General features: G+C 42.6%; 2 protein-coding genes and 1 pseudogene across 2 annotated transcripts; 2 read left to right on the plus strand and 1 right to left on the minus strand.

Annotated features, from left to right (window-relative positions):
• The first annotated feature begins 27481 nt into the window (after positions 1 to 27481).
• On the plus strand, positions 27482 to 29203 carry LOC125367145 (zinc finger protein 639-like). Its single transcript, XM_048367772.1, is given in 2 exon segments — positions 27482 to 28599; positions 28601 to 29203. Coding segments are annotated over 2 exon segments (1425 nt in total). The 3' UTR covers positions 28908 to 29203.
• A 9874-nt stretch (positions 29204 to 39077) lies between these two features.
• Positions 39078 to 39976, minus strand: LOC125366969 (annotated as a pseudogene).
• A 4433-nt stretch (positions 39977 to 44409) lies between these two features.
• On the plus strand, positions 44410 to 114955 carry LOC125366970 (olfactory receptor 1174-like). Its single transcript, XM_048367643.1, is given in 11 exon segments — positions 44410 to 44558; positions 46863 to 47395; positions 47398 to 47490; positions 47493 to 47604; positions 47606 to 47756; positions 104574 to 104615; positions 105249 to 105341; positions 106518 to 106687; positions 107384 to 107530; positions 108998 to 109082; positions 114743 to 114955. Coding segments are annotated over 11 exon segments (1788 nt in total).
• Positions 114956 to 144179: the final 29224 nt, after the last annotated feature.

The following is a 144179-nucleotide window of genomic DNA, read 5'->3' on the forward strand; positions in this document are numbered from 1 at the left end:
TTATCTATCTGCCCCGGGGCGTTTAATGTTTTTTTTCTAGGTCCTTAGTCACAAAGCTGTTTACAGAAGCAAAATTAGCAGTTAGTAACTACAAAATGGTGAAGACAATTTTTAGTTTCTCACCACGGAACCGCTGAAAGCCCCACTTCTTAGCCTGTGGAACTGGTGCAAACTCAGTTTTGGGGGCCACAGTTAGCACCACACTAAGTCAGTTGCACACATCAGCATGATTAAAGAGTCTCGCTGGACACTGGGGAGGGTGGGTGAAGTTTTCCCTTAAAAGTGGGGACTCTTAGGGTCATTGACTTCAATCACAGAATCAGAACTTCTGGACAAGTAGCCTTGGTAAGAACTTCGCAGAGCTTTATTGATTGCACAGGGAAGCAAATAGACAAGCAGACAAACAAGCATAAGGGAAGGGGCCCTCTAACAGAGTGTGGGGCTGGGCAGGAGCAAAGGGGAGACAGATCCTTGGCTGTTAGGGTTATTTGTGTGGCATTCATAATCTGCTAGTATGTGCTACTGCCCTTGTGTTTGTCTGCTACTTTGTTTGCTTACTCCATTAAGCTCGGCTACGTTTGCTTACCATCCTTCCTTGCCCAGAAATTCTTATTCCCCAGAGTCAAAAACCATAAGGAAGAGTACCCACATTTAAAGGAAACTTCACAAACCATCACCGGTGCCCCGGTGACAAGCCACTTCCCACGAGTCCATTAACAAAGGGAAGGAAGACATTCCCTGCTCTCCTTCTACACACCAGTGAACTGCAGGCCAGAGTACATGGATAGTTTAGTAGTGGGAGAATATTCCGAGTAGTGACCACTACTTCAGTCATTACTTGGAATTCCACTCGTGAACAAGTCTTATTTGTACTTAATATGCAGTGGAGCTCTGTTGGCTCTAGGATGTAAGCTGAGCCCATCTGAGCTGCTCAGGAAGCTGAGATCTGAGTACCCGGCCTCAATGCCAGCCCAGGCAGAAACATCTCAAGAGTCTCATCTCTAATGAACCACCGGGAAATGTGAAGTGGGGTTGTGGCTCCCTGTGGTAGAGCGCTAGCCTGCAGCAAAACAGGCCAGACACACCTTTGAGGCCGAGTTCAAGTCCTCTCACTGACAGAAAAAGAAAAAAAGATGCAAAAACCAGATGCCAAAAGTCTCATTTCTTTAAGGAAGGATTTTGCTACTCACCGGGGACTCCATCATCCCAAGACAGTGCTCCTCTAGGCTTTCACTCCTGGGCAGTCCCAGCTCTATGCTGAAAGAAGCATGGAGGGAGGAAGAAGCCAGTGGCCTCCTCCAGCCCAGGATTTCCAGCTCCAGGGAAAGTGAAGTCCTGGCTCCTCCCACCTGTGCACCTCCACCCAATCAACAACTCTGCTCAACAACTCTGAGGAGCACAGGGTGAACAATCATGCCCCACGGCTGTCAGTCAGCCGTTAGAGGCCAGGCCTCTGAAAAGCAGAGACCGGCTTTGTTCATTACCCAGAGACGGACTCCAGAATTGTGGTGTGGGGAATCCAGTCGGCGAAACACAGAGAAGACACATTTTGAGGTGTGATTCGGAGTGTTTAGTAAAAGTCCTGCATCTGCACGCAGTCTCTTGTCACAAAGACTGGCGACCCCGGAAATACACACTTAACACTTTTAGAAAAAGGAGCCAGGAGAGCAGAAAGAGCCCGAAAACAATACCAACAACCCAGACCAAACCTAAGGGAGCTCTGACGCGTGATGCCTTGCTAGCAGAAGCAGGGCTAGGAGATGGAGCCCTCATGGGAGGCCTGGCATCAGGGTGTCTGCCCTGCTCTTCCCCTAAAATCTGGCCCCATGGTGGGGTGTGGGGGTTGGTCCCAGGAAATTCAGGTCCCAGCCCCGTACTCTGGGGATTCAAGTGGGGCCCATTGGGGCTAAACCACACTGTGTCTTTACTTATCCCCTTTAGGTCTATGCAACCCCCTACATCTGCATTTCAAAGGATGGCTTGTCTCTCCTCTGGGCCTTGGTAGCTGGGTGGACAGCCCTGCTGTAGTTGAGTGAAGATCTGTATTTAAGTTTGATGTTCATCACCGTTGGTTTGACATTTTTATTACCTGGGCTCAGGTCTCTAGGACTGACTTGTTCTTGAAATAGTTGACCCTTATATGTGGACATCCTTTTTAGGAGAGGATGCATGCTGCCATATATTTAAAAACAGGTGTTTTTCGTTGAGAGAGAATGCACGTTCCCCAAGGATGAGCTGTTAGGGCTGGGAATATGGCCTATTGGCAAGAGTGCTTGCCTCCTACACATGAAGCTCTGGGTTCGATTCCCCAGCACCACATATATGGAAAATAGCAAGAAGGGGAGCTATGGATCAGGTGGCAGAGTGCTAGCCTTGAGCGGGAAGAAGCCAGGGACAGTGCTCAAGCCCTGAATCCAAGGCCCAGGACTGGCCAAAAACAATAACAAAAACAAACAAAAAAAAAAGGATGAGCTGTTTTCCCAAGAATGCGTTCTTCCAGGATACAGGTGAACATTTGGTATGTGAACCCGGCCAGGGTTCTGAACATAGGACCTAGGATCTGATCCTGAGATTCTTTTTCCCAAGGCTAGTCCTCTACCACTGGAGCCAAGGAGCCATTTCTGTTTCTGTTGTTGTTGTTTTCTAAGTAGTTTATTGGAGATAAGAGTCTGGAAGATGTTCCTGCCTGAGCTGGCTTAGGAAGTTGATCCTCTGATTTCTGGCTCCTGGGTAGCTAGGAATGTTGTCCTGAGCAGACAGTGCCTGGTGAGATGTCTTAATTACAACCACCAGGGCTGGCTCATTTCCAGGACATGTCGACTTCTATTCAGAAGATAATTGCCTGTGCCTGTATTATAACTTGTGCTGGGAAACTGAGTCACGAGGGTATTAGCATAAATAGCGCAAACTCAACAGACCACATAAACTTTAATGGACAGTTGAAGAGGGCCATCGGAGCCACAGTGACCTGAAGAGAGTCAGGAGACCCTGCAAACAATTCCGGGCAGGGCTCAAAGGTCTTAAGTAGGGTTGGAGTTGGCCGGAAACTAGAAGTTTCAGGACATGCTTTGCAAGTTTGTGGTTTTGCTCTAAGTAACTTACCCAGGCCTGGGTCTGGGAGCCTGCTCTGCAAACTCACCAAGCAAGCCCGGTTTTAACCCGGCATGGTCTGCGTTGTGAATGCAGGTGCCTTTTACCTGGGAGGAGCAAGGATACGCCTCCACGTTTTTGAAAGTGTAGATTCCCATCAAATGTATTACTATATTTAACGTAGTGTTATTGGGTTCGCAGATCGATGATTAAAGAGACCACTCAGTCAGATGACAATCGGGAAATCAACAAGTTATTTTTTTTTTATTTTTGGCCAGTGCTGGGGCTTGGACTCAGGGCCTGAACACTGTCCTTGGCCTCTTTTTTTGCTCAAGGCTAGCACTCTGCCACTTGAGCCACAGCACCACTTCTGGCCATTTTCTGTATATGTGGTGCTGGGGAATTGAACCCAGGGACAATCTGGGATATAAAGAATTTGAGCGAGAAAGTACAGGCAGGGTCAAGGCTGGAACCTCAAGATGGAGCTGAGAGCCATCTCAGAAGGCTGCTTATAAGCCCCAAACCACAGGAATTTCCTCTTTATTCTAACTATAGGAGTCAGTCACACACAGTTCAGGGTGTCTTGACCTTTACTGGAAATCACCTGACCATCAGGTGATAAAACAGGATGCAACTCTGCAGTGGGAGGGAGGAGGGGAGTAGGGGAGTAGGGGATTTGGGGAGGAGGGCTCACAGGTGTGGACAATACCCAGTCAATCAAAACAAGTTCAAAACAAGAATGATAAGTACAGCTCAGGACAGGTTACATTAAACATTGCCAATCATAGTTGTTCAAAGCTAGTGCCAGTCGATAATCATTGATCTGCATTTACATCATTTCAAAAGCACTTTTAAAATTTCAATGCTATATTTGCTGTATACCAGATACCCAGGTGGACCTCGATCCCACAACAACAGTCAGCAGCACTCAGTCTATCAGGCTAGGAGTCTTTCATTCAGATGTGCTCAGTATCTGCTCACTGCCACATGTACCACATGCAGGTGATAGCAACAGAGTTACAGAAGTGGAACTGGCATTTAGTGGTCACAAATAGCAATTCCAGTAAAACTCTGGTGAATAAAGCACTGAACCATTAAGGCATTCATTAAAGCAATGAAAATACTCCTTAATACTTGGTTCTGGGTGTGACTGGTATTTAATGAGGACCCATCTAACTTCTTTAAAACATGCAAATGGAGTAAGGATCAGGCTTGATCTCTCTCCTTCCTTTCTTTTGCAAGCTCCAGCAGATCCAGGCCCAGCTGCTTTGGGCTCCTGTTATTCCACTCAGATTTGCCCCTCCCTCGGTCAACTACCTTGTCTAAGCCTGCTGTTTCTAGGGACCCAAAAAAGGAGGCTCCCCTGTGCCTTTTACTAGGTTTCCACAAGTTGACTAAAGATTTGAAAGGACACCCATGGAGGTCTCAGCATCATCTCTGGGCTCTCACCGCAGGAGGGGCCCAATCCAATTCCTCTGGATTCTTCTATTGGCTGTCTTTTGCCTAACCTGGAGTCACTAAACTCTGGGACCTAAAGCCTCCTAAGCTCATATGTGTAAGGTCCACCCTGGGAGGCTCCATGCAGATGCCCCCACCGGTTTAATTCTGAACCCAGGATCAGAGTTACCTAGGTAACTGACACACATCCAATCCACCTGGCCAGATCTCCTGCCTTTCTCTATATAATCTAGCTAACACCAGACTCCCTCCATTCCGCCCCCCCCCCTTCCATTTCCTTTTGGCTCTATTTCCTTTTGTTTTCTCTGCTTCCTTCCCCTCTGTCTCCCCAGCTGCCATCATGTGTGGGCTGGCAGTTTCCTCCTCCCCCACCCCCACCAAACTCCGTTCTCCTGGATCATGTGGCGAGTTTCCTTCCAGGTGAACCTTCCAATATGATCATGTCATCATTTCTGGCCTCAGTATTTCTTGACCAATGAGTTTAGGTGTCTCCGTCATGGGACACTAGATCCTGACATCTTGGGGGACCGGCACATCTCCTGTAGGTGCTTGGTGTAATAGGGAGGTCAGATCTGGCCAATGCCATTATTAACTGTGGAGGGACTTCAGGCTGACTCCAGCTCAGATTAGAGCAGAAGCCAACTCCATCTCCACCCTATCACTGAAAGCTCTCCCTTATTATGATAAGTTATGCAAATTGACCACCTGAGGCTTGGGAGCTTCAAGGGAACCTGTGCCCTCCCATTGGTAGGCATATCCACCTGACATCAAATCCAGGTACCCTCCAGAGTGGGCATATCCACCTGATGTCAAATCAATGTGCCAATTCTAACTAGAATGATAGGTTGGTCCAAATAGATACTATGACTGACTGTGACTCTATTGGCCACCTGTGTGTGGCCTAGCACATTCTGTAAGTGATGTATCCTCATTGGCCACCTGCATGTGGCAAGTTTGACTGTGATGTTTGCCTTATAACCAGGCTGGAAGGCCACACGAGCGCGGTTCCAGCTCCAGAGTCAGGGCTGCGAACGTGCAGGCAGCTCCAGGTCTCAAATTTGGGCCCTGATCCTGCACACATGGTAGGCAGTTTTGGTTCCCGAGTCTGGGCTGTGACCAAGGCTGGTCGGTTCACTTTTTGTTCACTTTTTACTTCTCCAATAAGTCCGTCTTTTTGTCAACTTGTAGCTGGAGACTGTGTGGTGTACTCTTGGGGGAACCAGGAATCCCCTCACTTGCGGTGGGACCCAGGTTCATTGTAGCCAACCCCCACTCTACTTCATACTGGTGCATAGATTTGACATCAGGTGGATACACCCACTCTGGAGGGCACATGGATTTGACATCAGGTGCATATGCCTATGGTTGGGCGGTCACAGGTTCCCTAGAAGCTCCAGGCCTCAGGTGGTCAATTTACATAACTTATCATAATAAAGGAGAGCTTCCCTGGATAGGGTGGGGGAGAGCTTAGTAGAGATGGAGTTGGCTTCTGCTCTAATCTGAGCTGGAGTCAGCCTGAAGTCCCTCCACAGTTATTGATGGTACGGGCCAGATCTGACCTCCCTATTACACTCGGCAAGTAGACGAGCTCTCCAACTTAGGTCCTGTCTCCTTTCTTGCTCTAAACCGCTCTGCTCTCCGTGCTCTCCTGCATGCTTAGTCCCTGCTGAACCGCTAAACTCTTTCACTGGACCAGGCCAAGGAGGCCCCACCTTACCCCTTACGGGGGTGGGGGAAGCTGACCTCAGTCCCCCTCTGTCACCCCTGGCCTCCGCAGAGGCAGCACCCCCACCCCCACCAATCTCCTCCTCCCTGTCACCCTTCTCCTCCTTCTCCTCCTCCTCCAGCCCTCTCTCTCATACAGCCTCTTTCAGCCCCCTTGTCTGTTACTTGCTCTTGCCCTCTCCAAAGCCCTTCCGCATCAGCTCCTCTCCTCCCACTCTGGCCCCTCTCCTTCCTACTCAGGACCAGACTGTTGTGTCCTCTAATCCAGTAAACACCACCACCGACTCAGAAAAGCAGGACGAGGAGGCTTTACTATCTCAGGACTACACTGCACAGGGCGAGCAGCAGAGTGCAAGGCCAGCCTTCTTTCAGCAGGGTTTAGGCAGGGAAAACCACACGCGGTGTTTTACATGGAAGCCAGCGGATTTACAGAAGCAGAGCCAGTATTCAGTAATAACAGGAAACTGTGAAATTGATTAGGGCACCTCCTAACAAAAGTGGTTACACACAAGCAATACAAACATCTAGGGGAACAAGGACAATCAGGACCCCAATTATTTTTGGGAACTCATCTCCAATTAACCTCCAGAAAATAGAAGTAGAGCTGTGGCTGAAAGTGGTAGAACACTAGCCTTGATCTCAAAAGCTCAGGGACAGCGCTCAGGCCATGAGCTTTAGCTCCATGACCTACAAGGAGAAAAAAAAAACCTACATGTTTATCCTTAAGAAATATCTAAGTGGGGCTGGGAATATGGCCTAGTGGCAAGAGTGCTTGCCTCGTATACATGAGGCACTGGGTTCGATTCCCCAGCACCACATATACAGAAAATGGTCAGAAGTGGTGCTGTGGCTCAAGTGGCAGAGTGCTAGCCTTGAGCAAAAAGAAACCAGGGACAGTGCTCAGGCCCTGAGTTCACGGCCCAGGACTGGCCAAAAAAAAAAAAAAAAACAACAAAGAAATATCTAAGTATTCTAAGCATTACCTAAGTATTCTGCTCGAAACATCCATTTAAAGCATAAGAGCCCATTTGGTAAACTTCGGGGCTGGTACTCATTTACAAGGAGAATGAACATTGTCACGGTGAGGTTTAAGAAAGACACTGTGTTCTTCTACAGAATAACATGAGCCCCGCAGTGGGAACTCTGAGGCTCCATGGACTTCTCTAGTATTCCTGGACGGGTCTCTGTAACCATGCTCAATTTCACCTTCTGCTCCTGTGGGCATGCCCCTTTACACATAAACATTGCCTCTGTCTCCTGATCCTCATACTGTTGTGCCAAGTCGCAAAACGACCACCAAGAAAACCACCGAGACTCAGACATTCTGAAATGCAAAAGCAAGGCAAGGCTTTATTTAAGCGAGCTGCAACTCGGGCCTCATCCTACCCACCGACACAGCGGAGATTAGGAGGGAGCCCTGAGCTGTGATTACAAAGGGCTTATAAAGGCAAAGAAGCAAAGAACAAAGTTACAACAATCCGGTGTTCAAGCAAGCAAGATTAGGATACAGGTACAAATCTGATTGGCTCAGTGTTTGAGGCAGCCCAGGGGTGGGCAGAGTTAAGCATTCCCAGCGGTTAGAGTTCTAGACCAACTGGGCCCTAAAGGGCTTATACTGGGTTTGCTCACAGGGCCTGCTTATCTCAGGTTCACGTGGTAAGGTGGGGTTCGCGTGGTAAAATGGGGCCTGACTTCAAAGTCTGGCACTTCAATACTTCAGACTCAAATTCTCATTCAGAGAAGTGCCATCAAATTGCATGCTGCTCAGACAGAACAGAGCTCCCACTGCGACTCTGGGGACAGAAACACTATCTAAACCATTGCTTATTATAACTCAAGTGCTTGTTATTTACTACATAAGATTTCACCTGCTGCTGAAGTGTGTGTAGATTGTGTTCCTCTGCACAATGTTCTATGGTCAGAACTATGCGACCACATCTTCCCAAGGCCCTGAGGGTTCAGGCCAGCAAGCACTCTCAGTTCTTCCCCAAGGCTGTTCAGCACACTGAGCACCTCCGTCCCCAGTGTCCCTTAATGAGGTGCAGAGGGACGCTCTCTGCCCAGAGAAAGACATTCCGCTCATTCTAGACAGCCACACACAGAAGCTTTCTCTGTCCCCTTCAAATAAGCTTTTCAGTTCTCCAACCATGAAGCCTGCTGTCCTCCTTGTCTTCATTCTCTGCCAAGTTATATCAGGTAACAACATTGTGTGTGGAGGAGCTCAGGTAACAGTGCAGGCCTGGGGCTGTTAGGTCCCCTCCCTTAGGGCTCCACACAGATGCCCCCACCTCATTAAGTCTCCACCCAGTTACCTGGGTAACCTGAAGACCTGGAGGCAGTTACCTCCCCTTTCCCTGAGGTCACATCCTAATCCACCTGGCCACACCCCTTGCCCCTGCCCTAGATATAAGGCAGGGCTGGGTGGGGGTCGCACTCTCTCTCTCCCTTCAATCCTGCCATGGGTCATCTTGGTCACAGGCCAGCAGTTCGGTAATAAACTTTCTTTCCTGCCTGAATACCGCGTGGTGTTCTCCTTAACCGGCTACCTACTTTAAAAACCTAACATACATGGAGCCCTCAGGGAGAGGACCTAACAGGGCCTGGTAGGATGTCAGGAGTGAACAGCCCCTCTCACCTGTGCCATGAAAGAGGAAGGGGGGGGGGGTCTTCCCAGAAATTTGGAAGGTCTCTGACTATGAGGGCTACAGTGCTGTAAATCATACCTACATCCAAGTTCTGCTTTAGCTGACTGGATGTTTAAAAGGCAGAAGGAACCCATGGATTTGGGTGGAGCTTCTAAGCAGAGTGCAGCCCAAGGGACCTAGAGTGTTGGGGCAGTGGATTGGGAGCTTCCAGATGATAGAAGTCTGGCCCGGAAACTCCCTTTACCAGGCCTCTCTGCCTGTCTGTACTGGCGGGGCTCCTATGCTGGGGCCTCAGTATGAATTTGGTGCTGGACTAAAGAGATTTGCAAGCATTGGAAACAGCCCCCCAATTTGTCTAATAATTAGAAGGAGCTCCTGGCAATGATGCCTAGGAGAACAGACACACTGCTTTACATCAGTGGAAATATCTTCCCATCTTTTCCTAAGAATTCAGAACCTCGCATGTTAAAGAAAGAGTAGAAAGTCATGGGTATTTAAGAGCATAGGAGATCCTTCTTATATTTTTAGCAACTGCTATTGTACTAGCTTTGGGTAAAACAGGCAGGTCTGAAAATTTACAACAGAATATGTAATGTGAAACACTACTATCCCTTGTGAATCCAGAGATTCTCCCTCCATGTGTGCAGCTGTGATCCATCTCCTGTAGCCCAGTAAATAATACTTCAGGCTGGGTAGCAAGGGGCAGCTTTAAGGACAAGTCTGATGTTGCAAATGCAATAGAAAAAAGAGGCACTGGGGGGTGGGGAGGGAATGCATTTGGAAATCTAATGTATATTACAAAATTAGCAAGACTGAGCTGGGAATGTGGCCAGCCTAGTGGCAGAGTGCTTGTCTGGCAAGCATGAAGCTCTTGGTTTGATTCCTCAGTACAACATACACAGAAGAAACTGGAAGTGGCTCTGTGGCTCAAGTGGTAGAGTGCTAGACTTGAGCAAAAGAAGCTCAGGGAGAGTGCCCAGGCCCTGAGTCAAGCCCCAGGTCTGGCAAATAAAATAAAATAAAATAAAATAAAATAAAATAAAATAAAATAAAATAAAATGAACATGACCGTGGGGAGGACAGGGATCAGTGAGAATGTTGAAAGAGGTGATATTGATCAAGCTACATCATATTAATAAATTGCTTTATTAAGTGACAACCCCTTAACTACTTCAACATAATAATAAAGCTGTACTGAAATGTAGAGAGAATAGAGATGGAAAGGCAGTTTGGTTTATCAGATATTTGTTGAGTATCCACTATATGTTAGAAAGCAAGTGTATCAGGAACAAACCCATAAGATGACTTTGATTCTTGTGTCTAGTCACTTTGCTATGCAATCCAGGTACAAGTCAGTACACGTCCAACACAGAGCTCTCAAAAAGGAACAGAGAGCCTAGCACATGACAGCCAAGCACTGGTGCCTCACCCCTGTACATCTAGCTACTCAGGAGCCTGAGATCTGAGGATCCTGTTTGAAAGCCAGTCTGAGCAGGAAGTTCTGAGACTCTTATCTCCAATCAAGCACCAGAAAACCAGAAGAGGGGCTGTGACTCAGTGTTAGAGCTCTAGCCTTGAGCACCCCAGCTACACAAGTTCAAGCCCCACAACCAACAAAAAGAAAGAGAGAGGAGTGGGACAAAAAAGAGAGGGAGGGAGGGAGGGACAGAGGGAGGAAAGGAGATAGGGAGGGAGGACAGAGGGAAGAGCAACCCCATGATTAAAACAGAAAAACCAGAAGGAACACAAGATTTGAAAGACTAAAACCATAAGTTGAAAAGGTTTTGTAGGTATAGACTTCATACAAACAATTGTGTTGATTATTTGTGAACACTTAGAATTTTCAAGGATTTTATCTGTATGTTAATGAGTGTTTGTGCCTCTGTGTCTGTGTTTGCTTATATGAGAAGTACATTTCTATCTGTTATGTCACATGAGTTTTGCTGGTCTGGAAATACTTTCCCAGAGCACGTGTCAAGCCTCACGTTTAGAATCTCAGGGAACATGCTAAGAATCACCTCAACTGTGCTTTCTGTTCTTTGAAGGGAAGGGTATACATTTCTCAAGATGATTCAAAGGTATTTCAATAAAACAAGAAACCAGCTTTGTCATGATCAGCACAGAAATGGTTGCTGGAGAGCACCTCATGTGGGTAACCTCCTCCTGTAAGATCCTTTCTTTTTCAAAGTGCAGCCCAGTCGCCTCTGGGCACCATTGTGGCCTGCCTGCCTCCTGAGCACTTACTGAGCAGCCACTCCTAAACATGGAGGGAAGAAGAGAGGCAGAACATGACTGGCAAGCCCAGTGTGCGGGAACGGGAAGACACTGCAAAGGCCAGTGGAGAGGATCACAGGATCTTAATGAGATCACAGGAAAGCCTGGGTATATGCAAAGGAGAACAGGGAAGGCTGTAAGAGAAGGAACTAGAATAAAGCTGAACACGCAAGCTATAGCCCTGGTGTTGTCACTGGATGACAAGGTGACCTTAGGGGCCCTTGCTTCCTGACCTCACTCACAGTTCTTCTGTGGACAGAAGAGGTAGCCTATGATGGTGTTGGAACACTCAACTTTGCCTCAACAGCAGATGTCTATAAATGATAGTTTGTCTGTAATATATAAAGGACAAGGCTCACTCCAAAGGAACTCCCAACACAAAAAAATGTTCTCTGCATAACCTGAACTGTTGCAATGAGTAATGATATGATATTTTCACAAAGTCCTGTGATTGAAGACCTCAGTTCCTTCAGCCACAGTAAAATAGCACAAGACATGGAAACACAGAGTAACAGGAAATTTTCTTACGAACAGGTTGCAGGATGGAAAAGGCCAGTATTGTAGCAATTGTCTCACAGCCATTTAATGAATTCTTGCCATATTCCAAGGATGGAAACTGATTGTGAGATACACACACACACACACTCACACTCACACGCGCGCGCGCGCGCACACACACACACACACATTACCTGGGGGGATGAAACAGCAGATAATACAAACATATTTACACATTGAATATGGAGGAATATGGTTTCCTTCCCCCAGGAAAATACACTCTCTGCCCATTTCTTTGAAGTGTATTGTCCTTTAAAGTTGTATTTCAGGGGCTGGGGATATGGCCTAGTGGCAAGAGTGCTTGCCCCGTATACATGAGGCCCTGGGTTCAATTCCCCAGCACCACATATATAGAAAATGGCCAGAAGTGGCGCTGTGACTCAAGTGGCAGAGTGCTAGCCTTGAGCAAAAAGAAGCCAGGGACAGTGCTCAGGCCCTGAGTCCAAGTCCCAGGACTGGCCAAAAAAAAAAAAAATAAAAAATAAAAATAAAATAAAATAAAATAAAGTTGTATTTCAGTTCCACTTTTGAAACATATAACTCTTACAGATGTATAATAGAAATACACATATTAAAGTTATATGATGACCTATCATGTAAGAGAGGAGAGAGTGTGAAATTTATTTCTCTTCTTTAAAAACATTCTACTCCAAGAAAAAGCACTGATACTATGTAGAATTAGTCTCTCTTGCATCTGTCTGAGGAGAGAGTAGGGAGTAAGGAAAATGAATAGAATGTAATGTGAGTAAGGGAAACGAATAGAAGGTAATGCAAGGAAAATGAATACAAAGTAACAGGCTGGGAATACGGCCTAATGGCAAGAGTGCTTGCTTCATATACAGGAGGCCCTGGGTTGGATTCCCAAGCACCACATATACAGAAAATGGCCAGAAGTGGTGCTGTGGCTCAAGTGGCAGTATGCTATCCTTGAGCAAAAGGAAGCCAGGGACAGTGCTAAGTCCCTGAGACCCAAGCTCAGGACTGGCAACAAAAACAAAAAACAAAACAAAACAAAAATACAAAGTAACATGGGTCCTGAGAACTCAGGCAGGGCTGATGGACATTCTACTCCACCTGTTATTGCTTAGATGGACACTCTACTCCATCTTTTATTACTTAGAAGCATCCAGCATTGCTGGGTTCTTTTCAAGAAAAATTCCCAACTTTTAAAGCATAGGTGTAAGAAATCAAGTAACAACAAGCATACATCCAAAGCTGTTTCCAAACACTGTCCCCATCCCCACATAAAAAGGTAAAAATACAGTAAGACTGCTGAATGGTTACCATGCCCCTCTTTCTGTGCAAAGGCAAGCGCAAGGAAATCTGTGATTGACCAAATGGCTCCTGCCAAAGATACTGCATTGAAAGGAAGGTGTATGTGGGACGGTGTTTACACAACAGATTCTGCTGCCTGCCCCTGGGCAAGCATCCCAGGATTGAGAACACCACCCCCAGGAGTCACTGAAGCCTCTTGTTGGTTTAAATGTTTCTTTCCCCCCACCCCGCCCATCTTTCTTTTTTTCACCAATATTCTTTCTGATTCCACAATAAGCAATAAAGAAAGATAAACAGAAACCTATTGTAAAATTCAAGTTACACCTATGACCCTCCATCGCTGGTTGGCTCCTGGCCCATCCCATCCTTCTCTTGGATGGGGTTGGGAACCAGCTGGGCAGGGAAGGTCGCTTTCACCACACATGCAGGGTTGTGCCACATGGAAGCCCTCCACCACTCATGGGAGGGGACACGCCCCTAATTCCTGCACACCAGCAGGGTTTCCCTGTCTGTCCAAGGCCAGATGGAAAACCAGATGTCAGCCATTACCACAGATCTGGGTCCTGAACACAACAGTGCTCGGATCAAAATCCATGTGTGAGCTTGGCCAGAGTATTTGTAGCCAGTCCCCATTACTGAGCATTTCCTCCCGTTGCATAAACCACTGCATTGCTTGATCTTGGTCTGTGGTGGTCTTTTCGGGGGTCCTGAACACAAGCAAAACAAGAGTGCTTGCCTCATATACCTGAAGCCCTGGGTTTGAATCCTCAGCACCACAGATATAGAAAAGGCTAGAAGAGGCAGAGGCACTGTGGCTCCAGTGTCAGAGTACTAGCCTTGAGCAAAAAGAAGCCAGAAACAGTGCTCAGGCCCTGAGTCCAAGCCCCAGGACAGGCAAAATGAAAAAAAGAAAAGGAGAAGTAGAAATTGTGAGCAGGTGAAATTTGAGCAAAGTATAAACAGTAAAATGCGACTTCAATGGGGCAAATAATGTAGGAAGCATTTTAAGAATCTGACTTTTCCCATAGGTCCAAATTTAAAAGCTTGGATATCTGTTTTTATCCGGGTCCTTTTAAGAACTCATAAAAATTCTTATATGCCAATGGCAGAAATGACCATAGCTCTCAAAATAGCTTCTGTGATCATGGAACATAGATTTCCTCCTTTGTTCATCTCTAAAGTGGCTTTCTATGCAGTCATTTGTTGGATCTTGCTCTAATCTATGCACACTTTGGGCTCTACACTGACATGGTTGTCTTTTCCTAAATGAATGTAAGTCATGTCTCAACTTATTTCTCAGATTTAGCCAGAAGAGACGACTGTGGTATTGACATACTCTTGTAGCAGCATCTCGTGTACAATTATACTGGTAATTATTTAAACATAAGGCACTTTAATGGTCAAATGATTTTAGATCAAAACAGTCACAACCTCTTAAAGAATCTTGCTAAGGTCACATAAGAGGTTGCAATGCAGCAAACTGAATCAACTCTTTCATAGGCTCTGAGGGTGTGCTCACTAACACATGCGTGTGGATACAGCCATAAAAATGTTACCTGACTTCTATCACACCTTTGTCTTTTCAAAATACCCTATTAGGTATTGACAAATCTGAAAATGAAATTGTAAAATTCCACTCCTACGAGGTGCCTGAAAATTCCAGAAAGAGGCTGAAGTATTAAGGAAATGGAAATGGGAATGGTTACAAGAACCTGGGAGGGAACAATTTGAAAGACTGATATTAAATTTCAGTTATACAAGTTGAATAGGTCTAGGCATCAACTAGACAATAGCCATGTCTATAGCCTTTACAATTTTGTTAAGAGAATGGATATTATAGTAATTGTTCTTTTTTGCCAGTCCTGGGGCTTGAACTCAAGGCCAGGGCACTGTTCCTGAGCTTCTTTGGCTCAAGGCTGGCACTCTATCACTTGAATCACAGTGCCACTCCTGGAGTTTCCTGTTTTATATGGTGCTGAGGAATGGAACTCAGGGCTTCATGCATGCTAGGCAAGCACTCTACCACTAAGCCACATTCTCAGCCCCCGTGAACTCTTTTTGCTCAAAGCTAGTGATCTACCACTTTGAGCCACAGCTCCACTTCTGGTTTTCTGCTGGTTAATTGGAAAGTCTCACAGACTTTCCTATCTAGGCTGGCTTTGAACTGTGATCTCTGCATCTCAGCATCCCAAGTAGCTAGAATTACAGGCGTGAGCCACCTCTCTGAGGTTTGCCTCTCTCGAACTCAGGGCCTGGGCACTGTCCCTGAGCTTCTTTTGCTCAAGGCTAGTGTTCTACCATTTGAGCCACAGTGCCATTTTCCACCTTGTCTGAGTTGTTTGTGGCGATATGTCCCATAGACTTTCCTGCCAAGACTGGCTTTGAACCATTGCAGGGAGCCAAAACAGCTGTTGGGATGTAACTTAAAGAAACTACAAGGACATCTGGGTCTGGCTGTCATGTTGTAACATAAAGAAACTCTAAAACTTAACTGATAAGAACACTTGATGCTTTTACAACTTTGCCTGTTAAGCTTAACATCTTGTCTAGCTTTAATTAACAACCTTGTGAACTTACCCAGTCCCTGTCCTGAGAAAGAGCATCCCACGGTTCTGTAACCTAGCAACCTAATGACCCTGTCTACGTGAGTTACCCTTTGCTGATTACTATATACGCTGCCGTGCAAAAATAAAGTTTGAGACCTTGATCAGAATCCTGTCTTTGTCTCCCTCCTTCTGTCAGGTTTGTCTCTCATTCAGGTCAATTCCCCTTCGGACTCCTGTTGACAAAACCCCTCTGCCCGGGCAAACCATGACCCTCAGTTCTCAGCCCTGAGTAGCTAGGATAACAGACTGAGCCACCACTGCCTACCTCTACTTATCCATTTTTTCTTTTATTCCTCTCATTCCTTCTTTCCTCCTCTCTTCTTTCTTCTTTCCCTCTCTTCACCTTCTCCTTATGTCCTTCCTTTCCTTCTTTCTTCTTTACCTCTCTTCTTCCCTCCTTCCTCTATTCCTTCTGCTCCTCCTTATCTGCCTGTCTGTCATCTGTCTGTACCTCTTTTTCATCTCAGTAATTTGGTCAGAGTCAACTGCCTGAGATGAAGCTACTGGTCTGGGAATAATATTTGCTATTTTCTTTTTTAGAGAAATGTAAGATGGCTTTATAAAAGTTGCATTCCTACAAAATTATTTTTAAGAATAAACCAAGCCAGGCACCAGTGGCTCATGCTTATAGTACAAACAACTCAGGTGGCTGAGATCTAAGGATTGTGGTTCAAAGACAGCCTAGGCAGGAAAGTCCAGAGACACTTCTCTCCAATCAACCACCAGAAAACTGGAAGTGATGTTGTAGCTCAAGTGGTAGAGTGCTCGCCTTGAGCTAAGAGCTCAGCCACAGTGCCCAGGCCGAGTTCAAGCCCTATGATCAATCAAAAAGTAATAATAATAAATAAAATAAACCAAGAACCCCTCAACACTGGCCAAAACAAATTATTATTATTATTATTGAAGTATCTTTTCACCGGCAAGTGCCAGCGTGAAAATAAGCAAAGTGGTTGGACTTCTCAGGTCCTGGCCGCGTGTTTGTAGTCACTCATAGTTGCCTCGCCCACAGGGCTCGATAGTAAAATGCAGCACTTCAGGCCTCTCTGGCAGAGGCCTGTGAGCTCTTCGTTTTTATAGCAATAATCCCCGCATCCTCCGTTAAGCCTGAGGCACTTCTCATCAAAAAAGGCGTTCCTGGCTATGCAAGGGAAGGGGTTGTTCGGGGTTAGTCGAGGTCGGCTCATTCTGAAGCATGTGTAGTCACACGGCAGGTAATACGGCATCTGCAATGGTTTCTGGAAAGCTGTTCTAGGCCCTTCTCCCTGCCAGTAGGTACAGTGACAAGGGGTGTTTTCTATGTGGTATTAGGTAAAAGACGATGATGAATTGCTTCCTCTTTGAACATTTATTAAGCTCTCTGGAAATAGCTTCTAATACCCTTTCATCCAAATCTATTGGGCAATTTACCAGTGTGTTCCTGTATAGGCATCTAGAGTAAGGAACTGCCCTGGATTCACGTAGAGCAAGATCTGAAGCTAAGGAAAGTAGTCAGGCTAGAGTAAAGAGGGACTTTGTGTGTGTGTGTGTGTGTGTGTGTGTGTGTGTGTGTGTGTGTGTGTTCCCATGTGCACATGCGTCTGTTTGAAAAATTTTACTGGGGTAGATCCTGAAAAGGCTGCTTGGAAAGGCCAGGACCAATTTCTTCTCCGCATTTCATCAAAACGTGGATTAGAGAAGACACATACTTCAGACCCGAAGCGGGTGGTGGTGTTGCAACTGACTCCCTAATACTTCTCACTTATTTCAGATAGAATTCCAGTTCTGGATTTAGCACTTTATCAGTAGCAATTGTAAGAGCAGCCTGCTTTCAGCTAAGGAGAGCCTCTAAGGTCAATGTGTGAAACACCCGATTCACATCTGTGCAAAATTTACAGCCAGTAGTTAAATGCTGTCATATGATCTATGCATTAGCTGGCATTGGCATATCTAGCTTGGGAAGTGTCTGTGCCTTCCTGAGCCACAGACTTCTAGTGGAACATGAGAGACACCTGTGCAGAGACTCTGTGTGTGTGCGAGCACATGTGTGCTCATGTCAGGTTGACTTCATTTTTGTATATGTAACATTACATAATCTTGTGTTGAATAAGTTAAAAAAAAAGACCTCTGATTACTCTCATGAGAGCCAGCAGAGTCCATTTGTCATGAATTCTGAAGTTCTCGATCCCCTGATTCTAACACAGACTCTCTTCACATAGAAATATGAAGTGATCAGCTCGTGTGAACATTCTGTGCAATGCACATGGGTTGAAACAACACTAGCACGTGGGGCGGATCTGGCTACCCTGGTGTCTGAGAAGCCCTTCCTTCAGCTCCCTGGACCCCGCATGGATCTGGACTGCACCTTGCTGTCAAGAAAGACACAGATGAGTGTCCCGGGAGGTGAATCTTGATTCCCACTGTGCCTCTCCCTGCACCTAGGCAGCACGGGCCCCGGTCCGGGCTACTTATGCCTGGGCTCCTCTATGCTGACCTGTAGGACTTGGAGAAGATGCCAAGTGTTGGAGAATTAACCCGCGGAAAACTTAGCCTCAGCATGGTTACACCAATGCCTCATTAGCACACTAATAGGCGCTTGGGAACACATTCCCAGTAAGGAGTTCTTTTGTGTTTGTGGGCCAAAGGAAGCCACCTTTTGTTGTGAGACTCTCCCTTCCCCCTTGCTAAGAGTCTCACTGAGGAGACTTGCTTGACCAGCTAGCTGCCTTTAGTGTTAGATTCTCACTGTAGATAGGGAAGTCTCTTCACAAGTCTTTGGGGAAGTCCAGATCAAAGTTGTCTAGCCTTGAGGAGATAGTAGCTAGGAGATAATTATAGTCCTACCCCGACTGACTGGTTATAGTTCCTTGTTTTGATATCAACAATCTTTGTAGTCACTACATCCGGTAATAGGAAAAGCATTTGTATTAAGTTCCTCCCCTCACAGTAGTAACTTCCTCCAATTTTGTATTTGAGACAAATGTCATGCTGTATTGATTTTTACCCTTGTAGTTGTGAAACTGATTTCTAACCCTATATAAACCCTGGCCCTCTTGAAATAAAGTATGCATTGGTTCACACACCTTGCATCCCCCGTGTCCTGACTACAGCTGCAGTTACCCAGGCCCAACAGCCGAGCCCTCCTCAGGTCCTGTTTCTATAAAATATTCATAAGATGGGCCTGCTGTGCACATTTTTTCCCTCTGAGAATCATTAAATATGAAGTAGGGAAGAGATTTCCTTCAAGGTGCTGGCTCTGGACAACAAACGCATTTCATTATGTGGGGATCTTACTACACTATTCAGCTTTATGGGATAGGATTGAAAGGTGACAAGGTACATTGTGCCATTTCTCCAGAGTCCATGGGGGACATGAATCCTCCACACCTACCCCTCTCTCTCTCCCTTCCTCCCTCCCTCCTCTCCTCTCTCTCCCTATTCCCTTCATATATATGTTAGGTTTTTAAAGTAGGTAGCCGGTAAAGGAGAACACTATGCGGTATTCAGGCAGGAAAGAAAGTTTATTACCGAACTGTTGGCCTGTGGCCAAGATAATCCATGGCCGGAGAGAAGGGAGAGGGAGAGAGCGACCCCCACCCAGCCCTGCCTTATATATAGGGCAGGGGCAAGGGGTGTGGCCAGGAGGATTAGGATGTGACTTCAGGGAAAGGGGAAGTAACTGCCTCCAGGTCTTCAGGTTACCCTGTTGTGCCAAGTCGCAAAACGACTACCAAGAAGGCCACCGAGACTCAGACATTCTGAAATGCAAAAGCAAGGCAAGGCTTTCTTTAAGCGAGCTGCAACTCGGGCCTCGTCCTACCCACCAACACAGCGGAGGTTAGGAGGGAGCCTCGAGCTGTGATTACACAGGGCTTATAAAGGCAAAGAACAAGGTTACAACAATCAGGTGTTCAAGCAAGCAAGATTAGGACACAGGTACAAATCTGATTGGCTCAGGGTTCGATTCTAAAATGGGGTTCACGTGGTAAAATGGGGCTCACGTGGTAAAATGGGGCCTAACTTCAAAGTCTGGCACTTCATTTCCCCCTTTTTCTTTTTGGTACCTTGGGAGCCAATCATGGCTCCATTCTGTCCATTTCAATGGCTTGCATGTCTAGGGGATGATATAGAGGTAAGGCATGGGCCAGTAGGGCCCAAAGTAGTAATCAAAAATAACTCTGGTCCCTCGGTTTTAAAGGGGGGCTGATGGGTGAAGATCATCCATCTTCTGTAACTTCTTCAGGCTGACTCAGGGGCGTTGACCTTACCTAGCCAGGAACCTATAACCTTACCAAGGGACTGCAGGAGTACTGCAAACTGAAAATTAACTTTCAGCTATACAGACTTACCATAAGCTGTATAGTGTTTAGTACCCAAATGTAAGCAACAAAATAATACATAAACTTCTCAGCTGTGCTCTAAGGGTCGGGTGGCTATACCCGTATTCCTGAGCAAGCCCAAAACTACCTAAAATAAGGAGTCACCTCACTTTGGAGTGAGCTGCAAAAATAACATTAACCTTAGCCTGGGTAGCAAGGAAAGAAGGCAAAAAGAAAATTATAACAATATTCAGTCTAGCTTTCTTTTCTTGAGGCGAAGGCGAAGCGGCTGAGTCGGGTGCTTGGAGACTTTCCATGTTCCACCATGGTAGTCGTTGTGCAGAGCAAAGGGGTCAGCTGGCCTGGCGTGGAAGCAATGAACCCAAGTGGCAATGCTGTCTAGGGTTCCTTCCACCGTGGTTCTAAGGATTTCAGTCCCCTGCTTTGAATAAATGGGGGGTAGGGACAGAAGCAGAATCATATAATGCCTTAAGTTGGGGTCACATTCTTGTGCATGAGCTGCAAATAATCGAGTTTACACAAAAATTCAGCAGCATCCAAATCAGCAAGCAATTCAGTCTGAAGGGTAGGGATAATGGGCGGGGGGTACCCGTACATTATTTCAAAAGGAGTAAAGCCAAGCTGATAGGGAGAATTTCTTACTCTAAGCAGAGCAAAAGGAAGGAGTGACACCCAGTCTGCGCCAGTATCTAAGGCCAGTTTAGTTAAGGTCTCTTTTAGAGTCCGATTCATTTTCTCTACCTGTCCTGAACTCTGGGGTCTATAAGCACAATGCAATTTCCAATCCGTCCCCAGTGCTGCGGCTATTCCCTGACTTACTTTTGAGACGAAGCCTGTCCGTTGTCTGACCCAATGGTGGATGGGAAGCCATACCTGGGTAGGATTTCTTCCAGGATCTTCTTAGCCACTACATTCGCAGTCTCATGCTTTGTTGGATAGGCTTCAACCCATCCTGAAAAGGTGTCTACAAAAACTAGCAAATATTTGTAATTTCTGTGAAACCTACTTCTCAATACACGCCTGGCCTATTCCCACAGAGGCGAGCTCCTTTAGTAATCTGTTGATTGGGGGCATTGGCAAGCTGACAGGCATTGCAATTTTTAACAATATCTTCAATAAGTTGATCTGGTTGTCTAATTTTCACTTTGGAGTGTCGGAGCAAGTCCTGCATATTTCAGGTTCCCATGTGAGAAACTCAGTGGATTCTCTTATGGATCCCCTTACCCAGCCCTTGTGGCAGGATAAGTTTCCCTTCACAAGTTTTCCACCAGTCATTGTTTCCTTCTCTGAGCAAGGGTTTTGTGGGCCATGGGAATTTTCTTTATCCACTCCAAGCCTTCTTGGGAATACTGGGGCACAGGAGGCAAAGCTCATGGCCCTGGGTCTACTAAAGTCTGTTCCCAGGAACTCTGACTTGTCTGGCTGATTTAGGCACGGGGATTTTCAGCACAGTCTATGTGCATCTGACAGCCAGCGCTTGCTCTCCTGACTGGCTGGGAAACTAATCTCTGATGACCTAAAAAGTTACCTTTGCAGGCCTTTAACAGATCTCAATAAGGACACAATCTCAGGTCTACAAGCTTTCTTTCCTAAACAGATGTATCAGCTTAAAATTCTCACTGCCAGTCAGAGCTTTGAGTAAATGCGGAGGGTTGAGATTTTAATCTATCCTCTCATTTGACAAACTTACCCTGACTAACCACTATCACAGATGACTGGAAAGATCCTGCCCAGGAGACAGACATGGGCATTGGAAAGGCATGCTTATGAACTATTCTTCTAGGACTTCCCGGCTTTGGATAACTTTTGAAAGGCCAAACAGAAGTGACTCTAGGATCTGACAACATCTCTGCCATCCAAGCAGTGGCTTACTGCCTCTGGATGCTCCATCACTTTTGTCCCAGGGGGAATGACTTTCCACTGGACTTGGACTCAGGTCCTGAACCCTGTCCCACAGCTCTCCAGCTCAAGACTAGCGCCCTACCACTTTGAGCTCCACACAACTCCGTTCCCAGCACTCTGCTGGCTGTTTAGAGACAAGTCTCTCACTGGGACCTTTCTTTGCCTGGGCTGGCTTCGAACCACAGATTCAGATCAATGAGTCTTATAAGGGGCCACTTTACTCCAATTATAAGCAACAAGGTGGTCCACACAGAAGTAGTTTTTAAGCATGCTCTCTTACCTGGAACTTATTAAGGGTCAGTATTAGATCTTGACAAACTTGTAGGAACTACCTGTGCTTCTCTGTGGGACTGCTGGAAACTGTTACAAAAAACCTATAAAGAAGCTGGAATGGCAATTAAACATTTTGGTAGCCATAATTCTCCTTTTCTCACTTTGCAACAATTATTTAGGACAATTTTACTTCCAAATTTCTTATCTAGAAATGTATTCTTGATTTTTTCTTCAGTCCCAGTTACTGCATGGCATGAAGACCTTTGAACTCAAATGACAATTTTTCCTTAATGCAAGAATTACAATTAGAAATACTTATCCATTCAGCTTTCCAATATATTAGTGAGAAACATTGGCCCATTTTGCCATTTCTTCCTACATACATAGAGTTAATGAGAGTTTACTTCTATCCCCATTAGTTTAGTATATATATATATATATATATATATATATATATATATATCCTTTTAAATCCAAATTTCAGACACTTAGCTCTGATTTTTTTTTTAAATTTTAATTAAAGAACCTTGAGAATTCCTTTAAAGCATTTGGTAATGCCCAAACTTGATGATCCTTTGACTTTAAACTTAAACTTAGTTTTGCATCATACTGCAGTCTTGAACATGTTCACACTCACACATGCACACACACATACATTTTCAAAAGATCGTAAAGCACACAGAATAAGCATCGGCCATACATTTTAAGACAAAAACCTTTGACAAATGATTTTAGCATTCTCCAGCCTCATTTTCCAGGGCTTGATAGTTTTAGTAAAACATTTTTAGTCTTAGTAAAACATTTTAGTGCACCAAACAATTTTCTGCTTAAGAAAGCTGGGTGGGGGTCCCCCTAGAGTTCTTTTTTGCGGACACTCTCACTGATTGACTGATTGTGGGCTGTCACCTGTACATCTTTCCAGTGAGCTAAAGTCAAGTCCAGGGGAGAGGAAAGAACGTTCCCCATCATCCGTTTGTCAGTCAGGCACAGCGCAAGAAAAAAAACACACAAAAATAATCATAGGCACAAAGACCAGACAACACTTACAGACAGACTTAGGGAGTCATAGCTTACAGGTTCAACTGTGTCTCTCCTGCCCCTGTGAGGGGGCAGACCACACAATCTCACTGTCTCTCCTGCCCCTGTGAGGGGGCAGACCACACAGTCTAACTGAGTCTCTCCTGCCCTTGTGAGGGGGCAAACCACACAGTCTTGAGGCTCTCTCTCTCCCGTTCCTATGTAGGAGCAGACCAGAGAACCCCAAATATAGAGGGGACTAGACGGGCTCCCGTTAGAAGGGTCTCCCGGTCCAGTCCTTCAGGTTCAGGGTGGTAGTGGGAAGCCTGAGCCCCCTGTAGAGAGCTTGAGGTGTCCCCCAAGTCCCCCAGGACTGCCCATATGAGCGTGTCCACTCCGGCTGGTCCTTCACTACCTACAGGTTCAGATTCAAGCGGCTGGCCTAAACAGAAAACAAAACTACAAATCACACAGACACAGACACACAGAATGAACAGCCCTATTTTCTTATCTTCGAAGTCTGGGGTCTTGGGGGTCTATGGGGCATCCCGGACGAGCCCCCAAATGTTGTGCCAAGTCGCAAAACGACCACCAAGAAGGCCACCGAGACTCAGACATTCTGAAATGCAAAAGCAAGGCAAGGCTTTCTTTAAGCGAGCTGCAACTCGGGCCTCGTCCTACCCACCGACACAGCAGAGGTTAGGAGGGAGCCTCAAGCTATGATTACACAGGGCTTATGAAGGCAAAGAACAAGGTTACAACAATCAGGTGTTCAAGCAAGCAAGATTAGGACACAGGTACAAATCTGATTGGCTCAGGGTTTGATTCTAAAATGGGGTTCACGTGGCAAAATGGGGCTCATGTGGCAAAATGGGGCCTGACTTCAAAGTCTGGCACTTCAACCCAGGTAACTGGGTGGAGACTTAATGAGGTGGGTGGCATATATATGGAGCCTCAGGGAGAGGACCTAACAATATATACTGCAGATTTTCTCATGTTCCCCTTGATTTTACCGCTAGCTTTTCCCTTGACTTTACTTTGTTGACCTGGTTTGTTAGTAAGCATGAGAACCAGAGCCGATGGGCTTCTCAGCCGACATCCTTACATCCATGCACGCTGGTGACAAGCTTTCCTGGGTTTCAGTGGGCGACACCAGTGTGGATGGGAGATTCACCAGATGGCACTGCCTTCTGCAGCAAGCACTTCCCACGCCAAGACCAGAGCAGAGGGGCCTCTGCATCCCAGCCCCGATGGCACCCAGTACCTGCACAGCGAGCGCCCCCCCCTTGATCACCTTCGCTGTGATGATCCCCGTTTCCCTGGGGTCAGAAGCAGGAACACAGCTAAGAGGAGGAGGGAAGTCTTCATGGCAAGAGATGTGGGCACGGGGTGTCCACACCACAGTCCTGGGGAGAGGCCAGCGACACTTCCTCCAGACGAATGATCTTGTGTTTGTAACGTTAACGACATCTTGATCAGTGAGGCTTGTCAGATTTGGTGAGTGTGTTTCCAAGCTCTGCCACGCAAAGCCGAGAATCCTCAATGGGCGCCAACCGGCAATTTAATTTTCTGACTCTGGAAATCTGCCAAGAAGGAAGAGGGGCACAGGGTACAGCATGGGGTAGAGACCCATGTCTGGGTGTGTATGTACTCTGCGAGGAACACTAAACCAATAAGTAAACATCTTGCTGTGATAGTTTGGGGCCATCTGGACTATGCTTCTGGTGGGGCCGTGTGTAGTTCGTGTAATTACAAACTAGGCAGTCCTTCTGAGAAGGCTGAGTGCCTCGTAGCCCGATGGACTCAGAATTCCAGTCCAACATTTTTTTAAGTTTTATTGCTATTATAAAGAGGTTACCATTACGTAAGTCAGGTAGACAGTGCATTTCTTTTGGGACAATGTCACCCCATCCTTGCTCTCTCCCTGTGTTTCCTTCCCATCCCCACCCACAAGCTGTACACTTCATTTTCAACATAGTGTCCAGTGAGGACCACTGCTGCATTTGTCCACACTTTATTCCTCCATTTCTGTGGCCCCTCCTTCCCCTCCTAAAGACAAGTAAATGAACCAACAGAACAAAAAGCAAAGAAAACAAAAACAGCAAAAAGGAAAACAAAAACTCTTGTTTTCATTGCCTGGAGTTCATTTTGATCCATATATTATTTTGTATGATCAGAGGCATGTGCAGTTGTTTCTTTCTATTCCTCCCCTACAACCACATTGGATCCTTGTGAGCATATTGTTCATATGCCATTTTCTTGCATTGGTAATCTTTCCTAAAATCTGCTGTGCTCTGAATTTTAGGATGTGAGGCCAGACTTGAGTATTCCCAGGCATTTCCAGGAGGTGAGTTCCATTGGTTAAATGTATGTTCTTCTTGGGAACTCTGCCCACGCTATGTATGTCTGATGAGGCAAAGAAGGAAAGCAGTAGTGGAAACAAAATGGACTGAAACACAGCCCACTAATGCCTGTCTGTCCTCTCTTCCCCTCGCTGACAGAATCGTATTTGGATTTTTCCAATTACATAGAAATATCTTTATCATGGGAACATAATCCTGGCCATCGGGACTGGACTCCATTGGCTTTCCCCATTCGATTATTGCCGAGAGCTTCAGGCTCCCTCTGTGCCAGCTAATCAGAGTGGCCACAGGACACGTGAGCATAACTGATTCTCACAACCTCAATCTGATGTGGCCCATGGGGTCTGCTTGCCTCTGGTTCACACAGAATCCTCTGAAGGCGTGAAGATACTTCATGGAGAACTCATTATTACAGAAAAATGATTCATAATGAGTAGCTACAGCCTCCCCCATGCACCTTGCTTTTGTGCCAGTCTTGGGGTTTGAACTCTGCGCCTGAATGCTGTCCCGGGCTCCTTTATTTGTTCAAGGATAGCACTCTACCACTGGAGCCACAGCTCCACTTCTGGCTTTTTCTGTGATTAATTGGAGATAAGAGTCTCACATACTTCTTTCCCCTGGTTGGTTCTCAGATCTCAGCCTCCGGAGTAGCTAGGATTACAGGCATCAGCCACAAACTTTACTTTGTGGATATCTGTTTTACAGGAGGAGAGCACTTTGTAGACAGAATGGAAGCAAATATTCTCGGATAACTGCAAATCTTCTTGGAAATATTACAAGTACTCCTAATATATTTCCACCAATGTTCCAGGTACTCTTGTATCTGTATGTGCACCTTGTCATTTAACCTTCAAAACACCCTTATAGGTAGGTGCTATTATAACCTGAATGTCATATGTCACTTGTTTTGACCAGTAAACAAATTTAAAAATGTAGAAGAGTATTTATAGAATGTCCTTGGGACAAATAAGCAAGTTCAGACAAACAATTTACTGAGAATGTGCTTATTACTAGGTCTAAACAGGAATTGAGTCTAAAATTCTTAATGACATATCGAAGAATCTCCTCAATTTTACTTTATTTGTTTTGTTTTTGTTACCAGGTGTCGGGCTTGGACTCAGGGCCTGAGCACTGTCCCTGGCTTCTTTTTGCTCAAGGCTAGCACTCTACTTCTTGAGCCACAGCACCACTTCTGGCTTTTTTTTCCTATATATGTGGTACTGAGGAATCGAACCCAGGGCTTCATGTATATGAGCCGAGCTCTTTACCACTAGGCCATATTCCCAGGCCCTCTTCTCAATGTTACATGATATCCCTTTTATTTTGTTCTAGCAAGCATCCCATCATGTCTAGTAGGTATTTTTGTAGTCCTGTAGTTTTTCTACCTGACACATAGTCTTTTGGCCTATGCAAGAATGAAATAGAGAGCAGAAAATGGTACTATTCTTGCTTATAATTCTACCCAAATGCATACTGCAAAGACAAGGCAATAATAAAAACAAAAACAAAAACTCTGACTCAGGGGCTGCAGGCTGGCGGTGTCACCCGGGCAGGCACCTGGCCTGGTCGGGCCTCCAAAGCCCGCTCTCCCGCTCCACGCAGCGTCCCGCCTGATCTCGTCGTTAGAGGAGGTGCATGGTGCAGGCACGGATGTGAGGGCGTAGCGTCAGCGAAACCAGCTCAGCCTATGCAGCCTGCGCCTAGCGGCTCGGGGGACTGGTGTGGGGAGCGCCGGAGGCCGAGGTGCCAGCCCGCGGGAGGCCCAAGGCAGCGGAAAGGCAGGAGCCACATCGCCCACCTCTGCGAGGCCCCTGGGGCCCGCGCGCTGGGGCACTGGAAGGCGCCAGCAACACGGAGGAGCTGTGCCTGGGCGGGCGGAGCCCGTGGTGCGGTGAGGCATTTTATTACCATCTGTGGAACTTTTTTGTAATTCATTTTTCCTCACTGAAGTATTAAGGATTATACCAGGTTGAAAAGATATGAATGAGTATCCTAAAAAAAGAAAAAGGAAGACTTTACACCCTTCTCCTTATTCAGATTCCTCTGGAGTAAGCAGAGTTGCAGATGGATTCAATGGAATTTTTTCTGATCATTGTTACAGCATCTGCTCCATGAGACAGCCAGACTTAAAATATTTTCACAACAAAGATGACGATTCACATACTGAGACATCAAATGACTTGCCAATATTTGCAGATGGAATCAAGGCCAGAAACAGATTTCAGAACTACCTGGTTCCTGGTCCTATGCTTAGAATCCTAGACCACACAGCCTTTCCTGCAGAAAAATCTGATATAGAAATTTGTGATGAAGAATGTGACTCACCTGAATCATTCCACCAGCAAACCCAAGAGGAGAGTCCTGTTGTAGAAGTTCACTCTACAGAAGAGGTTCCTGTTGCTGTAGAAGTGCATGCAATATCTGAGGATTATGACATAGAGACAGAAAACAATTCCTCTGAAAGCCTCCCAGATCAAATTGATGAAGAACCACCGGCAAAACTCTGTAAAGTTATTGACAAAAGCCAGGCTTTGAATGTGACTGCCCAGCAGAAATGGCCTTTAATAAGAGCTAATAGCAGTGGTCTCTATAAATGTGAACTTTGTGATTTCAACAGTAAATATTTTTCTGATTTAAAACAGCATCTGATCCTGAAGCATAAACGTACTGATTCAAATGTATTTCGAATATGCAAGGAAAGTTTCTCTATGAACATACTTCTGATCAAGTATGCCAAACGACACGAGGATCCCTATATTTGTAAATACTGTGACTATAAGACGGTGATTTTTGAGAACCTCAGCCAGCACATTGCAGACATCTACTTTAGTGATCACCTGTACTGGTGTGAGCAGTGTGACGTGCAGTTCTCCTCAAGCAGTGAGCTCTACATGCACTTCCAGGAACACAGCTGTGATGAACAGTACTTGTGTCAGTTCTGTGAACATGAAACTAATGATCCAGAAGACTTGCATAGCCGTATGGTAAATGAACGTGCATGTAAATTAATAGAACTAAGTGATAAGTGTAACAGTGGAGAACATGGACAGTACAGCCTTTTAAGCAAAATTACCTTTGTCAAATGTAAAAACTTCTTTTCTTCACACAAATGTTAACAGGCATGTTGCTATTGAGCATATTAAAACATATCCTCATGTTTGTGATGACTGTGGCAAAGGATTTTCAAGTATGCTAGAATACTGCAAGCATTTAAATTCACATTTATCTGAAGGGATTTATTTATGTCAATACTGTGAATATTCAACAGGACAAATTGAAGATCTTAAAATTCATCTAGATTTCAAGCATTCAGCTGAGTTCCTGCATAAATGTAGTGACTGCTTGACAAGATTTGGAAATGAAAGGGAATTAATCAGTCACCTTCCAGTCCATGAGACAACTTGACTGTTCACTTTACATAATGTTTAAAATGATAAATTCAAGATTTTTTAATGTTATGATGAATTACTTTAAACACAATTTAAGATATTTACCTTCAAGTAAGTTTTTAAAATTTTTCTTGGAATTGCTAAATTTTCAGTATATAATGATTCCTTAATTGTGGTGTTTTCAGTTACACAGTAATTCATAGTTGTCCTTCCTTTTGGTGACATACCCAGTTTCTTCACATGTGCTCAAATTTCATGAATTGAAAAGAAACAAATGTACTGAAGAAATGACTGTTTGCTTTCCTTAACCATAGAAGGTGTTGTTACCCTTCCCTTTTTTAAAAACTCAAGCATAGCTTTTTGTGTATGATGTCATTAAATGATTGCATTACCAAAAATAAAAACCAAACTCTAGACTACTATGATATTATCATGCATGTATATAACATTGTTTGATCAAATTCAACCCTATTATTAATTTCTCTCCTCACCACCCTTTTAAGACAATGTAATAATTTAATAGGTTTTGTTATTCTAGTTTCATACATGTGTATGAAGTACTTTGTACAATCAACATACGCTAATCCACAACAGAGGAGAAATATCTGGATTGGTTCTTGAACCTACTTGCACATCCAAGCCCTCTACATTCTTTTGGATTTGCACACTTTCCCCCTCCCCAACTGACTGCCCGCAAAGGTATCTCAGCCACTTCTTCTTGGCCCAGGTGAGTTCGCTGTGTGTGAGACTTAGAGACTCGGTCGGGGTAAATGAAGGAAGCCGTTCATGGAGGATGAGACAGTGTCTGGAAATTGAAAGTAGAACATTTTCGGTTGCCAACAGAGGATCTGATTTATCGGGCTGTCCCTCTTCTGGCCCAAGAGCTGGGGGTGGACAGATCTTGAAGGAAGAACAAGAGAAGAAAAGAGATCTGCTTTCCAGATCACACGTGGAGTTTCTGAATCAACCTCATTTCATTCTCTGCTTCTGTTTGTTTCTTTGTCCACTTTTGGTTTTGTGATATCTCTTCAAAAATCAAGACATGAGTAAATACCTAATGATAATTGAGTCAGAGACTTCTGTATGTTTATAGAGCATTTTATAATTTATTCTTTTGTTATCCTTTTCTCGTATGTCTCAAGGTGTACTATGAGAGTAGGTATTATTATCTCCATTTCTATTGAAAGACATTGAGACCGAGGAGGTTGCTTTTCACTTAGAACTATAGTGGGCAGCCAAAGAATGATGTGCACACTACTGTCATTTTCTCTGTATCTATCTACATGTACCATTTCTTATAGAATGAAGATAGACACAGAAGTGGCATCACCTCTATGTCACTGCACTTAAAAATGTTACAGGGGTGCTGGGGATATGGCCTAGCAGCAAAGAGTGCTGGTCTCATATACATGAGGCCTTGGGTTCAATTCCCCAGCACCACATATACAGAAAACAGCCAGAAGTGGTGCTGTGGCTCAAGTGGCAGAGTGCTAGCCTTGAGCAAAAGGAAGCCAGGGACAGTGCTCAGGCCCTGAGTCCAAGATCCAGGACTGGCAAAAAAATAAATAAAATGTTACAGGACACAGAAAATTTCTTTAATACACGTGATTTCTCTTACAGTAATATATGGCCATTTATTGATTCCAGTATTTATAGTATGTCTAACGAACAACCCCATGCACTCTGTTAATATCTGTGACACTGATTTTACATTTCTCCTCTTCCTTTTAAAGAAAATGGCTAGGTAGCAATTTAAAATACTTGTCACTGAATGTAAAAAAAGGATGTGTTAACTTTGCTACTTGAAGGAATGTTTTGTCACATCTCAAAATAAAGGTCAACATGGTCAGTCAGAGAACTCAAACTTGATCTCTCGGTTTTAACATCATTTATCTTTTATGTGTCCCAATTTGTTTATTTTGTTTTTTGGGGGACAGGGTCATGAGACTTGAACTCTGGGCCTGCACACTGTCCCTGAGCTCTTTAGCTCAAGGCTAGTGCTCTACCACTTGAACCACAGTGCCACTTCTGGGTTTTTGTTTTTTTTGGTGGTTAATTGGAGAAAAGTCTCAGACTTTCCTTCCCAGGCTGGCTTTGAACTGTGATCCTCAGATCTCACCTTGGATGATAGGTGTCAGCCACCAGTGCCCAGCCCAATTCATCTCTTCTACTTCACTTTGGAAAACAATTTTTTCTCAGGTAGGATTGTATCTTAATCTGTTTGGGGAAGTAAAACAAAAAGCATAAACTACCATTTTATTTACCCTAGTTTTGTATGCAGGGAAGTTCACAGTCAAGGCACCGCAGATCTGGTGTCCAGTGGAGATTTCACCGTGCATCATGGAGACATGGTCCTGTTTCTTGTGTCCTGACATGGTAGCCTTGTTATTCCACTTTCTACAAGTAATTTTCCATGCTTCTCCAGTTCAGGATGTCAGTCAATAAAATGTCTGATGGTAAAGTGGTTAAAAGAGAGAAAGGACGGACTCAGGGTATGTCCCCCGGGGGCCCATCATTGCCCGCAGGAGTCAACTCTGGCCAAAACTGCCACTTACAAGCACATCTCCTCCCTTCTTGCGATTCCATCCATGACTGTTGACAGGAATTTCTCAGGGCTCTCGATTTTCATCTTCAGTTTTTCGTCGGCCGTTTAGATTATTCTTGTGGAACTAATGTGGGAACTCTTCACTCCTGGTCTCTGATTCAACTTTTAAGTTGAATCTATTATCTTATAGGCGGTCAACTGCTTTTCAAGACATATCTAAAATATAACTCTCATGCAACCTAGACTATTTCTTTCATTTATGTACCTCAATGAAGTGAGAACCTGGTCTTAGATGTTCATAGCTGTGATATTACCTGCTTCTGGATGTTTGTCCTGCCCAGGTCTCCACATAAAGTATAATGCTGCTGGCTGAGGAGCATCATGAAGCTGAGATATCTTCTACTCATTCTAACTATTACACTGCTTGTTGTTTTTTTTTTTTTTAAATTATACATGTTAAAGATTATTTAATAGGCATCTCCTGTATGTATCTTGGAGTCGTTAAGACGTGAAGGTCATGGTTGTGTTGTGGTACTGTCTGACCTCCTGCCACATCTTGAGTCAGAGGGTTACAGATGGAGCAGTTCCTCTGTGGATGCTTATCTCATCACACACTGGACCTCCCTAACTCTCTCTTTCCTCCCTCTTCTCCTTCTAAGTCTTTCCCATCTAATGCCCTCTTCTTTCCTATGAAGCTCCCAGAGATACTCAGTTTTATGTACACACACACACACACACACACACACACACACACACACACACACGAAAAAATATACTAATTTCTCATTACTTGAAAATCCATCTCCTTTGGTTTCAACATTGTGTAAAGGCATTTCGAGATTACATATAAAACCTAAGACATCTACCCTAAATTCACCATTTATCCCAAAGAATAAAATTCAGGATAGGGGAAAGCCACTTGCACAACCATGTTCATTGCTGCACTATTCACCATAGGGTGAAAGGTATCAAAACAGCCAACATGCCCTTCAGGGGAGGAATGGATCAAGAAAGCATGGTCTCCAGTGAGGTAGATCACACCTGTAATCACAGTTGTTCAGGAGGCAAAGATCTGAGGATCACGGTTCAGAGCCAGCCCAAGTAGAAATGTCTGTGAGACTCTTATGTGGAAGTTAGATCCAACTGATAAATACTTGTGTAAACATATGCAAGGTCATATGCACATGGACACCACCCTATGAACTGAAGTATGGTGTATAAAGGGGAGAAGTCAAATGGCATAACACTTGTGAACAACTAACTTATATTCTAACCAAATCAATACCAGGAAGCTGGTTCTTCAGGTACGTGCATGGGGAGGCCAAGGGGGGGGGTAAACAAATGAAGAGAAGAATCAGGGAGAATTCAGCCATGATATTCAATGCATACCCTACAAAACTAGGAAAACTGAATGGAGGGGTGTGGTTGGGCCAGATAGGGGACAATGAAGAGAAGAAGGGTGATATCAATCAAGATACAATGTACTCATGAACTAACATATTGACTTGTAAGCCCTTTGTACAAGTACTTGAAGATAATAAACTTCTAATTAAAAAGCAACAATAATGACAACAAAAGAAAATGAATGGGAACAAAATGTCTTTTGAAATGTGTGCTGTGATTGTGATTTGGCTTTTTCTTTCCAAGAGGGAAGTGCAGGAAATGCTTTTGTGCCGAATTTTAGGAAATGGCTTTCCAGAAGGCTTCTTGGAAAATTCAACATACAGTGTTTATGTCCAACTCACCCACAAAAATATCCACAGGAGAATGCTATTGCTGGAATCTCCCTGATCATAAGTAAAGGAACCTCCAATTAGATGCTTGAAATATAGGAAAATCTTGGCTTATAATGTGATCCATAAAATATCTTAGCTTTGCACCAACTTTGATAATGATTTTCCTTCAGTGACTGAACTGGTTGTGAGTTTCTAGAGACAGCTTTCAACAGTAAATCAAGTAGCAACTCCTGTTGAAAAGCACGGTATGAGAAATAAATGGGGGAAAAATTATAGGAAGCAAATTGCTTGTCTCTATGGAGTTCAGTATTTATTTGAGAAAATTCATCTTTACATATTGCAATATTTAAGTAATTTTGCTAGGCACTAGTTAACAATTACCGAATGAAACTCTAAGGGGTGTAAGCTATGTGTAAAATCTGGAGGTAGAAAGAAAAGGGCTATATGGGAGCAATGGCTCTTGAAATGGACTTTCAGCAAAAAAAACCAGGAGAAGTCTAGGCAGAGACAGAGAATAGCGTATTCCAGGATGGAAGGCAGTGTTCTTCTCAGCCTTGCACTCTCATAAACGCTACTTATTTAACCTCTTCCCTGCTAGCCCACAAACTATTCAACTCTTTGCCTCTAATTGCTTCAAGTTAATTATCCTATAATTTCTGCTGGTGAGAGAAAAATAGATTCTAAGAGAAAACCCATTCAGTAACTTTTAAAGGTATGAATATGTAAAACAATACACCAATTCTGTAATGCAGCATAAATTTCATAGAAGATACAAAGCATAATAAAGAAAAGCCACAGAAATGAGACTTTGGTTCTACCTAAGAGTTCCAGAAAGTTGTCCTGAGTAGTGGTATTCACAGTGACCTTTTGAAAGCAAGGAAAAAGCACTAAAGAACATCCAGAGATGGGTGTCTGCATACTTGAAGCCCTCACTTATAACATCAGGGACTAAATATCTGTCTATAGACTCTTTTCATAGATGGTAGACAGTGGATTAAGGTAAGAGGACGGCATTTGGGGCTGTCTTCTCCACCCGTTCCTTACAGGACTACAGATTATGTGGAGAAGTAGATGTTGAATCACATGCTTTCTTCAAAACTGAGCAACTGCATTTGATAGGAACCCAGTAAGAACCAACAGTGGACCACTCGTTATGGTTGCCAATGCCCTGATGATCCCAGAGGCTCAAACAGGGACTACATCTGATGATCGATAGCAGGGCAAACCACCTGGGTTGGAATCTTAATTCTTGTAGGGAACCTAGCTAGCAGCTAAGATCATCCTGACCTCTGGCTGTGCCAATGTCACCAGAATTTCAGGAGCCAAACTTGCAGCTAAATTCATTCTCACCTCTGGCTGTGCTGTTACCTCCAAGATATGCTAGATGCAAGGACATTTGTTCACAGCCACTATCCTTAATTGCTTTACTGTGTATGCACCTTGCTATGTCCACTGGAGTAGATTCCTATGTTAATCAACCTTATCCTGTGTTTACTGTAATCAAATGTTGCAAACTTCAAAGCCTCTTTGTGTTCTTGAATTTTAACAACCCTATGCTATTCCCTGGTTCCAAAACTGCATATTAGCTGGAAGTTAAGAATAAATTTGGCTGCAGTCTTGAGTTTCAATCTCGAGATGCAGACCTCCCATACCCCATCTTTGCCTCTTGTCTTTTTTCTCTTGTCTTTTTTCTTTTGTCTTGTATTTTTCCTTTTCTTTAATCCTCACCCCCCTCATTCAGGATTCCCTTTTTGCTGCTGGCTGCCTGGGCAGAAATTTTGATCCTCGCAAGCTGAACTTTGGCCTGCAATTTCCTCTCTAAATGGGAATGATAATATGACCATGGTGAAGACTAACAGAGCTGTTTGTTAGAATAAAGAAGAAAGAAACTAACGTGGCATGGTAGGGAAACTGAAGAGCGACTGAAATGGGGCTGAAATGTGAGAGTCAAAAGAAAACAGTGAGTTGCATGTGCTGTGTGAGGCACTCCTCACCGAGCCCTGCTGGGGCTCCATCTGGTGTCAGCCCTGCGGCCGCGAATGGCTGTTTGGTAGGGTGCTTGACAGGCTGGCTCAGAAGATGTAGGCCATGACTTTGCAGAACAGCATGGGGAAGACTAGCATGCATTTATCTTTGCTTTGTATATAAAACTCCACAAACATAGTGCAATGTGCATGATCTATCATTTATCTGCCTGTAATAGAAATTTCACAGAATTACATTTTTCTCTATATCAGACGCTAAATTTGGAATCCTTTTTGTCCATCGTGGGGCTTGAACTCTGGGCCTGGGTGCTGCCCCTGAGCTCTTCAGGTCAAGGCTAGTGCTCTCCCAACAGAGCCACAGACCCTCTTCATGCTTTTTCTGGTTTTTTTTTTTGGTGTTTTTTTTTTTTGCCAGTCCTGGGCCTTGAACTCAGGGTCTGAGCACTGTCCCTGGCTTCTTTTTGCTCAAGGCTAGCACTCTGACACTTGAGTCACAGCGCCACTTCTGGCCATTTTCTGTATATGTGGTGCTGGGGAATCGAACCCAGGGCTTTAAGTATACGAGGCAAGTGCTCTTGCCACTAGGCCATATCCCCAGCCCTCTTCATGCTTTTTCTGAACAGTTTATTGGAGATAAGAGTCTCACAGACTTTCCTGCCTCGGCTGTCTTTGAACGGTGATCCTTAGATCTCAGCCTCCTGAGTAGCTAGGATTACAGGTGTGAACCACGAGCACCCGGCTTAGAAATAGATTTTGGAATAGATTGTTTATTCAAGTTAAAAAGTATGCAGCCAGTGTAATAGCAAGAATTATTCTATTAGTATAACATAACCCTAATTATACGTGTTTGCGTAAAAAATGCATGTTTCATTTTTTGAGAATGAAAAGGTTTTAATTTTTCCTAATTAACTAGTAATGATATTGCATTTATTTTAGTGGAGGTTAGAGCTCAGACCAATGTATTCAGGTAATACATACATTCCTGATCTTTTTATTTTTGGCCAGTCCTGGGGCTTGGACTCCGGGCCTGAGCACTGTCCCTGGCTTCGTTTTGCTCTATGCTAGCACTCTGCCACTTGAGCCACAGCGCCACTTCTGGCCATTTTCTATATATTTGGTGCTAGGGAATTGAACCCAGGGCCTCATGTATACAAGGCAAGCACTCTTGCCACTAGGCCATATCCCCAGCCCACATTCCTGATCTTTTGATGCCTATGTGAGAGTAATTCTCATGGGAGTCTGGTGATACAACTTTGCTTCCCTTTCTAGTAACTCATAACCAACCGCTTCCTTCACACAGCCAGGGAAGGAGCTTATAGAAGACTGTGCTGTATGAAAATGGACGGGCGCTGTGAAGCGGAATGCCTTACCTTCGATGTCAAGATCGGGGGCTGCAGATCTGAGCTGACACCCTTCTGCTGTAAGAAAAGTGTGTACTTCAAGACCTAGGCACTTGCTGCAAGAGGCAAACAGAAGATGCTCACAATGCTGGTGACATCCCAGGAGCAAAGCTCTCTGGATCTTCTCTTGCACCTCAGAAATTTGAGCTGCTTAATGTTATGGTGATCCAGATTTTAATGTTAGATGAAAATACTCTTCCTCAGCCACCAGCTTCTCCCAGATGCAAACAGTAATCAGATTTGTCTTTGTATCCCATCTCTCAGAGACATAGCCTATTCATTACTTCATTGAGTGATAACGTGAGAAAAATAGAGAAAAAGGAACAGGACAGAAAAGTTAGATGGGTATTCGGGCACTGAGTTCTACACCTGGAACCCTGGCTTCAAACAGAGGTTTGCCTTCACACAAACTTTTCTGCCGAGATTCTGATGTCTGTGATAGGAAGAGGTTGACCTACATAACTAATGGATTCCCTGCTATTCACTAACTTGTACTGCTCCAAAATTAACCCTGCTATGTCAATTAATCTCTTTCTCCCTCACACTCACAGCTAGGAAATACTTACAATATCTTCCATCTCCAGTATTATCTCTAATGTCAAGTTTCAGCAAGAAAGAGCGCCTATCAAAACTCAAGTTGGTTACATAATGAGTAACATGATGTGTTCACTCTGGTCACTTACAGTAAATATGTATCAATTTATGGCGTACTCAAGTAGCAGTGTGCCCCAAAGTCATAAAATTCAACCTCATCACCACAGGTAATCTGAGGAAAAATGTCAGGCAGTTACTGTGTTAGTTATCCTCATAATCCGTCTTCAAGTTTTTAGTCTTACAATGTCAGAACATGTATAAACATGGTGTTTTTTTGTGTGTGTGTGTGTGTGTGTGTGTTTTTTTTTTTTTTTTTTTTTTTTTTTGCCAGTCCTGGGCCTTGGACTCAGGGCCTGAGCACTGTCCCTGGCTTCTGTTTGCTCAAGGCTAGCACTCTGCCACTTGAGTCACAGTGCCACTTATGGCCATTTTATGTATATGTGGTGCTGGGGAATTGAACCCAGGGCTTCAAGTATAGGAGGCAAGCGCTCTTGCCACTATGCCATATCCCCAGCCCAGAACATGTATAAACATGGTGTTCTGGAAGCAGATAGAACAGAGGGCAGTCCTGCAGATGGCCCTCTTAGGAGCAAAGGCAAATATCTGCATGAGGAAATTGCTTCAACTTGTTAAGAAATGGACAACTACAAAACCCCTCTCATACTGCTATGATTCTTGCCTTATCGCGGCCATACCAAATTGGAACTTGTTCTTTGCTGTGACTTGCATAACCTTGGAGTCCAAGTTTTCAAACACAGCACATTGTGTTCCCCAGACAATTGTCATCACAAGAGACCTGCTTCTCCTGCAAGGGCAAGAGTTCTCAGCTCTGCTGGGAGGAACTGCTTACCTGCCCTGGTCGGTTAAACTGGCTTCCCAAAGACTCCTAAGGAAATCTGAAGAAAACAACTATGTGATGTTTTGAAATGTTTTAAAATAGCTCTTCAAAGATGACGTTAGCAATGGTCTGACTTTATGGCAATAAACTTGTCTTTCTTTTCGTGTGCTGAAGTCAGAGCCTAGGCACAGTCCCTTAGCTTTGTCACTCAAGGCTGAAACAGGGGTCCAGTTCTGGCTTGTTGCCAGTGAATTGGAGACAGGGCAGGAGTGAGGTACCCTCACCCCATGGAAAATTCCCGAGGGCTCCATCTGCTCAGGGGCCCCAGGCAGCCATGTTTTCTGTGATGACTTGGCATGTGACTTTTACACATAAAGAAATGTGCACACACTTACAGTGTAATTGTGTTAGCCCTTGGCAATGGGTGCCCTGAGCCATCTGTGCCTCCCTGGGATGCAATCAGCCTGGCCGGGGAGTGCCAGTCAACCCTATCGTGCCATGCCATGGAATTCCACTGGGCAGAGGAGACAAGATGAGGAATTTTAAGGGATTAGACAGAGAAATTACAACACTATTAATGATGCTTTAAAGAAACCTTTAGCCATTTTCTTCATTACTTAGTCTGTTGCCCTGTGTCTTATAGAGCTACATTTATCTGATTTAGGGAAGGGAAATAACAAAATGGTGAAAAAAGGACAGAGGGTGAACTAATGCAACAGCGATATTCACAAAATCCTATGTTTGAAATGAACTTTAAAATTTGGGGAGCAGGGAGTCAGAGAGGAGAGAAAGTGGGAGAAAAATGAGGGAAGAGAAAACAGTGTTCAATGAGAAATGTACTCATGGTGGCTGGAAATGTGGCTTAGTGGTAGAGTGCTTGTCTAGCGTCTATGAAGTCCTGGGCTCAATTCCTCAGTACCACATAAACAGAAAAAGCCAGAATCCGCGCTGTGGCTCTAGTGGTAGATTGCTAGCCTTGAGCTAAAGAACAACTAGAAGGAGATAAGTTTACATTGAAAATATGCTAACTGAAGCAAAGAATAGCTCAATGCTATTCTTTTCAAAGCACAGAGCCATGGGATTTCTGGTCAACTGATTGTCTTGCAGAGGGATTTTCCTAGGGCAGCTTTAACATCTGTGTTCCTCAAGCTGTAGATTAAAGGGTTCTTCATAGGAACCACAATGGTGTAAATCACAGAGAACTTCCCCTCATCCAGAGACCCAGGAATGGAAGGTTTGAGATACATAAATTCACAGAATCTGAAAAACAGAGATACAGCAGTTATGTGGAAGCTGCAGGTAGTAAAGGCTTTGGATCTACCCTCAGTAGATTTTATCTTGAGGATACTGAAAACAATGAACACATAAGAGATAATGATGATAGTACTGAACAAAATGATGTATTTGGTCCCTCCAATGAGAACCTCTATTTTGGTGGCATAGATGCTGGTACAGGAGAGCTTGAGCATTGCCATAACATCACAGAAAAAGTGATTGATGGCATAGCATCACAGAAGTCAGACTTAAGACAAATCCTGTTTCAAGCAGGGAATCAGTGAACCCCACGAAGTATGAAGAAAATACAAGATAGGAACACACTTTAAGGGACATGGCAGTGTTGTAGAGAAGTGAATGGCAGATGGCCACAGAGTAGTCATAAGCCATTGCTGTCAGCGTGTAGCATTCAGTAAGGACAAAGAAACCAAAAAAGTAGAGCTGGGCCACACATCCTGCATAAGAGATGGCATTCTTTTTCAGAACAAAGTTCATCAACATTTTAGGGATAATCAAAGTAGAATAGCAAAGATCTACAAGATACAAATTAAAGAGTAAAAAGCACATGGGTGTGTGAATTCAACGTAATTAAAATGATCAAAAGCATATTTCCCAAGGCAGTGACTAAATATATTAGTAGGAACAGAATAAACAGGGGTATCTGCAAATCAGACTGGTCTATTAAACCCACCAGAATAAATTCAGACACAAGGGATTAATTTACAAGACCCATTCTCCTAGATCATTCTTCTGTAAGAGAATCTGTGGACACATAAACAAGTGAAATTAGAAGAGATTTAGATGTTCTTAGAAAATAGCACCCACAAATACTAGGTCCATTCTGTGAATATCTGGAACTCACTCACCCAGTGTATAAATCGTGTCTTTAATTCTGTTTTCTAGAGTAACATCAAGCAACATAGCGTTTTCCTTATTATACTCTTAAACATAATATAATTTATACTATTGCCCACAGTCTACACAGCGAATCTTGGTGTTTTCATATGGTAGACGAGAGCATGGAGTTGGGGGGAGCTGACATTTTCTCTTATCATCTCCTCATTGCTTCAACCCTCTATTCAGTAGTCAAAGTAGAGACAGAAATCACAGCAACCATTTACTAAACACTGAGGCTGGCCATAATCTAGTGGTGGTGTATGTATAAAAGTTGCTTCTATGTGATTCTTAGAAGACTAATTAGGTCCCCCATGTCACAGTAAAATATGAAACTGTAGAAGAATGCAACTTGTGTCTGCAGAGAAAGGTCTGTTGTTTAAAACCCTGCACTCCTTGCATTTTCTGACTGTGAATTATCTCAATTTTTTTTCTCAGAAGACTCTTCTGCCTGGTTTACTTGAACATTACCATTGCATCAATTGTATTTCTAGTTCTTAGAATTTTTGCAAAAACATTTAAAAAATAGGACATGAAACAGAAACCAAAAATCATGACAATGATAAAAGAAACAAGAAAACAAACACTTAATGATTTCTCCTAGATGTGTTAGCTTCAAAAATATCATTCACCAAAGCAAAGTATAGATTGTTACCATAAACAGTGAGAGAGAAAAATCTGGTGATATAATTTTTGCCAAGGCATAAGAGGGTTCAATTTTACACACAGTTATTTAATGCAACTAATAAACACCTCTTAACCATAATGACCAATATCACATTTTGTAATTGGAAATTGCGGAGGATCCATTTTAAGTTTATCTTCTTACTATATGTGCACTTACATATTAAAAACACAGGAGTAGGCCTACAAGTGATGGACATATTCATTAGATATTGTATTAGATCATTTTGAACTATTATTTTGGGAAAAATGACAAGTTGTATGACATGTATATTATCTTTAATGTTAATTATATCTCAGGTTGGTAAATAGACAGATTACTTCCTAACAAATAAAAATTTAAAACTTACCCTCTTTGGAAGAGAAAACATTTTTCCTGCTTATAATGGTGATTTATCACTGTGGTCCTGGCTTCTAGGGCAGAACATGAATCTCAGGTTTTCTTCTTCAGATTCTAAGATGAGGCTGCCTGTACATAAGTATTCATCTATCTGTGCTACTGGTCAGAATTTTTCATGAAAATGTGCAAATTTCTAAACAGATGTGGGAAACCAACAGATTTGCGGGAAAAAAATATTTTCAAACTATGGGCCACTAGAATGTTCACATGAGTTTAAAGATTTAGTGAAATTTAGAAGATAACTCACATCTCAGTGAAAAAACTAGATCTACTAAGACCATAACGCTATTGCATTTACTGGGTAAAATATAATGTGTTTCTTGTGCACTAGGGAATCATTATTAGGCTGAAGTATTACATTCTCTTTAGGGATTGTACATCCTTTGTACTGGATCAATTATTGCATCTCCTTATCATTTTGGTCTCTTAAGGGACTTTTTTTTTTTAGCTCTTTTACTCTTTGTTTCCCTACCATTAATAGCAATGGTAACAACCAGATTCCCTGACTTATATTTTAAACATTTTCAACTTCACATAAACTTACTTCACATATTTTTTAACCTGAGACATGTCTGAAATCAATTTTATTGGTTTGCATCACTTCTAAAGTTTTATATAACACTAAATGCATCCTGAATATTTTATCCAATCTGTAAATGTTATGAGTAAAGGTAGAAAATTTGCACGTCTTATTAAGAAAGAATGAGGGTTATGGACTTAGGGGATCTATTCTGTGTTTGAATATTTTCCTGCATTTCCTGACTCCAATGTTTTGGATATACAATGTAGAATCTCTGTGTCTCCTTATTTTTGTAAATAGGGGTGGTCAAAATAATATTTCATTCTTCAACTCAAATGTTGTTAAATAAAAAATTAAGAATGATGCTCAAATAGTGTCCAATATATGGGAAATAGGCTAATATAAGTGAGGTACTCAAAGTGGAATGGAATATGGAGGTGTTAGAACCATTAATACACATTTTAGTCTAAAACAAGAAGGTAAAATACAATAGGAATGTTTTAGTTTGTGTGCCAAGACACAAAATAAACAAATCTAGTAGGGTGTAAAATAAGTGTACTGAGGGGCTGGGAATATGGCCTACTGACAAAGTGCTTGCCTCATGTACATAAAGCCCTGGATTCAATTTCTCAGCATGACATATATAGAAAAAGCCAGAAGTGGTGCCGTGGTTCTAGAGGTAGAGTGATAGTCTTGAGCAAAAAGAAGCCAAGGACAGTGCTCAGGACCTGAGTTCAAGCCCCAGGACTGGCAAAAAAAAAAACAAAAAACTGTACTGAGAGAAAAATTATTTAATGCAACACCTAAAACTTCTCTATATGGGTTTCAGAGATTTTCCTACTAATATCCTTGAATATTTGGACTTCTAAAGGTGTAAAGAAGCTAGTATATCTCAAGGTCTTAGGGGTATATCTCAAAATTTGAGGAATTCATGCTAAGCATAATAAGCAAGACAATGGAAACTAAATAATGCTGCTCTATCTCTATGCTACTAATAAGCATTGAGTAATATACTGGGTGCCATGGTCAGTGCGAATGAAAACCCAGGTGCTGTATTCCAAAAGATAAAAAGATGTAATTGTGAAAAATTCTTAATCTTAGTATTTATAATAGAACATTTGTTAACAATAGTCAAAAATACTTCAATAGTTGACTGGAATTTGCCAGCAGGATACATTTTAAAAATAATCATATACATACAGACATATCAAAAAAAATAGAAGATATGTCTGTAGAGATGATTGAAATGTTAATTATCTTAATTGTTGGTTCATTTCAGAATGTATGATCCACATTATTTTTTTGTTTGTTTGTTTTTTTTTTTTTTTTTTTTTTGGCCAGTCCTGGGCCTTGGACTCAGGGCCTGAGCACTGTCCCTGGCTTCTTCCCGCTCAAGGCTAGCACTCTGCCACTTGAGCCACAGCGCCGCTTCTGGCCGTTTTCTGTATATGTGGTGCTGGGGAATCGAACCTAGGGCCTCGTGTATCCGAGGCAGGCACTCTTGCCACTAGGCTATATCCCCAGCCCCATGATCCACATTATTAACATAAACACTATGATTTATCCTCATATATATGATTTTTTTTGTCAAAGCTATATTAAATGTGCTGTTATCTTAAAAGTAAGACATTAAACTTGGCTTTGACATTGACTCCCCTTTAAAGAAAATAAAATCTAGGTTCTTGTTTGTCATGGAGATTTATTCCTGTGTCTGAAAGATAAATTAATGCTAGAATCAAGACTTCAATCCCTCTGGTTTCAAAAAGGAGCAGCCTAACCCTAATGTTGCACACTCCCTGGAAGTTATTTTCGAGCTATTGACTGTGGTTTACAGTTTTAACTCCTTATTCGGTAAAGTAGCAATGAAAGATAAACAAACTTTATTTTTGTCACAATTGCCACCTGATGAGACACTTCAACATCTTATGCCTTTAATTATACACAACTTCTTGCTGCAAGGAGGGTACAAGCAGGTTTGGTTTCATCCACCCTGCTCCCACAGTGTGTGTGTGTGTGTGTCTGTGTGTGTGTGTGTGTGTGTGTATGTGTGTCTGTGTCTGTGTCTGTGTCTGTGTGTCTGGGTGTGTTGGGGGGAACTTCCGAACACTCGGTTTCTCAACGATTGAAGCTATTGTGATCTTCTGCTAGGACTATCCTAACTATTACCAATGAGGGAAACCATAGACTCTGTGTTTCTTTGGAGCTTGCCTCACTTCACTTACTATCTTTTCCAAGTCTTTCTATTTCCTCAGGAAGAGGGAATTGGGGAGGAGGGAAGGTAGGAAATAAATCAGGGAGGAGGTAACCAGTTTGACGAGAAATGTATTCACTACCTTACATATGTAACTATAACCCCTCTGTACATTATCTTGACAATATTTTTTTTAAAAAACTGAAAAAAATAGAATACTAGGACAAATATACCAAAATTTCCTGCTCTTTAACTATTAACAGAGAATGACACTGTTCAGGATCAATATTTTCTCCTGCTCAGACTTTTCCTCAAGGTAGCTTTAATATCAAAGTTATCCTCAAGTTGTAGATTAAAGGGTTCATCCAAGGGAAATGATTGATATAAAAAGACATCATTCATTGATATAGCAGAAGTCGTTTTGAGACTTTGGGACCTGCCCTCAGAGAAGCTGATATGGAAGATGTGGAAGAGGATGAAACCTTAATAAATAAGGATTGTGATGCTGAGTACAAGGATGCTGATGCCAATAATAATGAAAATCTCCAGTTCATTGACACATATACCACAAAGGAGAGCTCCAATGAAGGGAGGATGTCACACAAGTAGTGGTTGATGGTGTTTGCCTCACAGAAGGTCACACTCAGTAGGGGCCATAGCACTAGAAAATTCCATGAAGAGGGAACCAAGTCTAAGAAAGCAACACAGTTTGGGGGACATGGCACTGTTATACAGAAATAGATTACAGATGTCCATATAGTAATCAGAGGCCATTGCTGTCCGCACATAATACTCACATATAATAATGTACACTCTGTAGGAGATAGTATTCTAGCCTAGAAGATATTCTGTTCCCTGCTAGGCCTTCAACATAAGCTCATGAAGATGTTTGGACTTCAAAGACTCAATCTCTGAGAAAGGAAAGAAATTTAGTGTTCATGTTAGAACTGCTGTGATCTCCTTCTAAGTAAAAAGTAGATCACTGATTTCACTTTCCATGTGGGGTTGGAAAATTAGATTGTAATGTGTATGGGAAGTAGTGTGCTACCTCTTACATATTCCACTGAGACCACTAACTACAACCAAAATGACAATGAAATTTATTTCTGATGACAAAGGAGAGAAGTATGGGAATACACTATAGGAAATACACTGTATTCACTTAGTCTTTCATAAATTATAAGTACACTAATCTGAATGCTTCAGACTTTTTTTCTAGTTAGAGTAGAAAGGAAAATAAATGCTTGGCTTGATGAAAACAGTAAGGAGACTAGTCACCATTGTGGTCCACTAAACTGTGCCCCTGAAGTTTTTTTCCATAAAAATAGATTCAGGTTTGTTTCCATGCAAGGACCCACTAACAAGGATGATTAAAGTTGCTCTGTCATAATTACAGACAAACTTTTACTAAAATGTTACCTGTATAATTAGCAGAAATTGTAATGACTTATTATATTTTAATTTGTATCAATCACAGCACAGGCATCTAACATTTATGCCCAGGAGACTATAAATCCCTATTGGGAAGTTCACAGCTATTATCATCGAGTAGGAGGTAAACACAGACACTAAGAGGAGCTCTTTGTGGGGCCTTTCTTTTTTTTTTTTTTTTTTTTTGAGATTTGTTTTTCTTTCATTGAACTCGGCCTCACAGTCACTCTGGGGGCCTTTCTAATTAGGACTAAAAGAATTAGAAGTCTTAAACAAATTCCAATAATGGATGATTTTGTAACTCTGGCAGCAAGGCTGGAAATTTTATTATTCTCCTGTTTGCCAATCTATTATTCAAAGTTTGATTTCTACTTCCTGGTTATTCTCAGGCACCTTAATTGTGAATGTTATATGATGACATTTTTGCCAATCAGTGGGGAACATTCTGTAACTGGATGTGGTCAGCGCTAACAATTCCAAAGCCAGTTCATCCTACAGAACAAAGGCAGGTGAGATTCATAAGAGAGATGAGTACTGATTTACTTAAGTTGTAGCCAGGTGAGTTAATATCATCTTCATTACTTTTGGTCACTGTGGACAATGAAATGAATGAAAACTGAGAATTAGTCTCGGGAATAAAAATAATCAATAGTATGGAACTCTGCTGCCTCACTGTGTCTCCTCTTAAACTCAGTGCATGCCCTCATCTTTTGTTGGGTAGCAAGACCAAGAAGAATAGCTCCAAGTGACAGGAAGGAAATGGGAGTGTCAGTGGAGGGAAAATTTGTTCTTTTCTTCATATGATCTATGTAGAGAGAATTTGCATGTCATAAAAATACAGAAACATCAGTACAAATATCACCTGTACTGACGTCATGTGTTCCTTTCACATCTCCATGTAAGATCTTTGAAAGAACATTCACCGACCTTGCTTCGTTTTCCATCTAGCAAGAAAAACAAATAGAAAAGTGAGTAAAACATTGATGTTTATGATTAATTATAAATATTAAGCTACCACATCTATCCCCCATACCTGTTATCATTTGGACAGACATCACTGATTTGAGGAAATCCTTTCTAGGAAGAATGTCTGTATGACTTGCTGTTCTACAGAAATTTCCTGTTTTATTCTGATCATCAGAAGGGAATAGAGTAGTGAAAACATGAATAAGGATCAGAATTGAAGATATTTTGAGAGACACATCTCCACAGACTCAGTACATCAGTAGGGAGAGTTTTACTTTAGCCACACCACTTCCTAAATCTCTAGGGAGGACAAGAATAAAGATTTTTCACAGTCAGCTCACGTAAAAATACAAAACGATAGAGTCATTGGAATGTTGATAAGTAGGATAAGACTCGTCATTCAGGCATCATAAACAAAAAGAGAAATACTTGAATTGTACCCCTTGTCCATAATTGAGAGATTGAAGGCGGGGATTTGGGGAACCTCTTAATGCATTACTCTGTCATTTCAGATTTACAATGATGAGAATACTGGGTGGAAATGACTCCTTGACTGAGTTTATTCTTGCTGGATTAATAGATCATTCAGAAATCCAACTAACCCTCTTTTACATATTTCTAATAATCTATATTGTCACCATAGTGGGTAATCTAGGCTTGATCACTCTTATTGTTCTAAATGCTCACCTCCACACTCCCATGTACTATTTCTTCTTCAACCTCTCCTTTACGGATCTCTGTTACTCTTCTGTTTTCACTCCAAAAATGTTGATGAATTTCATCTTAAAGAAGAATGTCATTTCCTACATTAGGTGCAAATTTCAGCTCTTTTTCTTTCTCTTTTTTGTAACATCTAAATGCTACATGTTGACCTCGATGTCCTATGATGGCTATGTGGTCATATGTAATCCATTATTATATAAGATAACCGTGTCCCAACAGGTCTGTTCCGGGCTGTCTTTTGCTGCCTACACAATGGGCTTTGCTGGAGCCATGGTCCACACGGGCTGCATGCTTAGACTGACGTTTTGCAATGTCGAGGTCACCAACCACTACTAGTGCTTTCTTGTACCAGCACCTATGTCAATGAGATTGTAGTCATCATTGTTGTAGGCATTAACATCACAATCCCCAGATGTACCATCTTATTTCTTATGTTTTTAACATCAGTACCATTCTCCAAATTAAATCCACTCAAGGAAGAGCAAAAGCCTTCAGTACCTGTACTTCCCACATAATGGCTATATTTTTAATGTGCATCATTCATGTATCTTAAATACTCTTCTGGATCTATGGAGCAGGGAATCTTTTCTTCTGTTTTCTACACTAATGTTGGGCCCATGCTCAATCCTTTGATTTATACTTTGAGGAACAAGGATGTCAAAGTGGGATTGAAAAACATTCTGGTAAAATTTCAAAGGGGAGACATGTTTAGAAGCAATAATGAGGCAACCAGTCACAAATTTTAATCATTTTGTAACATTTATCTATGAAAAAGTTTTTTTTTTTATTATTGAGAAACCTGTGACTGTACAAATGACGGCATGTGTTGTTTAGTTGGCTTTTCTTTTCCAGTGTAGCTAATATTATTTTTCTGTATTTTAGTATATCTAACTAATATGCTTCATAGTGAATAACAGATCCCTACAAGAGCATAAGGATTTGATGACTTCTTTATTACCAACCATGTAAAGGCAAATATGGAATCAGATCCTATTTATCTTACATTTAATTCTATTTTTCTTAACTTTTTTCTTTGCTATATGACAGTTTTGTTTGTTTTGAGAAAGGTGAAATGTGCCCCACATTCTAGTTACTTCTGAAAGTATTATTCAATTTATTATTGAAGGGCATATATGTACTCTTCACCTTTTATTGTCAAAGGCAGCTTTACTGGAAGGTCCAGAAGGAGTACATGTGCATTTTAGATTTCAAGAAGGACCCATATTAGTTCCTATTGTAAATCTTGAATTCCTTACTTGCTAGTGTGGCAACCAGTATTCGAAAAGGAATGGATAGTTTTTGTTAAGAATCTTAAAATATTAATTCCCAGCATGGAAACACCAAATATTGAATCATTAGAAATACTTTATCCAATTTAGATGTACCCAATAAAGTTTACCATGAAAAAAAGTGTATTGGTCATGATGAACTCTCTTTGTACTTTTCTCCACATCAATCTGTATAATGCTAAAGTCACAAACTGTACTTAAAACACAGGCTGTTTTACTTAATTTCTTGACTCTACTACTGCTTTTTTCATCTGTATATTTAGAATGTTAGATATATTTGAAATTTAAAAATATCTTATTGGATAATGTCAAGAATAATTTACCATTATAACTAATATAACGCATTACAAAATGTTGGGGCATTGGCTTGGCAGGTCCTGAGAGACCGCCCCTTTCTCCCGCCCTGGGGCTGCACGGCTGTTAGCCACTCCTACCTTTTCCCGGGGCCTGGAACCAGAAAGGCAGCTCTGACCAGCCCTGCCTTCTGCCTCAGCCACGTGTGTGTCAAAATGGCATGGGGCCAGGTCCAGGGGGCGGTCCTGTGGGCTGTGATCTCCGCCTCAGGGGGAAGTTCTGTGACATTACTGTGATGAAGACCCCAGATCTGCCTATCCCTAGTGACTCCAGATCTCTCCTCTTTCTGCCGCCATTACTGTCATATAAACCCCTCCCCTGAGTAAACCGGTGGATTTCCCAGAAGTTTTCCCTGTTACAGCCCATGTGTCCTGCCTCCTTATTCTTAGCGATTGGGGGCGGGGGGGGGGGCGTCTCCCAGCCACACATGCCAAGGCTTGCACGTAGCCCTCACTCCAGCTTTGCTGTCTGCGGGATGGGGCGGCTTACGCTCGAGGGTGAAAGGGGACTACACAGGAGGTAACAAGGCCCAACAACAAAAACATATTAAAACTAATAACACATTTATTGCTGATAAGGATCATATGAAATGTATTTTCAGTAAAACACTTACCTCTGTTTAAATTGAAGGAAGTTTTGACACCTGTGAATAAAATTTCAATGTGTATCTATATGCAAAACTTTTAGACTAATATTTCTTTCACATTAAAAATTATTAACAATATTTATTTGGGCTTGAAAATTGAAATAAATTGCATATCAAAACTTGAAGAATGGGGCTGGGGATATGGCCTAGTGGCAAGAGTGCTTGCCTTATATACATGAGGCCCTGGGTTCAATTCCCCAGCATCATATATACAGAAAATGGCCAGAAGTGGCGCTGTGGCTCAAGTGGCAGAGTGCTAGCCTTGAGCAAAAAGAAGCCAGGGGCAGTGCTCAGGCCCTGAGTCCAAGCCCAAGGACTGGCAAAAACAAAACAAAAAAAACTTGAAAAATGCATTAACTAGTCAGTGCTCTGGGAAGTGAAGTGACTATAGTCCTAGCAGAAGTTCACTTGAATCTGAGTTTGAGGCCATCCTAGGCAGTATTGAGATTGACAGATCCACTCTGTAGAACCATATTAAGATTACATATCTTTGGGTAAAATTTCATAGCTTTTCTTTAAAATGGTTCTCCTTTCCTTCACTTCTCCCGTCCCTTCTCTTCCCTTGTAACAAAGGCTTGAGTATCAGACATCAACTTCAATATATGGATTTAGATTCTCTTTCCATTTTATCTTACCTTGACACTAAATATTTTTCCTCTTATAACATCAGCCATGTGTTTACATTTTGAAATACATGGCACTTTTCTGAGCATTTTTAGCAATTCAGTATCACATCCTCCATTTCACTTATAATATCTCTTAGTTCAGTTCTGTATTTTATGTGTATTCTGTATTTTATTTGATAATATGGTATGATTTAACTCTTTTCAGTTAAATTACCACTAACTTCTTTAAGGGTACATATTTTCATTTTTCAAAAAGTAAAGAAAGATGAAAATACTCCATGATGTGTCTCAGTTAAAGGGATGACCATTTGATATACTTTGCTGTAATTGACTATGACAATTATACAGACAAAGAAAGGAAAGTATTAGAGAATTCTGCAATGTAAGGACTAGGCTGGAATCTTTCTGTATTCATTTATTCAACGTTTCTCCATAGGTGCATTGATATTATTAAAGGCCTAGCAATGACCTTCATCATAAGCTCCAGCCTGGAACATAAGCTCTAGCCCAGACACAAGGACCTTCTGAAATACATTGATTTTGCACACTTTTATTTCATAGTACAGAGAACTGTTTCTGCAACAGAGAAAGTGTTCAGAAAGATGGAATCGGTTTAAGAAGTGAGGCTGAGTGTTGTACATACCATGGCTTTGGAGAATCAAAGAGTGTTTTCTCTGTTCCATTACTTCACAGATGACTAGGACTGCAAGTATGTGCCACAGAGATTAACAGTGTTAGAAAAAGACATGTAGGAAAATTTATGCTGTGTCATTCACAATTTTCTATAGGGTTACAGAGTTGTGCACAGTGCTAACTGCTAAAAAGAGTGACAAACGTATTAAAACAAAGGGTGTTAGGATATTAGCCTGCCAGAATTGGCACACTGTTGATACATGTGTTAACTGAAGAGGAAATAAAAAGTTGAAAAAATAGTTTACATAAAGAAGAATATGGAAAGTAGAGAAGGTTCCGATGTAGAAAATGAAAGTACATTTATGATAGGAAATGCTAATGTGTTAGGATTACATCTACTTGAACAATTTCCTAATTTGTTTGAAAAAAATGAGTGGAACTAAACAAGAACTAATGATAGACCACACTTCTCACCAGATATGGAGCAGTGGGTGAAGTGTACAGGTCATCAGTATTCCAACACAGAGAGAAACCAGTGCCTCCTAAGAGCTGTAAGTTTCCTGGCCTATGAAGAGCCCTTGGGGATGGCCTTGGCAAGCATGGCTCTTGGTTTATCTACACTCACAGCAGTTGTTCTTGGGGTCTTTGTGAAACACCACAACACCCCCATTGTCAAGGCTAATAACCAGGCTCTCAGCTACATCCTGCTCATCTCCCTCATCTTCTACTTCCTCAGTTCCTTGCTCTTTATTGGCTGCCCCAGCTCAGTCACCTGCATTCTACAGCAAACTACATTTAGTGTTACATTCACTATAGCTGTTTCTGCTGTCTTGGCCAAAACTGTAACTGTGGTTATGGTCTTCAAGTTCACTTCTCCAGGGAGAACGATGAGGTGGCTGCTGGTATCAAGGGCCCCTAACATCATCATTCCCATCTGTACTCTGATCCAGGAGATTCTCTGTGCAATCTGGCTGGGAACCTCTCCTCCTTTCATTGACACAGATGCCCACTCTGAACATGGCCTCTTCATCATCCTGTGTAATAAGGGCTCCCTCACTGCTTTCTACTGTGTCTTGGGATTCCTGGCCTCCTTGGCCCTGGCCAGCTTCACTATGACTTTCCGAGCCAGGAACCTGCCTGACACCTTCAATGAAGCAAAGTTCCTCACCTTCAGCATGCTGGTATTCTGCAGTGTGTGGCTCACCTTCCTGCCTGTCTACCACAGTGCCAATGGGAAGATCATGGTGGCTATAGAGGTCTTCTCCATCTTGACCTCTAGTGCAAGACTCCTAGGCTGCATCCTTGCCCCGAAGTGCTATAGCGTCTTGTTAAGGCCAGATAGAAATGTTCTGCATGCCCTCCAGAATAAAATGCACACAGGGAAGAATAATCCATCTTAAGGCCACATGTATGAATTTTTGGATTAAATCTACATTTCTTTATTCAAGCAGATATTATTTTATATATTTGAAATAATCTCAAGAATTACTGACTGCTTCTAATTTCTCTAATGAGGGTACAATCACAAGTGCTGGCTAAAGATGCATTTTTAAAATTTTTTGATATTCTTATTTACTCTGCATTCATTCCATCATCCCAATTATTATATTTTTCACTCTTGATTTGTTTTGTAATTTTTTTTTCTTTATTAATCATTTACTTAAAGTTTCTGTTTGGGCATCTGTCTTGGGACTTGAACTTAAAGCCTATGTACTGTCAGTGACTTTATTGTTTTCTAAAACTATGGTTTTACCAGTTGAGTCACAGACCTCCTTTTGGCTCTGTGGTGGTTAACTGAAGACAAGAGTCTCAATGGACTTTTCTGCCCAGGTTGGTTTCAAAATCTGACCCCTGTATCACACCTTCCTAGGTAATTGAATTCAACTAAGTTGTACTGACATAATTTTAAAATACATTAAATTCCTCCTTCTATATCACTACACTGCTTAATCCCCAAATATATTATATTAATATTTTCATTTTATTTCTATTCACATATCTGCCTTTTGCAACATTCCTCAATCTGTTTTGTTTGATCATTCTCTCCCCATTCTCTGTATCCCTTACCTCTCTCTTTTCCTTTCATCCTTTGTCTTCTTGTCCCCCACTTTTCTCTCTCTATAGTTTTAAAATTTCAAGAATGGTTTTTATATGCAGCAAAAATACACTTCAATTTTATAACACGATGTATTGGATTAATGGAGTATTGGTGGGAGAAAGTATAGATTCATAATAGTTTGATTATATATGGCTGTATATACATTAAACTTATCCTAGCTTAATCACTTAAGAATATTATACATACAAAGTTATATATATTCAATATACATGTATGCTTTTTATGTTACCAATTGTTGTTACATCAGTTAACAGCAAGTAAATATTATATGTACAGTATCTTTATTTTATACGAGATGCTTTACTCATAATTAAATAGACCAAATTACTGAGTTTTATACTAGGTTTAACTACTGAAAACACATGGTCACATAATGGAAGCCCTTTTTGCCCTCTTGTATTGTTATTGTGCCTTTGTTCTGAAATCTTTATTTCTAATACATAATTCCATAATGACAGTGGATTTCTATTGCTTTTGTTTAGAGTTGGAAATACAACTATGTATTGGCAAAAATAAACCCATCGTGTTCATGTTCATTTTACATATTTTACGACTTATCAAATATTTCTATATCTTTAGTATTTTTATCAGGACACAGTCAATGTGTTTCAGTTTATATTGAAATTCCTATTTTCTCTTTCTTCTTGATTTTGACAATTTCATCACTAAGCTTGATTACTGTTGTTGAATAAAACACTGATTGCCCATTCAGTAGCAAGCACTTAACTCTTATTACAAAATATGAGCTCCCAGTACCCACTATGCAGAAGTCAGAGTGCATTTTGGCCATCAGGAAGGGGAGCAAGTTACCAAATGTGAGTAAGAAAAAGGACATAGCGATGATACTTACGACATCCGGTCCATGTTATACAAATATTATAATCAATTGTAAAGGAGAAATTCTTATGCTGACACTGGTGTTCATAAGGCAAAAGTATCACAGGGAAGTACATATTAAATGTATACATATAATAATCTATGTATGCACAAGAGTATTCATTGACAGGAGCAGTGTATTGAGATTGGATCCCATACGAGTTCCGTCACAGGTCTATAGGATGAAGTCCTCAAGCTTTGGCTCATCTTATTTTCATGTCAGGCACCATATGAGTGAAACTGTGCTACTATCAAGATAAAACGATGTCTATCTCATACTTTTACTTTACAGTTCCTACAGGAAAGGTATAGAAAGACATATTCTCATGTGTGTGCATGCACACACACACACACACGCAAAGGAAATAAAATCAACAGGTCTTTTAGATGCAAAGAATATCAAATCAAACCCATAGTATCCAGGCTGGTGATTAAACTAGAACCAGCCAGCCAGGTACACACCTGTCATCCTAGCTACTCAGGAGGCTGAGATCTGTGGGTCATGGTTCCAAGCTAGCCTTGGTAGGCAGTCCATGAGACACTTATCTGCAATTGGCCCACAGAGAACCAGAAGAATGTTAGTATCTCTAGCCCCCAGATGCATCAGCAGAGCACCCTCCCTGCGGAGCCAGCCGGCAGTGAATGGGAATCCTGACTGAGGGCGGCGAGGATTAAGGAAAAGGAAAAATACAAGACAAGAGAAAAAAGACAAGAGGCAAAGATGGGGTACGGGAGGTCTCCATCTCGAGATTGAGACTCAAGACTGCAGAGACAGTTTATTTTCAACTCCCAGCTTATATGCAGTTTTGGAACCAGGGAATAGCATAGGGTTGCTAAAATTCCAGAACACAAAGAAGCTTAGAAGTTTGCAACATTTGATTACAGTAAACACAAGGTAACAAACCTGCCGGGCCAGCCGGCAGGGGAACAGAAATCCTGACTGAGGGGCGGCAGGGATACGGAAAAGGAAAAATAAGGCAAGAGAAAAAAGACAAGAGACAAAGATGGGGTACGGGAGGTCTACAGCCGTAAGGTTGAACCTCAAGACTGCAGCAACAGTTTATTCTCACTCCCAGCTTATATGCAGTTTTGGAACCAGGGAATAGCATAGGATTGTTAAAATTCCAGAACATAAAGAGTCTTTGAAGTTTGCAACATTTGATTACAGTAAACACAGGACAAGGTTGATTAACATAGGAATCTACTCCAGCGGACATAGCAAGGTGGGGACATAGCAAAGCAATTCCGGACAGTGGTTGTGAACAAATGTCCTTGCCTTTAGCATATCCAGGCGGTAACAGCACAGCCAGAGGTGATAATGAACCTAGCTGCAGGTCTGGCTCCCTAGCTGCAGGTCTGGCTCCCGTCATCTTGGCGACATCGGCGCAGCCAGAGGTCAGGATGAGCTTAGCTGCTAGCTCGGCTCCCGAAAGTTCCCCCGTCTTTTTATTAAAAGAAGTGAACCCGCCTGTCTTAGGTGGGGTGGGTGCCCCAGCCCGCCTTACCCGTCTTGGGGAACAACTTCAGAGCAGTGCTGAAGGCCCTGTCTTAGGTCGGTCTAAGGCTGGCACCGCCTCATACCCGTCTCTGGCTGCGGTTCCTCTCGGGGGAAATTCATTTACTTGGAGCTTGACCTTATGCAGCTGGCTGGCTAAACTCATGAAAGAGTTTTGCAATATGCGTACAATGCAAGGAAGACATAGGCAAGCCATCAGCAAAAGTATCCCTGGGCCGAGCAATGTCATTAGCAGCCCCTTAACGTTAGTTAAGGAAGGGACATACTGTTGAAGTTGTTCAAACAGTTCTTTTGCTGTTTCTGCCACTTTAAAGTCCAAAGGCGGAGCCTGTTCTAGTCCAGCTATTTGTCTATGGAGTTGAAAGAGATCTAAGGACAAGATATTATGGTGCCAAATACCATTTAAATGTGCTACAACTTGTTCCCAAGGATAGCTTGACCCATTATACTTATGGAGGGTCACACAAATAAAGTCAAACCCAGCATGACAGCGCACCCGTTGCAAAGTTTGTAAGGCACGAATTTGTTCTCCCAGAGACAACACAGATTCATACAATGCTTCTAATTTTTGTTCTACCTTATCATCAATCCTGCCTTGAAAGTGCAGGGCTTGCGTGGTATTATGAGCAAGCTGATTAACATGGTGAGCTGTCTGCACATTCTGTGTTAAAGCCACAGTGGCCGCTGCAGCAGAGGCAGCTAAGGAAATAAAGGCTAAAATTCCTGCTATTAGTAGCCCTACAAATCGTCTAGGGCGCATAAGTTCTTTTAAATGTTTTAACACTTGAATACCTGTTTCTTCATACCAAGCTTCAGATAAGTTTACAGGAAGCATAACAAATAGTGGTTGCTTAATAATAATTACAGAATCAGTAAGACCACTATACAAGCAATTTGTAAAAGAACAGTTAGTGCAGGTAACATTGAAATACATGGCTCCTATAGAAATATTAAAAGGTCCATACATAATAGCATAAGGGGGTGTTACACAACTCATAATATTTTTTAAAGAAGTAGAAGTGGGCCAGGAGATATTATTCAGAGCAGCCACTAACATCCAGACATGGCGTTGAGGGCGTCCATTCATCCACCACAGACCTGGGTTGAACTTATTGGTGAGATTAGCTCCAGACCAGTCCATCAGCTGAGAATTAGTTCCTGAAATATTGGTTATAAAAGGGTGATCATGTCTACACTTTACAGGGTGCAGTTCTCCCGTGGATTCTACAATTTGAGAGGAGTTGATGCAGCGAGGTATCATGAAGGATGAGGTAGAATTGGCACGTACAGGGAACCCAGTAGGCAATGAAGTCATTTGTATACTATACACTTGACTTTTATCAGGAATCCAAATTCTATAGTTTATGGATTGCATCACAGTACAGCCTGGAATATAACTGTTGGATTCAGTTGTAAAACATAAAGGGGTTCCAATGCCAGAAGCTGCAAAATCTCCCATTTTAACGTGTTGGACAAAAGGGTCTGGAGCTGTACCGTACGCTGATCTGTTGACATGGACGAACACCTCAGCTTCCTCCCAGGTCCCAGGGTGCACAATCGGTGGATCTGGCACATAAGCCCAGTGGGTCAGCGCTTGTACCGTTCTGATGAGTTTCCACAATCCGAACACAACGCTCAGGTAGCCAGCGAGCATCATTTTCATCCTGTGAAAAAACACAGACATGTCCTCGACCCCATGTCAATACCGGATCGGGCCCGTGCCAAGCACTTGTTAGAGGATCTTTCCACTTAACTTGAGCAAAAGCTCTTTGCTCTCTCTTTTCCCAGAACCGCTGTGCCGCGGAGTGGCCATTGCAATCCAAATTTAAAAAATTTAGTAGGAATAAAGCATGAGAAAGGATATTAACAGGAGAGAAGGGGTATAGTTCCCCCCCTTTTAATTTAGAAATTTGGTGTTTTAACAAACCGTTGGCCCGTTCGACAATTCCTTGACCATGAGGATTATAGGGGATACCTGTAGAGTGAACAATTTGGTAAGATTTGCAAAAAGTTTGAAAAGCTCGTCCAACATATCCCGGACCATTATCAGTTTTAATTTGTTTAGGAAGTCCCATAGTAGCAAAGCAGCGTAAGGCATGGGAAATACAATGTTTGCCAGCTTCCGCGCTAAGAGGAGTAGCCATAATAAAATTAGAGTAAGTGTCTATTGTAACATGGACAAAGCGGAGCCGTCCAAAGGAGGGGATGTGGGTAACATCCATTTGCCAAACATGATTAGCCACTAAGCCTCTGGGATTAATCCCATTGGAGGGCACAGGCAGGAAGGTAGCACAGTTGGGACAAGTTTTTACAATTTGACGAGCTGCCTCACGAGTAATATGAAATTGTTGACGTAAGGCACGACTGTTTTGATGGTGGGCAGCATGTGATTGCTTTGCCAAGTCAATTTGAGAAAGAAAAATTTGGGTAGCCTCATCCGTAACAGCATTGCCCTCACTTAATGGTCCAGGAAGCTTAGTATGAGCACGTATAAATCCAAAAAAACACGGACAGGTGCGAGAGCGAAGAAGAAGTTGTATCTGGCGAAAAAGAGTTTGGATAGTGGAATTAGCTGTACCAAGAAAAGGGACAGTTTCAATGACCTGAAGGGCTCGAATAACATAATGACTATCTGAATATAAATTAAAGGCTTTAGTACGTAAAAGAGTAACGGCCTCTAAAACTGCTTGAAGTTCAACTTCCTGGGCAGAAGAAAGCCCAGTGTCCCAAGATCTAGTTTCACCATCAATAGTAAGAGCTGCTGTTCCATTAGAGGATCCGTCTGTAAACACCAAGGCAGCCATAGAAAGAGGAGATAAAGATACAATCTGAGGAAATATAAAAGTGTAAGAAGAGGCAAAGTGAAGTAACTTGTTAGAGGGATAATGATGTGAAATTGTGCCCACAAAATTGGCCCAAGCAATGGCCCAGGAATCACAATGAGTATAAAGCCATTCTTGCTGCTGCAAAGTATAGGGGATATAAATAACCTGTGGATCTCGTCCAAGATACTTACAAGATTCCACACGGCACATATGGACTAAGGTGGCTACCAATTCATAATAAGGAGTTAATACTTTTGAAGGAGTAGCAGGCAAGGAAAGCCACAAAAGGGGTCCCTTCTGCCAGAGGACCGCTGTTGGAGAATGAGGTGTAGTTAAAATATAAGCTTCCCAAGGGGCTGAGTAATCAATATAATTTATATGTTGGGAAGAAATGGCAGAATTTACTATGCTCAAGGCTTCTGCTGCTTCAGTTGTTATTTCTCTGGGAGATGTAGGGTCAGGGTCCCCCTTTAGCATATCAAACAAAGGTTTTAATTCAGCTGTGGACAATTTAAGATAAGGGTGAAGCCAATTAATATCTCCCAGGAATTTTTGAAAATCATGAAAAGTACGCAAATGAGAAGTCTTAATCTGCAATTTCTGGCTAGTAAAATAATAAGGACCCAAAATATGACCAAGATAAGTATATGGAGGGTGCTCTTGCACCTTTTCACTAGCTATTATTAACCCAAAAGAGGTGAGATCTTGTTTTAACTGTCCAAAGGCTTGGCGTACTACTTCAGGGTTTAAGTGAGCCAACAAAATATCATCTGTGTAGTGAATAATATAAACAGAAGGAAAATTTTGGCGAGTAGAAGAGAGAGCCCGTGCCACAAAGCTTTGACACAAAGTGGGGCTGTTTCTCATGCCTTGGGGTAACACTAGCCAATGGTATCTTTTTATGGGTTCTTTAAAATTTGTAGAGGGGACACTAAACGCAAAGCGTTTGCAATCTTGAGGAGCAAGAGGTATGGTATAAAAACAATCTTTTAAGTCAATTATTATTTTGTATGTATTTTGAGGAATTGCCATAGGAGAGGGCAAGCCTGGTTGTAATGCCCCCATAAGTTCCATGGTGGCATTCACTCGCCGGAGATCCTGTAGGAGTCTCCATTTGCCAGATTTCTTTTTAACAACAAAAATAGGCGAATTCCATGGGGAAGTAGTAGGAGCAATGTGGCCCAAGTCCAGCTGTTCCTGCACCAGCTTTTGGGCAACAACAATCTTTTCAATTGATAGGGGCCACTGATCCACCCACACCGGAGTGTCTGATAACCATGTGATAGGATCGGCATGAGGGACAGGACGAGCAGCAACCCCCGTTAAATATATCCCAGCCCTTGTCTAGGAGGTCGGGGCTGAGGTTGAATGGGTTCTCTAATTCCTTGCTGATGACTTCCCAATCCTCCTGAGGGCAGTAGCCCTTGACTTAGGAGTTGACGAGTGACTGCGTCACTAGGGCTAAACAAATAGACTCCCATTTTTTCCATAATATCTCTGCCCCACAAATTTATGGGCAAATGATCTAATACAAAAGGCTGGAAAGTCCCAGAATGCCCCTCACCATCTCTCCAGTTAAGGATGGCACTGCTTTGTTGGGTGTCTGTGGCATGGCCAATCCCCTGCAGGGATGTAAGAGACGCATTAAGAGGCCAGTTGGAAGGCCAATGTCTCTTGGCTATCACAGACACATCTGCTCCTGTATCTAACAGACCTCGGAAGGGCTTTTCTTGTATATAAATTGTAAGCTCGGGCCTCTCCCGTTTTATGTTTTGAACCCAAAATATGTCTGAGGACCCAAAACTCCTTTCTCCCCTCGGGTTCGGGGTGGCTGATGCACCGACTTAAATTAAAGGAATAAGGATGAGCTGAGCAATTCTTTGTCCTGCAGGGATAGAGATAACACTAACAGGCGCTGAAGCCATGATTTTTATTTCTCCAGTATAGTCCTGATCTATCACTCCTGGAATAATATGCAGGCCTCTCAGCGCAGAGCTACTGCGGCCTAACAGCAAGCCAACAGATCCCCTCGGTAGGGGGCCAATGGCTCCCGTAGGGAGGGCCTGGACTCCCATCTCCGGAGTCAGTACTGAGCTGGTGGAGGAGAAGAGGTCCAATCCTGCACTCCCTGGCGTTGCTCGGAGGAGGCAGGAAACTGATTGTAACTGCGAGTTGTTGGGGGATGGGCCTGAGGTTGGGGGAAGGAAGGGGCCGCCCCAAAATTTCTCTGCGGGGCCAGGGGCTGGCCCCTCTGCCAGTTTCCCGAAATCGGGCGGCCAGAGTTAACAAAAGTAGATCTACATTTCCTAGCCCAATGCTTCCCTTTATTACAACGGGGACAAGTTCCAGGCTTAGCTCTCCTTTCCTGGTTAGGGCAGTGAGCCATTAAGTGGCCCATTTGTCCGCAGGAAAAACAGCTGCCAGGAGGCCTAGCAGTGCGCAGATGTCCCTTTCCTTTTTCCCCTGTGCGGGGGGTGCGCAAGAACTCGGTTACAGTCTGCCCCTGGAGCGCTGCAGCCAGTGTGAGGCCCTGCATATAGGATAGACCAATGTCTGCACAAAGCCGTATATAGTCAGTTATTTCTCCCTTTCTCTTAATAGGTCTGATGGTTGCTTGGCAGGCTGCATTAGCATTCTCATAAGCCAATTGTTGTACAAGGATCTTGCCGGCACCCTCATCTCGGATCAGAAGACTTGTCGCCTCCAATAACCGAGAGACAAAGTCTTGATAAGGCTCATCTGACCCCTGTCTAATTTTGGAGAGGTCTTCAGTCTTACTAGAATTAGGAAGTCTACTCCAGGCACGTTTAGCGGCAGCACTTATCTGATCGTAAACGTCCGGGGCGTAATCTAACTGGGTCTCGGTGCTAGCATGATCACCTTCCCCAGCCAGCTCCGCAAATGAAGCAGGCACATTATTTGCTCTGTTAGTCTCTGCTGTAGCCTGACACTGATCTACAAATTCAGACTTCCATAGCAAGTAATCTCCTCCACTAAGACAAGCCTTAGCTAACTGTTTCCAATCATTTGGGCATAAAGTTTTAGCAGCCAAGGTATCAAGAATAACTTGAGTAAATGGCGCTGTAGGGCCGTATTGAGCACAAGCATTCTTCAGATCACTTATTTGTTTAAATGGCAAAGGCTGGTGGACTGCTTCGTTATCTTCAGTCGTCCTTACTGGGAATAATTGAAAACCAGAAATGTCCTCCCCTTCATGAGCAGCCTGCGCCAGGGAGAGTTGCAGGGCAATACGCTTAGGGGAGGGATTAGGACTTGACCCAAAAAGGAGTTCACCGCTCGGAGGGCCAGGCGCCTTTAACAGCGCTGGCTGAGATGGTACTGGCAGTGAGACAATAGCAGGCGGTGGGGGTGGTGGGAAAGGATCAAAGTCCGCCAAGATTGTGGGTGGGGGCCCACAAGTTTCTAACTTTGCAGGAGTTTGTTGTCCTGGCTGAAGCTGGGACAACAGGGTTATGGTTGATTCCAGCATTTTCTCAACATGAGTTAATCTGTCTACAGTAGGCTCATTGCATAATTTCTCCTCAGAGTCTGAGCCATCTGAGTCTTCCTTAGTATCTAGCCCAGTGGGTTCAGATCTTAATAATTTACTCAGCTCTTCCCGGGCAGCTGCATAAGTTCCGGGGGCTGGGTGATGTTCATCAGGCCCCTGTTCAGTTTCTCTGATGGACTGATCGAATCTAACCCGTTCATGTCTAGGATCCAAACAATCTCGGACCAGATTCCAGAGAATAAAGGTATCCACTGGGATTTTCTCAGGGCCATTTAAATCATAATTCTCCTGAATCTTTTTCCCTGTCTTTCGCCAAGTTTCTAAGTTAATGGTTCCTTCCTCTGGGAACCAGGGGCATGCTTCCTCAACAAAATGAAAGAAACGTTCTAACTGACTTTGGCCAATTTTCACTCCCCGGGTATGTAGCATGCCTTTGAGGGCCTGCACGTATAGCGTGCGGCTATTACCTTGTCCCATAATTTATTACTCCCGACGATACACTCTCCTCCCGCTCTCCTTCTCAACTATTCGGACGTCCTTACCTGAGCGGGGGTCACCTGCCGTCGATCCCAGGTCTTCAAGTCCCTGTTCCAGGCGCCAAACCTGCCGGGCCAGCCGGCAGGGGAACAGAAATCCTGACTGAGGGGCGGCAGGGATACGGAAAAGGAAAAATAAGGCAAGAGAAAAAAGACAAGAGACAAAGATGGGGTACGGGAGGTCTACAGCCGTAAGGTTGAACCTCAAGACTGCAGCCAAGTTTATTCCAACTACCAGCTTATATGCAGTTTTGGAACCAGGGAATAGCATAGGATTGTTAAAATTCCAGAACATAAAGAGTCTTTGAAGTTTGCAACATTTGATTACAGTAAACACAGGACAAGGTTGATTAACATAGGATCTACTCCAGCGGACATAGCAAGGTGGGGACATAGCAAAGCAATTCCGGACAGTGGTTGTGAACAAATGTCCTTGCCTTTAGCATATCCTGGCGGTAACAGCACAGCCAGAGGTGATAATGAACCTAGCTGCAGGTCTGGCTCCCTAGCTGCAGGTCTGGCTCCCGTCATCTTGGCGACATCGGCACAGGCAGAAGTCAGGATGAGCTTAGCTGCTAGCTCGGCTCCCGACAACAAAGCAATTCTGGACAGTGGCTGTGGACAAATATCTTTGCCTTTAGCATATCCTGGTGGTAACAGCACAGCCAGAGGTGACAATGAACCTAGCTGCAGGTTAGGCTCCCGACATCTTGGCGACATCGGCACAGCCAGATGTCAGGATGAGCTTAGCTGCTAGCTCGGTTCCCTACAATTCCCCTGTCTTTTTATTAAAAGAAGCGAACCCGCCTGTCTTATTAGGGGTGGGTACCCCAGCCTGCCTTACCTGTCTCAGGGAACAACTTCAGAGCAGTGCTGAAGCCCCATGTCTTAGGTCGGTTAAGGCTGGTACTGCCTCATACCCGTCACTGGCTGCGGTTCCTCTCAGGGGAAATTCATTTACTTGGAGCTTGACCTTATGCAGCTGGCTGGCTAAACTCATGAAAGAGTTTTGCAATATGAGTACAATGCAAGGAAGGCATAGGAGAGCCATCAGCAAAAGTATCCCGGGGCCAAGCAATGTCATTAGCAGCCCCTTAACGTTAGTTAAGGAAGTGACATACTGTTGAAGTTGTTCAAACAGTTCTTTTGCTGTTTCTGCCACTTTCCAAAGGCGGAGCTTGTTCTAGTCCGGCTATTTGTCTATGGAGTTGAAAGAGATCTAAGGACATGTTATTATAGTGCCAAATACCATTTAGATGTGCTACAACTTGTTCCCAAGAACAGCTTGACCCATTATACTTATGGAGGATCACACAAATAAAGTCAAACCCAGCAGGACAGCACACCTGTTGTAAAGTTTGTAAGGCACGAATTTGTTCTCCCAGTGACAACACAGATTCATACAATGCTTCTAATTTTTGTTCTACCTTATCATCAATCCTGCCTTGAAAGTGCAGGGCTTGCGTGGTATTATGAGCAAGCTGATTAACATAGGGAGCTGTCTGCACATTTTGTGTTAAAGCCACAGTAGCCGCTGCAGCAGAGGCAGCTAAGGAAATAAAGGCTACAATGCCTGCTATTAATAGCCCTACAAATCGTCTTGGGTGCATAAGCTCTTTTAAATGTTTTAACACTTGAATACCTGTTTCTTCATACCAAGCTACAGATAAGTTTACAGGAAGCATAAAAAATGGTGGTTGCATAATAATAATTACAGAATCCGTAAGACCACTATACAAGCAATTTGTACAAGAACAGTTAGTGCAGGTAACATTGGAATACATGGCTCCTATAGAAATATTAAAAGGTCCATACATAATAGCATAAGGGGGTGTTACACAACTCATATTTTTTAAGGAAGTAGAAGTGGGCCAGGAGATATTGTTTAGGGCAGCCACTAACATCCAGACATGAGGGTGACAGTGTCCATTCATCCACCACAGACCTGGGTTGTACTTGTTTAGATTCGCTCCGGACCAGTCCATCAGCTGAGAATTAGTTCCTGAAATATTGGTTATAAAAAGGTGATCATGTCAACACTTTATGGGGTGCAGTTCTCCCGTGGATTCTACAATTTCAGAGGAGTTGATGCAGTGAGGTATCATGAAGGACGAGGTAGAATTGGCATGTAAAGGAAACCCAGTAGGCAATGAAGTCATTCGTATATTATATACTTGACTATTATCAGGAATCCAAATTCTATGATTTATGGATTGCATTACAGTACAGCCTGGAATATAACTTTTGGACTCAGTCGTAAAACATAAAGGGGTTCCAATGCCAGAAGCTGCAAAATCTCCCATTTTAACGTGTTGGACAAAAGGGTCTGGAGCTGTACCGTACGCTGATCTGTTGACATGGACGAACACCTCAGCTCCCTCCCAGGTCGCGGGGTGCACAATTGGTGGATCTGGCACGTAAGCCCAGTGGGTCAGCACTTGTACCTTTCTGATGAGTTTCCACAATCCGAACACAACGCTCAGGTAGCCAGTGGGCATCATTTTCATCCTATGAAAAAACACAGACATGTCCTCGACTCCATGTCAGTATCGGATCGGGCCTGTGCCAAGCACTTGTTAAAGGATCTTTCCACTTAACTTGGGCAAAAGCTCTTTGCTCTCTCTTTTCCCAGAACCGCTGTGCTGCGGAGTGGCCATGGCAATCCAAATTTAAAAAATTTAGTAGGAATAAAGCATGAGAAAGGATATTAACAGGAGAGAAGGGGTATAGTTCCTCCCTTTTTAATTTAGAAATTTGGTGTTTTAACAAACCGTTGGCCCGCTCAACAATTCCTTGACCATGAGGATTATAGGGAATTCCTGTAGAGTGAACAATTTGGTAAGATTTGCAAAAAGTTTGAAAAGCTCGTCCAACATATCCCGGACCATTATCAGTTTTAATTTGTTTAGGAAGTCCCATAGTAGCAAAGCAGCATAAGGCATGGGAGATACAATGTTTGCCAGCTTCCCTGTTAAGAGGAGTAGCCATAATAAAATTAGAGTAAGTGTCTATTGTAACATGGACAAAGCGGAGCCGCCCAAAAGAGGGGATGTGGGTGACATCCATTTGCCAAACATGGTTGGCCATTAAGCCTCGGGGGTTAATGCCATTGGAGGGCACAGGCAGGAAGGTAGCACAGTTGGGACAAGTTTTTACAATTTGACGAGCTACCTCATGAGTAATATGAAATTGCTGACATAAGGCACGACTATTTTGATGTTGGGCAGCATGTGATTGCTTTGCCAAGTCAATTTGAGAAAGAAAAATTTGGGTAGCCTTATCTGTAATAGCATTGCCCTCACTTAATGGTCCAGGAAGCTTAGTATGAGCACGTATAAATCCAAAAAAGCACAAACAGGTGCGAGAGCGAAGAAGAAGTTGTATCTGGCGAAAAAGAGTTTGGATAGTGGAACTAGCTGTACCAAGAAAAGGGACAGTTTCAATGACCTGAAGGGCTCGAATAACATAATGACTATCTGAATATAAATTAAAGGCATTAGTACGTAAAAGAGAAAGGGCCTCTAAAACTGCTTGAAGTTCAATTTCTTGGGCAGAAGAAAGCCCAGTGTCCCAAGATCTAGTTTCACCATCAATAGTAAGAGCTGCCGTTCCATGAGAGGCTCCGTCTGTAAACACCAAGGCAGCCATAGAAAGAAGAGATAGAGATACAATCTGAGGAAATATAAAGGTGTAAGAAGAGGCAAAGTGAAGTAACTTGTTAGAGGGATAATGATGTGAAATTGTGCTCACAAAATTGGCCCAAGCAATGGCCCAGGAATCACAATGAATATAAAGCCATTCTTGCTGCTGCAGAGTATAGGGGATATAAATAACCTGTGGATCTCGTCCAAGATACTTACAAGATTCCACACTGCAAATATGGACTAAGGTGGCTACCAATTCATAATAAGGAATTAATACTTTTGAAGGAGTGGCAGGCAAGGAAAGCCACAAAAAGGGGTCCCTTCTGCCAAAGGACCGCTGTTGGAGAATGAGGTGTAGTTAAAAAATAAGCTTCTTAAGGGGCTGAGTAATCAATATAATTTATGTGTTGGGAAGAAATGGCAGAATTTACTATGCTCAAGGCTTCTGCTGCTTCAGTTTTTATTTCTCTGGGAGATGTAGGGTCAGGGTCCCCCTTCAACAGACCAAACAGAAGGAAAATTTTGGCGAGTAGAAGAGATAGCCAGTGCTATAAAGCTTTGACACAAGGTGGGGCTATTCGCCATGCCTTGGGGCAACACTAGCCAATGGTACCGTTTCATGGGTTCTTTAAAATTAGTAGAGGGGACACTAAATGCAAAGCGTTTGCAATCTTGAGGAGCAAGGGGCATGGTATAAAAACAAATTTTTTAAGTCAATTATAATTTCGTATGTATTTTGAGGAATTGCCATAGGAGAGGGCAAACCTGGTTGTAATGCCCCCATAAGTTCCATAGTGGCATTTACTCGTCGGAGATCCTGTAGGACTCTACATTTACCAGATTTTTTTTAACTACAAAAATAGGCGAATTCCATGGGGAGGTAGTAGGAGAAATGTGGCCCATGTCCAGCTGTTCCTGCACTAGCTGTTGGGCAACAACAATCTTTTCAATTGCTAGGGGCCACTGATCCACCCACACTGGAGTGTCTGATAACCATGTGATAGGATCGGCATGAGGGACAGGATGAGCAGCAGCCCCCGTTAAAAATATCCCAGCCCTTGTCTAGGAGGTCGGGGCTGGGGTTGAATGGGTTCTCTAATTCTTTGTTGATGACTTCCCAATCCTCCTGAAGAAAGTAGCCCTTGACTTAGGAGTTGATGAGTGACAGCGTCACTAGGGCTAAACAAATAAACCCCCATCTTTTCCATAATATCTCTGCCCCACAAATTTATGGGCAAATGATCTAATACAAAAGGCTGCAAAGTCCCAGAATGCCCCTTACCATCTCTCCAGTTAAGGATGGCAATGCTTTGTTGGGTGTCTGTGACATGGCCAATCCACAGTAAGGATGCAAGAGACGCAGTTAGAGGCCAGTTGGAAGGCCAATGTCTCTTGGCTATCACAGACACATCTGCTCCTATATCTAACAGACCTCGGAAGGGCTTTCCTTGTGTATAAATTGTAAGCTCGGGCCTTTCCAGTTTTATGTTTTGAACCCAAAATATGTCTGAGGATGCAAAACTCCTTTCTCCCCTTTTAATAGATCAAATAAGGGTTTTAATTCAGGGTGGACAATTTAAGATAAGGGTGAAGCCAATTAATATCTCCCAGAAATCTTTGAAAATTATGCAAAGTACATAAATGAGAAGTCTTAACCTGTAATTTCTGACTAGTAAAATAATAAGGACCCAAAATATGACCAAGAGGGATTTTTATTTTTCTCTGCCTGGGCTGGCTTTGAACTGTACAAAGAGTCTTAGCCATAAAAGCCCTTTTTATTTCCAATTAAAGCAACAGGAGAACAAAATGAGTAGAGTTTAACTGTAAGTTGCTAAGAATTGACCACCAAGTAGTTGCCAGAGTTTTTCTGTAACAGTTAAAGAACAGCAGACTGAATGGGATCCATGTGCCATTAAATCAAATCATATTATTTAACCTTACCTTACTGGCACGTGAAAGAGAAAACAAATGAATAACAATAAAAGTCTCAGCTTCAGTGGATCTGAAGTGGCTGTGTATTCCATCCCAAATTAGCAGGCCAGCAGGAGAGATGGCTTGTATCTGGATGAGGATGTATTAGCGTTCCCTGGATAGGCTGTCACATTTCCTGCTTGTTGCCTGTAAATTTCTACACAGACTGGTTAAGGGCATTTTTAAACAGATTTTAGAAGGTTTGGGCCTTTAACCATCTTTCTAGTCACAAAATCCACACAGATTGAAGGCCTGCCAAGTCTGCTGTCTGTAGCAGCCAGGGCAGTTTCTGAGTCACAAACAACTCCCAGTTTGGGAGCCGACTGTGGAGGCAGCTTTCTGTAGCCATAGACTGCCATGTTCCACTCAGCTAGCACACATGTCAACCTGTATCCTATAAATCAAAATGTTAATTTGGGGCCAGAAAATTTAGGTTAATAGTCACATCTGTGCAGTTATTTCAAAATGACTGTGGTCCCTTGATCTTAAAGAGTTTATGAGAGCACAGCGAAAAATGAAACAAAAAATGGAAGCAAAATCTTAGTGTATACCAAAGAATTGTCAGGATTAGATGTACACTTGACTCTTAGCATAGATAGACATAAAGAATAACACACTGGTTGTACATTATTGTACTTGTATCATGTGCTGAATATTAGAACCTTTTGGAGTTTTTCTTAGACACATTTGTTTGCTCCCAAACATGATCAGTTTGGGTTTTAAACCTGTTTTTGTTTTGTTTTTAAGTTTTACCAACACATAGACATAGACATACATACACATACAGACAATGTGCACACGTTTTGGGGCGCGCTTAGAATTGTTCTTTAATTGGCCATGTAAGTTTTTCTGGAATTCCAGTGGCAAATGATATTATTTTGCCTATATTCTCGAACCACGTGGTTAGATAGTAAACAAAAAAAAACTTTTCAGCAAACCAAAATTTTCAGATCATCTGAGAAGCCACATTTTGAGAAACCAGTTTAGCTCACAAAGGGAGCATATGGGAGACAGGGTATGAACACAGACAGTGAGCTCACAGTAAGACACCTTCATCTTCCAGCATTTGAATTGTAAGGCACCTTTGAAATGCAAGGCCACAGGACTCTGCCCAGCCTCCAGGAATTTGGCATGCTTGTTACCTGGGGGATGGGCAGGCTTTCACTCCATCCAATCCTATTGTCTACCATGTGCTCAATGCTAGAGAAAGCTTGTGATTTAGCCAAACAAGCAGAATTTAACTGAGTCTCGAAAACTTAAACATCAATAACAAGAATAGAAAACCTTTCTTTGAGTCTTTTAAAGCAGATATTAAACAAATATCGATACCCATCCTATGTCACAGGCAGGCAGGCAGATTTTAGAGGGAGGCAGAAAAAGAGACAGAGAGAACTTCATCTGCCTGAGCGCTCATAGAAGTTAGGTAAGTCCTGCAAAATATTCCAAATAGATAAGAGTGTGCTCAAACTTGAGTAGCTTTCCTGAAACAATTTAGACTTGATGAGCAACCAGCTGAGCTGAACTAGAGATCAGTTGTCTCCAAACACCCACAATTGCTGAGCTCCTTGACCTAGACCAGTGGATTTATGGAAAAATGTAAGCTCCAGTCTAATGGTCACTCACCCTGGTTGGGGTTTCAAATCTGTCGTGGTGGATGGAAATAGAGCGCTCGGTCAGGAGAAGTTACCTCGGTGGTGTTAGCATTTCCCTAGCTTCAGGTCCCTTCCCCCTGCTAGCAGCCTGCACCTAGGAGAGCTGTAAGTCTGCCAGGACTCCCTTTAAAGGAGTTTGTTGTTCTGGATGAAGCTGTGACAATAGAGCTATGACTGATTTCAACATACTCTCAACATAGGTCAATCTTTAGTAGGCTCATTGCATAATTTCTCCTCAGTGTCAGCCATCTGAGTTTTCATTAATGTCTAGCCCAGTGGGTTCAGGTCTTGTTAATTTTCTCAGCCCTTTCCGGGCAGCAGCATATGCTCCCGGGGCTGGGCAACACTCATCAGGTCCCTGTTCATTTTCTCCAATTGACTGATCGAATTTAATCTGTTCATTTCTAGGATCTACGCAATCTCGGACCAGATACCAAAGAATAATAGCATCCACTGAGGTTTTCTCAGGGCCACTTGCATCATAATGTTCCCTTTTTTTTTTTTTTTTTTTTTTTCAATTTTCTAGCAAGTTTCTAAGTTATCGTTTCCTTCCTCCAGGAACTGGGGGCATGCTTCCTAAATAAAGTAAAAGAAACATTCTAAGTTACTTTGTCCAACTTTCACTGCCCGGGCATTAAGCATGCCTTTGGGGGCCTGCACGTATAGCATGCAGCCTATACTTTATCCCATAATTTCTTACTCCCGACAATACTCACTCCTCCCGCTCTCCTTCCCAAATAATCAGACGTCCTTACCTGAGCGGGGGTCCTCTGCCATCATCCCAGGCTTCAGGTCCCTGTTCGGGCACCAAACCTGCCGAGCCAGCCGGCAGTGAACAGGAATCCTGACTGAGGGCGGTGAGGATTAAGGAAAAGGAAAAATACAAGACAAGAGAAAAAAGACAAGAGGCAAAGATGGGGTACGGGAAGTCTGCTTCTTGAGATTGAGACTCAAGACTGCAGCAGCCGTTTATTCTCAACTCCCAGCTTATATGCAGTTTTAGAACCAGGGAATAGCATAAGGTTGTTAAAATTCCAGAACATAAAGAGGCTTTGAAGTTTACAACATTTGATTACAGTAAACACAGGACAAGGTTGATTAACATAGGAATCTACTCCAGCGGCTATAGCAAGGCAATTCCGGATAGTGGCTGTGAACAAATGTCCTTGCATGTAGCATATCCTGGCGGTAAGAGCGCAGCCAGAGGTGATAATGAACCTAGGTCCAGGTTTGGCTCCCGACATCTTGGCGACATTGGCACACCCAGAGGTCAGGATGAGCTTAGTTGCTAGCTCGGCTCCCCACAGTGCTTCCACTCCTAGCACAAGCCATCCTGCCTCCGGACTCCTTTCAACTCACGCATGCCACTGGGCCTCTGTCTCTTTGCCTCTGCCTCTGCTTCCCAATTACCTCCTCCTCTTCTTGAAGTTCACAGGCTGCACAGCATCCCACGCACCTCTTCACTTCACTTCCTCGGGGGAAATCAGAACTCCCTCGGGGGAAATCAGAACTCCCTCGCCCTGGCCTATCCCTTCTTATCTTCTCCAAATCGCCCTCTGCTCTCACCCTCTGCACTCCTGGGCTCTCTCAGTCCTCTCGTGCAAACCAATCCCCATTCATCTAAGCTGTTGTCTTCCTGCTCTGTCCCCAAGTCTCTCTGCTCCTATTGTCTGCACAGGAGGTGTGTGTCTGAGGTGGGAGGGTAGCAGCCTTCTTTTTCGGCCTTCTGGCTCCTGCTCCTGCATCTGACATCCGATTGGTCTGCAAGCAGCCTCTGCTCACTTTACCATGACAACCTGAAGTCCTTCCTTGGCTTGCTAGGTAGCATCCCGCTGTGCTTCTTAGCTTGCAGGACTGCGCATGCGCGGCCCACCGTGCAGCAAAGCCTCCAGGAGCTGGCCAAATGTTTTGGTTTTCCATGCATTGCCCAGTGTGCTGAGGTGTGTTTGCATTTGCATTCCAAAAGGAACAGCCTTAGTGGGAGTGGGAGTGATGCCCCTTAGCGGTAGTCAGTTGGTGCGCACAAGCCATCAGGCCCTGCTGTTGCCTCCCTGAATGTGAATGAGTCCCAGCCGTGCTGGGAAGCCTCTGGGCGGTGCCCACGTGGTTTGGCCCTCTGTGATGTGGCCAGGTTCTAGGCGCCACCTGCTGACATGTGCCATTTTTCCAAGTGGAGTTGCCATAGCAAAAGGGACAAGAAGTCCCTTAGAGGTTGGCTCTCAGTGCTCACCAGTTCTCACAGGCCAACAGGGAAGCACAGGACCTGCAGATCCTCAATTTGCGCCCCTGGAAATCCCGCTGGGACCGGCGGTGCCAAGGTCCTAGGCAAATACACTTTGCACCTCCCCACCTGCTCCATCCCACATACTGGCTGAAACCGTGTTGGACAGCGCCCCCACCGCCTCTGCGCTAGCCAGTCTTCGAAGTAGCAGGTGTCTGGATTCGCCACCTGTCTCAACATCAAGGTCATCTCTGTAGATGACAGCAGAATGGAGACACAAGGTCAGCAGATAAGGGGATATGGGCATCTCCTCCCTGCACAGGTGTCCGCTCGCCTCTTGTCTACCCTCTTTCCTGGCCTCTCTGGCCCACATCTCTGCCTGCTCCTTCCTGCTAACAAGAAGCTGAGGATTATACTGGCTATAGGCAGGAGGTGGCATTGCAGAGGCCATTGGCTCACAGCAATATTTTTAAGGTTCTTGCAGGATGCTATGCTCAGACACCAGGGAAAGGGACATATGATGCTTCCCTGCCTCGGCAAAGGCACCCTAGCACCCAGCAATGGTATGTGTAAGCGTCATCATCACTGTCATGCAGATCCCCGTTCATCTAAGCTGTTGTCTCCCTGCTCTGTCCCCAAGTCTCTCTGCTCCTTTTGTCTGTACAGGAGGTGTGTGTCTGAGGTGGGAGGGTAGCAGCCTTCCTTTTCGGCCTTCTGACTCCTGCTCCTGCATCTGACATCCGATTGGTCTGCAAGCAGCCTCTGCTCACTTTACCATGACAACCTGAAGTCCTTCCTTGGCTTGCTAGGTAGCATCCCGCTGTGCTTCTTAGCTTGCAGGACTGCGCATGCGCGGCCCACCGTGCAGCAAAGCCTCCAGGAGCTGGCCAAATGTTTTGGTTTTCCATGCATTGCCCAGTGTGCTGAGGTGTGTTTGCATTTGCATTCCAAATGGAACAGCCTTAGCGGGAGTGGGAGTGATGCCCCTTAGCGGTAGTCAGTTGGTGCGCACAAGCCATCAGGCCCTGCTGTTGCCTCCCTGAATGTGAATGAGTCCCAGCCGTGCTGGGAAGCCTCTGGGCAGTGCCCACGTGGTATGGCGCTCTGTGATGTGGCCAGGTTCTAGGCGCCACCTGCTGACATGTGCCACTGTTCCAAGAGGAGTTGCCATAGAAAAAGGGACACGAAGTCCCTTAAGGGTTACCTCTCACTGCTCACCAGTGTGACAGGCCAACAGGGAAATACAGGACCTGCAGATCCTCAAATCGCACCCCTGGAAATCCCGCTGGGACCGGCTGTGTCCAACGTCCTAGGCAAATACACTTTGCACCTCCCCTCCTGCTCCATCCAACATCCTGGCTGAACCCGTGTTGGACAACTCCCCCACCTCCTCTGCCCTTGCTAGTCCTGGAAGTTGCCTGTGTCTGAATCCACCACATCTCTCCCGATCAACGTCTTCTGTTTGATGACAGCAGAATGGAGACTCAAGGTCAGCACGTTAGGGGTTATTGGGTTCTCCTACCTGCACAGGTGTTCACTCGCCTCTTGTCTGCCCTCTTGCCTGGCCTCTCTGGCCCACATCTCTGCCAGCTCCTTCCTGCTACCGAGTAGCCTTGGATTTAACTGGCTATAGGCAGGAGCTGGCAATGCGGGGGCCATTGGATCAAAGCCTTATGTTTAGGCTCCTGCAGGGTGCTATGCTAAGACACCAGGGAAAGGGACATCTGATGCTTCCCTGCCTCGGCCAAGGCACCCTGGCACCCAGCAATGGTATTCGTAGGTGTCATCATCACTGTCATGCAGATCGCCAACAGCAGTGGCTGCTTAGCATCCCCGGACTCATGTCTGGAGACCTTGGTGCAGCGGACAGCACTAATGGGCATCCTTCGCCAAATGATTGGTTTCCTGGGAATTTCAAGCAAGGAAGTATACGTGCACACACGTTGAACTCTGTCGGGAGCCGTGCTAGCAGCTAAGCTCATCCTGACCTCTGGCTGTGCCGATGTCGCCAAGATGTCGGGAGCTAAACCTGCACCTAGGTTCATTATCACCTCTGGCTGTGCTGCTACCACCAGGATATGTTAAAGGCAAGGACAATTGTTCACAGCCACTATCCGGAATTGCTTTGCTATGTCCCCACCTTGCTATGTCCACTGGAGTAGATTCCTATGTTAATCAACCTTGTCCGGTGTTTACTGTGATGCTAAAGGCAAGGACAATTGTTCACAGCCACTATCCGGAATTTCTTTGCTATGTCCCCACCTTGCTATGTCCGCTGGAGTAGATTCGTATGTTAATCAACCTTGTCCTGTGTCTACTGTAATCAAATGTTGCAAACTTCAAAGCCTCTTTATGTTCCGGAATTTTAACAATCCTATGCTATTCCCTGGTTCCAAAACTGCATATAAGCTGGGAGTGAGAATAAACAGTTGCTGCAGTCTTGAGGTTCAACCTTGCGGCTGCAGACCTCCTGTACCCCATCTTTGTCTCTTGTCTTTTTTCTTTTGCCTTATTTTTCCTTTTCCTTAATCCTCACTGCCCCTCAGTCAGGATTCCCGTTTCCCTGCTGGCTGGCCCGGCAGGTTTGGAGCCTGGAACAGGAAATTGAAGGCCTGGGATCGATGGCGGAGGACCCCTGCTCAAGTAAGGACGTCCGATTACTTGGGAAGGAGAGCGGGAGGAGTGAGTATTGTCGGGAGTGAGAAATTATGGGATAAAGTATAGGCTGCATGCAATATGTGCAGGCCCCCAAAGGCATGCTTAACGCCCGGGCAGGGAAAGTTGGACAAAGTAACTTAGAACGTTTCTTTTACTTTATTGAGGAAGCATGCCCGCAGTTCCTGGAGGAAGGAACCAATAACTTAGGAACGAGCTAAAAAAAAAAAAAAAAAAAAAAAAAAAAAAAAAAAAAAGGAACATTATGATGCAACTGGCCCTGAGAAAACCTCAGTGGATGCTATTATTCTTTGGTATCTGGTCCGAGATTGCTTAGATCTTAGACATGAACAGATTAAATTCGATCAGTCGATTGGAGAAACTGAACAGGGACCTGATGAGTGTTGCCCAGCCCCGGGAGCATATGCTGCTGCTCGGGAAGACCTGAGAAAATTAACAAGACCTGAACCCACTGAGCTAGACATTAAGGAAGACTCAGATGGCTCAAACACTGAGGAGAAATTATGCAATGAGCCTACTAAAGATAGATTGGCCTAAGTTGAAAATATGTTAAAATCAGTTATACCTCTATTATCACAGCTTCATCCAGAACAACAAACTCCTTTAAAGGGAGATACTGGTGAGCCCCACAGACAGTCCTGGCAGACTTACAGCTCTCCTAGGTGCAGGCTGCTAGCAGGGGGAAGGGACCTGAGGCTAGGGAAATGCTAACACCACCGAGGTAACTTGTCCTGACCCAGCGCTCTATTTCCATCCACCAGGACAGATTTGAAACCCCAACCAGGGTGAGTGACCATTAGACTGGAGCTTACATTTTCCATAAATCCACTGGGCTAGGTCAAGGAGCTCAGCAATTGTGGGTGTTTGGAGACAACTGATCTCTAGTTCAGCTCAGCTGGTTGCTCATCAAGTCTAAATTGTTTCAGGAAAGCTGCTCAAGTTTGAGCCCAATCTTATATATTTGGAATATTTTGCAGGACTTACCTAACTTCTATGAGTGCTCAGGCAGATGAAGTTCTCTCTGTCTCTTTTTCTGCCTCCCTCTATAAACTCTGCCTGCCTGCCTGTGACATAGGATGGATATTGATATTTGTTTAATATCTACTTTACAAAACTCGAAGAAAGGTTTTCTATCCTTGTTATTGATGTTTAAATTAGAGGACTCAGTTAAATTCTGCTTGTTTGGCTAAATCATAAGCTTTCTTTAGCATTGAGCACATGGTTGTCGGGAGCCGAGCTAGCAGCTAAGCTCATCCTGACCTCTGGCTGTGCCGATGTCGCCAAGATGTCGGGGAGTCAAACCTGCAGCTAGGTAAATTATCACCTCTGGCTGGGCTGTTACCGCCAGGATATGCTAAAGGCAAGGACATTTGTTCACAACCACTGTTCGGAATTGCTTTGCTATGTCCCCACCTTGCTATTTCCGCTGGAGTAGATTCCTATGTTAATCAACCTTGTCTTGGGTTTACTGTAATCAAATGTTGCAAACTTCAAAGACTCTTTATGTTCTGGAATTTTAACAATCCTATGCTATTCCCTGGTTCCAAAACTGCATATAAGCTGGTAGTTGGAATAAACTTGGCTGCAGTCTTGAGGTTCAACCTTATGGCTGTAGACCTCCCGTACCCCATCTTTGTCTCTTGTCTTTTTTCTCTTGCCTTATTTTTCCTTTTCCGTATCCCTGCCGCCCCTCAGTCAGGATTTCTGTTCCCCTGCCGGCTGGCCCGGCAGGTTTGGCGCCTGGAACAGGGACTTGAAGACCTGGGATCGACGGCAGGTGACCCCCGCTCAGGTAAGGACGTCCGAATAGTTGAGAAGGAGAGCGGGAGGAGAGTGTATCGTCGGGAGTAATAAATTATGGGACAAGGTAATAGCCGCACGCTATACGTGCAGGCCCTCAAAGGCATGCTACATACCCGGGGAGTGAAAATTGGCCAAAGTCAGTTAGAACGTTTCTTTCATTTTGTTGAGGAAGCATGCCCCTGGTTCCCAGAGGAAGGAACCATTAACTTAGAAACTTGGCGAAAGATAGGGAAAAAGATTCAGGAGTATTATGATTTATATGGCCCTGAGAAAATCCCAGTGGATGCCTTTATTCTCTGGAATCTGGTCTGAGATTGTTTGGATCCTAGACATGAACGGGTTAGATTCGATCAGTCCATCAGAGAAACTGAACAGGGGCCTGATGAACATCACCCAGCCCCCGGAACTTATGCAGCTGCCCGGGAAGAGCAGAGTAAATTAGTAAGATCTGAACCCACTGGGCTAGATACTAAGGAAGACTCAGATGGCTCAGACTCTGAGGAGAAATTATGCAATGAGCCTACTGTAGACAGATTAACTCATGTTGAGAAAATGCTGGAATCAACCATAACCCTGTTGTCCCAGCTTCAGCCAGGACAACAAACTCCTGCAAAGTTAGAAACTTGTGGGCCCCCACCCACAATCTTGGCAGACTTTGATCCTTTCCCACCACCCCCACCGCCTGCTATTGTCTCACTGCCAGTACCATCTCAGCCAGCGCTGTTAAAGGCGCCTGGCCCTCCGAGCGGTGAACTCCTTTTTGGGTCAAGTCCTAATCCCTCCCCTAAGCGTATTGCCCTGCAACTCTCCCTGGCGCAGGCTGCTCATGAAGGGGAGGACATTTCTGGTTTTCAATTATTCCCAGTAAGGAGGACTGAAGATAACGAAGCAGTCCACCAGCCTTTGCCATTTAAACAAATAAGTGATCTGAAGAATGCTTGTGCTCAATACGGCCCTACAGCGCCATTTACTCAAGTTATTCTTGATACCTTGGCTGCTAAAACTTTATGCCCAAATGATTGGAAACAGTTAGCTAAGGCTTGTCTTAGTGGAGGAGATTACTTGCTATGGAAGTCTGAATTTGTAGATCAGTGTCAGGCTACAGCAGAGACTAACAGAGCAAATAATGTGCCTGCTTCATTTGCGGAGCTGGCTGGGGAAGGTGATCATGCTAGCACCGAGTCCCAGTTAGATTACGCCCCGGACGTTTACGATCAGATAAGTGCTGCCGCTAAACGTGCCTGGAGTAGACTTCCTAACTCTAGTAGGACTGAAGACCTCTCCAAAATTAGACAGGGGTCAGATGAGCCTTATCAAGACTTTGTCTCTCGGTTATTGGAGGCGACAAGTCGTCTGATCCAAGATGAGGGTGCCGGCAAGATCCTTGTACAACAATTGGCTTATGAGAATGCTAATGCAGCCTGCCAAGCAGCCATCAGACCTATTAAGAGAAAGGGAGAAATAACTGACTATATACGGCTTTGTGCAGACATTGGTCCATCCTATATGCAGGGCCTCACGCTGGCTGCAGCGCTCCAGGGGCAGACTGTAACCGAGTTCTTGCGCACCCCCCGCACAGGGGAAAAAGGAAAGGGACATCTGCGCACTGCTGGGCCTCCTGGCAGCTGTTTTTCCTGCGGACAAATGGGCCACTTAATGGCTCACTGCCCTAACCAGGAAAGGAGAGCTAAGCCTGGAACTTGTCCCCGTTGTAATAAAGGGAAGCATTGGGCTAGGAAATGTAGATCTACTTTTGTTAACTCTGGCCGCCCGATTTCGGGAAACTGGCAGAGGGGCCAGCCCCTGGCCCCGCAGAGAAATTTTGGGGCGGCCCCTTCCTTCCCCCAACCTCAGGCCCATCCCCCAACAACTCGCAGTTACAATCAGTTTCCTGCCTCCTCCGAGCAACGCCAGGGAGTGCAGGACTGGACCTCTTCTCCTCCACCAGCTCAGTACTGACTCCGGAGATGGGAGTCCAGGCCCTCCCTACAGGAGCCATTGGCCCCCTACCGAGGGGATCCGTTGGCTTGCTGTTAGGCCACAGTAGCTCTGCGCTGAGAGGCCTGCATATTATTCCAGGAGTGATAGATCAGGACTATACTGGAGAAATAAAAATCATGGCTTCAGCGCCTGTTAGTGTTATCTCCATCCCTGCAGGACAAAGAATTGCTCAGTTCATCCTTATTCCTTTAATTTAAGTCGGTGCATCAGCCACCCCGAACCCGAGGGGAGAAAGGAGTTTTGGGTCCTCAGACATATTTTGGGTTCAAAACATAAAACGGGAGAGGCCCGAGCTTACAATTTATATACAAGAAAAGCCCTTCCGAGGTCTGTTAGATACAGGAGCAGATGTGTCTGTGATAGCAAAGAGACATTGGCCTTCCAACTGGCCTCTTACTGCGTCTCTTACATCCCTGCAGGGGATTGGCCATGCCACAGACACCCAACAAAGCAGTGCCATCCTTAACTGGAGAGATGGTGAGGGGCATTCTGGGACTTTCCAGCCTTTTGTATTAGATCATTTGCCCATAAATTTTTGGGGCAGAGATATTATGGAACAAATGGGAGTCTATTTCTTTAGCCCTAGTGACGCAGTCACTCGTCAACTCCTAAGCCAAGGGCTACTGCCCTCAGGAGGATTGGGAAGTCATCAGCAAGGTATTAGAGAACCCATTCAACCTCAGCCCCGACCTCCTAGACAAGGGCTGGGATATTTTTAATGGGGGTTGCTGCTCGTCCTGTCCCTCATGCCGATCCTATTACATGGTTATCAGACACTCCGGTGTGGGTGGATCAGTGGCCCCTATCAATTGCAAAGATTGTTGTTGCCCAACAGCTGGTGCAGGAACAGCTGGACTTGGGCCACATTTCTCCTACTACCTCCCCATGGAATTCGCCTATTTTTGTTGTTAAAAAGAAATCTGGCAAATGGAGACTCCTACAGGATCTCCGGCGAGTGAATGCCACCATGGAACTTATGGGGGCATTACAACCAGGCTTGCCCTCTCCTATGGCAATTCCTCAAAATACATACAAAATAATAATTGACTTAAAAGATTGTTTTTATACCATACCTCTTGCTCCTCAAGATTGCAAACGCTTTGCGTTTAGTGTCCCCTCTACAAATTTTAAAGAACCCATGAAAAGATACCATTGGCTAGTGTTACCCCAAGGCATGGCAAACAGCCCCACTTTGTGTCAAAGCTTTGTGGCACGGGCTATCTCTTCTACTCGTCAAAATTTTCCTTCTGTTTATATTATTCACTACACAGATGATATTTTGTTGGCTCACTTAAACCCTGAAGTAGTATGCCAAGCCTTTGGACAGTTAAAGCAAGATCTCACCTCTTTTGGGTTAATAATAGCTAGTGAAAAGGTGCAAGAACATCCTCCATATACTTATCTTGGTCATATTTTGGGTCCTTATTATTTTACTAGCCAGAAATTACAGATTAAGACTTCTCATTTGCGTACTTTGCATGATTTTCAAAAATTCCGTGGAGATATTAATTAGCTTCGCCCTTATCTTAAATTGTCCACAGCTGAATTAAAACCCTTGTTTGATCTATTAAAGGGGGACCCTGACCCTACTTCTCCCAGAGAAATAACAACTGAAGCAGCAGAAGCCTTGAGCATAGTAAATTTTGCCATTTCTTCCCAACATATAAATTATATTGATTACTCAGCCCCTTGGGAAGCTTATATTTTAACTACACCTCATTCTCCAACAGCGGTCCTCTGGCAGAAGGGACCCCTTTTGTGGCTTTCCTTGCCTGCTACTCCTTCAAAATTGTTAACTCCTTATTATGAATTGGTAGCCACCTTAGTCCATATGTGCCGTGTGGAATCTTGTAAGTATCTTGGACGAGATCCACAGGTTATTTATATCCCCTATACTTTGCAGCAGCAAGAATGGCTTTATACTCATTGTGATTCCTGGGCCATTGCTTGGGCCAATTTTGTGGGCACAATTTCACATCATTATCCCTCTAACAAGTTACTTCACTTTGCCTCTTCTTACACTTTTATATTTCCTCAGATTGTATCTTTATCTCCTCTTTCTATGGCTGCCTTGGTGTTTACAGACTGATCCTCTAATGGAACAGCAGCTCTTACTATTGATGGTGAAACTAGATCTTGGGACACTGGGCTTTCTTCTGCCCAGGAAGTTGAACTTCAAGCAGTTTTAGAGGCCGTTACTCTTTTACCTACTAAAGCCTTTAATTTATATTCAGATAGTCATTATGTTATTCGAGCCCTTCAGGTCATTGAAACTGTCCCTTTTCTTGGTACAGCTAATTCCACTATCCAAACTCTTTTTCGCCAGATACAACTTCTTCTTCGCTCTCGCACCTGTCCGTGTTTTTTTGGATTTATACGTGCTCATACTAAGCTTCCTGGACTATTAAGTGAGGGCAATGCTGTTACGGATGAGGCTACCCAAATTTTTCTTTCTCGAATTGACTTGGCAAAGCAATCACATGCTGCCCACCATCAAAACAGTCGTGCCTTACGTCAACAATTTCATATTACTCCTGAGGCAGCTCGTCAAATTGTAAAAACTTGTCCCAACTGTGCTACCTTCCTGCCTGTGCCCTCCAATGGGATTAATCCCCGAGGCTTAGTGGCTAATCATGTTTGGCAAATGGATGTTACCCACATCCCCTCTTTTGGACGGCTCCGCTTTGTCCATGTTACAATAGACACTTACTCTAATTTTATTATGGCTACTCCTCTTAGCGGGAAAGCTGGCAAACATTGTATTTCCCATGCCTTACGCTGCTTTGCTACTATGGGACTTCCTAAACAAATTAAAACTGATAATGGTCCGGGATATGTTGGACGAGCTTTTCAAACTTTTTGCAAATCTTACCAAATTGTTCACTCTACAGGAATCCCCTATAATCCTCATGGTCAAGGAATTGTCGAACGGGCCAACGGTTTGTTAAAACACCAAATTTCTAAATTAAAAGGGGGGGAACTATACCCCTTCTCTCCTGTTAATATACTTTCTCATGCTTTATTCGTACTAAATTTTTTAAATTTGGATTGCAATGGCCACTCCGCAGCACAGCGGTTCTGGGAAAAGAGAGAGCAAAGAGCTTTTGCTCAAATTAAGTGGAAAGATCCTCTAACAAGTGCTTGGCACGGGCCCGATCCGGTATTGACATGGGGTCGAGGACATGTCTGTGTTTTTTCACAGGATAAAAATGATGCCCGCTGGCTACCTGAGCGTTGTGTTCGGATTGTGGAAACTCATCAGAACGGTACAAGCGCTGACCCACTGGACTTATGTGCCAGATCCACCGATTGTGCACCCTGCGACCTGGGAGGAAGCTGAGGTGTTCGTCCATGTCAACAGATCAGCGTACGGTACAGCTCCAGACCCTTTTGTCCAACACGTTAAAATGGGAGATTTTGCAGCTTCTGGCATTGGAACCCCTTTATGTTTTACAACTGAATCCAACAGTTATATTCCAGGCTGTACTGTGATGCAATCCATAAACTATAGAATTTGGATTCCTGATAATAGTCAAGTATATAATATACAAATGACTTCATTGCCTACTGGGTTCCCTGTACGTGCCAATTCTACCTCATCCTTCATGATACCTCGCTGCATCAACTCCTCTCAAATTGTAGAATCCATGGGAGAACTGCACCCTGTAAAGTGTAGACATGATCACCCTTTTATAACCAATATTTCAGGAACTAATTCTCAGCTGATGGACTGGTCTGGAGCTAATCTCACCAATAAGTCCAACCCAGGTCTGTGGTGGATGAATGGATGCCCTCAACGCCATGTCTGGATGTTAGTGGCTGCTCTGAATAATATCTCCTGGCCCACTTCTACTTCTTTAAAAAATATTATGAGTTGTGTAACACCCCCTTATGCTATTATGTATGGACCTTTTAATATTTCTATAGGAGCCATGTATTTCAATGTTACCTGCACTAACTGTTCTTTTACAAATTGCTTGTATAGTGGTCTTACTGATTCTGTAATTATTATTAAGCAACCACCATTTGTTATGCTTCCTGTAAACTTATCTGAAGCTTGGTATGAAGAAACAGGTATTCAAGTGTTAAAACATTTAAAAGAACTTATGCGCCCTAGACGATTTGTAGGGCTATTAATAGCAGGAATTTTAACATTTATTTCCTTAGCTGTCTCTGCTGCAGCGGCTACTGTGGCTTTAACACAAAATGTGCAGACAGCTCACCATGTTAATCAGCTTGCTCATAATACCACGCAAGCCCTGCACTTTCAAGGCAGGATTGATGATAAGGTAGAACAAAAATTAGAAGCATTGTATGAATCTATGTTGTCTCTGGGAGAACAAATTCGTGCCTTACAAACTTTGCAACGGGTGCGCTGTCATGCTGGGTTTGACTTTATTTGTGTGACCCCCCATAAGTATAATGGGTCAAGCTATCCTTGGGAACAAGTTGTAGCACATTTAAATGGTATTTGGCACCATAATATCTTGTCCTTAGATCTCTTTCAACTCCATAGACAAATAGCCAGACTAGAACAGGCTCCGCCTTTGGACTTTAAAGTGGCAGAAACAGCAAAAGAACTGTTTGAACAACTTCAACAGTATGTCCCTTCCTTAACTAACGTTAAGGGGCTGCTAATGACATTGCTCAGCCCAGGGATACTTTTGCTGATGGCTTGCCTATGTCTTCCTTGCATTGTACGCATATTGCAAAACTCTTTCATGAGTTTAGCCAGCCAGCTGCATAAGGTCAAGCTCCAAGTAAATGAATTTCCCCCGAGAGGAACCGCAGCCAGAGACGGGTATGAGGCGGTGCCAGCCTTAGACCGACCTAAGACAGGGCCTTCAGCACTGCTCTGAAGTTGTTCCCCAAGACGGGTAAGGCGGGCTGGGGCACCCACCCCACCTAAGACAGGCGGGTTCGCTTCTTTTAATAAAAAGACGGGGGAACTGTCGGGAGCCGAGCTAGCAGCTAAGCTCATCCTGACCTCTGGCTGTGCCGATGTCGCCAAGATGTCGGGGAGTCAAACCTGCAGCTAGGTAAATTATCACCTCTGGCTGTGCTGTTACCGCCAGGATATGCTAAAGGCAAGGACATTTGTTCACAGCCACTGTCCGGAATTGCTTTGCTATGTCCCCACCTTGCTATGTCCGCTGGAGGAGATTCCTATGTTAATCAACCTTGTCCTGTGTTTACTGTAATCAAATGTTGCAAACTTCAAAGACTCTTTATGTTCTGGAATTTTAACAATCCTATGCTATTCCCTGGTTCCAAAACTGCATATAAGCTGGTAGTTGGAATAAACTTGGCTGCAGTCTTGAGGTTCCACCTTACGGCTGTAGACCTCCCGTACCCCATCTTTGTCTCTTGTCTTTTTTCTCTTGCCTTATTTTTCCTTTTCCGTATCCCTGCCGCCCCTCAGTCAGGATTTCTGTTCCCCTGCCGGCTGGCCCGGCAGGCATGGTAGACAATAGGATTGGATGGAGTGAAAGCCTGCCCATCCCCCAGGTAACAAGCATGCCAAATTCCTGGAGGCTGGGCAGAGTCCTGTGGCCTTGCATTTCAAAGGTGCCTTACAATTCAAATGCTAGAAGATGAAGTTGTCTTACTGTGAGCTCACTGTCTGTGTTCATACCCTGTCTCCCATATACTCCCTTTGTGAGCTAAACTGGAACTGGTTTCTCAAAATGTGGCTTCTCAGATGATCTGAAAATTTTTGTTTGCTGAAAAGTTTTTTTTTTTTTGTTTACTATCTAACCACGTGGTTCGAGAATATAGGCAAAATAATATCATTTGCCACTGGAATTCCAGAAAAACTTACATGGCCAATTAAAGAACAATTCTAAGCGCGCCCCAAAACGTGTGCACATTGTCTGTATGTGTATGTCTATGTCTATGTGTTGGTAAAACTTAAAAACAAAACAAAAACAGGTTTAAAACCCAAACTGATCATGTTTGGGAGCAAACAAATGTGTCTAAGAAAAACTCCAAAAGGTTCTAATATTCAGCACATGATACAAGTACAACCAGTGTGTTATTCTTTATGTCTATCTATGCTAAGAGTCAAGTGTACATCTATTCCTGACAATTCTTTGGTACACTAAGATTTTGCTTCTCCATTTTTTTTTCTCTTTTTTTCGCTGTGCTCTCATAAACTCTTTAAGATCAAGGGACCAGAGTCATTTTGAAATAACTGCACAGGTGTGACTATTAACCTAAATTTTCCGGCCCCAAATTAACATTTTGCTTTATAGGATACAAGTTGACATGTGTGCTAGGTGAGTGGACCGTGGCAGTCTGTGACAGAAAGCTGCCTCCACAGTCGGCTTCCAAACTGGGAGTTGTTTGTGACTCAGAAACTGCCCTGGCTGTTACAGAGAACAGACTTGTTTGGCCTTCAATCTGTGTGGATTTTGTGACTAGAAAAATGGTTAAAGGCCCAAACCTTCTAAAATCTGTTTAAAAATGCCCTTAACTAGTCTGTGTAGAAATTTACAGGCAACAAGCAGGAAATGTGACAGCCTATCCAGGGAACTCTAATACAGCCTCATCCAGATACAAGCCATCTCTCCTGCTGGCCTGCTAATTTGGGATGGAAGACACAGCCACTTCAGATCCACTGAATCTGAGATTTTTATTGTTATTCATTTGCTTTCTCTTTCACGTGCCAGTAAGGTAAGTTTAAATAATATGACTAGATTTAATGACACTTGGACCCCATTCAGTCTGCCGTTCTTTAAGTGTTACAGCAAAACACTGGCAACTACTTGTTGGTCAATTCTTAGCAACTTACAGGTAAACTCTACTCCTTTTGTTCTCTATTAGTTTAATTGGAAATAAAAAGGGCTTTTATGGCTAAGACTCTTTGGATAGTTCAAAGCCAGCCCAGGCAGAGAAAAATAAAAATCCCTCTTGGTCATATTTTGGGTCCTTATTATTTTACTAGTCAGAAATTACAGGTTAAGACTTCTCATTTGCGTACTTTGCATGATTTTCAAAAATTTCTGGGAGATATTAATTGGCTTCGCCCTTATCTTAAATTGTCCACAGCTGAATTAAAACCCTTATTTGATCTATTAAAAGGGGAGAAAGGAGTTTTGGGTCATCAGACATATTTTGGGTTCAAAACATAAACCGGGAAAGGACCAAGCTTACAATTTATACACAAGGAAAGCTCTTCCGAGGTCTGTTAGATATAGGAGCAGATGTGTCTGTGATAGCCAAGAGACATTGGCCTTCCAAATGGCCTCTTACCGCGTCTCTTACATCCTTACAGGGGATTGGCCATGTCACAGACACCCAACAAAGCAGTGCCATCCTTACCTGGAGAGATGATGAGGGGCATTCTGGGACTTTCCAGATCATTTGCCCATAAATTTGTGGGGCAGAGATATTATGGAAAAGATGGGAGTTTATTTGTTTAGCCCTAGTGACGCAGTCACTCGTCAACTGCATTCGGTAGGATTGGGAAGTCATCAACAAAGAATTAGAGAACCCATTCAACCCCAGCCCCGACCTCCTAGACAAGGGCTGGGATATTTTTAACGGGGGCTGCTGCTCATCCTGTCCCTCATGCCGATCCTATCACATGGTTATCAGACACACCGTTGTGGGTGGATCAGCGGCCCCTATCAATTGAAAAGATTGTTGTTGCCCAACAGCTGGTGCAGGAACAGCTGGACTTGGGCCACATTGCTCCTACTACCTCCCCATGGAATTCGCCTATTTTTGTAGTTAAAAAAAATCTGGTAAATGGAGACTCCTACAGGATCTCCGACGAGTAAATGCCACTATGGAACTTATGGGGGCATTACAACCAGGTTTGCCCTCTCCTATGGCAATTCCTCAAAACACATACAAAATTATAATTGACTTAAAAGATTGTTTTTATACCATGCCCCTTGCTCCTCAAGATTGCAAACGCTTTGCATTTAGTGTCCCCTCTACTAATTTTAAAGAACCCATGAAACGGTACCATTGGCTAGTGTTGCCTCAAGGCATGGCGAATAGCCCCACCTTGCGTCAAAGCTTTGTAGCATGGGCTCTCTCTTCTACTCGCCAAAATTTTCCTTCTGTTTGGTCTGTTGAAGGGGGACCCTGACCCTACATCTCCCAGAGAAATGACAACTGAAGCAGCCGAAGCCTTGAGCATAGTATATTCTGCCATTTCTTCCCAACATGTAAATTATATTCATTACTCAGCCCCTTGGGAAGCTTATATTTTAACTATACCTCATTCTCCAATAGTGGTCCTTTGGTAGAAGAGACCCCCTTTTATGGTTTTCCTTGCCTGCTACTCCTTCAAAAGTCTTAATTCCTTATTATGAATTGGTAGCCACCTTAGTCCATATGTGCCTTGTGGAATCTTGTAAGTATCTTGGACGAGATCCACAGGTTATTTATATCCCCTATACTTTACAACAGCAAGAATGGCTTTATACTCATTGTGATTCCTGAGCCATTGCTTGGGCCAATTTTGTGGGCACAATTTCACATCATTGTCCCTCCAACAAATTACTTCACTTTGCCTCTTCTTACCATTAAGTGAGGACAATGCTATTACAGATGAGGCTACCCAAATTTTTCTTTCTCAAATTGACTTGGCAAAGCAATCACATGCTGCCCACCATCAAAACAGTCATGCCTTACATCAGCAATTTCATATCACACGTGAGGCTGCTAGTTAAATTGTAAAAACTTGTCCCAACTGTGCTACCTTCCTGCCTGTGCCCTCCAATGGCATTAACCCCCGAGGCTTAGTGGCCAACATTGTTTGGCAAATGGATGTTACTAATCTTACAAAATTGTTCACTCTACAGGAATTCCCTATAATCCTCATGGTCAAGGAATTGTCGAACCAGCCAACGGTTTGCTAAAACACCAAATTTCTAAATTAAAAGGGGGGTAACTATACCCCTTCTCTCCTGTTAATATACTTTCTCATACTTTATTCATACTAAATTTTTTAAATTTGGATTTCAATGGCCACTCCGCAGCACAGCGGTTCTGGGAAAAGAGAGAGAAAAGAGCTTTTGCCCAAGTTAAGTGGAAAGATCCTTTAACAAGTGCTTGGCACAGGCCCGATTCGGTACTGACATGGGGTCGAGGACATGTCTGTGTTTTTTCACAGGATGAAAATGATGCCCGCTGGCTACCTGAGCATTGTGTTCGGATTGTGGAAACTCATCAGAACGGTACAAGCGCTAACCCACTGGGCTTATGTGCCAGATCCACCGATTGTGCACCCTGCGACCTGGGAGGGAGCTGAGGTGTTCATCCATGTCAACAGATCAGCGTATGGTACAGCTCCAGACCCTTTTGTCCAGCACGTTAAGATGGGAGATTTTGCAGCTTCTGGCATTGGAACCCCTTTATGCTTTACAACTGACTCCAACAGTTATATTCCAGGCTGTACTGTAATGCAATCCATAAATCATAGAATTTGGATTCCTGATAATAGTCAAGTATATAATATACAAATGACTTCATTGCCTACTGGGTTTCCTGTACATGCCAATTCTACCTCATCCTTCATGATACCTCGGTGCATCAACTCCTCTCAAATTGTAGAATCCACGGGAGAACTGCACCCTGCAAAGTGTAGACATGATCACTCTTTTATAACCAATATTTCAGGAACTAATTCTCAGCTGATGGACTGGTCTGGAGCTAATCTCACCAACAAGTTCAACCCAGGTCTGTGGTGGATGAATGGACGCCCTCAACGCCATGTCTGGAAGTTAGTGGCTTCCCTAAACAATATCTCCTGGCCCACGTCTACTTCTTTAAAAAATATTATGAGTTTTGTAACACCCCCTTATGCTATTATGCATGGACCTTTTAATATTTCTATAGGAGCCATGTATTTCAATGTTACCTTCACTAACTGTTCTTTTACAAATTGCTTGTATAGTGGTCTTACTGATTCTGTAGTTGTTATTAAGCAACCACCATTTGTTATGCTTCCTGTAAACTTATCTGAAGCTTGGTATGAAGAAACAGGTATTCAAGTGTTAAAACATTTAAAAGAACTTATGCGCCCTCTACGATATGTAGGGCTATTAATAGCAGGAATTTTAGCCTTTATTTCCTTAGCTGCCTCTGCTGCAGCGGCTACTGTGGCTTTAACACAAAATGTGCAGACAGCTCACCATGTTAATCAGCTTTCTCATAATACCATGCAAGCCCTGCACTTTCAAGGCAGGACTGATGATAAGGTAGAACAAAAATTAGAAGCATTGTATGAATCTGTGTTGTCACTGGGAGAACAAATTCGTGCCTTACAAACTTTGCAACAGGTGCGCTGTCATGCTGGGTTTGACTTTTTTTGTGTGACCCTCCATAAGTATAATGAGTCAAGCTATCCTTGGGAACAAGTTGTAGCACATCTAAATGGTATTTGGCACCATAATAACTTGTCCTTAGATCTCTTTCAACTCCATAGACAAATAGCCAGACTAGAACAAGCTCTGTCTTTGGACTTTAAAGTGGCAGAAACAGCAAAAGAACTGTGTGAACAACTTCAACAGTATGTCGCTTCCTTAACTAATGTTAAGGGGCTGCTAATGACATTGCTCGGCCCCGGGATACTTTTGCTGATGGCTTTCCTATGCCTTCCTTGCATTGTACGCATATTGCAAAACTCTTTCATGAGTTTAGCCATCTAGCTGCATAAGGTCAAGCTCCAAGTAAATGAATTTCCCCTGAGAGGAACCGCAGCCAGAGACGGGTAAGAGGTGGTGCCAGCCTTGACCTACCTAAGACAGGGCCTTCAGCACTGCTCTGAAGTTGTTCCCTAAGACGGGTAAGGCAGGCTGGGGTACCCACCCCACCTAAGACAGGCGGATTCGCTTCTTTTAATAAAAAGACGTGGGAACTGTTGGGAGCCGAGCTAGCAGCTAAGCTCATCCTGACATCTGGCTGTGCCGATGTCGCCAAGATGTCGGGAGCCAAACCTGCAGCTAGGTTCATTGTCACCTCTGGCTGTGCTGTTACCACCAGGATATGCTAAAGGCAAGGACAATTGTTCACAGCCACTATCCGGAATTGCTTTGCTATGTCCCCACCTTGCTCTGTCCAATGGAGTAGATTCCTATGTTAATCAACCTTGTCCTGTGTCTACTGTAATCAAATGTTGCAAACTTCAAAGCCTCTTTATGTTCTGGAATTTTAACAATCCTATGCTATTCCCTGGTTCCAAAACTGCATATAAGCTGGGAGTGAGAATAAACTGTTGCTGCAGTCTTGAGGTTCAACCTTGCGGCTGCAGACCTCCCGTACCCCATCTTTGTCTCGACTTTTTTCTCTTGCCTTATTTTTCCTTTTCCTTAATCCTCGCCGCCCCTCAGTCAGGATTCCCGTTTCCCTGCTGGCTGGCTGGATGTTTTGTTTTTTCATGCATTGCTCAGTGTGCTGAGGTGTGTTTGCATTTGCATTCCAAAAGGAACAGCCTTAGCCAGAGTGGGAGTGACGCCCCTTAGCGGTAGTCAGTTGGTGCGCAGAAGCCATCAGGCCCTGCTGTTGCCTCCCTGAATGTGAATGAGTCCCAGCCGTGTTGGGAAGCCTCTGGGCGGTGCCCACGTGGTTTCGCGCTCTGTGATGTGGCCAGGTTCTAGGCGCCACCTGCTGACATGTGCCACTGTTCCAAGAGGAGTTGCCATAGCGAAAGGGATGCGAAGTCCCTTAGGGGTTGGCTCTCACTGCTCACCAGTTGTGACAGGCCAACAGGGAAATACAGGACCTGCAGATCCTCAAATCGCGCCCCTGGAAATCCCGCTGGGACCGGCTGCTGTCCAACGTCCTAGGCAAATACACTTTGCACCTCCCCTCCTGCTCCATCCAACATCCTGGCTGAACCCGTGTTGGACAACTCCCCCACCTCCTCTGCCCTTGCTAGTCCTGGAAGTTGCCTGTGTCTGAATCCACCACATCTCTCTCGATCAACGTCTTCTGTTTGATGACAGCAGAATGGAGACTCAAGGTCAGCAGGTTAGGGGTTATTGGGTTCTCCTACCTGCACAGGTGTTCACTTGCCTCTTGTCTGCCCTCTTGCCTGGCCTCTCTGGCCCACATCTCTGCCAGCTCCTTCCTGCTACCGAGTAGCCTTGGATTTAACTGGCTATAGGCAGGAGCTGGCAATGCGGGGGCCATTGGATCAAAGCCTTATGTTTAGGCTCCTGCAGGGTACTATGCTAAGACACCAGGGAAAGGGACATCTGAAGCTTCCCTGCCTCGGCCAAGGCACCCTGGCACCCAGCAATGGTATTCGTAGGTGTCATCATCACTGTCATGCAGATCGCCAACAGCACTGGCTGCTTAGCATCCCCGGACTCATGTCTGGAGACCTTGGTGCAGCGGATAGCACTAATGGGCAGCCTTCGCCAAATGATTGGTTTCCTGGGAATTTCAAGCAAGCAAGTATACGTGCACACACGTTGAACTCCATCTGTCCAACCTCATATCTGTCACACTCATGCAAACGCACATGAACAGAGAATTCCTAACATGCAAGCCCACTCTCCATCTCTGTCTTTCTCCCTCACCGCAGCCTCCACATGCTCACTCAGAACACACTGTGACTGGACCTCCTGGATCCACATCCACATTCCTACTTACACATATGCAGACTTACGCTTAGGAAGCAAACCCATGTACAGTGTCAGGATACATACACTCACTCGTACAGGCAAGCATGGACACACACACGCACAGGCAAGCATGGACACCCACACGCACAAGCAAGCACACCCAGTAAACTGTAGCTTGGATGGTTCTAAGGGTTTTCAGGGGACTGGGTCCTATATGCTCAAATCAAGGCTGATGATCTTGTGGTGCTCGTGGCTAGGGAGCACAGCCCTGCCTATTGGCCAGCCCATTGGCACATGTGTCTCCCCCTGCTGTCCTCACCATTCTCCCATTTCCTGTACCATGCAGCTTGAGCGACCTGGGTAGCAAACAATTCTTGGTGGAAAGCAATCAAGGGAGACATGTGAATGCAACAGGACAACGGTTTTATGCCCCAGTAGTGCCCCAACCCAGGAAGACATTCATTACCACTCTGGTCTAAACCGTGAAGCAAGGCACTGGGGGCAGAGAGCAGCGCAGGCCTGTGCCCCAGAATCCCTTGGCTCTTCTTCCTTCTCGTTGGTACACGCGTGGGAGGTCGCCTGTCCCGAGTCGAGCAACCTGGCCTTCCTAGCCAACACCCACCATCGGCGGCCGAGTTCCTGATGCTTGTACCCTGCACTCATACCTCCTTCTCCACTAACTCCCTGAGATTCTGTCTTCATGCGCTCCTTGTCCGTGCCTTGCTGCTGCTCCCACTCCTAGCACAAGCCTACCTTCCACCAGACTCCTTTCAACTCACTCATGGGGCTGGGCCTCTGCCTCTTTGCCTCTGCCTCTGCTTCCCAATTTTCCCCTCCACCTCTTGAGTTTCACAGGCTGCACAGCTCCCCATGCACCTCTTCACTGCCTCTGGCGAAATCAGAACCCCTCATCCTGGCCTAGCCCTTCTTATCTTCTCCAAATTGCCCTCAGCTCTCACCCTCTGCACTCCTGGGCTCTCTCAGTCCTCTCCTGCACACCAATCCCCATTCATCTAAGCTGTTGAATACCTGGTCTGTCCCCACGTCCCACTACTTCTTTTCTCAGCACAGGAGGTGTGTGTCTAGGGTGGGAGTGTAGCGGACTTCCATTTTTGCCTTATGGCTCCTGCTTCTGTGACTGACATCCGATTAGTCTGGAAACAGCCTCTGCTCACTTGACAAAGACCTCCTGAAGTCCTTTCCTGGCTTGCTCGGTAGCAGCCCGTTGTGCTTCTGAGCTTGCAGGACTGTGCATGTGCGGCCCGCTCTGCAGCAAAGCCTCCAGGAGGTGGCCGGATGTTTTGGTTTTCCATGCATTGCCCAGTGTGCTGAGGTGTGTTTGCATTTGCATTTGTACAGGAACAGCCTTAGCTGGACGGGGAGTGACGCCCCTTAGTGGTAGTCATTTGGTGCTCACAGACCATCAGGCCCTGCTTTTGCCTCCCTGACTGCGCATGCACCCCAGGGGTGCTGGGAAGCCTCGGGAGGTGCTTGGATGCTTGGGCGCTTTGTGACGTGGCCAGGTTCTAGGAGCCACCTGCTGACGTGCCAGTTTTCCATGTGGAGTTGCCATAGCGAAAGGGACGCGAAGTCCCTTAAGGGTTGGCTCTCAGTGCTCTCTAGTAGTCACAGGCCAACAGGGAAGCACAGGACCTCCTGAGCCTCAAATCGCTCCACTGGAAATCCCGCTGGGACCGGCTGTGTCCAACCTCCTAGGCAAATACACTTTTCACCTCCCCTCCTGCTCCATCCCACATCCTGGCTGAACCCGTGTTGGACAGCTCCCCCACCGCCTCTGCCCTTGCCAGTCCTGGAAGTGGCCGGTGTCTGGATCCATCAACGTCATGTGTCTTGATGACAGCAGAAAACAGATACACGTTCAGCAGGTCAGGGGATATGGGGATCTCCTCCCTGAACAGGTGTCCGCTCGCCTCTTGTCTGCCCTCTTTCCTGGCCTCTCTGGCCCACATCTCTGCCTGTCCTTCCTGCTACCAAGCAGCTGAGGATTATACTGCCTATAGGCAGGAGCTGGCAATGCGGGGGCCATTGGCTCACAGCCATATTTTTAAGGCTCCTGCAGGATGGTATGCTCAGACACCAGGGAAAGGGACATCTGATGCTTCCCTGCCTCGGCCAAGGCACCCTGGCACCCAGCAATGGTATTCGTAGGTGTCATCATCACTGTCATGCAGATCGCCAACAGCACTGGCTGCTTAGCATCCCCGGACTCATGTCTGGAGACCTTCGTGCAGCGGACAGCACTAAAGGGCAGCCTTCGCCAAATGATTGGTTTCCTGGGAATTTCAAGCAAGCAAGTATACGTGCACACACGTTGAACTCCATCTGTCCAACCTCATATCTCACACACTCATGCAAACGTACATGAACAGAGTATTCCTAACATGCAAGCCCACTCTCCATCTCTGTCTTTCTCTCTCACTCGCCGCAGCCTCCACATGCTCCCTCAGAACACACTGTGACAGGGCCTCCTGTATCCACATCCTCATTTCTACTTACACTTCCGCTTAGGAAGCACACCCAAGTACAGTGTCAGGAACACTCACACACTCATACAGCCAAGCACGGACACACACACGCACACACAAGCACACCCAGTACACAGTAGCTTGGCAGGTGCTAAGGGTTTTCGGGGGACTGGGTCCTACGTGCTCAAGTTAAGGCTGATGTTCTTGTGGTGCGCGTGGCTAGGGAGCATAGCCCTGCCTATTGCCTGAACTCTGAACCTCCACTTCAACTTCTGACCACCTCAGCCTCCTGGCCTCCAAATGTCCAAATCTCCAGGCACCCAGAAGAGCAAGCTTCCTTCCTGTAGGCCTTACCTCTATTCAAACTTCAAGCCTTTAGTCTTCTCTCCTGCATCAGGCTTGGGACTCCTCCCTCCGGCCTCAGGCCTCAGTCTCCTCCACAGGCCTAAGTTTCTGGACTCCCCTTCAGCCCTAAGGCTATGGTTCTGTTCCAACCCCTCCTCTGGCAAGCTCGGCTTGGCTCACGCTGCCATACCTCTGCCTGACTCCGGTTCTGCTCTGCCCCGCTTCTCCAGCCAGCTCGTTTTGCTCACCCCACTCCTCCTGCTGGCTCCTGTTCTGCTCTACCCCTCTCCTCTGTTCGGCTCCAATTTGGCTCACCCTGCTCCTCCAGGTGGCTCCAGTTTGGCTATGACCTGCTCCTCTGGCTGGCCTGGTATGGCTTGCTTCTCCACTCTCCTCCTCAGACCGCTCGGTTCTCCTCTCCACCCTGCTCCTCCAGTTGGTCTTGTTCTGCTTCAGTCCTCGTCCTGTTCTCTTCTACTCTCCTCTGGAAGTACTCCACTTTTTTATTTCCTTGCACCAGCTGTAATGGGGGTGGAGGTTCCAGTCTCTCCAATGTAGGGCAGGATCTCTTTCTTCTGCAGTGGGGCGTGGAAATCACGCCAACATGGCGAGTGGCTTCTGCCTTTCAGGTTATTACAAAATCTTTGAAAATCTCCATCTCCCAGGCTCCTTTGGAACTATATATAGGAAATGCTATGGGACAAGAACAGTGCAGTAATTTCTGTGGAAGGATGGAGTATACTGGGTGACGTTCCCTCAGGAGCAAACCTAAGGTACCCTGCTCTCTTTACCCCACCCTACAAGGGTCAGGGGACACTGGCCAGTGTCCTCCTCTTATGGCTCCCACATGGCTGCCAGGGGAGCAGGAGCATCTTCCCATGTACCTGGATTCCTTGGCAACAGTCCTCCCGCCTCAAGAGCATAATGACCAATGGGAGATTGCTGAGCTCTGATTGGTCCATTCCTCACTGATGTCACTGGTCCCACTTGTGGTTGGTCCATTTGCTCCCTGATGTCATCAAGCATTGTGAGGCATCCCCAGTAGGGTATATAAAAAGCTGCTCTCCACATTTGTCAGTTACAGCACTGGGAGCTTTTCTACTAGACTAACTTCTAAAAACTCTAAGGTTTATTTGTGTGTTGGGGGGAGGGAGTTGTGCTGGTGTGGTTTGGGTTTGGGTATTTCTTATCATTATTCTGATGTTTGTACTCACTTGTTTGTTTTTTAGTTTAGCTCCGTTTTGTTAAGATTTTTATGTGTCATCTTCATTTAGAACATTTGAGATAATTGTAAGATTGAGTACTTGCCATAACAGTGGAAAGATGTCAAAATACATAAAAGTTTCTTTAATTCTTCCTCAGAAGATGAGGAGGAGATAACCATCATTGGACAGTATCAACTGAAGGAGACCATTGGCCATGGTAGCTTTGGATATGTGAAGGTTTCCCATCACCACCTTAGAGACACAAGTCTGGCTGTGAAAGTTCTCCTGAAGAAAGACCTGGAAAACCATGCCATAGAAAATGAGGTGGGCATTGTCAAGAGCATACATCACCCACACATCCTCTGATTGTTTGAGGTGATGGAGGATAAAGCCTGTCTATATTTCGTCTTGGAGCTAGCCACGTGGGGACACCTCATGGGGTGGATTCGCAAATATTGCTGCAGCCACATATTCCAGCATGAAACCAGGAGGCTGTTCAAACAAATTGGGAATGCTGTGCACTACCTTCATGAAAACGGAATTCCACACTGAGAACTTCACCCCAACATCCTGTTGGACGCCAAAGCCAGTGCCGTGGTCAGTGATTTTGGGTTGAGTGTCAGGGCCACCCCAGTGCAGTTGATAAAGGGAGCTTGTGGCGTCGTGATATTCCGACTTCCAGAAATGTTCCTACACAAAATGTATGATGCCTACAAGATAGACATTTGGAACTTAGGCATCATTTTGTATGTGATGACAGCGGGAAAATTCCCATTTGAGGGGAGGAAGTTTGCTGAAGTACAGGTCCTACTCTTAGAGGCCAAGTAGAGACCTCCACTATACCTAACTGCAAAGCGACATGACCTAATTTCCCAACTGCTGACTGTGGACTCCAGTCAGAGACCCAATGTTAAACAAATACTGGAGCACCTGTGGCTGAGTCTCTATGGGGGTTCCTGCCTCGGTCCTGATCAGCCACTCTCCAGCAATTTGGACCCCATTATTGTGGAAGTCATGTTTGACATGGGGTACAATGCAGCTGAGACTCAAGAGACAATACAGGACAGAGCATTCAACAAAGCCATGGGCACTTACCTTGACATCAGATAAAATTTAAAAAAGAATGCTGGCCATATGGAGTTGAGAACAATGCCTTGGATGGTACCACCATATCCAACTCCTGAAGAACATCCCCCCCAGCCCTCTCCCTCCACGAAGGAGATCCAGCTTACTGGCACAGCTGAACAATTTCAGCTGTTCCTCAGAATTTCATTTGGATGATGATGGAACCCAGACCCATTTGAAGGGAGTCCGAAGTGCCAGACTGCCTGTCATTGCTTTTTGCTTCCTGCCAAACTACAGTTCTAGCAAAATCTGTGGCCAGTTTTCCTTAGACTGGTTGAGCAGCCTCGAGAGTTGTCACTCAAATGAGAATGCCCTTCCCTCTGGGCAGCCACATGTGGAGGCCACAGACTCCAGCTGGAGTGCTAGACGAAGCTGGAGTAGAGTGGCTCTCCACATAGTCACTGTTCTTCACAGACTCTGTGCTGTGTGAAGGCCCCAAATTAATGCCCACAGCATAAGAACATAGATATTCCAGGAAGTGCTGCAGAACTCAGAAACTTTTTCTTAGTGGGGTGTGGAAAATCAGAAAGGTGTGCATATGGATGCTGCAGGAGCAAGTCATGTTGGAAGTTCACACTGCATGGTGCCATTGTCAGGGGTTTATAGCCTCTCTGGCTCTCCTGTTCTGCAGGAGAGACGGGAAAGCACACCCCACGTGGACAGGGCCAGGAATAGGATAAGAGAGTTGACAGACGGCCACCCAGCCCCCCTCTCCACAGAGGACAGACAGGTGTCCTGGGAGCCAGTCAGAGCCAAACTCGTTTATTCAGGAAAATGATCTGTTCTTTTACACGCGTTGAAGGACGGCGGAAGGGGAGGGGTACGAGCACCTATGTAGGGGCTGGGATTTGATTCCTGACCTGTCCATCAGGGGTGACGTCATGGGACTTCCCCTAAGGACGGTTGTCACGGCCCACAGGACCGCCTCATGGGTTCATCACCCCCACCATCTTGGCACACACGTGGTCTGAGGTGGGAGGCGGGGCTGGTTATAGCCACCTTTCCAGTTCCGGGAGCAGAGAGGGCAGGAGGGGCTAGCAGGAGAGGGCAGGTGGGGCTAGCAGCCATGCGGCCCCAGGGCTAGAGAAGTGGCGGGCCCGGCTAGGACCACCTTTTAAAGCTGTAAACCAGTGCCCCAAATGTCCCCCTTCTTCTTCCCTTTTAGAGTGGATTTTTTCCAGTTTTTAGTGTCTTTAAATGTCTAAGGTTGGCCAGTGGCATCTGTAAGATCCACCCTGAGGAGGGCTCCATGAAGATGCACCCAGTAGTTTAATTTTTTGCTCAATTACCTTGGTAACTGGCACACTTGATGGCAGTTACCTCCCTTTCTTCTCTGAGGCCACAACCTAATCTGTTTGGACATGCTCTAATACGCTTGGACGCACCTCCCACCCCAGGAATTGCCTGGAAGTGACACTCCAGCCTGTCCTACATGGTTTGGATTTAGCCATCAGTTCCATGGAATTGTCTACTTGAAAATCTCTTACAATATCCAATTTTTTTAATAGAGCTAGTTAACTCCAGTCAACTCAAGAATGTCCCCCCCAAATTTAGTTTTAGCAGATCCAAAGCACTTTCCAGCAGAAATCAACTGTGTGTGATGGAATCCCATCTGTTTTTACCAAGATAGGGCTGCACAGGGTGAAGATGTAGATTTTTTTTAGATGATTGTTAGGCAGGGGGTGTGGCGGCAGCAGACAACAGTGTTTCCCAGTGATTCCAACAGAATGTCACATCTCCTGCCGGGCTGCCGGCAACTCTGCATAGACTCTTTGGTGGTAAACTCCAAAGTTAGCTGGAAAATCCTGAATCCTTGGCCAAAAGTTAGGAGACATTTTAAATTGGCATTATCTGAAAGACACTATAGAAAATCTTAGATATCTTTTGTAATGTGAAAAACAATAGCAGTTTAATTATGATGAACTGTTTGCCACTGATCAGTTGCTGTCCAGTCTCATCCATACACAGTCACTGAGCTCAAGCCACAATAAAATTGACAGTAAGCAGGAAACAGTTTTTAGCAGCAAAAAGCACTGTTTTCACAGGAAACAAAAATCTAGAATCTTTCCCATGTGCTTTGAAATTAGTCTTGTAAGGAAGATAACATTCCGTGAATAACTTAAACTATTTTACTGTTTTCAGTAACTAAACCTTTTAAATTATTATTTTATATATAGGCCAACATAAAAGATTTGTCCTGCAATCATCTCTCACAAGTACAGTTTTTATATTGTTTACCATTTACCTAGTCTATCCTGCCTTCTCTCCTAGATTGACTCTGATACCTTGATCTCAAAGGGGAGCTGATGGGCGAAGATCATCCATCTTCTGTAATTTTTTCAAGCTGACTCATGGGCGTTGCTTACCTAGTTAGGATCCTATTACCTTAAACTGCTTTACGAAGGGACAGCAGGATCAGAAGTTCTCTAGAAGCTTTACTCCACACTGGAAATTATTAATCATTTAACATTTAACAATTATATAAACCCTCACTTGGGCGACAGCACTGTAGCCTATCATTTAAATTTGTATAATTATTTTCTTGATTGGCTGAGAAAACCTAACAATGCCTAAATTGCCTTTGTAGGCCTAGATATCAATAAAGACATTTTTAGATCTACAACCTTTTTGTCCTGAACAAATATGCTAGCTCAGAATTCTTGCTGCCAATTAGAACTTTGAGTAGGTGCAGGAGTTTGGGATTTTACACTATCCCCCCATGAGACAATCTTATCACTACTCACTCTTACAGATGGCTGGCAAGTTCCTGCCCAGTAACAGACATGGGAATTAGAAAGTCATGCTTAAAAACTATTTTTCTAGGACCTCCCAGCTCTGCACAAAGCCAAGCTCTCCCAGCCAAGCACAAAGGACTCTAGGATCTGACACCATCACTGTCATCAAAGCAGTGGCTTACTGCCTCTGGATGCTCCATCACTTTTGTCCCAGGAGTGACTTTTTCCATGCTGGTGTAAATGCACCTTTGACATTTCTCTTGGTCTGTCACTGGACTTGGACCCAGGGCCTGAGTGCTGTCCCTCAGCTCTCCAGCTCAAGATTAGCACCCTACCACTTTGAGCTTCAAAGCAACTCAAGACTCTGTTCCCAGCACTTCTGCTGGCCAACTAGAGATGAAGACTCTCACAGGGACCTTTTTTGCCTGGGCTGGCTTTGAACTGCAGATTTCAGATCACTGAGTCTTACAAGAGGACACTGTACTCCAATTAAAAGCAGCAAGGTGGTCCACACAGAAGTAGTTTTTAAGCATGCTCTAACCTGGAACTTACTAAGGGCCAATGTTACATCTTGACAAACTTGTGGGGATCATCTGTTCTTCTCTGTGGGCTTGCTGGAAATTGTTACCAAAAAAGAAAACCCTACAAATAAACTGGAATGGCAATTAAACACTCATTTTGGTAGACATAATTTTTTTTTCTAACATTGCAGCAATCATTTAGGACAATTTTTATTTTTTAAATCTCATATCTAGAAATCCAATTGTTTTTAAAATTTAAAGTCTTCAGCATTTACTTTCTAGCATTCTGGCTGTTCAAATATTTTATCTAGAAATGAATTTTAAAGCCTTTATAAGTAGAGGCTTTTGTACCTTTGCCTCACCCTTATTTGCATCTGAAAAACTCTGGAACCCAGGGGTCATCTAGCCTCCTGGCTACCTGTTTTAAAAGAGCCATTTTTTTTTTTTTTAGTCCCTGCCACAGCATGAAGACCTTTGAACTCAAATGACAATTTTCCTTAATGTAAGAACTACAATTACAAAATTAGGAATACTTATCCATTTAGCTTTTCAATAACTTAGTTAGAAACGTTATCGAATTTTGCCATTTTTTTTACATACAAAGAGTTAATGAGCGTTCACTTCTATCACCATTAGTTTAATATATATCCTTTAAAATACTTGCCTGATTTATGTAAATTAAGACAGTTAAAAGTCTCACTATTACAACACAGTATACACAAAATTTAGTACCTGAGTCATTAAAGTGATATCCAAAACTATTGTTGCAAAAGTACTTTTAACAGTGTTTACCAGAATTACAAACACAAGAAATCCAGTCTCATCATTGTTTTTTCAATACACCCAAATTGCAAAAATAGCACAGGAATCGAATCACATCAGATAAATAAACTTTTTAACCATTTAAAAAAAATTTGTGTTCATAAGGGTATAGCTATTGGGCCCTTGTGATCCCTTGCTGTGACTTGCCTAAACCTGTGCTAATTACTTCCTGTAAAGGAGACCATGGAGTCCATGTTTCTTTGGGTCTGACTCACTTCACTTAGTATAACTTTTTCCAAGTCCTTCCATTTCCTTACAAATGGGGCAATGTCATTCTTTCTGATAGAGGCATAAAATTCCATTGTGTATATGTATCACATTTTCCTGATCCATTCATCTACTGAAGGGCATCTGGGTTGGTTCTATATTCTAGCTATGACAAATTGTGCTGAGATGCACATTGTTGTGCTGGTGGCGTTAGTGTGATTTTGTTTGTGGTCTTTTGGATAGATACCCAAAAGTGGGGCTGCTGGGTCATAGGGGAGTTCTACGTTTAGCCTTCTGAGGAATCTCCATACCGCTTTCTAGAGTGGCTGAACCAGCTTACATTCCCACAAACAGTGAAGTAGGGTTCCCTTTTGGCCACATCCTCTCCAACAATTGTTACTGTTAGTTTTCTTGATATAGGACATTCTTACTGGGGTGAGATGGAATATGGAAATGATGGATATATCATAGTTGTAATTACTTTCAATGTGCCACGTGTAACTGTAGCTTCTATTATTGTTGATCTTCTTGTATCACCCTCCTGTGGTTGTACCTACACTATCCCTGTATCTTATCTGAGTATATTGGAAACCGTGTATACTGGTATTAGAACTAGGAAATTGAAAGGGAACATCAAAATCGAGATACACAGGGAAAAAGAGACAAACAACTACAAAAGCAATACTTGCAAAACTGTTTGGTGTAAATGAACTGAACAACTCATGTGGGGGAAGGGAAAGGAGGAGGGGGGAGGGGGAATGAGGGACTAGGTAACAAATGGTACAAGAAATGTATCCAATGCCTAATGTATGAAACGGTAACCTCCCTGTAATTCAGTTTGATAAATAAGTACTTTAAAGAAATTTAATTTCTAGTAACTCTCAAGGGGCAGTTTCAGAAATTCCAGTCAAATTATTTATTGTTAACACCAGGTTTTAAAGTTCACCTGAAAACCAAAGAGACAAAAGAAAGGCCTCCATTGGCCTTTCCTACAATACAGCCTATCTCCATCCTACTCCTCAGAGCTTAATGAACTGTCCTGGTGCCAGCTTTTCCTCTCCCACCATGAATGGACACCCCTCATGGCTGTTCCACCACGTGGACTGGACAAGCAGCACCTTTGACAGATCACCCCTCATTCCTGTGGATAGGCACAGGCCCGTCCTAGGTTTTTTCTGTCCTTTTTTGTTGGTCTCTGACTAAGAAACACAAGCAGTTTTTTTTTTTTTAATTAAAGAAATATTTTTTAAAACTATAGTTTTCCTTTAAAACAATGCAATAATTCTTTAAAGCATTTGGTAATACCATTTGAATTTAAACTTAAACTCACTCAATTTTACATCATATTCTTGAACATGTTCACATTCACACATGCACACTTATACACACATATATTTAGAAGATCTTAAAGGGCGCCAAATAAATACAGTCCAAACATTTTCCAGTGGCAAGAGGTATTTTTGCCAATCTTACTCCTGTAACATCTAAATTATAAGACAACACTTTTAACAAACGAGTTTAGCATTCTACAGACTCATTTGCCAGGGCTTGATAGTTTTAAGAAAGCATATCAGCACACCAAATAATTGTTTTGTTTAAGAAGGCTGGGTCGGGGTTTTACAGAGTTCTTTTTGCGGACACTCACACTCTGATTGTGAGTTGTCGCCTGTACATCTTTCCAATGAGCTAAACATAAATCCAGGGGGCTAAGGGAGTCTGTCCCATTTCGTCCGTCACAGTCAGGAGATTTAGAATACAGAGAAGAACAGTCCAGACCAGTCCTGTACCAGTCCTGAACCAATACAGGCAATTTTTCCTTTTATGTAATACAATCTTTTTAAATTTTTGATTGGATTTACTTTTACCTTTTTTAAATATCAAAGTCCAATTAACCATATCATTTAGACAAGTCAGAGCATTTGACATAAACCGAGACAAACATACAAAAGTGGGAAAAGTAAAAGCAGTTTGAAAAATCTGGAGAAGCAATGCTGCTAAGAAAAGGAAGGGAGAAAAATTCCACTGGGGACATAAATAAAAAGAGAAGAAGTCACTCCTGGAAGTCTTTTGTTTGTCACATTCTCAGTTCATTCCCCATGCCTAGGAGGAGTTTCTCTCGCCAGTGTGGAGGAGGTTAGACCCAAACACATACAAAAACAAGCAGACATAGAATAAAGTCTGGTGTTTCATAAGAAGATAAATATTGGATGGCTAAGTGCCCACTGATTACACTCATGGTGTTTTCACACACACACACACACACACACACACACACACACACACACACACATGCCTCCACACAAAAATTCAAATATTAGTGTTTAAGGTGATCTGGTTTACAATACCCAGGTAATAGTTGTAAAAGTGTAATGCATGACTAACGAAAATATATGCCAGAGTAGTAATAGGTAATAGGAGTAATAGGTACATACATTGATTTCCAATCATTTTAGAGAAGGAGAATATAACAAGGTGATGATGACACACACAAATATCGCAAACATTCAAATATTGTAAATATACTCTTATTCATGGTGATTTTTATGTATGTATAAATTACCAGATTTTTAAAACGTGCAAGGTAGAAAATCTCATTATTTATGACATGTAAACATTGGAGAAATTAATCATACAGTAGAGAAACTGATTGGGTGTAACTTAGCTTTCAGCATTCATCTTTAAAGACTTGGTGTGGTATTGATTATTGATTGTAACAATGAAGAGGATGTTTCCCGGGAAATAACACAATACATTACAGTTCTGAAAATTCTATAAAGAAATGAAATACAGCAATTTTCCCATGTTTTCAATTTATTGCCAATTTTTATCCTTGCTTACTGAATTGAAAATATTCCATCCAAGTTCATATGATTTCTTCATATGATTTGGTGTATATAATGTTATTTTTGTATTTGAACAACACACCTTGGACTGTCTGGTGTGATCACTGTGGACACTGAAGGCAGTGCAGATGTGAGCTCACCTATGCTGAGGTGGCTTGCAGCACACAGTAGAAAATCAGTTTCTCCATATCAATCCAATTTTTCTTCCATATTAAAGTCTAATTCACATCACAGTAAGATCACTGGCCAGAGCCAAAGTCCCTCAAACCCCAGTTATAAGCAGGTTCTAATTCCACCCATACTCACATTGACACTAATAGACTGCCAATCTTTTATCTCTAAGTGTTGGGGGTTCGGGACCCCCCTTCCCCCCTATCTCCCAGGGGGATTCCTGATCCAAAATTGTGAAAGAAACTCAGCCCTATCCCTCCCGCCAGCAGGAGGAGTAAGGCATATCTTTGAGGACTTTGCTGAGCTGAGGAGAAATGCCAAAATCCCCTTCCCCGTCAGCCCCCCCTCACATGTCCGAAGCAGGAAAGAAATTCCATGGATCCAGTCTGGATGGTCTACCGGTCTCCCCATCCAGAGGTAGGGCAGAAGAATTCATTATGGTGTCAAAGGCGGGAAGGAGAGGCACTTGGGATGACTAGCTGATTGGCTGAGCTGGGCTGACCATCAGGTGATGTCATGAAACTTCCTCTGTGGACAGAGACCATAGCCCTCCCAAGAGCCAGGTCTCTGGGCGCTCTGCCGCCATGATGGCACGCATGTGCTCGCCACCCCCAGGGACAGGAACTTCTCTTCCGGTTGAAGCCAGAAGATGGGAGTGGCTAGCTTTTTACACTGCCCCAGGGCTGGTGAAGGGCAGCACGAATCCCAAACATCTGCTCTTTTTTTTTTTTTTTTTTTTTTAAATTAGCAGGGGATGCTGTAAACACATGGCATATGTGAGCATGAGGCAAATGCTGACATAAGATATGTATGTGGTGCCCCTTCCACAAAAGGGGTGAGGAGTAGGTAAGGGGCTATCCATGTGACTTAGTCCAGAGAAGTTGGAGTCCTTAGCGTTTCTGCGCCATTGAAGATAATGCAGGCATCATTCCTCTTTTGGCGGTGAGTTAGAAGCAGGTTGAAGCTTTGGCATCTCTGGCAGTTCACAGTAGCTGGTAACTTAAGCACATGTGGTTAGTAAAACATTCCTTCTTTTGTAAACATTGAGGTGAAGGCGCTAAATCTTTGCTCTTACTTTTTAAAAACATTTTTTATCATGAAACATTGAGGTTGAGTGTCAAACCCTCAGCTCCTATTTCCCTCCAACGGGACTCCCTAACAACAGGGTGAAAGGCAAGGAAAAAACAGTGCAATTCCCTATTTCAGTCCCTGTGCAAAGCCGTGGGCAATATCATCATGGCAAAAAAAAAAAAAAAAATTGCGCCACGAGAGACGCTCAAGGAAGTTTAGAAAACAAAGAAATGAAAGGAAATGGGTTGCCTCCTACTGTTATCACCATTGTGTGCAGGCAGGCTTTCTATATTCTCTTGGAAGAGCAGAAGAAATCACTGCAGATCACTGGTCAGAAATACCCCAGTTATGAGTATTTCTAATTCCACCCATATTCACATTGACACTAATGGACCACCAGTCATTTCATCTCTAAGGACCGACTTAAAATCATAGCACGAATGTGAAATGTACTATAATATCGTCTCTCATTTTCAATTGCAGTTCTTCACGGCTAAAGGTCAAATGCTGCTCTTTACTTCAAAGGTAATTCCCAACTGTTCATACTTAATATGTTAATTTGCTAGTGAGTAAATAAAAGTCCCTGCAAAGCAATGTTCCCATTCGATTCTCCTTATTTGTAATAGAAATTATTTATCATGGCTTCTTTTAGAAATAAAATGCATTTTTTATTTTGTAAGACATTTTGGTTGCAAACCCTAAATTCTGGTTAAATTCAGCAGGTTAGACTAAAGGGAGTATTTTCTAGGTGCATATGTAGGATTACAGTCACTGTCATCCTGCCTATTCAGGAGGTTAAGACCTGAGGATTGTGCTTCCAAAGAAGTCCAGTCATGAAATGATTTTCCAATAAGTTGAAAGTGGGAATCTGGATCAAGTAAGAGTGTGTTAGCCCTGAGCTAAAGAGCTCAGGGTCAATGTTCAGGTCCAAGGATCAAGATCCAAGGCTGGCTCTGTCTGTGTGTGTGTGTGTGTGTGTGTGTGTGTGTGTGTGTGTGTGTGTGTGCTCAAAGCAATTTTTTTTACAATAGGCCTGCTTTCCAAATGTAATTTCCTTGGCTATCTCTTGCATTCTGAATCTCATATTGTTTTTCAAATGATAGTCTATATTTTCAAGCTATTCTCTTATTCTTCGTGCTCTTTTTCATTATTTTTGAGCTTTGCAAATATATCAACATTCAAAAAGAGAAAGAACTTCAGAAGAATATTCCATTGTGGCCCTCTGCCAATGATTTCCAGAAGGATGGCTCTGTAGGTGGGTTTTAAGAATAAGCGGGGATTATCAAGTTCCTTACTTAGGAGAGGAGTCTGGATAGTCCTTACATAGGAAATCACAGACTTGTCTCTGCCTGATTCATTTCAATGGTGACAATGTATAGAGATAGAATGTAATAGGTCAGCTGGGCACCAATAACTCATATCTGTAATCCCAGCTACACAGGTGGCTAGATCTGAGAACCATGGGTCCATGAGACTCTTATCTCCAATAAACTACTCACAAAAAGCCAGAAGTGGTGCTGTGGCTCAACCATGAGAGTGCTTAAGAAGAAAAAGCTCAGGGACAAGCTCCCATGCCCAGTAGTCAAGCCCCAGTAAACAAACAAAAAATTTGTTAGCTTATCTTTGCATTAAAAATTAGCTTCAGTGATTTTTACTGTGTAGTACAGTTGAGCTAAAGAAAGATTTCTTTAGAGACATGAGCTTGTCTGCATGGATGATACTTTGGTTTGTCTCCAGAAATACCTGAGCCAACAAGATTTTTAAAAGATCCCATAAAATTATTCTTACCTGTAGGATGATAGTGCACCTTACAAATCGCAGTAAATAACTGTAAAACTTGATATTTCAGAACTTTGTTGGTGTTTTAAGTATTACTTGATGTTTTCTCTTCTCTTTCTTTACAAAATTTGAATATTGGTGTAAATCAGATGTGAAGGACATTTGTAGAATGGACATTTGTCACTTATAATGGTATAAGAAAATCAAATTGGAATGATCTTTTCACAGATATTCATAGCATAACAAAGATTTTTTTCAACTTTACCAATAACTTCTTTGATAAATACTAAACAGAAGAGTGGTCAGTTTCCATAATCATTGCTTCTCCTTGCTCTTTCATTTCCCCTGGCTCACCACTCTCTCATCAGCCCCACTTCTCCTCTCCTCTAACAGTAGATTCAGCTTCTGGCCTCCTTCTTTTGCCCATCTCCTAAAGTGGAAAGGGTCTAGGGCTCTGTTTGCATATCTATCCTGCATCCATATTCAAACTGACCTAGCTTTCTACTTGCTTTGCCACCCATACCACAAAGTCCGTTGGATGTTATTTATGAAGTCGGTGAAGAATGGTAGTATTGTGCACCATTAAAGTCTGGCACCAAGCTCTCTCCTATGTTTGAACACTGACCATGTGTGGTGTTTTCTGTGCAGCAGGAAAGCCATCTTCCTAAGAAGGACGATCATTGGGACAGATCCCTGTCCCCGGGGGATCCTGGAAGAACCCTGCTCATCCATGGCCCAGTGCAGATACAGGAAGGATGCAAGAGGAAGAAGCAGCACCTTTTCCTCTTCAGTGATTTACTGCTTGTGTCGAATACCAAGTACGTGTGCACTGCACACTCTCCTGCTCAGCACAAAATGCATTTCACTAGCAAATAGCATTTACATAGCCCTGGCTTTAATACCACAGATTCTTTTTTCAATTTTGTTTGCAAAGAATTGGATTCCTTGTTTGTTTCCCACATGTCCCTGAAGTGGTGTTACTGTTGAGAATATGGTCAAGAATGAAGAACACCACCAGGCATGCTGTCCATCCTGTTGCCACAGCGTGCAGACTTTGATGTAGGAAAAAGAGTTAGGATCAGGCTGCACTACACAGAGAGGCCCTAACTCCAACACAGATAGAACAACACAACTGAGAATGTGACAGATCGATTAGCTCCTGTCCATAGTTGAAAATGATTAAAAAAAAACAACTTAGAATAGTTGGAGCTGAGAATGTCACTTAGTGGGAGAGTTATCGCCTAGCATGAACGAAGTTCTGGGGTCAATTCCTCAGTTCCACATACACAGAAAATGTTGGAAGTGGGTCTGGGGCCCAAGTGCCTCACCTTGAGCAAAGAAGCTTATAGACAGTTTAGGCCCAGAGTTCAAGTCCCAGGACTGGAAAAAAAATACACAGAAAAAAAAAAAAAAAAAAAAAAAAAAAGGATTAGTTTGGGAGACTAGTTCTTAACACAACACACTGCACACTGTGGATGTAAATTTACAGGAATGGTGTTTGTTGCTCTTTTTAGGTACAAGAAATGCTTTAAGATTAAGAATGTTATCCCACTGCATGCCCTGTGGATGGCTGAATGTGGGAACAATGAGAGGGGTGGTGATCATTCCAGAAAGTCCCTTCTTTTGGGCTGGCACATGGAGAACGCCAAGGCCACCTTCAGGTAAGACTGATGGCTGACCCCTGAACCTGCAGTGAAATAGCAAGGAGTGATTCTGCATTCATCACTTAGCTAATTCAGCTCACAATACCATGACTTACAGTAATCTTGATCATTATTCATGCTAATGTAAAATAAATTTTCTAGAATATGAGACAATGTCGTACACTTCAGAAAATGCTTTAAGGAAGTGAAACATTCTAGTTTTTATCATGTTTCCTGTTGGTTAATTGCAAATTTTTCTATGTATTTCTGGATAAAGAATATTCTATTTAAAGAACTTGTTTCTTCTGTGTACTTCAATCTGGATGACTATATTTCTTTACATATTTGAATAGCACATCCAGCTTTGTTGGTATTATCACAGAGATTGAATGTAGGGCAAGTGTGAGACTGGCCCCTGGTTGGGGTTTCGATTACAAGTGGCAGTGATTCCATTCAAATCCACTCCTCTTCTACAGTAGTCTACTTAACATCACAGTAAGATCACCATACAGGCCACAGTCCATCAACACCCCAGTTAACACTGGGGTCGATTTTGTCTGTGTTCACATGGATACCAGTGGTTGACAGTATTTTCACCTTTCATGATTTCTTAAGATCATGTCTATGAAATGTCACTAAATATTGTCTATCGTTTTAATTTGCAGTTTTACCCAAGAAAAGGAAAAATGGTGCTCATTCCTGCAAAGGTATTAACCAAGTCCTTATATTTAATATTTCACTTTGTGTGTGAATGGAGAATTGAAAGCCAATATCCTTAATATATGCTCACTCATTCATTATGGTTGTTATTTATCCTGGCTGCAATTCTAAATAACATATATTATGTATTTTATGACACTTTGATTATAATCTCTAAATTTACCTTCACTGTAAATGATGAATTAACATTATCTGAAAGTATATATCAAGGTCATCAAGCACTAGAGGCTCCATCCTGCAATTCTTCTTCCTCAGGAGGCTGAGGTTTGCAGTTTGAAGGCAATCTGAGCAAGAGAGTCCAAGAGACTCTGATCTCCAGTTAACCCCCAGAAGATTCAGAAGTGGAGCTATGGCTCCCGTGGTAGACCCATAGCCCGAAGCAAAAAAGCTTAGAAACCATGCACAGACTCTGGGGAAAGCCCCAGGTTTGGCGCTATCTATGTTCCCATGCTGCATGGAGCTAGCTCCCAGCACCTGTTGCTTTTGGTTGTCTAGGAAAATGTTGGCCCTCCCCTCTAGATAGTCACGCTTAAAACACTGGCTCTGATTCCTTCCCAAATGTCACTGTGCAGGGCTATCTGCGCACTTCTCAATCCTATCCTACTTTCCTCCAATGTTATTTCATTTATTCAAATGCATAACTGATCTATGAGTGTTTGTGAACAACAAAATATAGATTGAAAACATAGTAAGTATAAAGACTGATGTGAAAACTCAGTTACTAGCTAATAATGTATTACTTTGGGTTCTTATTGAATGGCTCAGGTATACCAGCCTGGCAAAAGAGGAAGACCCGGATGATAGCATTCCACTCCAGATTTTCACCAATGAGGTCAAGAACAGTTGCCTTGTAAGTGATTTTTGCAGCAGAGAGGACATTTCTAGATACTTGCTCAGGCTGGAAGGGGGAGAGAGTTTAAAAATTATCAAATGGAAGGAAACATTTTAAGAAAAATGTTAGGAGGAAAATTAGGAAAGACCGAAATTGAGGGATGATTTTGATTCCACTTAGGTGTTATTTATTAAGGTAAATGTGATAGCAATGTGTCTTAGTGCAATTACTATATGCTATTGACAATTATCTTCTATTTTGGAACAAGTCTGTGTCCTTCTCTTTGTAGAATAGCTCCCTTTATTTAAAAATCCATTTCCAGCATTCATGCTGAATCTTCCTAGGGGTATTATGTATTTTTAAATCACTTTAGTGTAAATTGAGAATCTTTCTTGAAAATGCAATACCTGTTACACCCAGCTGGCTCATGCCTGGAATCATGGCTACACAAGAGTTGAGATCTGAGCATTGTAGTTGAAAGCCAGCCTGGGCGGAAAGACCTTGAAATGCTTACCTCCAAATGACCAGCAAAAAGAGCTGGAATTGGAGCTGTGGCTCATGTGGTAGAGTGCTAGACTTGAATGACAATGCTCAGATACAAACCCTGGCTGTGGGTTCAAGCTCCATGAGGTGCACAACCTAACTAAGTGAGTTGTGCTTGCTTATGTTTTTAACATAAGAAAGGAAGACCAACTGGGCAGGGCAGAAAAGTCCCTTTGAGACTCTTATAGACAATGAAGGACCCCAAATCCAGAAATGGAACTATGTCTCAAAGTGCTAGACCTCTAGTGTTGAGCAAAAATGACCCAAGGATGGAGTGTAGGACATGAGTTCAAGCCCCCAAATAACAACAACATCAAAAATGAAAGGAAAACCATTTAATAATGTATCATTATTCATACATTTATGTCTTTCATACATAAAACTGTGTACTAGACAATATGAAACTTTATCCACTGATTTTAGCTAACATGTATAAACAGAAGCAAATTTTAGTATTAAATATATACAGTTTGTCACAGTTTTTTCATACAGAAGGTCATTTCTATCAGTCAGGGAGGTATACTTCCTGGAATTAAACTACTTTTTCACGTTATTATTATTATTACATGTGGAGTGGTTATTAATTTCATATGTTTTTGTGGAATTAAAAACAAAGGAAAGGTTCCAAATACTAAAAAGAAATCAAAATCTTTCCCCCAAAGTTTCTTAGAATATTTCATCTAATTGTTTTTATTTTTACTTGTTCTAGAACAGTGTCAGCATATGTGACAGCATACATATTTTTGAAAGTCTTTACCAAATATCATAGTCCTTCATGCTGAAATTTATATACTTCTGAAAAATAGTGGTATTCTTTTATATCTGTATTAACTCTTTTCTACTAAACTTAACTTTAGTGTGTGTATGTACATATGTATGTGTATGTACATTTGTATGTGTAACTTATATATTTGTACATATATTCATATACATGTTACATAAATAGAATGTACATAATCCTATATAATTATATACAAATATAGGTGGCAATTCATATATACATATAACATAACACACATGTTTACATACACATTTCTATGTATGTACACATAAAATATACAAATTTTTATAAACACATAAGATACATTTAAGGTATACATGAATATTCACATAATCATTATATATATATGTATGTATTCTCTGTGTGTGGTGTGTGTGTGTGTGTGTGTGTGTGTGTGTGTGTGTGTCTGTGTCTGTGTGTGTGCATGATGGTAGGTATTGAACCCGGGAATCATACACGCTAGTCCAATTTTGCCTTAATCGGCTAAACTCCATGCTGTTTCATATTTTCCAAATACTCATATTTAGATTTCCTCGATTGTCCCCCATATTGTTCTTGAGCCAGAACAGAAAGCTCCATGTTCAAATATTGCTTTAGAAATTATGCTAAATTATCATGTCCCACTCTTGTTAACATCAGGACTCAGTTCACCTAAAATCCATGAGTAAGGATATGTTCACCCCATTGCTTGTAATGCCTTTGAGAATATCAACTGATACTTGCCACAATGGGTCACATATATATGCTGACATTGTAGTAGAGTAATAAGGAGTTCATAGTGATGATGAAAACACATCATAAAATGGTACTTTGGTCTTCAACGGTGCTCTTCATGACACAAAATAGTATTGTTCATTTACTATGGCTGGTAGTGAGTGCCTTGCAAATGATCTGAGCCCTTTCACGAGCCCGATTCATGGATGGAGGGAGAAGAGAGTAGACAGGTCTGCTGTGGAAAGCACACACTTCTCTCTACCTGACTCCCTCCAGTGCCAACAGGGCTCAGAGATACATCTCTTTGGTCAGCTCTGCATTTGTAAATGTCCTTCAGTGAGGTCCAAATTTCCTGACATGAAGGCTGCCGAGGTGTGTAATTTCTCCTGAAGAGCCAAGTGTCTGCCTATGGATTGATGTTCAGCCCGTGGAAAGTCTCCACATCCATGCTCATGGACCACAGGCAGGTCTTCTCTGAAAATGTCCTTATTTGACCTTGCCACTTGGAAGATATTTTCACTGAATTGTCGGCTTTGTGAACATTTTTTCCCTCTCAGTATTTTCATGGAATTCCAGTGCCTTTTGTCCTCCATATTCTCTGCTGTTTATTCAGCTTTGACTTCTGTGGGCTTTTTCCATATGTCTGAAATGCATTATCCTGGCTTCATGTTATACAAAGAAATGAAGACAATTCTACTCAAGGTTTGTGCTCTTCACAGGAGTTGCCTTTAAATACCAGGAAAAAAATTGTGCTTTGGAGATAAGGAAACTAATTTGGAAATGACCATATAATGATACTATTTGCATTCTTAACATGTACCATTGTTTTCTCACATGTCTTTCTGGCCAATAACAGTAATAGCAAGAAACTCAGATACAGTGAAACACATTTTCAGGAAGTCACTATCAAGACTGGGAATAAGTGTAAGTCACCTGTAAGCCATTTGTAAATTAGAAAGCGATTTCCTGTTGGAGATGACTACAGATGCACTTCCACTCATGTGCCTATTGTTTACTGCCATCATAGCATTGCTGATAGTCATACAGTGATGTCATATTTGTCCCCCTTCCTCGCCTCTTGAGTAGTTAGCATTACAGACATGAGCACCTCTGCCCAGTTCCCTGTTGCTTTCAATGTAACTCAGTGGGACAGAATGAGGTAGAAAGATTTCTTAACGCTAACATGTTTCATTCTTCCTTTTTCACCCCTTGAGCTCTCAATAAAAGCTTGAAAGATATAGTCAGGCACCAGTGACTCACACTTGTAATCTTAGCTACACAGGAAGCTGAGATCTGAGGATCACAGATCAAACCAGTCTGGGCAGGCAAATCCCAGAGTGTCTTCTGCCATAATTAATCAGCAAAAAGCCAAAAACGGAGGTATGGATTGAGTAGCACATGGCCTGCCTTGAGCAAAATGAGCCAAGTAAGAGCTCAAAGACTTGAGTTCAAGCATGTGTACCTGTGTACATACACACACAAACACACACACAGTTTGGAGGACAGTAGAAACAATGTTGAGTATCTTCAGTAAGCATCTAAAGAGAAATGAAATTACTATTCATGCTAAAGCAGCATTTAATATTGACCTGACAAATGGCTTGGATTTCACTCTATTATGTCAGTCCTTTCAACTTATGTTAAAATACTGGGCAGTCGCATAAATATTTAGTCTTTCATCCATCCTCTGATGAGCTAGTTGTATTATAACTGCAACTGCTGGCAACATAAATGGCCTGATATGTGGTACATATACACAATGGAATTTTATGCCTCTACTAGAAAGAATGACATTGCCCCACTTGTAAGGAAATGGAAGGACTTGGAAAAAATTATAATAAGTGAAGTGAGCCAGACCCAAATAAACATGTACTCTATGGTCTCCCTTATTGAGAATAATTAGTACAGGTTTAGGCAAGTCATAGCAGAGCATCACAAGAGCCCAATAGCTATACCTTTATGAACACATAAGATGATGCTAATTGAAATGAACTCCATGTTATGGAAATGATTGTTATATCACAGTTGTAACTACTTTCAACTTCCCATCTGTATCTGTAGCTTCCATTATTGATGATGTTTTTGTATCACCTTCCTGTGGTTGTACCTACACTATCTCTGTAATCTTATCTGAGCATATTGGAAACCGTGTATACTGGTATTAGAAGTAGGAAATTGAAAGGAAATACCAAAATTGAAAAACACAGGGTAAAAAAAAGAACAACTACAAAAGCAATACTTGCAAAACTGTTTGGTGTAAGTGAACTGAACACCTCAGAGGGGGAAAGGGAAAGGGGGAGGAGGGAGGGTTGTATGAGGGACAAGGTAACAAACAGTACAAGAAACGTATCCAATGCCTAATGTATGAAACTGTAACCTCTCTGTACATCAGTTTGATAATAAAAATTTGAAAGAAAAAAAAAAGGAGAAAGCCAGCAGCTCTTCTCCTCAGCGCCCTGCTTGCTGGCTGCCAAGATGTGAGCTGTTCTACTCTGCATTCTCTCCCAGCCACAGTGGAGTGGAAAATCTGAAACTGTGAGCGAAATTAAATATGTCCTCCCTGTAAGTTGTTTGATTCGATATTTATCACAGCAATAAAGGCTAACACAGACCATTTAAATAATAATAATAATAATGAGAGACTCTCATTTATTTAACAGTTCCTTATTCATCTGTGACTTTAATGAACACCAACTCCTCCAACACAGCCCTTTATTAATGCAATCAGTTTGTGTGGCTTCTACAGTCTAACTTGTAGCCTATGTCATTTCCAATAATAATAATAATAATTCTCTTTTATGTCCTTAGAACTTTGAGAGAAAGTCTAAGTATTATTAACTTATTTTTCTTTTGTTGGTCCTGTGGCTTGAACTCTGGGACTGGGCACTGTCACTGTTCAGGGTGGATGCTCTAGCACTTGAGCCATAGTGCTGATTCCTTTTTATTTTTTAATATTCTAAGGAAATTCATTAGATAAATTATCATGCAGAAAACCTAAGCTAGGTTTTGGTGAGTCACACCTGTAATCATAATGACTCAGGAAGCTGAGATATGAGGATTTCAGTTCAAAGCCAGCCAGGGCAGGAGAGTTTATAAGACTACTCTCTAACAAGCAAAAAACTGGGAGTGGAGCAGTGGCTCAAGAGGTAGAGTGCTAGCCTTGAGCACAAAAGCTAAGGCTCTGATTTCAAGCCCCAGGACAGACAGACAGACACACACACACACACATACGCACACACACACACACATTTATACAGAAATGGACCTAGATGCTATATACTGAACGTCTCTGTTAGAAGATTCTACATTGAGTCGCTCTGGAATTTAGTGTGTCTACAATGGTTCTAGCTTCACTGAGGCAGTGGAAGAAACTTCTAGAAGGAACTGCAGACACAGGGAGTGCTTCATCAAGTCTGTCTCATCCATACTGCATTCTGCGTTCTCTTCCAGTCATTCTGGTCCTAGTGTTTGTGGTGTGCTGGACCCCCTTCCACATGGGCTGTTCTAAAGCTTTGTGGAGGAGTGGACTGAGTCTCTGGCGGTGTCCTCCAATCTCACCCATATGTTGTAAGGTAAGTGGGCCACGTCAGCTCTTTCTTCATTCTGCATGGACATTTCCCTATCCCAAAACCTCACACAGATATGTTCCCCTGGGGCGAAGGAATTTGAGGTCCTATTTCACTCCAAGACTAAAGAGAGGTATGTTATGTGGCCAAAAGAAATTGACCAGATCACTATTCAAGAGACCATTTTCTGCAAAAAGGCCCCCACTGTCACGAGAGAACCACAGCAGAAATATGGTGAAGGCATCGAGAATCCTTTCGTTTCTCTTCCAATAGCTGCATGGTGTTGATTTAGCACATAGAATGTCCCCGAAATCTCATACTCTGTTGTGAAGGTAACTCAGGGCTGATTGAGGCCTGTATTTCTTCTGTTTGGATGATGATTTTGTTCAAGGGGCCATGGAATATGGTAGAAACCAGGAGTGGGAATGTTAAGTCAAGGGACCTGGATTTGGTCCCCATTAATATTCTTTTTCTTTTTTCCTGTTCTGAGTCTTGGACTCTGAGCCTGTGTACTGTCCCTAAGCTCCTTTTTCTCAAGGGTAATGCTCTACTACTTGAGTCACAGCACCACTTATAGCTTTTTCTGTGTGTGTGGCCAGTTCAGGTTGGTCTTAAACTGTGATCCTCACTCATATCTCAGCTTCCTGAGTAGCTAGGATGACAGGCACGAGTCAAAGGAAAAACTGACTTCCTCCATGTCCAAAATTACTCAGCCACATCTGGCAGTCAAGTCTGCACTAGATAACAATGGCCTGATGGAAAATAGCCAATCAAACAAGATAGGTGCTGGTAGCTCACTCCTGGAGTTCTAGCTGCTCAGGAGGCTAAGCTCTAAGGATCATGGTCTGAAGATGACAAAGTGCATGAGGCTCTTAGCTCCAGTTAACCAAACAAGTATGATTCAAGTGGTAGATTGAAAATGCTAAGCAAGAGTTGGGAGTCCTTGAGTTCAAGTCCCAGTATGGACACACACACACACACACACACACACACACACACACACATGCACATGCACACACACGCACATGCACACACACACGCACACACAAAAGCAGATGAAATTATAAGCATGGAAGAGATAGTAAGTTGTCACTACCATGACATTCTAGCATCACCACAATACAGGGATGGTACCATTAATAATAAACATAACAGAATACTATCATTAAATATTTTATAATCATAGAAACAGTTCCAGAAGAAGTGACTTTAGATAATCATTGATGAAAAGATGATAACACACAAATGCCCATTGAGAACCATGAACCTCCACAACTGCCTTTATACTCAATCCACACGTGCATAGATCACACCACATGTAAATAATGTCATTATGGACCCATTTCTTTTACAGAGCCAAATCTCAAAACTGTTTCCAGCTCTTATCCTACAGTTCATAGGACAAAACTAGAATAATTATATAAATAAATTGGGAATGATGCCGGAGACACTTTGACCAGCCAATTACCTCTCCAGATGTAGCAAGGGATCACCTTAATTTAGGTTTGTGGGTGGGCAGATGAATGGGGAGAGGGAGGGTGGGCAAACACAGTCATAATATTCAGTGTACCTAAGTAAGTGCCTAAGTGCCTAAGTACAAATAGAACCAGAGAAGTCGAGGGGATGGGGAGATTGGGAGAAATGGGGGAATCATGAAAGAGGTGTTGGCAATTGAGATGCCTTGTACACAAAATGACACATTGACTTGAAACCCCTTTGTTCAACTACTTCAACATAATTGTATCAAGGAGAGAGAAAAGATGCCAACTAAGGCTTCAAAAATGGCATTTTCCTATGAAGGCACCACACCTCCTTCCCCTGCCCCACATTGCAAACTAGATGAACTCTAATCCTCTTAAACCATCAGAGAAATACCCTAGTGAGGCACTTGGTGGCTCATACCTGCAGGCCTAGTGACTCAGGAGGCCAAGATCTGAGGATCAGTGGTTCAAAGCCAGCCCCAGCAGATTCTTATCTCCAACTAGCCACTGAAAAGAGCTGAAAGTGGGGCTGGGGCTCAAGTGGTAGAGTGCTAGCTTTGAGTGGAAAAGAAAAAGCTAAGGGACAGTGCCCAGGCCCTGAGTTCAAGATCCAGGACTGGCTCCAAAAGACCAAAGCAAAACAAATGATCATTTTCATTAGCAGGCTCTTTACCTGGCCATGTTATCAATAGAGGGTAGTGCATACTTTTCTTGTACTTATGGCTTCTGCCCATCACACCTGCAGTGCTCCCACTCTCTTCTTCAATGATCTCCAGCCCATTATTATATGTAACCAGATGTCAACGCCCACCCACAAAGTCCTTAGTGACATCACAGTCCTTGTACACACTAGGATACAGTCATCATGGGAACTGCCATGGAGCATCTCTTAGTGAGACCTATTTTGCTTTTAACTGAAACGGTCTTGTATTATTGTATTGTTTGTTATTGAGTTTAGCCCTAGCTAAATGGCTTGATGATCCTGAACCACAGTCAAAGTTCAATTGCTAGCTGGCCACTGGTGGCTCACACCTGTAATCCTAGCTCCTCAGGAGGCTGAGATCTGAGGAAGATAGTTCAAAGCCCATCACAGACAGGAACATCCATGTCCAATAAAATACTCAGAAAAAGCTGCTAGTGGTGCTGTGGCTCAAGTGGTAGAGCACTAGCCTTAAGCACAAAGTAGCTCAGGGGCAGTGCCAGGCTCTGAGTTCAGGCCCAGGCTTGGCAAAGAAAGGAAAGGAAAGAAAGAAAAAGTAGGAAAGAAGGAAAAGAGGGAGTGAGGGGAGGTCAGGAGGGAGGGAAGGAGGGAAGGAGGACAGAAGGAAGGAAGGAAGAAAGGAAGGAAGGAAGGAAGGAAGGAAGGAAGGAAGGAAGGAAGGAAGGAAGGAAGGAAGGAAGGAAGGAAGGAAGGAAAACAAGGTATGGTGATAACAGGAGAGTGTGTAACAAATGGGACTTTGACAGGGCACCAGGCATCTGATGGATAAAGTAAATAATAAAATGCAATTAGTCAAATAAAGTAGAAGCATCGTCAAGGAGGAAAAGGTCAGCAAGGAAAAAGAGTTTGGGGAATCTCTTTGGGGGGCGAAATTTGTACTCCACAGAGAAGGGATTATAAATGTATTTAAGTAAACATAAGTAGGCATTCAAGTAAAATTCCAATCATAAGGAGAATGTAAAAAAAACCCACTTCTTTCCTCTGATACTTAAACATATCTTGTTCAAGCTGCAAGAACATTTTTTTTTTATTTAAACAAGTAGAGATCGAAGGAAGTTACAGAACCTCTCATCTCAGATCCCAGCCCAGCCTACTTTTATTTTATTTTTTCCCCAAGACTCTTTAATCTTCCTTTGTTTGATCCCGGAGTGCACAGGTGTTAGATCTGTGCAGAGCACTTTGTAGCTTCCATTTAGTCTTGGAGACACACCTCTTTCTAAAAAGCCTCCAAGGTAGGAAGTCCAGGCCTACATGTGACACGCAAGCCTCTCCATATTATGTCTGCTGCCCCATTTCTCCTCAGCGGGTCTGGTTGATTCATTGTGTGTCAGGTTTGTTCTTCTACCTCAGCTCAGCTGTCAACCTCATCATCTATAACCTCCTGTCTCATAGTTTCCTTTTCCTTTATTTTATGATATTTTAATTTTATTGTGGTGTGTATACACAGAGAGATTACAGTCACCTGCTTCAGGTAATGAATAATGAGTACAATTCTTCTCTTCTGTCATTCTTTCATTATTTTTTCCCTCCTGTCCCCACCCACAAGATATAACAGTTCATTTTCCACATAGTGTCTAGTGAGTAGCATTGTTGTACTTTATCAACCTTCTTTGACTTTTTTTGTAAACTCAATTCCCCCCTCCCCATACAACCAAACAAGAATAAAGGAAAAGAAAATGAAAACAGCAACAATGACAACTAACAATGTCTTTGTCTCCTTTTCTTGGAGTTCCTTGCATAGAGCATTATTTTATATGATCATCTACACATAGCTATTATTCCATTGTTAACCATTATTATGCAAATGTGCCTTTGGCCTCAGTTTGTAACTGTCTAGAGTCCTATATAATTACCAGAGAAACCAAACATTCTGTTGTCTTTATCTTAGAGTAACGAGCTCCACCAGTGTGAAAAACTTTGTGTTTTAAGTCAGAGTTTATGTCATGTGGTTATGTGGCAGGCCAGGCTAACTAAAAAATCTTCAATTGAAGAGCATATTTCAGAAGCATAGTGTAATTAAAGCAAGATTCTATAGCAAGCTCTGCTCACAGACCCAACATATTGAACAGCTCTTCCTGCAACATCAACCAAAATAAGAGCTCAAATATCAGATGAGGGAATTTTATTTTATTTTTAAATTTAATTTTATTTTAAAGGTGATATGCAAAGGAGTTACAGTTAAATATATAAGGTCGTGGGTAAATATTTTGTCAAGTTTGTTACCCCTTCTCTCATTTTTCTCCCACTTTCCCTCCCCCTTAGCCTTCCTCCCCAAGTTATGCAGTTCATTTCCAACATATTGTCTTATTCCTGGGAATCTGGCTTAGTGGGAGGGTTTGCCAAGCATGCATGAAGACCTGGGTTTGATTCTTCAATACCACATACACAGAAAAAGCCAGAAGTGGCACTTGTGGTAGAGTGCAAGTCTTGAGCAACAGAAGTACAGGCACAGTGTACAGGCCTTGAGTTCAAGTCCCAGGACTGGCAAAAATTGGAATTTTATTTTTATTTATATAATGAAACAAAAGGGTTGCATCGAGTCTTGAGTATCTTTATGGAGAGAGGTGCCTCCAACATGGGTGATGAGGAGAGAACTGTATGTAAGCTTTACATTGAAATTCCAGTTCCAAGGCCAACATCATAAAATGTGGTGAATACTACTATCTTTTGAACATATTTAGATTGAGAAACTGGAAAGAAGGGAACACAGGGGATGATAGAGGATGAACGTACCTTTGTTTCTCTCTGCCATGTCTGTGAGTGTAATTGTGTGTGTGTGTGTGTGTGTGTGTGTGTGTGTGTGTGCGGGCGCGCATGTGCATATGTGTGTGTACACACACATTCTGAAGAAATCCATATAAATTCAACAAGTCATTATTCAAAAATCATGGAGGCAAGATGGAAATCCAAATGAGGGACAAAGTGGTTCAAGAAAAGTATTTATGTGCGCTAAATTTCACAATGGAAGCCTATCATGTTAGTTATGTCTTCTAAGGAGAAAAAAAAGTGAGCTTGAAGAAAATCTAAGTGAACATACAGAAACTAAACAGTAACCTGAAAGTAACATTGAAGATATATAGAAAACGTTTTGCCAACTTTGGCAACAGTGTTTTAAAAAGGAAATATTAGCATTTGAGAGATTCAGGAAATGTTTATGAAGGCCAAAACTTAGAAATGCTTGTTCATATATGTATTGACAGAATTTAAAGTTCCTAATGTAGACAGGAATGCAAATAAGTTATCAAAGTCCATATATATAGTATATATATGTGTGTGTGTGTATATATATATATATATATATATTACATATATCTACAACAAGTTATTTCCAGACAAGCACAATTAAGACAATATATATTTCACCGGACCTGTTCTACAAGAAATACTAAAATATTCTGGCTAAAAGGCAGAACAACTAATGAACTGGAAAAATATACACGAATGTATAAAACTTACCCATTAGAATGTGTATGTAAGGGGGCTGAGAATGTCCTAAGCATATAAATGTGTTAGCAAACCAATATACAACTCTTATGCAGAAGGAAAATAAAAATAACTTTTTGTCACAATTATTGTAGAACAATGTAAAATTAGATCTCCAATACTAAAATTGGTGGGAGGAATACAATGCAGTTGCAATTTGTATTTGATTTTAATATTTCATTTAAAATATTAAAAGATTTCTATCTGTACCTTTACTCATGGACTGTGATCTATTACTTGTGTAAGTGATTTTCTCTTTTTCTATCATCCGTATTATTATCCCAGGTTAATGTGATTATCCAAAAATAGCTTTCTGAAATCTATTTTAAGCTCCTTAATTATAAGAACATCTGTAATAGAGAAATGAATACTCATAATTCAGAAATAAAAATACATTACTATTAGACTCAATAACCACAGAGGTTTCTAAAAGTAGAGAAAGAGTGGAAGAAGCATCAATCTGGAGAACAAGTTACATAATGGCAATAATGAGACATGGTGTCAACAATGACTGGAAATGGAAATGCAGAAAATGCTACCTGTGAGAACTAGAATGGCTGAATGAACAAAAATTCAAAGCCAAATGATAGGTAGATTCCAACATACTCACTTCAACACCAGAGGTCCTCAATGATCCCAAGAAAGGTGTGGCATAGGCAGTTCAGGCCAATAAAAGCCAAAAGAAAACAGATGCTTCTGCAGTATGTCACACAAGTAGACTTCAATCAAAGCAATGAAAAGTGGAAAATTTGTTATGCAATGATAGAAGGTATCAAATCTACAAGAGGAAATAGTAACTCAGAATATATATTTACATACTGTCCAAGCACTGAACTTTATTAGAAGACTTTGAGGTAGTCCTCAGTAGAATAAAAGCTGAAGTATTTATGGAGAAATCATTCAGACAAAATCAACAGAGAAGCATCAAAGTTAATTTCCATGCTAACCAAGTGATTTTCACACACACTAACATAGCAAGTGAACCAACTTATAAGTAAAACTTATCTCGTTAACATACAGAATGTTCGCAGTAGGGATCATGGAATGAGATAGGAAAAAAAATCGACAATTTTTAACTGTCGAAAGTAGATTGAGCACACATGCAGATCACATGTCATAAGGATGGAAATTGAAGTGGAAATTATGTATATAGCATGCGTATGAATAATTTCTCAACCAAAATTCAATAGTTAAATTATAATTACTGTAAAATAATTTAATTTAGTTAAATAATTAGTGCACGATAAAGTGAATTATTTTCATGCCAAATTTCAAGATATGAACTGAACCTAGGAACAAATGAAAATGAAAATATTATCAGAATCCATGGATATAGTAAAGGAAGGCATAAAAGGATACTGTAACAACCTTTTCTTAACTCAATAGGAAAGACATTGAACTAGAAAACTTACAGTATATCTAAAAGAACCTGGAAACCAAACCCCGAATTAGTAGAAAGAATGAAATAATCAGGTTGAAGAAAAAGAAACCGAATCAAAACACAGAAGCATGGGCTGGGAATGTGGCTTAGTGCTTACCTACCATGAATGAAGCCCTGGGTTTGATTCCTCAGTACCACAAACACAGAAAAAGCCAGAAGTGACTCTGTGGCTCAAGTGGTAGAGTGCTAGTCTCGAGAAAAAGTAGCTCAGGGACAGTGTCCAGGCTCTGAGGTCAAGACCCAGAACTGGCAAAAAACAAATAAAAATTCAGCAACAACAATCAATAAAATAAACAGGATATTCTACAAAAACAAAAGCTCAGGGACAGTTCCCAAGCCCCAGGTTCCCAAGACAAGCACGATAGAAAGATAAGCAAACATAGATGTGACATATATCTCCTATAGCAGGGAAAAGATTTATTCCTATCCGATCCATCTTGGCTCTTGATGGTGAACAGCAACCTCAGGCTACAACTATCACACCAGCACTTGAAAAATAGTACAAATGATAGAGGCAATGACATTTTCTCGGGCAACAGGCGTCAAATAGACTGCTAGAATTTCTTGAAATTCATCCATGGTGAGAGCTGGGATGGTGAAGATTCAGGGACGTGGACATAAAGAACAGAGCTTACTAGACATGGAAAGGAAAAGCTATGTGAAAGGAAACCAGAGCCTATCTGATTAGCACGCAGGAAATTACTCAACAACAGTTACAGGATAAAATAATTAAACTGAGCTCTTTCTGGTGCACTAGGGAAGGGAGGTTAGGTTAGAGAAGACAGACAGCATTCGTGTGTGGATCTAGAGTTCCCTCAGCTGTTGCCATCCTGAGAACGAAACAGGAAATGGAAATACAACGTGTTACTTACAACATGTTCTCTTTGTAGTTGGAAGCATCACTGATACTGTGATCTGTTCCCAAGGTGTAGAGACGGAAAAACCCAGCAATCATCATATTGCCATCCATGACTGCTCGCTGCTTCGTCTTGGAAAACCAGCTAGTGCCGGCCAAGGACCTGACAAGGAGGAGAAGGTGGAGAAGAAGGAACGTGAAAATGAAAGGGCACATCCCTGAAGCATCTAGCAACCTGAAATTCTCTCTGGAAGTGAGGTCCACAGTGTCTGTTATGTATATTCGTATATTTGTATAGGTGTACATGCACTTTTTATTGACAGAGATATACACTGTTGTCCATCTTTCATTGTAGCATCTTGTGAATCCCCAGGAACAATGTGTAAAGTACTTTCCTGGGGCTCTGCATCTGAGGCCTTGCATCCAAGAAAATAATTTTTTTTTGAAAAACATGCTTGCCATTCTCCTCCTTCATCGCAGGTGCTATGATTTCCTCTAAGGTCACAGATAGTGAGGCTTGGGATGAAATAATTTTTGATACATTTGATTCTATATCGGTGCCCAGAAACGTTTTGCATGAAAGCTATTTGGGATGAAGCAACTGGATTGCATCAGATGGTGCATGAAAATGTTCAGAATACAATCTATGCCAATGAGATATCAACCAAAGTTATTAGTACATTGTATTCACAGGGACAGTTCACACACCTAATGTCCATTACAGCCATCAGATATTACTAGTTGATTCAAGCAGGTATCAATAAGAATTCTATGTGTACCGCCCTCCACAAATGCACCCTGTTACTATTGCCCAAGGAAGCAGCAATGCTGCCATTTCTCTTCAAAAAGTCAAGGCCAATGCCAAAATTGAGTTGTCTATTTCCACCCTGAAATTTTACCTTCAAACACATCATTTTTACTAAACTTTCTAACATAGAAAAGGTTACTTTCCTGATACACTTCTCTGAGAACATAGAGTAATTGATGAATATCTTCTTAATTCTATGTTTTCCTCTTGTCAAAATATATTAAATCCAAATTCCATGGAGAGACTTTAATCACCCTGGAGAAGATACATCAGGGCAGTGAACACACTCTGTGCACACCTGCAGTGTTGGATGTACATTATGTTATACTAGCCCATAACCATGTTGTGGCTATTACAAAAATACGAAGGACTTAACAGTACAAGAAATTTTAAAATGAAGAATGTAAAAACCAAACCTTTCTAACGAGATTGATACTGGTCTATTATACCTCTATATTCATTGCATTATACAGGATTATATCACTGAATTTAAAAGTTCTTCGTAGCATATGTACAGAGGTCTTATTGAGATGTATACATGTATGCATGCAATGGGACTCAGCCTCACATGGTAATGGCAGTGATTAATACCATTAATATTTTTATAGTTTCTTATGGAAAATACATACAGATTTCCATAATTGGTGAGATTAAATTCCCATGATTGGTGTGTAAGTATGCTTTTTCTCTTCATTCTTGGCAGCATTTGTTACGAGATAGTAAGGTAGACATTGTCACTAGAGTGAGTTAATTCAGTTTCATTTGGCTTTCTATTTTCCTTATCCCAAAGAGGATTAGTATATTTTTGTATACTTTTGTGAGCCATGTTTACTTCTGGTTTTGAGAAATGTCTTTAAGTTTATTTTCCAATTAATCAGTTGTACAATTTATTCCTTAGGAGTTTAGGTTTCCGTGCTTCCACCATATTCTGGTTATTAATCCCTTACCATGTGTTTAATATGAAAAATCTGTAGGCCATATATTTTCTGTTGGATCCTTACTTCATGTGCCAAAGGTTTTAGTTTGATATAATCCCCTTTGCCAATTCTTGCTTTTATTTGCTCCCTGTATAAAAATTGTTGTTGTTGTTGTTCTTTGTCCTGTAGTGCTTTATCTTATGTTTTAGCCTTTCATATTTTGGGGCTCATAAAACAAGGTAAAAAAAAAAACCCCAAGGTCACTTGCAGCTTAAGCCTTCCTGGACATAGTATTTAGGAGAAGATGGGTGCAATTATGATCACAAAGAAAGAAACGCTGTGAGTGGAGCCATTCAACGAGCACATTCCTTGACCTCCTGTGTCCTCATGTGACCTTTGCAGCCAGAGGGAACGTAGCTCACTCATAAACCAGAAGAGCCTCTGCAGCCAGCCTTTGCTTCCGGAACTCTGAGAAAAGCCCTTCAGTGGATGAATAGACAAATAAAATGTGGCCTATGTACACAATGGAATTCTACACTTCCATCACAAGGAAAGATATTGTACCATTTGGGAGGAAATGGGAGGACTTTGAAAAAATATATCTTAAGCAAAGTAAGCCAGACCCAAGTAAATCCCAGGTTGCATGGCTTTCCTCATTTGTTGTAATGACAATATGCCTGTAAATTTACAATTAAACACAATGGATGTTAAAAGTCAAAAAACTTCACTTCAACATGATAAATAATACAGGATTCTAGATAAGAGGACCACAAAGATCAATTGCTATGTGCATGAGATAAAGAAGACTTATTCATGAAGAGAGTACCAGATTCTTTCTGAAATGAACAGCCTTAACCTCGATATAGACAGAGCAACGATTCTGAAAGGAGAGACTAGCCACACAGGATTATCTGGGAAGGAGCTGGTTGTCCTTAAACATTACATCAAATAAGCATGTAATGGTATTGCTCCAGGCACTGAGCATGGACACATGCACACACACATACACACACACAAACTAGGCTAGGGCTCTCTCTCCATATGTATTTATATAGGGAGAGATCAGTTGTGACAAAACAAACAAACACACACACACACACATATAGAGAAAGAGAGAATATATGTATGTATGTATATATATATATATATACACACACACACAGACACACACATGCATAGCTGTATGTATATTCATCTATGGTTGGTGAAAGTAGACAGCCATGTGGTTCAGGCAGAAAATAGTTTATTTGGGTGGGCCAAACTTCTGAGCTCTACTCTAGAGTAGGGCCTAGCACATAGCTGTCTGACTACTCATGGAGAGAGATTCCATAAGGGAAGGAAAGAAGGAGGCATGACTGAAGTGAATGAGGGAGTGACCTCAGAGGAGGAGGAAGTGATCTCAAAGCCTAGAGGACTTCCACTGTCATGCAGGTGGGTGGTGACCTGTTACCTTGGCTACAGGTACTGATGGAAGATCAGGTGCAGTCTTGAATGCAGAGGAAATAAAGCAGATGGGGTCTATGTCTGGTTATAGATGGAGAGAAAACAAACAAATGGGCCAATATTCCTGGATGGACCTAAAATGTGTGCGCATATATATATGTGTGTGTTTGTGTGTGTGTGTATGTGTGTGCATATATATAAACACATATAAGCATGTATATATACATATATATGTATATACTAAATACATATGTACATCTATATACTATAGCTATATAGGTAGATAGACTAATAGAGAAGGACACACACACACACACACACACACACACACACACACACACACACAGAACCAAATAGAAATAATCCTGTCCTCTGATAATTTTCTATGAGGCCACTTTGCCTTGGACGTCCCTACATTTCTAACTCAGTTCAGCTTTTGGCATAGCAATTTTAACAGTTATTTTGATTGATTTTATTACAATTATTTCCTTGATTTTTTTTTCTAGAGACAGGGAGAATGAGGAGGAAAACAGCAAATTAACTTCCTTTGACTTGTGTCATGTTCTGAGGAGCCAGGTACAGTTACTTCCTTTTCTAAGCTAAAGAAGAGTCACTGCTTTGCATCCTCACTGGGTCGTCTTTGAAATATTTGAACTTGTCATTTTCCTTTTTTTATCTCTTCCAGACTGTGTTCTTCCCCGGGTGCGAGGCTCTGCATTGTCTCCTCTATTCTAATGGGAGAATCAGCTATTTCCAAGTACAGGGCTGAAAGGGATAGTCTGGCTTTTCCCCCTATATATAGTTCACCATAATGCTTTGTGATTTATCCTCAAAATACTTCTTTAAAGCATCTGAGTAGATGTTACCATGTGATGTGGGGCTATATATCTTTAATCAAAAGAGGTCCTTTATAAGAAGCAAGTGTAAATCAGATGCTGTGATTCAAGAGACCCATAAAATGAGAAGTTTGAGGTGACCTAGTAGCAAAATAATCATAAGACATCAAGACTGTTTAGTACAGCATGGAATTATATTTTGTGCTTTTACATTGAATAAATAACATTTTTCATTTTACACAGGGTCATGGTAATATGTGTACATGAGATTTGGGATACTGTGTAAAGTCTCTACTAGAGCAATATTCACAAAACAATTTCATCAAAATCTCTGCATTTCCTTAATTTATTCCAAGTCACCAACATAAGTGAAATTTAAGTTGAAATAATTAAAAACAAAATTCCCCCCAAAAGTTGAATAAAATCTATATAAAACTCCCCCTTCTCTGAGTCATTAATTGCTTAGGAAATAAAAATAAAACAAGAATATTCTATTCATTTATTAAAGAAATATTGTATTTGTACAAAGTTTAAAAAGCTTTGCTCATACTCATACAATACTGGCAGCTCACTGAGATTTAAAATTTAACAAAATAAAAGCTGTACTATTGAAAATGCAGACATTGGACAGCTCTCTGTCACCTAGCAAAAAGAGTGTGATATTCTACTGGAACTAAATTAAAAGGTATGGCTTATCTATCATATTTAGTAGCACTTTCAGGAAGCACAAATTCTTCTGAGACATGGATAAAAACAGGAAGAAATAGCCAGGCACCCAGTGACTCATGCCTCTAATCCTATCTTCTCTCAGGAGACTGAGATCTGAGGATTTTGGTTCAAAGCCACAATGGTCATAATAGTCTGTGAGACTCTTATCTCCAGTCAATCACCAAGAAGCCTGAAGTGGATTTGGGGCTCAAGTAGTAGAGTATTAGCCATGAGCAAATTTAAAAAAAAGCTCAGGGACAGTAAACAGGCGTTGAGTTAAAGCTGCATGATTGACACGAAAACATTAAAGGATGAGCCCTATACACTTTGTCTCTAGGCATTCCAACAGAGTGAGACCAATGGAAGATATTCATAGGAGAGGAAGACAAAGGCACAATACCTATGTGCATCCTATCATATAAAATGCTATTTACTGTAATGAATTCAAGTAAAGGGAAACAACGTTTTGTTTTTCATGGTTGTTAGTTTTGTTTTCATTCCCTTTGGTCTTGTTTGTTCATTTATTTTCTTTAGGTGTGTGAGTGGGGGCACAGAAATGGAGGGACCAAATGGAGGGTAAACAAATGAAGCGTTGGTACTCTCTGGACACTGTGTTGAAAAGGAAGGATAAAAATTGTGGGTGGAGATGGGAAGGAAAAACTGGGACAGAGAGACGCAAGGGGTGATATTATCCAAGAAGAAATGTAATACTTCTATGACGTTTGTAATTGTAATTCCTCTGAACATCACCGTTAAATAATAATAATGAAACAATGTTAAAAAAGAAAATGAAAGAAACAACATCTGGGTAATAAAAACAAAATTCCTAAACATTTATTGTCAGCAATCTGCCTTCTGTGCATACACAGAGTAACAATACATTGAATCCCATTTCCCTCTGTCTCTGACATCTCTGTCTGTCCATCTCTCCTACTCCACTCTCTCCACTTTTTCATTCCCCTCCCCCGTCTCCTTTTCTCTCTGCTGTTCTTTTGCCTTTTCCCCTCATTTTAGTCACAGTGTAACTACTCTCAAGAATCAACACCCAAGATTTTATCCTCTGAGTTGAAGGGCTTCCTCGTCCCACTCTGTGATTTCTTGAGGCTATCTTGTTAATATCCTGCTGCTCCCCATCTGGGTGCCTGAACATCCTTCTGGGATAGATGTATCAGAAGAAGAGAATTTACCAGTTCACCTTGGATTTCGCTCAAAAGACACCAAAAATTGGAATAAAGATTAAATACATATTAAATAGACGGAATGGAAAATACATAAGAAAAAATGTAAGCAATACACCCTTATTAATTGAACTAACTTTTCCATAATATAAACAAACATAAGACTGGAAAATTACTATAGATTTAGTTCAAAAATTGTATATAGTAATAAAATATATGAGTTTATTCTTAACAATGCTTATTTTGACTTCAATGTCTTTTATCCCTGAAGCCATGCAGATAATTTCTGTCTGTCCTTAACAAGATGATGTAGCACTTGGGGGCAAAAATGCAGGCCACGAGCCCTATACTGGAGGCCAAGAAGGAGAAGACCTCCACAGCCATGACTTTGCCCTTGGCACTGTGGTAGACAGGTAAGAAGGTGAGCAACACACTGCAGAACACCAGAATGCTGAAGGTCAGGAACTTGGCTTCATTGAAGGTGTCAGGCAGGTTCCTAGCCATGAATGCCATGAAGCTGGCCAGGGCCAGGGAGCCCAGATACCCAAGACAGAGTTGAAAGCAGTGGGGGAGCCCTTGTTACACAGGATGATGAGGTGGCCATGTTCAGATTATGTGACTGTGTCAATGAAGGAAGGAGAGGTTCCCAGCCAGAGTCCACAGAAAGTAACCTGGATTAGAGTACATGTGGGAGTGATGAAATTAGGAGCCCCTGATACCAGCACCCACCTCATCCTTCTCCATGGAGAAGTGACCTTGAAGGCTCGAACAACAGTTAAAATTTTGACCAAGACAGCAGAAACAGCTACAGTAAATGCAACTCCAAATGTGGTTTGCTTTAGAATGAAGGTGACTGTGTTGGGACGGCCAATAAAGAACAAGGAACAGAGAAAACAGAAGATGAGGGAGATGAGCAGGATGTAGCTGAGAGCCTGATTATTACACTTGACAATGGGAGTGTTGTGATGTTTCACAAAGACTCCAAGAACAATTGCTGTGAGTGTCGATAAACCACGAGCCATACAGGGATAGGCCATCCCAAAGGGCTCTCCGTCAGCCAGGACACTTACAAGTCTTAGGAGACACTTGTCTCTCTGCGTTGGCATACTGGTGATCTGGACAGTTTACACACTGTTCCATATCTGGTGAGGAAGACAAGTTACCGTTATTCCCTTTTCACTACTTAAAAGGAAATTGGGAAATCCCTCCCTAGAAAAAATTCTTATACATCAATAATGACTAGCATAATCTTCATTTGACCAAGTATTACCATACATGTTTAGCATTATTTTTTTGGTAACTTTATCATGTTCCTACACTTGTTTCCAGAAGTCTAGTTGAAACTAGTTACATGCAGTGAATACCATTCATGTTGTTTCTTGGCATTCCTTGTGTCCTAACAATGAATTTATACATCTCTTTGTGCTTCCATTATAATTCTCAGATTCTTGTTTACAACTCTATGTCCTTATTTAAAATGACTAGAGGATCTTGCATTTTTCTGTGCCTCTGTGTAATGTAACTAGAAGCACTGTGGTCCTTCCTTGTAATTGTGATATTAGCTTCTCCTACTCACCTGTAAAGCACAAGGGAACAGAGAATATAATCATTCTTTGAAGTTACAGAGTCATGCCATGCACAACACTTGTGCCAATCCAGAGCATTTGTTCTGTTTTAAGAACAGTTCTGAGGACTAGGAAATAAAGATTTGTGTTATCTTTATAATGTAATAGCAATTTTGAAAAAATTGTAGACCACATTCTTTAAAGGATTTTGTACCTCATATGATAGAAAATTTGCTAACGTTACTGAGTAGTTAAATAAATATGCATACAATATACTAGAAAAAGTTAATCCTATACACAATTCAGAGCACATGATTAGTTTTAGTATTTTTTTTAAAGAAGCAGCATCCATTGTTGCAATTAAATTACTACTAAGTGAATGAAAGAGGACTTTGACTGCAACCCCAAGACACAACTTTTGTAGTGCTTTGCATGGTTTGTGGGGCACTAGGAGAGAACAAGTATTTCTCCCTCCACTGTGAACTTACCTGTCCCATTGGCCATCTCATTCTGTGTGCAAGGAGTGCAATCAAAGCAGCAGGCAGCCTTTCCGTCCTGAGGAGATTTCCTGAAATCAAGACCACTGCTCTCACAGCAGACAGAATGAACAGGCTGAGGAAAATCAGACATGTGTCAGAAACTGTTTACACTTTTCCTAACATTGCAAAAGTTCTGTTATTTGAACAACTTAGATTCATAAAAGGGTTATATGCTACCTCATTCAATGATTACTCTCATGAAAGATACCTAAGTAACAGCTCAACAAATCATTCAATGAAGCAACCAGCGAACAGAACCAAATAAAACTTGAAACACATGAAGCAATTCCTTAGATACTTTATCGGTGTTAGAATCTGCTAAGAAACATGCAATTTGTATTTTATGACAATGTTCAAAATTAACATTTTTAAACAAACTGAATTTTTCTTGGGTGATGCTAATCCTGGAGCTTGGACTCAGTGTCTAAGCAATGTCTTTGAGTTGTTTTATTCAAGATGAGTAAAGGGCCACTTGATCCACAGCTCCAGCTTTTAGTTTTTGTTAGTTTAATGACATAGAGTCTCACATATTTCTTGCCTGGCGGAGCTCTAAAATGAGCTTTAATCTGAGAACTGAGGATGTCAATCTCCCAAGTAGATAGGACTAGGCGCATTAACCAGCACCCAGGATCTCTTTGGCAGTGGTTAAATGAAGATAACATTCTTACAGGTGTTCGTGCTTGGCCTGACTTCAAATCAGGATACTCAAAACTGAGTAGCTAGTGTTACAGAAGACAGTTGCTGGCATTCAATCAGGTATACATTTTAAGTGTGAATTTTACTTACGTATTTGTTCTTAAAATCATTAGAATTAAATCCAACCCACCTCTTTATTTGCGATGGCCCACTCTACCATATCTTCAGATAAAGACAGTTGATGATCATGTAGAGCAAATGGAGAAAACTTTCCTATTTTCACCTGAAGATCAAGACCTTCTGAAAAATTCCAAATATTCACAACATCATACCCTGCCTCCAATTTTCTTTTGTCATCTAAAATCACCTGATCTCCAGCAGGATTCTGAAATTGGGTGTTCTTCAGAAAAGGGTGCAGACACATCATCTTATGGTGAAGTACATCCCAGTGGTTAGACAGAAATTAAGAAAATCAGAATTAAGAATTAAGAAAAGCTCCGGAGTGTCTTTAAGCTCTGATTCAGAATTCAAAAAAGCATAGACACGTGATGAACCAGTACAGAAGAAAATCTTTGCAGGAATAAAAATAATTTTCCTGAATGCTGGTCACTCAGCAAAGTGCTAGAAATCCTCTTTTCAAGAGAATCCTGTTTCATTTTAATAATCATAAATTAAGGAATTCTCAGATGTCTAGTTAGAGTTTTCCACAACAATGAATTCTTTTTTTTCTTTTTTCTTTTTTTTTTTTTGGCCAGTCCTGGGCCTTGGACTCATGGCCTGAGCACTGTCCCTGGCTTCTACCAGCTCAAGGCTAGCACTCTGCCACCTGAGCCACAGCACCCCTTCTGGCCGTTTTCCATATATGTGGTGGTGGGGAATCGAACCGAGAGCTTCATGTGTAGGAGGCAAGCACTCTTGCCACTAGGCCATATTCTCAACCCAACAATGAATTCTATTAGTGTCTAGAGTTATAGTTTTTGAGCTTGTTCAAGTTTTAATATCTAAAGGATAATTAAACTAGGTCACTTATTAAAAATAAACATACTTTTGTTCAGCAAGTCATGCTTAGAAATTCCAAGGAAAAGGTGTTAATAACTTATCAAAACATTATCTGCATGTATGTTCAGGTTAGTAGTCAGTAGAAGTATGTATATAAATAAGGAATTAATTTATTGCTTGTTACTGGCCTGTTTTCCTTAAGAGCACAGGAACACATATCTAGACAAACCCACAGACATTTACAGAAATATAATTACTTTAATTTGGGGCAACATAACTAAAATAATTAATTTCATGTGGTAAAAATGTGCTGTAAAAATTGATTGTTCTGACGGTGTGTGCCATCAGAAACAGAAGGCCTTACCTGTGCCGGGTTGTGCACTCTCCATTTTCTGTTTCACATTGTTTGTACTTCTGTTTTTTTTTTTTTTTTTTTTGCCAGTCCTGGGCCTTGGACTCAGGGCCTGAGCACTCACTGTCCCTGGCTTCTTCCCGCTCAAGGCTAGCACTCTGCCACTTGAGCCACAGCGCCGCTTCTGGCCGTTTTCTGTATATGTGGTGCTGGGGAATCGAACCTAGGGCCTCGTGTATCCGAGGCAGGCACTCTTGCCACTAGGCTATATCCCCAGCCCTTGTTTGTACTTCTGATTGATAAAGAAGCATTTCATGAAGAGCATGGGCCACAGGATACACAGCGTTGTACACATTGTGACTGTCTCCAGACCTAATCATTTCAAAAATGTGCCCAGGCAACCAATCCAAGGAGGCCTCATGAGGACAGTTCGCCCATGTTACACAGTCAGACTCAGAATTTGAGCAATTAAAAGACAGAAACCACAACCGAGCAAGGAAAAAGTCTTCTGGGTATATGGAAGAGTTAACTGCCTTTACAAAATCTGTGAATCCAGAAACATCTGGGTGATGTTGTGAGAAACTGTGAGGTACATGGGATGAGCTTAGAATGAAATATCTCTTTCTGATGGTAAAATCCCTTTGTGAGTTCAGGATACAAACTTTGCCTTTTATTAATAGTTGCTCAACACATCTCATTAAATCTCGTAGGGATTCATCATCATCGTATATAATGGGGATATATGCTGAGGATTTATTAATCTTGTTATAAAGGGACGTGACTTTGAGTATGATACATCATGAGTTGGAGTAGCTAGCTCAAAGGCTATACAAACTCTGTTCTTGGCCATTCCTTTTTTCAGTGCAGGAAGAATCCACAAACATGGGCTGGGGATATGGCCAAGTGGCAAGAGTGCTTGCCTTGTATACATGAATACCTGGGTTCAATTCCCGATCACCACATATAGAGAAAATGGCCAGAAGTGGTGCTGTGGCTCAAGTAGCAGAATGCTAGCCTTGAGCAAAAAAAAAGAAGCCAGGGCCAGCACTCAGGCCCTGAGTCCAAGCCACAGGACTGACCAAAAAAAAAAAAAAAAGAATCCACAAACCTATCTCATCTTCTATGGTAAACAGACCCACCCATTTCCAGTTACAGTGAATCAGTAAGGAATCATGGCATTAGCTATTCATGTGTCCTTCTCGGCCATCTGATACAGAGCAGGGAACTTGTAATGGTCACTCAGGCTTTGATTAAGAGGCCCAAAGGTAAGCTGAAAAAATCAAAATTGGACAGCCCATGAATGAGAATATTACCATCTATCACAATCACTATTGTGAAGTATATTAAGTAACCAGTAAAATAAGATGGAAAGTCATTTTCTCATTTAAACGTTTTAGTTGTTTTCAATAGTTGTGAAATGTACTCATACAATGCCTTTGATCTCTGTCATTACTTCTATCCATAACTCCTATCTCTAGCAACCACATTCATTCCAACTTTCCTAAGTCCGCTTTAACATAGGTACATTGATTATTATCTTGTATTTTCCCACCCATCTACTTCTATTCCCTATTCCTCTGCTCTTTTTCAGATACCTTTAATATCTATCACCCTCAGACTGGATAGGCTTCAGCTTTCTCTTGTTCACTTATTTTTATACTGTCAGTTATTTGGTCAGACAATACATCATGGACTTCAATCCTTATATGTAGCATAAACTAGCCAGATAGATCATGCACATACACAAAAGGCTTTTTGTTTGTTTTGTTTTTTTCAAATTTTTATTATCAAACTGATGTACAGGAAGGTTACAGTTTCATACGTTAGGCACTGGATACATTTCTTGTACGGTTTGTTACGTTGTCCCTCATACACACAAAAGGCTTTCTATGTATTTCATGCTTATTTCATAATTCATGGACATATTTTAGATCTAATTCTCATATATGAGAGAACACATATCTTCTTTCTTTCTGATCTTGACTTCATTCAACATAATATCTTGCACAAGTGGGTGTTTGTGCATATGCAAGCTAGCCAGTAGAGCTCAATGAACTCAGGGCCTCATGCATTAACTTAACTTTTTCCTCTCAAGGCTAGCACTCTGGCAATGGAACCACACATTCACTGTCTGCTTTTGGCTGATGAACTGGACATAAACATTTTTTGAGTTACTGGTATTAGAGGCGTGAGCTACCAGCACACTGGTCATCATATCTCCACACTTTAAAATCATTTCCTATTTCTTGTTTTAAAAAAGAATCACTTTGGGTTTTTTTCTCTAACTTTTCTATCCTCTTTTCTACACATGGGACTATAAATATACAATTATTTTGAACTCTATCTTTTTGGGTATCAAAAAATTCAATAGGCTCATAAATCTAGTATCTTCCTATCATTCTTTTCTCTCAAGTGAAATGGAACTAAATTAGACATTTATTTAATATCTGCTAACTTTCTCACCCTCACCTTTGGAAAACTGTAGAGGCCTAGTAACATTCCAATCAGGGCAGATGTAAATCCTGATTGTCCTGTCAGCACTGCTATGGACTTGCTCTCTTTCATACAGGAGTATTTTGACTCTTGTACTTCCCAAAGAGGCAAATGGAGGGATTTTTAAATGCTACCCAATGTCCAAATTGCACATCATAGATATCAAATCCCTGAGTCAAGTTGTGTAAAAGATGAGAATTTGTTTTGATTTCTTCAACAGCAAAAGCCAAGGCTAAACAAACTGGTAGTTTTTGAAGATAAACCTAAATAATGAGCATAGAAATTTAGGATGAATAATTAAAAACCTATGATTTGATGGATTGAATAATTGCTTAGTTTTTGCCAGGGAATAGGTTAAAACATAGCACTTATTGAACATGAGGTAATACTCGGATTGTGGACCATATCTCACATGAAATAATGATTTAGTAACTTCTTGTCTACAATAAAAGAGACAGAGTGTGTGTGTGTGTGTGTGTGTGTGTGTGTGTGTGTGTGTGTGTGTCTGAGTATATGTGTGTTTCTTAGGGTTTGAAAGCAAAGCCTAGACACTCTAATAGAACTTTTTGGCTTAAGGATAGCAGTCTGCTACTTGAGCCAAAGCCCCATTTCCAGTTTTTGGCTGGGTAATTGGAGATAAGATTCTCAAGGAAGTTTCTGTCCAGGTTGGCTTCAACCCACAACACAGATATCAGCCTATGGCTTAGATAGGATTACAATCAAGAACCACCAGATTACAATAAGAACTTCAATCAATTTCCTCAAAATATGTGTCACAAAAGAAAATAATTTCAGACACTGGCCAGTTGGGAAGGAAAGGTTTCTGTAAGCTTTGGTACAGAATTCATGCCACTGACACAGGTTGTGTCTAATAACATCCCTTCATTACCAAACATGATATCTGGGATGCAAGAGATACAGGGATGTTTGAATAAAGTGAACAGCTTACACCCTGGAAAGTAGAAGGTACACTGCATGAAACAAGAGTCTTCTACTGATAGGGAGAAAGTCACCCAGGAGTACTTGTAAAATAGAATAATGAAAGTGAGCTGTTTTTTGTACACTAATGATGGGAGGACAAGGTAGAGAAGACAGAGGATATTGCTTTGCACACACAAGTTCCCTCAGCCACTACCAATCCTGAAAACAAAACAATAAATGAAAATAAAATGATGTTACTTACGGCTTATTGTCTTTTTTCCTGGAAGCATCACTGTTACTGCCATCTGTTCCTAAAGTGTAGAGAGGCAAAAATCCAGCCATCAGCACATCTCCATCCATGTGGGCTCAGTGCTTCACTGTAGAAAAGCAGCTAGAGCCCGCCAAGAATTTGTGAAGAAGGGGAAGCTGGAGAAGAATGAGTATGAAGATCAAAGGGCACAACCCTGAAGTGTCTGTCTTTCTGCTTGTCTTTTCTGTCTCTTTGTCTGTCTGTCTCTGTGTTGGCTTTGCTGTCTGTCCATCAGTCTGTCACATCAGCCCTGGGATCCCATATAAGGAGGTGACTCTGCACTGATGATGATGGTGATGATGATGGTGATGGTGAGAATGATGGAGAATGTTCCAGAGGAGAAATGTCCTGGGCCAAGCACAATTCTGGAAGATTCCAGGACAACTGCTGTTTGGTGCTTAGGACTTGGCATCTGTTCTGGAAGCTTCCATGGCTGGGAAAGAGAGCAGAAAAAATAGAATAAAATGAAATAAAAATAAAATAAAATAATAAATCAGGATTAAATAAAGGAAAATGAAATAAAAATAAGGGAAAATGAAGTAAAATAGAATAAACTAAAATAAAACAAAGCATATCAAGATAAAATAAAAATATAAAATGAGTTAATATAAAATTAAACATATCAAGATGAAATAAATGAAAATAAGGGGAAATGAAATAAATTAGAATGAGTTAAAAAAAAGAAATTGAGCATATTAAGGTTTGAAAACCAAAATGAGGAAAAGTAAAGAAAAATACAACAATAAGCAAAGCAAAATAAAAGGAGCAAAGGAGCTAAAGAGAGACTTCACAGGAGAAGAGATAAAAATGGTAAAGGAACATGAGGAAATGTTCAACATCTCTGGCAGTAAAGGAAATGCAAATAAAAACAAAACTGAGATACCACTGCACTCCAGTTAGAATGGCCTTTACCCTGAAATCAGCCAACTGCTGGAGGGGATGTGGGGAAAGAGAAACCCTTCTCCACTGTTGGTGGGAGTGCAAATTAGTACAACCACTTTGGAGAACTGTATGGAGGTTCCTCAAAAAGCTCAACATAGACCTACCCTATGACCCAGCCATACCACTCCTAGGCATCTATCCTGAACAACAGGTCTGAGAATATCAAAAAGACATCTGCACATCTATGTTTATCGCTGCACAATTCACAATAGCCAAAATATGGAAAGAACCCAGATGCCCCTCTACAGATGAATGGATCCAAAAATGTGGTACCTATACACAATGGAATACTACATAGCGATTAGAAATGATGAAATATTGGTATTCGCAGGGAAATGTTCAGGACTTGAACAAATAATGTTGAGAGAGACAAGCCTAGAACACAGAGAACAAAAGGGGCATAGTCTCCTTGATAAATGACTGTTAAGGGATGGGTGGGGACAGTAGAGACCAGATCTGTGAAACAAAAAACTTCTTGTCAAATGGCATTTCCCACAGGTTGATAAATGACTGTTAAGGGATGGGTGGGGACAGTAGAGACCAGATCTGTGAAACAAAAAACTTCTTGTCAAATGGCATTTCCCACAGGTTGAGGTCAGCAACCCTACATTATGTAACTAAAACCAAACTACTCAATATATAAAGGTCTAAAATAGACCTCTCAGTGAATCATAATAGCTCAAAAGCTATGTATGTATGTTCATATAAGACAAGGATAAGCAAACTCTATTGTTGATGTTACATTTAAAGTCCTAGGGGAATTTCCTTTGGCGTAGGCCACGTGTACTGTATATGATTTTGGTACACTGTGTAATGTATACATGTCTACCTGATCTAGGGAAGGGAAAGAAAAACAGGGTGTAAGATATCACAAGAAATGTACTCACTGCCCTATTATGTAACTGTACCCATTTTGCACAACACCTTGTCAAAACAATTTTAATTAATAAATAAATTTTTAAAAAGTGAAATTCTAACTGCACATGATTAACAAATGAGGCAAATATCGGAGTTAAGAATGTAGTTCAGTGGTTAGGGGACTGATCTAATATGAAAGACCCTGCCATGCAAGGAGTGGGGGTAAGGAGGGAGGACTGGAGGAAAGAAAGAAGAAAAGAAGAGAGAATAACCAGAATATGCTATATCTTCAATAATGCTTAGGGGGAAAAAAAAGAAACAAAAAAAGTCATAAAATAAAATTAAACATGAGAATAAAATAAGGAAGTGAAATAAATTAAAATTAAGTATACCAAAATAAATGAAAATAAGACAAAAATAAAGTAAAATGCAATTAAAAAATAAAGTGGAAAGCCAAGTAGGGGAAGAGATGAGAGTGAAAAAGATTAAGAAAAATAAAATAGAGAAAAGTAAAATAAGAGGGGAGCATGAGGGAGGAGGTAACAAACCGTACAAGAAATGTATCCAATGCCTAACGTATAAAACTGTAACCGCTCTGCATATCAGTTTGACAATAAAAATTAAAAAAAAATCCTCAGGGGTTAAAAAAAAGTAAAATAAGAAAGCAATAGAAAAATAAGAGGAAATAATATCAAAATTAAAATTAAAAATTACAGGGAGGGGTAAAAGGCAAGATAAAAAAAAGTAAAATAAAAATTAAAATATATTCTGGATAAAGGAAACTAAGGTTTAAAGAGGAGGAAGCTAGAGAAATAAAAATAAATTAAATTAAATGTGGTCGGCAGACATTTCGTGACACGATGATCTCAGAGCCTGGAGAAATAAATAGAAATAGAGGGGGAAAAAAGGAAATGCAGACCACATTCAGCTGAGTTCTGCTTGTTTACTTTTCCTGTTTTCCACAGACTTCCAGAACTTTTCAACTCCTAGAAAATAAATAAAAAATTATGTCACAATATTAAAATCAATTACCAATAAAAAAAATTTTATAAATGATAAACACTGTAGATGATGAATACTATAAATCACAAGTAGATGACAAATAAGTGTTATAATAAATAAGTTATAAATAAATAAATACAAATATCTAAATAAAAATAAATATTATAAATGATAAATATTATAAATGGTAAACACTGTAAATGATAAATACTATAAATCATAAGTAAATGATAAAGAAGTACTATAATAAGTTATAAATAAATAAATACAAATAAAAATGAAATATGAATCAGTAAAAATAATAAGCAATAAATGATAAATATTATAAATGATAAACACTTTGAATAACTAATATAAATTATAAGTAAACAATAAATAAATGACAAAAGATAACAAATATAAATGAGTATTATAAATGATAAACACTATAAATGATAAATACTATAAATCATAAGTAACTGATAAATGTTATTATAATAATTGTCATAAATGAATACATGTGAATGTAAACAGGATAGAAGTCAATAAAACTGTAATAACCAAGGCCACGCCCCCGAGGAGCTCAGGGACAACAGGCCAGGCCCGTCAGAGTGCAGGGATGCCAGGCAACGCCCCCTGATGCAGGGCCACGCCCCCACGGATGCCAGGCCACGCCCCTGAGGAGCCAAGGGACTCCACGTCACACTGAGGAGTGAATGAAAGGCCATGCCTTCAAAGAGCCAGGGAGGCGAACCCATGACCCCAGAGGAGCACAGGATGCCAGAGCACAGGATGCCAGGCCACAACCCTGGATGGTAGACCACGCCGATGAATGACAGGCTATGTCCCCAAGGAGCACCGGGATGCCAGGCCACACCCCCACCCAGAATCATCGTATCTGCCAGGCCACGCCCCCAGTGACACCACTTTTGCCACACATAACACATCCCCAAGGCCTCCCCCTGCCAGGCCACGCTCCCAAGGCCTCACATCCGCCAGGCCACGACCCCAAGGCTTCACCTCCAACTTAGCCACGCCTCCAAGCCCTCTCTAACCAGCCAGGCCATGCAATCAGCAACACAGCCTCCTCACTCCAGCCAGGTCGTGGCCCCAAGAGCCTCCCCTTGGTAGGCCAAGCCCCCAAGGCCTAACCTCCTACCAGGCCAATCCCCATATACCCCACTTCCTACCAGGCCATGACCCCTAGGCCTCAGGCAGGCCAGGACATGGCCATGCCCCAAGGACAGTCCAGCTCCATGGCCACGCCCACCGTGACATCACACCAGGCACACCACACCCCTAGCACCTCCATACCTGTTAATCCTCGCCCACTACATCACAATGATATCTCCTAGGCCCCACCCTGGAGGTGCTAAAGCCCACCCAGCCCTGTTGGCCAAGTCAGGATGCCCGTAGGACTCCACCCGGGGCCTCCCTTCACCTTGGCCCCGCCCCGAGTTGCTAATGCACACCTGGCTCTGCCCGCCAAGTCAGGGCATCCCTAGGACCCCTGCAGGCCTGAGCCTCACTTCCCCTGGGCCATGCCCCTGATTTGCTAACGCACAGCTGGCCTTGCCTGACACGCAAGGACATCCCTTGGGGCCCGGCCCTGAGCCTCACTTCCCCTAGGCCCCGCCCCTGAGTCTCTAATGTCCACCGGGTCCCGCCCACCACATCACAATGATGTCCCACCCGGCCCCGCCCCCTGACCATGCACGCACGCTAGGCCACGCCCCCAAGTGCCTCACCGCCCCCTAGGCCCCGCCCACTGAAGGCTTCACATCCTCCTGGCCCTGATCCCCCCCACACTCAAAGGCAGTGCTTCCTGGCTTCTCGGACCCCGCCCCTCTGCTTAAAGGCGCCTCGCACCACCTCTAGGTTTACTGGGATGGGGAGGGGGCGTCCTCATGGCAATGACATCATCCACTTCCTCTGTGGGGCCCTACACCGCCAGCTGCCACTGCCACCACAGCTCCGGCTGCTTCGCCATAGTGAATGTAGTGCCGCTTGTGGCATCATCAAGCAGTGGGTGACCACCTCGCTCCCCACCTGCCTGCTGCACATGGACCAGCAGGGCTGGGCACGCCACACAGCCAAGGAGGCCTCACTGCACGTGCCCAGCAGGAGTGGATAGGATGTCACTGCACATGCGCAGCAGGCTGGACTGCCGCTTCGGGAGCTTCTGGGCACCATTGCATGCACAGTAGCCTACACTGTGGAGTAGGGAGCTATCATTTTAACATCTTTGCTCTGAACATGGAAGTCAAATTAGAATTATATAACACCAATATCTCTGTATATGAAAATGCAAGTTTAGAAATGGTAGAATTTTCCGCGTGTATGTGTGTGCCAGTCCTGGGATTTGATCTAAGAGCCTGGGCACTGTCCCTGAACTTTCATGCTCAGGGCTATTATTCCATAGCCACAGGTCCACCTATGGCTTTTTTGGAGATAAGAGTTTCATGGCGTTCCTGAGCCGGCTTCAAACCTCAATCCTCAGATCTCAACCTTGTCTGAGTAGCTAGGATTAGAGGTGTGAGCCACCAGTGTTCAGAAACAGTTGGTAAAACTTGCCATCATTTAATTCTCCCATTACTTACAGAAAACATAGAATCAAAAGTCAAAGGCTAATAGTAGAATCAGAGCAGCATAGAAGTCAGTGGAATTACAGTAGCACTCCACAATGCACTCTTCCAGGTGAAGTGTGTATTTCACAAATCACTGAAGGCAGGCACACAAATGGCTCTAAGAAAAATACTGATGGATGGAGGATTGGGAAAAAGTGGTGCAGATTGTCTGGTCCTCAGACAATTGATGGGTAACTGTCCCTCTTCCTTCTAGACTCAAATGGTTAAATAGAGGAAGGGTGCACAATTTGGAATTATGTTCCTGATCTTTTCTGTTAGGAAAGTCAATAGACTCCAGGAGAGAAGGTCACTCAGGTGATCTGAGTTCAAGTCATCATGTCCAGAAGACCCTTAAGGCAAGTGTTAACAGCCGGGAGCTGCAAAGAGAAGGCAGAAGGTTTCATTCATGTTGTTTTTAGTACTAATAACCTATGAGTTTAAACTTATAAGATTTTCCTCAGTCCTCTGTGATATTTGACAACTTGAATGTCAATTGAATTATCACTCTGATCTGGATTGTATTTCTCTATTGTATGTTTTAATCAATTATCTAATCATGGCCATTGTCTTTTGTTGTCACGGGGCTAGCTCTCTTATCACTTTGAGCCATAGCTCAACTTCCAGTATTCTCATAGTTAATTGGAGGTAGGGTTAGCAGAGAACCTTGATCTTCAGGTCTCAGATTCCTGAGTAGCTGGGATTACAGGCAAGAGCCCACACCTCCAGCCTTCCCTTGTCATTTTAAATAGAATTCAATGAATTACAGAAGGCTTTGAATTGAAGTTGATTCAAAGTGTGCTAGATGGCAGAAATGCCCACCTTAATGTCAAGAGCTACAGGGTCCAGATTCTCCTTTGAGAACTACACAAGTCAGTATAAAGCATCTTATCCCTGACTGTGTGCGTTTCATCAGCCTCTCTGACAACTCTGATATGTCCCCTTGATTTTTTAAAATTCAAGTGTTTCTCATATAATGTAATAGCTATAGTCATTGCCCCCAAGGACTATTGAAGCCTTTTTTCAGATGAATATACTTGAACATAAGCTATGTCATCAAAACTGACAATTTATAAAATACATATTGTATATACCTAAGTGTAAACTGAGTTGCAAGAAATTTCAGTAACAAGGCCACACCTATTTGGGACCTAGAGAGTGAATTTAATAATCTATAGACTACAACTGAACTGTTGGACATGTGTCTTTGATGTAGAGAGTGTGACTCACATGACCTCTGTTTTATATTTCGCACCAACTCAGTGGCTTGCCTGTGTAGCAAATATTGTTGAACCCCAAGCATCTATTCTCACTCAGTTTCTAGGGGTTAGAAATCCAGGGGAAGCTTTGCATGGGGGGGGGATGTTAGTGAGGAGCTCAGGAGACAACTGTGAAATTCTCTGTTAGGGCCATAGTCATCACCAGGCTTGATTCCTTCCCAGCTCATGTCCCCCAGCCATCATCTGGAAGCTGCATCTCCTTGTCATGGGGCCTTCTCCATAGAGTACTCATGCATGCAGTTTTTTCACCAGGAGCAAAGGGTGAAAGAGCTATAGAGAGATGTCACAGTGTGAGTAACAGCCATTTATAACTTAATATCAGAAGTGATACTTCATCATTTCTGTCCCTTTCTATTCATTAGATGCAAAGACTAGATCTGCCCATATGTGACTAATGAGGCAGGCAATTGTCATAATTGGTGCAGTTTTGACCTGGGACTTCCTTTTAGAGTACTTTTTGTTAAAGGGACCTGCTCAGCTAATGACTTGCAGTCCTGAATTAAAGGGTCATATCCAGTCCCTGAATGGGTCTGTGCCCAAGATACGTGGTCTTGGACAGTGTTGGGTATGCCTGGCACTGGCTGGCAATGCCCTAAATCTATGGGCTCCTGAATGGGACAGAAAAGAAAGGAAATTCAGAAAATAGTCTAAGAGACAACTAGGACATGAAACAGTGTAATGTGTGCGAAAAGTCTAGGGAATAGGAGAGCACTCTATGATAAAAGATAATGGCCATGCCAGTCATGGCCGTGTACTCCTGTAGTCCTGCCATTCAGAACACAGAGGCAAGAAGATCATGAATCCAGTTCAGCTTGGCGACATCACCCTCTTCTATATCAAAAGAGAAGGAAGATAGAGAAAAGGGAGGAAAAATGTAACAAAGGAAAAGAAGAGAATGGGAGGAGATGATAAAGAAGACAGAGGGGTAAATAGAGGAAAGAAAGGAGGGAGAGAATTAGAAGAACCAGTGTTACAAGGGAAAAGTATAAGTTGAGATGTGTAAATAACCCTCATGGATAAACCAACAATGATAAATGACAGCAACTAATTATGGGAACTTTTTAAAGGAGGAAGAATAAAGTAGGTCACAATAATTGGCAAAATGAAACAGGGTTATGGAAGTATGGCTCTCTGAGATT

This window comes from Perognathus longimembris, chromosome 18, assembly GCF_023159225.1.
Source record: "Perognathus longimembris pacificus isolate PPM17 chromosome 18, ASM2315922v1, whole genome shotgun sequence".
NCBI classification, from domain to species: Eukaryota; Metazoa; Chordata; class Mammalia; order Rodentia; family Heteromyidae; genus Perognathus; species Perognathus longimembris.